The 144,179-nt window shown below is 40.3% G+C and overlaps 3 protein-coding genes and 1 pseudogene across 7 annotated transcripts; 2 read left to right on the top strand and 2 right to left on the bottom strand.

Annotated features, from left to right (window-relative positions):
- The first annotated feature begins 31,454 nt into the window (after window positions 1-31,454).
- Window positions 31,455-106,103, top strand: UBE2E1 (ubiquitin conjugating enzyme E2 E1). 2 transcript variants are annotated; one of them, XM_055321195.1, is made up of 6 exons: window positions 31,456-31,623; window positions 32,784-32,968; window positions 36,870-36,920; window positions 102,881-103,013; window positions 104,208-104,355; window positions 105,316-106,103. In XM_055321195.1, the coding sequence occupies exons 2-6, from the start codon at window positions 32,817-32,819 to the stop codon at window positions 105,411-105,413; spliced, it is 582 nt and encodes a 193-aa protein (XP_055177170.1). In that variant the 5' UTR covers window positions 31,456-31,623; window positions 32,784-32,816; the 3' UTR covers window positions 105,414-106,103. The 2 variants fall into 2 exon arrangements, with proteins under 2 accessions (XP_055177171.1, XP_055177170.1); XM_055321196.1 differs by lacking the exon at window positions 36,870-36,920 and having other exon boundaries at window positions 31,455-31,623.
- LOC129507042 (cell division cycle-associated protein 3-like) lies at window positions 45,922-46,719 on the bottom strand (annotated as a pseudogene).
- A 1,667-nt stretch (window positions 106,104-107,770) lies between the features above and the next one.
- NKIRAS1 (NFKB inhibitor interacting Ras like 1) lies at window positions 107,771-139,002 on the bottom strand. 3 transcript variants are annotated; one of them, XM_055321198.1, is made up of 4 exons: window positions 138,851-139,002; window positions 131,273-131,385; window positions 113,898-114,139; window positions 107,771-108,301 (listed from the first exon to the last, which is right to left on the bottom strand). In XM_055321198.1, exons 2-4 carry the CDS (start codon window positions 131,364-131,366, stop codon window positions 108,059-108,061), a joined length of 579 nt encoding a protein of 192 aa, XP_055177173.1. In that variant the 5' UTR covers window positions 131,367-131,385; window positions 138,851-139,002; the 3' UTR covers window positions 107,771-108,058. The 3 variants fall into 3 exon arrangements, with proteins under 3 accessions (XP_055177173.1, XP_055177174.1, XP_055177175.1); XM_055321199.1 differs by lacking the exon at window positions 138,851-139,002 and adding an exon at window positions 137,942-138,150; XM_055321200.1 differs by lacking the exon at window positions 138,851-139,002 and adding an exon at window positions 122,335-122,713 and having other exon boundaries at window positions 131,273-131,341.
- A 171-nt stretch (window positions 139,003-139,173) lies between these two features.
- On the top strand, window positions 139,174-143,385 carry RPL15 (ribosomal protein L15). Of its 2 annotated transcripts, none has more exons than XM_055321744.1 (4): window positions 139,174-139,247; window positions 139,903-140,085; window positions 140,469-140,605; window positions 141,430-143,385. In XM_055321744.1, the coding sequence occupies exons 2-4, from the start codon at window positions 139,914-139,916 to the stop codon at window positions 141,733-141,735; spliced, it is 615 nt and encodes a 204-aa protein (XP_055177719.1). In that variant the 5' UTR covers window positions 139,174-139,247; window positions 139,903-139,913; the 3' UTR covers window positions 141,736-143,385. The 2 variants fall into 2 exon arrangements, with proteins under 2 accessions (XP_055177719.1, XP_055177718.1); XM_055321743.1 differs by having other exon boundaries at window positions 139,234-139,371.
- Window positions 143,386-144,179: the final 794 nt, after the last annotated feature.

The following is a 144,179-nucleotide window of genomic DNA, read 5'->3' as shown; positions in this document are numbered from 1 at the left end:
TTTCTTTTAAACATATTTAATGGACTGATTCTTTGGATTGGTCCGATAAAACTGGAATTAAAAGGAACTGAGAAAATATTGACAAGTAAGTACTCACCCTGGAGGGATGGTTAAGCTGTGTTGTATCCACGTGAATGTACTTGGTTTCACCTATTCACTTTCCCTTATGCAATTAATCCTTATTGTCCCCAACATGAATTGTCAAAAGGAGAGGGAAAAAGGCATACTGACAAAAATATATTTCTTGTGCAACTTCCAAGTATTTGTCACACTCTGTCACTTTATTAATTTTGAGTGCTAGAAAAATGATAAAATATACAATTAAAGAACAACATGTTTATGGCTCAAATATTTGAAAAGATAGTTTCCATTCTATTATTTGCTTAATTTTTTAATTTCAGATTGACCTTACTATTAAAAGTACCTATTTTACTGCAAAAAAAATTGTTTTTTTAATTGCCTTACAGAATACAGTCTCAGTTTCTAATAATTACACAGTAGCTTGGAATAAGTGCACTGATCCAATCATGTTTTCAGTGCCTCTTTCTAGAAAAGACCAGGCCACCATGTACTTGACAAGAACACATGAGTAGGTAGCCTAAGAAGGTTGGTCAATGGGTGTTTTAAGTCAGTGCTTTCCGAATTAATTTTTTTTAAAAAAGCTTATTTGCTTTCAACTTGCCTTCTCTTAGGTCTGGTTAGATTTCTAGATCTGCTGGTTATGATGTAGTTTTGAAAACAGTTATTGCTCTGTACAATTTAAGTCATAGATGTTCACCATAGAAAAGGTACAATATAGGAAGAAAAGATTATTCACAAATCCCATGCGGAAGTAATTATATATAAATAATCCAGGACATGAAACTTTAAGCTATGTTATGCTCCCTTTCATATAGTGAAATTTATATGTACATAATGTAATTTAGATATAGGCAATGTGATATATAAATATATATTTATATATATATATATAAATATATATATAAAATGCATGCACACAGTTGATATTAAGGCAAGGTGGTGTAGCTGTGCAGTAAAGAAACTAGTGATACCCAGAGCAAAGTAACCCCACCTCTGGGGGCACCTGGGTGGCTCAGTGGTTGAACATCTGCCTTTGGCTCAGGTCATGATCCTGGGGTTCCAGGATAGAGTCCCTCATTGGGGTCTCCACAGGGAGCCTGCTTCTCCCTCTGCCTGTGTCTCTGCCTCTCTCTCTGTCTCTCATGAATAAACAAATAAAATCTTAAAAAAAAAAAAAAAGCCCACCTCTGTCCTGCTCCTACCCTTCCCCTAGCCAAACCTCCATTCAGGTTCTCTGAGGCGCAACCAGTGATACAGTCTGTTGCTTGGAAGCAAGGAAGCTTTTCTACCATCCGATTTCCCAGTACGTAGATGAGGGGCTGTCCCCCCCGCCTGAATGCAGCACCTCCCCTGTCCTAGACACCGAGCGGGCAGAGGGGCGCCTGGGCAGAAAACCCCCCCTCGCTGGTCACTACCCTGCAGTTTTGATTCACTGCATCTCAATTCAACAAGGTGACAGTGATACATTTAAAATTGGGGACAAACAAAAAACATGTTTGTGCTGAGGCCCAAAAGCCTCAAGGACTCCCAAGGAAATAAAAGAAATGATAGGACTGCAAACAGAATCCGAAGGCAAAAACTGCTAAGCCAAGCAGCAATAAACATGGCCAATATTTCATGAGCACTGCTCAAGATGCTCGCTATACTAGGGATCTAACATTTTATTTCATCCATCTTTTCAGGATAAAAGCTATGATTACACTCACCTTTAAATATAAAACATGGTTCTTAGAAGGTATAGCAAATGCTGCCACCACTCCACCCAGATGCCCTGAACATTTTCATGCACCCCAAACTGGCTCCCAAAGGCCAGCCCCCTTATCTTTGTATCTTTGTGAGCCTCTTGGCTGTGAACATCCACTTTGCCTGTGAACATGACACGCCAAAGATGCCTGAGAGTTGATTGCCCCCTTGGGACACTCTTCACAGGTGCCTGACATATGGGGTGTCAGTACCCCAGCTCCCTTACCTCTTGGCCAGGATGCTTGTGAGCTGTGTGTTCTATACCGCTTTCTGGAGTTACCCTGCAGGCTGGCACTTCAGTTGCCCACTGTGGCAGCCAACTTAATAATGTACCTTTGTTGGGGCACCGGAATTGCTTAATCAGTTAAGCGTCTACCTTTAGCTCAGGTCCTGATCTCAGGGTCCTGGGATTGAGCCCCAAGCTGGCTCCCTGCTTAGTGGTGAACCTGCTTCTCCCTCTCCCTCTGCCCCTCCCTTTCCTGGTCCTGCTCCCTCTCCTCTCTCTCTCTCTCTCTCTCTCTCTCTCTCTCAAATGAATAAATATTTTTTTAAATATACCTTTATTGGCTGCTGCCATAGACTAAATGTTTGTGTTCCCCTCTCTGAAAATTTTTTTAAGATTTTATTTATTTATTCATGAGAGACACAGAGAGAGAGGCAGAGACACAGGCAGAATGAGAAGCAGGCTCCCTACAAGGAGCCCAACATGAGACTCGATCCTGGATCCCGGGATCACACCCTGAGCCAACGGCAGGCACTCAACTGCTGAGCCACCCAGGTGTCCCTCCTCTCTGAAATTTATAGGTGGAAACCTCATCCCTAGTGTGATGATATTTGCAGGTGGGACCTTTGGGAGGCATTAGATCATGAAGGTAAAGCCCTCATGAATAGGATGAGTGCCCTTATAAAAGAAGACCTAGATACACATGTCCAGTTATAAGTCCTAGGGATGTAGTGTACAGCACAGTTAACAACACAGTTAACAATACTGCATTGTATATTTGAGAGTTGTTAAGAGAGTAGACTTAAAAGTGCTCACCACAACAAAAAATCATTACAATGTGTGTGATGGGTGTTAACTAAACTTACTATGGTAATCATTTCACAATATATGCACATATCGATGTTGTATACCTAAAACTAATACAATACTATATGCCAGTTGTACATCAATTTAAAAAAAAGATGCCCCAAAGAGTTTTTTCACCCCTTCTGCCGTGTGAGGACACAGCAAGAAGACAGCTGACCATCTATGAGTCAAGAGCAGGCTCTCACCAGATACTGAATCTTCCGGCACTTTGATCTTGGACTTTTCAGCCTCCAGATCTGTGAAAAATAAGTTTCTGTTGTGTATAAACCACCCAGTAAATGGTATTCTGTTATAGCAGCCTGAATGGACTAAGATAGCTGCCTGCCCTCCCCTTTCTAAGGCCTGTCCCTGTACCTCTCAAGTAACTAACTGCCCTGAGTCCTCCCTTAGGGTGGGCTTTTGTGGGGACAGAAAGAAAAGAAAGTTTGAGCAACTTGCCAAAGGCTACATGTTCCTTACATAGTAAGGAACACAGCCAAGATTAGAACTGCAAGTCTCTCCAGAGCCAACCCTCATAACTTTTAGTTGAACGCCTTCCCCAATTTGGGGTTGCCCGCGAGGATCCTCAACTTTAGGCTAGCGGGGATCGAAGAGGTACGTGGAGGAGGTAGCTTCCTCGGGCACTGTCACGAAGGCCCCACTTCTCAGCCCACAGAACTTGCCCACTGTCAAGGCTACCCCAGCAAAGGAGACATTCCTCATCGGCCCCGTGTCATGCTCATCAGGCCACATCTTGTTTTAACCTCACTCCACTGTACCTAAATGCCCGGAGTCAGGCAGCCAGAGGCCGTGGGGTGATCTGAGGTTCATACCTAGGCCGCGCGCCTGCTGCTTGAGACAGGAGCAGTGGCTGGCTTTGTTCTCGAACGGCGTTCCTGTTGCCCTAGGCTGGCAGGGGCCGGGGCTTTGCCCTCCATGTGGCAGATGGGCAGAAAGTTTGGGCAGTCTGCATGCCTGGCACAAAGCCCCAGAGGACACACAAATGTCTTTGTGGTGGATGCCAGGGCTGAACCGTGCCACAGAGAGCCGTGTGATGTCCTTTAGAAAGGACAAGGCATCTTTCCTTTCAAAGGGAAACCCATGTTTCAGAACCGCTAGGGAGTAAGTAGCCAGACAACATGAAATCATTATCCTTTGTCCCTCTGGGACTGAGTGTGAGGTTGCAAATTTCCCAAGGAAAGCATGTGATTCCTTTCTGTAAAGCATGATTCATTCCAGAAAAGTCCACTTTGTTCTCCTAGTGACAGGGAATTAGAATCAGTATCTTGAACATATAAACCGAGCAACGTCCCCTATTATCACATAACAAAAAGCATCCAGTTTTGTAAGACTTGAGAATTAGGAGGAATAATGGTGTTCAGAATTTTCTGAACATTACAATCTCAGATTGTGGGAAGAACAATTTAATGTAAAAATCTCTGTTTTACGTTAAAATCTGCTGTAGCCCTCATCCTGAGCCCACGGGTCATTTCCTGAAATCGATTGTGGGAGCCATGAGCCTGATGGGAACAGGAGTTAGCTTCATCTGTTTTTCACAGCAGTTCATCCGGATTTGCAGAAAGGACTCAGGTCCGCGTGCATGTGGCTGGAGCCCTCCACTCAGAGGCCTGCTTGCTGCCTGGGAGGTCCTGACACCGACCCTCTTCAGGATTACGATTTGAAAGGTACCCAGGCCTTCCTTCTGCAAAGAAGCCATCTCTCCTTTACTTTGTCTTCAGGTCCCAGCTGTTAGACACTTTTCTTTCTTCTTCCCCTTCTAGTACCATCCTCCCCAGCTCCCTGCCTCTCAAGCCTAGAGCTGTCTTCCCAGCTTCCCTTTCCTTAATGCTATGATATTGTATTTTGTAAACTCTACCCCCAATCCAGGGCTCAAACTCACAACCCCAAGATCAAGAGTCACATGCTCTCTCAACTGAGCCAGCCAGGCATCCCTCCCTGTTGCTCTTATAGAAAAGCCCAGGTGCCATTTTCACAGAATGCTCCCACTATCTGTAGGGAGACTCACTAGGAGAAAGAATATCAGCAAATATGGGAATGAAGATTTTTTTTGACAATTACAAAATTGCAGAATGGCTATTGTGTGGATTACATGAGGTCATATAGAGCAGCGCCTTAGTGGGTCAGTTGGCTAAGTGTCTAACTCTTGGTTTAGGCTTGGATTGTGGTCTTGGGGTCATAGGATTGAGCCCTACATTGGGCTCCACGCTCAGAGCAAAGTCTGCTTAAGATTCTCTCTTTCGGGGATCCCTGGGTGGCTCAGTGGTTTAGCGCCTGCCTTTGGCCCAGGACGTGATCCTGGAGTCCCGGGATCGAGTCCTACGTCAGGCTCCTGGCATGGAGCCTGCTTCTCCCTCCTCCTGTGTCTCTGCCTCTCTCTCTCTCTCTCTCTATGTCTATCATAAATAATAAATAAATATTTAGAAAAAAAGATTATCTTTCCCTTTCCCTCTGCACCTCCCCTCCACTCTCCTCCTCCTCCTCCTCCTCCTCCTTCTTCTTCTTCTCTCTCTCTCTCTCTCTCTCTCTCTAAGTAAACCTCAAAGAAATAAATGGGGTCATATAGAAAAACTATCCAACCCAAGGAAGAGAAAGAAATGGTTGAGTGAGGAATATGAGACATGCTGATATGGGACATGCTAAGCTGAGCTCTCAGTAATAATGGATACCTCTTTTTTTTAAGATTTTATTTATTTATTCATGAGAGACACACACACACACAGAGGCAGAGACACAGGCAGCGGGAGAAGCAGGCTTCATGCAGGGAACCTGACGTGGGACTCGATCCCAGGTCTCCAGGATCACACCCTGGGCTGAAGGCGGCGCTAAACCACTGAGCCACCCGGGCTACCCCTAATGGGTACCTCTTAATGTTCTCACAATAAGGGTCTAACTCAGAGCTCTCCAGTAGAAATATAATGCAAACCACATATGTAATAATAAATATTTTAGCAGTCCTATTTTAAAAAGTAAAAAGGAACAGGAAGGCTTCATTTTAATAACATGTTTAAACCACACTATCATTTCGATATGTAACCAACATAAAAAGCTAATGAGATAGTTTGCAATCTTTTTTTTTTATATGAACTCTATGTGTTTTACACTTAGCATGTCTAAGTTCAGACCAGCCACATTTCACTCTATAGCCACATATCGTAATGGCTGTCATAATAGCATAGGTCTAACACATCTTATTTCATCCTCTAAGATGAGAACCATTACTATTCCCCTTTTACAAATGAGGAAACTGAGGATAGGAGCTATTCAGTAACTTGTCAAAGTGGTCAGCCATGAATAGAGGTTTCATTTTTAAAGAGAATCCTTGCATCGCCACTTCCAGCTTCCAGGACCTCTGACGGCTTGCTTCAAGTCACCCAGCCTCAATTTCCCCATAATTGAAATAGAAGAAACAAAATAATACCTATTATTAGAGTGGCTGGAGAGATTCCAGATCATGTATGTGGAGGCCTATTGAGTGGCTTCCACATAAAAAAAAAAAAAAAAAAAAAAAAAAGCTTAATAGGTAACTGGCTATTCTGATACAAAGGACTGAGCAGAAAGTCTCTGCATAGGAGAAATGAATACTGCTTCCTTGGGTCTGTGAGCTGAAAACAGGCATCCCCTTGTCAGTCTTTCCCCTGCACCTAGCACCCTCATACTTCCAGTTGGCTGCCACAGACCCAGACTGCCCAGCCCACCAGTTCTTACCTCCTGGGCAGCCCCACATTCCTCCCTCTGGAGCCAGGGATCTCTCCCCTCCCTGCCTTTACCCCTGTGGGATTTGCTTTCTCCTGGGTGACTGTTAAGCTAATAGAATCTCAATATGTCTGTGCTTTTTATCTATTACTGCATAAAAATGACCGTAAAATATAGTGGCTTAAAACAAGATTTATTTTGCCGACAAATCTGCAAGTTGGTCATAAATTAAGCTCCCCAATTTGAGAGGTGTTTTGTGTATCTTTTCGGTGCCAGGCACTATGCAGATTCTGTGGACATAGAAATGAATCTGATTGAGTCCCTGCCTCTCCGGGAGCCAAGAGTCTGGTAGGAGTCGTACAGAGGTGCCTGCCAACTGCTTCTATATTAGCCACTCTACTCAGGGAGGTCAGACCTCAGGAATTCCTTGTCAATTTGTGGGGTGCAAGTTTTAATATAGCATCAGTGCAGGTAGCATCAGTGTCTTCACTTCCAGGGACTTTCAAACCTGAATCCATGTGGTGAGGCAGGAAAGACTATAATGCAGATGAAGGTTTAGGAGGGACATCTGTTTTGAAATATACCAAAAGGAATCCCCTCGAAGTAATTTAATTTTAATTCTGAAACTGGATTTTTTTCTTTAACTTAAGAAAAACTTCACCATGGTTATTGTTCTCCATAACTGGACTTTTACAAGACCAGTGCTCTAACCTCTGGGCTATGGCTCCAACTGCTATAATCGTACTTTTGAATGTTCTCTCTTCTACTTTAAGTAAAAAGAGTGAATTTGCAAAGTTCAACATCTTCTAGGGGCTTTTGGTGCAAGATGGCCAACTAAGCACATGTTTGTATCTCTTCCGTACCTAAATCCCACTGAAGTGGCGGGGGAACTAGGGAGGAATGTGGGGCTGCCCAGGAGGTAAGAACTGGTGGGCTGGGCAGTCTGGGTCTGTGGCAGCCAACTGGAAGTATGAGGGTGCTAGGTGCAGGGGAAAGACTGACAAGGGGATGCCTGTTTTCAGCTCACAGACCCAAGGAAGCAGTATTCATTTCTCCTATGCAGAGACTTTCTGCTCAGTCCTTTGTATCAGAATAGCCAGTTACCTATTAAGCTTTTTTTTTTTTTTTATGAGCAATCACATGACCCTGTGAAGTGCTGGGAGCTGGATGGGGTGCCACCAAGAGATGAGAGCAGTAAGGAATTTTGAAGTGAGATGAACAGAAAATCTCACAAAACTGGACTCAGCCTGATAAAACCCAAAGAAAGTATCTTCCCCCAAAGTGAAATTTCCTGAAAGCGTCATGGAAAACCCCCAAGAAAAGAGGCAGCAAGAGCCCGGGAAAGGACTGAACAGTGGGTTGTCAACTTGTTAATTGATTAAAGGGCAGCAAAACTAGGCTTTGCTTGTCACAGGCTGATTCTGGAATATTCCCCTCGGGAAAACCTGTCAGAATGTGGTTCATAGAAGGAAGGTTCCCTGCATAAATCTCCCTGAGGGAGTACTGGACCCACTACTTCTTGGGTTATGCCCAGGTAAGCTCTGGTGCCATGAGGAACAGGAGCTCCATATCTAGAAGTTATTGGAAAGGAAAGGCCACCTGGCTGCACTCACTACCCCCATCCCTTTCACAATCACTGGAGTGAGAACTCACCTTGTTAGAACATTCATTGGCTGGCAGGTATATAAGGATGATCAATCTAGACCATCATCTACAAATACAAACAAAAAAACTAAACGTTACCAGATACTTGAGGAAAATCATTAGCATGGAGAAAATAATCTAAATTGATACAAGAAGAAGAAAGCCTTAATTATGTATTGTGAGTTTCCTGAGAATTAAAAGTTAGCAGACCAATAACAGACAAGGAGGAAATATTTGAAAGTTATGTAAAGAAAGGATTATTATCCTGGTAACCTGGGTGGTGCAGTAGGTTAAGCATCTGAGTCCTGATTTCAGGGTTGTGAGATCGAGCCCGTGTAGGGCTCCACGCCTAGTGCAGAGTCCACTTGAGATTCTCTCTCCCTCCTTCCCGCTTGTGCTCATTCTCTCAAATAAATAAATAAATAAATCTTAAAAAAAGAGAAAACATTATTATCCATAACATACAAAGAGATTCTATAAATCAAAAAAATGAAAAAACAAACTTTTTAAAAAAGATGTTATTTATTTATTTATTCAGGAAAGAGAGAGAGAGGCAGAGGAAGAAGCAGGCTTCCATGAGAACCCATGTGGGACTTGCTCTCAGGACCCCAGGATCACAACCTGAGCCAAAGGCAGACACTCAGCCACTCAGGATCCCAAAACAAACTTCTTTTTTTTAAAGAAAGGGTTTTTTTAATTTTTTTTATTTATTTATGATAGTCACAGAGAGAGAGAGAGGCAGAGACACAGGCAGAGGGAGAAGCAGGCTCCATGCACCGGGAGCCCGATGTGGGATTCGATCCCGGGTCTCCAGGATCGCGCCCTGGGCCAAAGGCAGGCACCAAACCGCTGCGCCACCCAGGGATCCCCCAAAACAAACTTCTTGATAGAAAAATTGGCAAAGGATAATAATAGGCCATTCATATAAAAAGAGAAGTTATACATGGAAAAAACATGGAAATGCTTGTTGTACATGTACAAGTACAATGTACATGTACAATGCCCTTATATGTATTTTTTAAAGATTTTGTTTATTTATTCATGAGAGGCACAGAGAATGAGGGAGAGAGGCTGAGACACACACACAGAGGGAGAAGTAGGCTCCCCGTAAGGAGCCAGATGCAGGACTCAAACCTGGACCCTGGGATCACACCCTGAGCCAAAGGCAGACACTCAACTGCTAAACCACCCAGGCATCCCTGCCCTCATATTTTTTAAAGTGACTGGTCTATATATCATGACGAGGAAAGATTTCTAAATTGTACATACGTAGTACAAAACAAAAAAGTCACAAATACATCGAGTGTGACCTCATTTCTTTCATTCGTTCAGCAAACATGTTGACCAATGTCTACATGTTAGGCTGCAGTGAAGGTCACTGCAGGACAAATAAATAAATATATAACAAGACAATTACAGATTGTGATGAGCTCCATGAAAGAATAAAGTGGAGGATGAAAGAGTGATTGGGGAAGGGAACATTTTTCAGAAGGGGTGACATTTATTAAGAGATACTGGAGGATGAGAATGATTCAGCTAAGTAGGGAGCTATAAGAGGACCCTCTGGGGTGGAGGGAAAAGAAATGCAAAGACCTGGCAGTGGGAAAGGGTCTAGTATGTGCAAGCAAAAGACAAGCAATAGAGGGAAAGGAAGCATGGTATGAGAGAGGAGGCTGGAGAGAATGTGAGACACTGGTCCAAGAACAGGATTTAAAATCAGCCTATGGAGCAGTGATGGTGTTGCCAAGTCAAAGCTGCAAGCAGAGAGGTGGGGGGTAGATAGTGGGGCAGGGCGATAAGTTACTAACAAGCCCAGAGGTACAAGAAGTACCCCTGGACTTGATGTGCTTGCTGCCACTACCAAGAACAAGGACTGGAGTCAAATGGAGAGGAAGGCAGTAAGCTGGGAGATTAAATCGTCAGTGAATAAAATGCAACAAGTAGGCAGCTGGTTGATGACAGCACGGAGCGATTGCCAAGGAGTAGAGAGAGCTGTCAAGACCTCAAGACCTTCCAAAGTCATTTAGGTCTTTGAGAGAGAAAGAAGGTGGAATGGTTTTGGCCACAGATCTGACGAGCAAAGTGGACCACTCATCCCCTTCTGGCCCTAATGGACATTTTTTTGAATGCATAGAAAATGGTCTGGAATGATATATATCAACCTAGAAATGTGGCTCCTTTGGGTATGGAAACTCCTCTTTTGACTCTCTCTTGCACTTCTGTTAGGTTTGTTTCTTTTTTTCCTTCTTTCTTTCTTTCTTTTTTTTTTTTTTTTTTTTTGGTTTGACAGAGAACCCACAAGCAGGGGGAACAGTAGGGCGCGAAAGAGAAGCACCAATACCCTGGGATCATGACCTGAGCCAAAGGCTGGCGCTTAATCAACTGAGCCACACAGGCACCTCTATTTGCCTCTTTTTAACAATGGATGCCTATGTGTGCAAAAATGTATTTGTGAGTTTTTTAAACAATGAAAATAAAGGATAAGATTAATGGCAGAGAGGAGAAAGCCAGCATAAACACTATACCACCCCCATCACAACTATTAACAGAATAATTTTCACAGACAATAACAGGTCTCAGAGTACACAAGTTGGCATTATAGGGCTTCCCCAGATCCTGTAAAACAACCACTAGACTTCTTTGATGGAGGAGTTATATTCACCTTCCTATCACTGTTCTAATTCCAGAAATGAGCAGTAAAAATATATATATAATGGGTCCAGAGGGGCTATTGTAATTGATTGGATAGTCCAAGATATTCTCAAATTTTAAAAGATGTCGTTATGAATCTATCATCCTAAAACTTATCTTACTTATCTTGACAAGATTGAGAAGGATTATCTCTTGAAACTGATAATCAAAAAATAAAAAAAAAGAAAGAAAGAAAGAAAGAAAAAGAAAAGAAAAAAGGAAAGTTTGTGAAATGTTTGATGTTCCTGAATCAGTCTTTATTAAAGTGCAATATCTTTGGGAGATGCCTGGGTGGCTCAGTGGTTGAGCATCTGCTTTTGACTCAGGTCCTGATCCCGGGGTCCTGGGATGGAGTCCTGCATTGGGCTCCCCGCAGGGAGTCTGCTTCTCCCTCTGCCTATGACTCTGCCTCTCTCTCTGTGTCTCTCGTGAATAAATAAATAAAATCTTTTTTAAAAAATAATGCAATATCTTTGGGTGTTTGCTTCTTCTAGATCCCCTATCTGCCTTCCTTTCTGGCGAGATTCCTTTCTTGGTTCCCAGAACATTCCAGGAGAAAGAATTGTCTCAGTGCCAAAATCTTTGAGGAGCCCTCTCCCTGTGTCATGGCAGCATTCATTTGTTTTGAATGGGTGTGGTTCTCGCCTGCAGGTGGTCTATGATCTAGCAGTGTTTCTCAGGAGAGGAATGACCTTAGGAGCCCACCCTATGCTCCTCTCCTGATGTAATGAATCAGGATCTCTGTGGGTGGAGCCTGGGAACCTATCTACTTTTAACAAGATTCCCCAGGTGATTCTATTCTGCTCAGTGAAGCTTGACAAATATTGATATGGGGGCTTGCCGGCAGTAGTAGAGAGTCATTTCAGAGGTATAACCACCAGTGTGCATGCAGGTCATGCAATGCCTTCCCTCCTTCTTCTTGGGCATGTCACATGACAGATGCCATTCATGAAATTAAATTATATGCTTAATAAATATAAAGATGTAAAGAAAATTGCCAGGCCAAAGTTGTTGCACTGTCACTGAAGTTAGGCTTTTTTTTTTTTTTTAAAGTAAGCTAAACTGAAAAATGGCATGCCTGTTACATTGGGTTTTACATGAAATAATGGATTTTCAATCTTTCTTAAGGTTTTATTTATTTATTCATAAGAGTCACACAGAGAGAGGCAGAGACACAGGCAGAGGGAGAAGCAGGTTCCCCGTTAGCAGGGAGCCTGATGCAGGACTCTATCCCAGGATCCCAGGATCCCAGGATCATGACCTGAGCCAAAGGCAGTGGTTCAATCACTGAGCCACCCAGGCACCATGTCAATTTTTTTTTTTAAGACAAGAAAAGTCACCCCTCAAATCTCTGAATGTTCTGAACCCTGGCATTTAATCTTTATATCCTGTAACGTGTCTGAAAGTCCGGTCTAAACCTGGAAAAACAAGGCCAGATACACACTTCTGATATTTGGCCCTCCTGAAAATAAACCAAGAAACTCAAGGCACATGAGGCAGAATTGGATCACTGCAATTACATAGTCTTGTTTGTGGAGCAAGTGAAAAAAATCATTACATATTTTATTGCACTTCAGAATCTATTTACAACTGCCTCGTCATTCTGAGTTTGGATTTTTCTTTGAAATGAAAAGTCCTGTGATAAAAAATAATAGAGAGGGATACTATATTGGAAAAATGGTAATGGAACTGTAAAAAAGAATAATACATCATACCATTGTTGTTCTTTAAGATTCATTCAATATCCACCTTAAAAAAAAAAATTAAGTTCCAGGCAATGTTCTAGGTACTCAACAGCAGCAGTGAATGAAACTAAACAAGCATGTTTGTTCTCATGGAGCTTGTATTCTAGTTGGGAAGGGGATAAATAAATGAATATAGAGAGTATCTTGCTATGAAGACGTGTGCCGGGTATACATATATATGTGTGATTTCTTTATTTATTTTAGAGGGAGAGTGGGAATAGGGTTGGGGGTGGGGCAGAGGGAAAGATTCCTCAAACAGACTCCCTGCTGAGCAGGAAGCCTGACACCCCAATGTGAGACTCAATCCCAGGACCCTGAGATCAGGACATGAGCTGAAATCAAGAGTCATACCTAACCGCTTAACTGAGCCACTTCGGTGCCCCTGTGCTGAGTACAGAGCTGGAAAGCCATTAGAGGGTTTTAAGCAGAGGAGTGACCTAACCTGACTTATGATTTGTAGATTCAGAATGGTAAGAGGTCACAGGTAGAAGCAGAGAAGCTAATCAGGAGGCCACAGCAGGAATCCAAGTAAGGGGTGAGAACAGCTGACTGGGAGGGTAGCTGTGAAGGTGGTGAGTTCTTCCTCCCGGTTGTCAACTGAAGAGCTGACTGGGAAAAGATTTCGTTGTAAAGATATGACCTGGAGCAAGCCCATGTTTACTGAGTTCACCTTCTGGTCAGGTGTGCCCTCTGCCCTGCCCAATTTAGCTCTTCACTAGTCCTTCCAAGAGAAATCTCTGAGTTGTGGGAGTCACGCTCTTTCCCATTCCAGATTAGTCCATTCTTGCTAAGGGAAACAATGTCACCCCTCAAAGACCTTTCACTGGGAAGATCCCATTGACTGCTCTCTATTCCTTGGGCTTTTTTTTAAAAACAATTTTAATTTATTTATGGTAGTCACATACAGAAAGAGAGAGAGGCAGAGACATAGGCAGAGGGAGAACCAGGCTCCATGCACCGGGAGCCCGACGTGGGATTTGATCCCGGGTCTCCAGGATCGCGCCCTGGGCCAAAGGCAGGCGCCAAACCGCTGCACCACCCAGGGATCCCTATTCCTTGGGCTTTTAAAGGCAAAAATTCCTTACCTCTTGGGGAAAATAGCCTTGATGAAGACACAATTTCTGAATATTTGAAAGGACAGAGAACTCAGCTCAGCAAGATAGAAAAAACTCTTTCCTAAAACCCCAGCATCAGAGTTGGTTAATCGTCTGCGTTTGGCTCAGGTCTTGATCTCAGGGTCTTAGAATCAAGTCTCACATGGGCTCCCTGCTTAGCAGGGAGCCTGCCTCTCCCTCTCCTTCTGCTCCTCCCCCCTGCTCATGCTCTCTCTCTCAAATAAATAAATAAAATCTTAAAAAAAAATAAAAAACAGCATCAGCATATTTGCAAAGGCTGTTAAATGAAACAGGTAGCCCTCCCAGGGATGCTTGTTCTAGAAGATACACCTTGTTCAGGAGTCTAGAAGACTCCTGAAGGGACATTGTCGTGGTAGAACCTGAAGCATAGAGAGGACATGTTTGGGGCCAGGGTAGGAGTGAGAGAAGACGTCTGATCTCTATCAGTAGGCAGCTGCCCATCTGTTCCGCTTCATTCATGTATTCGTTCATTCATTAACTCATTAACTGATCCATTCATTCATCCATCAGATTTATTGGATACCTACTCTGTGCCAGGCACAGTTCTGAGCTCTAGGGCACAGAGACTTAAACACAAAAGCAAAACCAAAACCCAAACATTCCAACTGTGAAGGAGCTTGCACAGTTGAAACACCACCTGTTCTTCTGTGGCCCAGCACAAACATGGGTCCTCTGCAGGGCTCCAAGGCCACCAGCCCCTGAGGGTCTCCTGCATCTGCCTTCGGCCCCCCATGAGGCTCTTCTCCAAACACATGGAGTCTACCACTGAAATACTTCAGTAAAGGGCAGTTCCGATCTCCACTTCTTAAATTGCGGCAGAAGGAATCAAGCTGGGAAGAACTTTCTGATCCAGAGTCTGAGCCCTGGGAAGCAGCTTGTGTATTCACTGGTTTCAAGTATTTCAAACATGCCTACCATGTAGATGCAAAGACAAAAATCAGGATGCAAATGCGTACATACAGAATGATCCCTATTTGGTAAAAAATAGTATATTTATACACATACATATGTGAAGAGAAAATACTGAAAGGAAACACAGCTAAATATTCTGGGGTTATCTCAGGATAGTGGATTGATGGGAGGATTTGTTGTGCTTCCTTAACCTCTCCTTCATTTTCCAAATTTCCCATACTGAATGTGCATTAGCTCTATTATTATTCAAAAGTAACTTTTCGTCGGGGCACCTAAGTGGCTCAGTTGGTTAAGCGGTTAGGTGACTGCCTTTGGCTCAGGTCAGGATCCCTGGATCCTGGGATCAAGCCTTGCATCGGGCTCCCTGCTCCTCGGGGAACCTGCTTCTCCCTCTCCCTCTGCTGCTCCCCCTGCTTGTGCTCTATCTCTCAAACAAGTAAAATCTTAAAAAGAAAGAAAGAAAGAAACTTTTTGTAAACTAGTTTTTAATTATTGCCACCATTTAGGTAGTGCCACTGACTCATCCTTCAAAAAGCCCTCCAGAGACTTTTGGAAAGCTGCTGCTAAAGTTCCTTGAATTCTCAACGGTGCCTATCTTCATTTTATCAATGAGCAACTGAGCCTCAGAAAGGTAAATGTCAGGTCCCAGGAGGGTCAGAATGAGAACTGCGAGCTCCAGGCGGCAGTGTCCGTAGCAATACAGAGCAGCACTGGAATGCATGCACCCCTCACTCTTGTTAGGACACACGTGTTGCCACCGGTGCTGCTGGTCCACACACCACACAGGAGGAGCAAGGGCAGAGAGTCTGAGGCCTGGGTGAAGATCTTGGCTCTGTGACTCATTAGCTGGGAGACTTTAGGGCCCTTTCCCCTCGATGGCTTGGTTTCCTCAGGTGGTGCTCAGGGACTCTAGTGTTCACTCTGAGACTGTGATTGTGAAGGTAAAATGAAAAGATGCTATCTGTAGAGCATTTAACACTGTGCCTGGTCCTCACGAGTGCTCAGTGAATGTTGGCCTATTTTCACAAACCCAGTGCTCCCTCCCCAGGGTTACACCATACTTACTCTTCAATATCCGCCAGCCTTACTGGAATCTATCAATGCCTCTCTTATTCCAACTGCCCCAAGCACCGTCTCAACTCACCCACACGTAGATGTAAATATTGTCTAAGGGGCCTCTGTTTGCAAGAAGGCCCAGGAAAATACTAGGTCTTTCTTTGCTACAGAAATTTACTTTCCACTTAAAAAAAAAAAAAAAAAGGTAAGGGATCTTTGGTTGAAATGTTTGCTTGGGGGCTGAGAATGAAAATTTATGTTCCTGAACCCACCAAAACAATTTTCTGTGACAATTTGAGTTTTGAAAATTAGTGCAAAGAAACCTGAAGGAAGACGCTGGTGGTGGGAGGGGGTTGTTTGTCTCACAAACACTTCAAAGGGTTTCCTCTTAACACAGATGGAAGGAGAGGGTGGTGACAGGGAGCAAAGAGCAAAGGGGGAGGATACAGAAGGGGGAGTAAGGAAGACCCAAGAAAGAAGCCCTGTTTATTATTGACAAACGTGCTGCTTCACTCTGTTAATTCTCTGAGATGCGAATGTTGGAGAGACAGAACTTCCTGGGCAAATTCTAATTGTCTCACGTGCTCTAGTAAATCCCAACAAAGAGGAAGAAAGGAATCAGGATAGATCAAAGACAATTCACCTGAGTTTTGTTTCCCTCTCCTTTGCCCCATAAAGAATGGATGGGGAGGAGAAGGTGGGATGCTTCCTCCTGGTGATTACTGGAATGTGCTCACCTGGGCAGGTGCTCCAGCCCAGCACTTTTCTAAGTGATGACTGTCTCAGCGTGATTGAATGGCTTAATTATACAATCTGGGGGTTGGCTGTCAGACCAGATGGTCTTGACTGAAGGGTGGTTATGGCTGCCACTGAGGTAAGGAAGAGCAAGGCGATTCCAAAGTTTTCTGAGGGGGCTTCCAGGGGCCTATTTTTTTCCCCCTTAAAATGTAGTCTAGCTGCTGGCCTTCCATAGGTCCACCCACAGGAGCCTGGCTTCATGAAAGTTCTTCTCTGGCTACAATTTATTTTGTTCTAGTGGGTGGCATGAAGGACCCCTGAATTTTCTCCACAGCATCACCCTTCTTATATAGTGCATTTAAGGTCCACCCCACCAACTAGATGCACAAAATCTATAAATAACAGGAGCCAATAAATGCACAATGACAATAGCATTAGAAAGCACTGTACAGAGCAGCCCGGGTGGCTCAGCGGTTTAGCGCCGCCTTCAGCTCAGGGTGTGACCCTGGAGACCCGGGATGGAGTCTCACATCGGCTCCCTGCATGGAGCCTGCTTCTCCCTCTGCCTGTGTCTCTGCCTCTCTCTCTCTCTCTCTCTCTCTCTCTCTCTGTACCTCATGAATAAATAAATTAAATCTTAAATCTTAATAAATTAAATCTTAAAAAAAAGAAAGCACTGTACAGTTTTGAGGGCTCCACCCCCCCATGACCTTGCTTGATCCTTAAGACGACCTGTGAGATATGGCTTAATAAGCATCGCTTTATATTTGAGAAAACCAGGATCAAAGATTAAGCAACAGGACCCAATCACACAGAAAATGCCGTATTGAATAATACCGAGGCAACCAAGTATGAAATGTGAAGTAAATGATATATCTAATATAGAATAAATAAATGTTCCCCCACTTAATCATGAAGTTTATATTCTAGGTCAGGCTGAGGCTATTTTAGGCAAATGGCTTACTATTTATGCACCTCTGTGTACTTTTCCATCTGTGACTGGTTTGACAGCTATTTGCTCATTCACTCATTCATTCATTTATTCATTCAACAAGTATTTATTGATTGGCTGCTGGGGATACCCCAGAGGACGGCAAAGAAGACACACAGCCCACCAGAGCTTTGAAGGGGAGGCAGAAAAGGGAGGGATACCAGAGCAGCTGCAGATGCACCAGTGTGACTGTGAGAGTCTTGAAGACCGCCCACAGGCTGTTCAAGGGGCCCCTGGGAGTAGTGAGAATCCTCTGCTGCTGCTGCTGGTGCAGGAAATGTGAGACTGAGTCCCAGTTTCTAAAACTCTATTTTGCAATCCAGTTTCTTGTATTGCATTGTTCTAGGCTCAGCACAAGGCATTCCACTAAGTTATGAGTTTGCATGTTCTTAGGGTTTGAAATTCAAGTGAGGAAAATTGTATTCATTATTTATTGTCATCTCTGGGTAACTGGGAAGGCTGGGCTCGGGAGTCAGTCTTGAGTCTGAATTCTGGTTTTGCCACCTAACTAACATCCGTGGATTGTTCACAGCTACTTACTTCTCTGTAAGACTAAATTTTCTCATCTGTAAGTAGGTGATAATAAATGCAGCTACCTTATAGGGCAGTTGCAAATATTGAGTGGTATAATGCAGGTAAAGTGCCTAAGATGTAGTAAGCAATTGATACATTTCAGCTAGTAATTATTAATAACACTGCACAACCCCTCCCCAAAAAGATCATCTTTAGAAGCTTTTATTTTTATTTTTTATTTTTTTGGAGCTTTGAGGTAGAAATAAGCTATGTGAAATTTTCAAGAAATATTTTTTCCTTTTATTACCATCCAGGTATGATCAAAGACAATTATACCTCTTCAATTTTGTGATCTAGTTAGTTATCTTATCATTGCTTGCTATAATACATGGGGCTGATGTACATATTTTTAAATCTATTTCAAAGATCTTAGTGGCTTTTATGTAAATTGTAATACATATTTCCAGGGTTAGAATTATTGAAGTTACCAAATTAAACATTTTGTATTTCTGGGGTGCCTGGTTGGCTGAATTGGAAAAGCATGAGACTCTTGATCTCAAGGTCATGGACCTGAGCCCCATGTTGGGTATAGAGATTACTAAAAATAAAATTTTAAAAAGTAAACATTTTGTATTTCTAGTATTTTGGGAAGAATGGAAAGGCAGGGGGAAAAAAATCTAATGACTTGAGTGACAAAGATGTTTTAGGAATGCACAGCTACCTTTACTGTGTGTGGACATAAGATGTGGTGGTTCTCACTGAGCTTTCTGGGGCTTAAAAGGCCGTTTACCAAGTATGATTTCACACCTCGGAGAGGACAGATGCTCATCTGAAATGTTGAACTCAGAGAACTCAACTGACAGGTGTGGCTCTTTAGGTTGCCTTAATCATAGTCTTTAAAAAAGAAATCACATGATCATCATGTATGGATATAATTGACTAACTCTCTTGATTCAGAAACCCTGAAAAGGGGTTCCTGGGTGGCTCAGTCCAGAAAGCATGTGGCTCTTGATCTCAGGGTCGTGAGTTCAAGCCCCACATTAGGCATAGAGATTACTTAAGTAATTAATTATTTAAAAAGAAAAAAAACAAAACAAAAACTTCTTTATAAAACAGCAGAACAGATCCTTACAGAAACCACATGGTCTGCTAATATTGTTTTAGGACTAAGTAAGTGAAGCTATTTGGAAATCAATATTTAAACATTTTTATGAAGTGAGCCATATGTCAAATAAAATGGAACAAAAGGAGTAGAATCGTAAAGAAGAAAATACAGAATATCTGTTTATGGTGTTACTTCATATGTCTATTTCCCTCTAGGCAAAGTTTTCTTATTATTGTTGATGTGATTCCTTTTATTCTGTTGTCAGTACCACCAGAGCAGGTAAGTAATAAATGATTCTGATTGTTATTTTATATCCATATTGTACGTCTTCCTCTGTAAATGCCTATTCATTTCATAGATATTAAAGTAATAGAGTAAGATCAGTGAAAGTCTGAAAAAAGACAAAGGAAAAAAAACCAAACCAGAAAACACATCCTCTCAATCCCCTAACACAAGGACCAGTATTTCTGTGTTGATTCTTCACTTTTGTGTAGTACTCACGATGATTTCCTGCACAGGCTCTGCGGTCGGGGGTGGTGGAGTTTGCATCCCACCTCCTCCTCCTAACAGTTGTCTGACCTATGCAAAATTGCTTCAGTCTCTGAGTCTGTTTCCCTACCTGCATAATAGAAGCGATAATAATAGTACCTATCTCTTGTGGTTAGTGTGAGTATTAACTGGAACAGTAAATGGAAAGAAAGCTCTTGCATAGGGCTTGACATAGTGACTGCTCAATAAATAGTCGTTATTCATGCTATTATTTTCTCCTGTGGTCCTTACCATAACTCTAAGAAGTTACAGAGTCATTATTGCTTGTATCTGTCACAAGAGAACTGAGGATCTGAGAGGGTAAATGACATTCACAGTTCTGGTCCAGTGGACTTTTTGTTTTTTTTTTTGAGATTTTATTTAGGGGTGCCTCGGTGACTCAGTGGGTTAAGCATCTGCCTTTGGCTCAGGTTGTGATCTCTGGGTCGTGGGATCGAGCCCCACATCAGGTTGTCTGCTTAGCGGGGAGTCTGCTTCTCCCTCTGCCTCCCCAACCCCCGCCCATGCTCTCTCTCTCTCAAATAAATAAATAAAATCTTTTACTTTTTTATTTGAGAGAGAGTGCAAGCCTAGAGGTGCTTTTTAAGACAAATGAGAAATGGACATGTTTCTGCTTCTCAAGAGATTCATTTTAAGGGACAAAAGGAATTGCCTTCAGATGTGTTGCAACAGGAAGTACAGTGTCACCTATGACTTGACTGTCTTGCCAAAAAGGTTTAACTGGAATGAATCACACCTCAAATTTACAGGACAAAGGAAGGATAGAGGGGTCATATTAAATGATACCATGAAGAAAAACAGTCAAGTAAATCCATAATGTGGAACATTCTACAATACAAACTGGCATGTCTTTTCAATGTCTCAATGAAAATGCCACAAGGAAAAAAAAAAGGGGGGAAAGTAGGGGATTGTTTTCGATTAAAAGAGATAAAATGGGGGTGTCTGGGTGGCTCAGTAGGTTAAGTGACTGACTCTTGGTTTCAGCTCAGGTCATGATCTCAGAGTTGTGGGATGGAGCATGGTGTTGGGCTCCATGCTCAGCAAGGAGTCCACTTGTCCCTCTCTTCCTCAGCTCCTCTCCCTTCTCTCTCTCTCTCTAAGATACAAACAAATAAAATCTTTTAAAAAAGAAAAAGAGACAAAACAAGCAAAATGTGAATAGTCTTTAATAGAATACTGATTTGAACCTAAAAGGAAATTAGAAAATTGAATATGTATGGAATATTTAGACAATACCAGGAAGCCATTACTAGTTTTGTCAGGTGTGATAATGGTATGTGGCTATTTTTTTGGACAAGCATATTGAAGAATTTAGGGATAAATTGTCTTTTTTTTTTAAGATTTATTGATTTATTTGAAAGAGATGGAAAGAAAGTGCATACAAGCCCAGTGCTCATGGTGGGAAGGGGAAGAGGGAAAGAGAGAGAATCTTAAGCAGACTCCCCCCTGAGCACAGCTTCATCCCATGACTCTAAGATCACAACCCTAACAGAAACCAAGAGGTGATACTCAACTGATTGTACCACCCAGGGGCTCCCCCCCCACCCCCTGCCCAGCCCAGCCCCAGGTAAATTGTCTTGATGTCTGTCATTGTAAATGATTTAGCAAAAAAAAAAAAAAAAAAAAAAAGGAAGAAGAATATAAAGTAAATAAGTAAATATAACAAATATTATCAATTCTTTTTAAGATTTTATTTCTTCATGGGAAACACAGAGAAAGAGGCAGAGACATAGGCAGAGAGAAAAGCAGGGAGCTCCATCCCAGGACCCTGGGATCACGACCTGAGCCAAAGGCAGATACTCAACCACTGAGCCACCCAGGTACCCAATATTACCAATTCTTAAAGGTGAGTGGTAGGGTGGGTATATGAAGATCCACGTACTATTCTATCCACGTAAACATTCATATGAATGTTTAAAATTTTTCATAATAAAAAGTAAACAAATAAATAAAAAGGGACTTTTTAGAAAGCAGAAGCTGCCTATTAAATTTGTTCCGGGGGCGGGGGGGGAAGTCTTACTGGCTCAGTCAGTAGAGCATATGACTCCTGACCTTGTGGTTGTGAGTTTGAGCCCCATATCAGGGATGGAGTTTATTAAATAAGTAAGTAAATAAATAAAGTTGTTTCAGAGATAGCACAGTACCACGTCCAAATGTCCCCTCAGTGATGGTAACACACAGCACAGCTTTGCCTTACACAAGTAGGAGTTTCATGTATATTTCATAAGGAGAGGACACCAAAACCCTATACTAAAAAACTAAACTAAACAAAAATACCCTATGCTCCAAAGGAAAACCTTGCTAGCCATTCCTATAGGGGGCCAAAACTAAATTATCTAGTTTGGACACTAGATAGCATTTAGATATGCAATAAATAAACAATGGGATGATTCCAATAATAGTATGTATTTATAACAAACATATTGGAGCTTTACACAATTTTTTTTTTTTTAAAGAAGAGGATGGTTGATTTTGGTAAAGATCAATCCATATACAGGGACAGAGCTAAGAAAAACGTGGAGAAGTGGAATTCTCTATTCCAGGCTCTGCTGTAAGTCACTCATGTACAAGTGAGCAAGTTTGAGGAGAGTAAATGTATTCACCTCCAAGTTCATAAAATCTTTATTTTATTTTCAAGCCAAGCTGAAGGAAAATCACAAGTTTTCATTTTATTCTCTAGCAGTTTCCAAAAATAACATCTTAAATATATACCTCTTAGACCAACTCACTACCCCAAGGATTTATTTTAAACTAAGACACAACTGGAACTAAATAAGCTCCAGATATTGGAATGTAAAACTCCTAATCTCCCCACTTATATCGCTCAAGGACACAGTGGTGTCCACGGAGTGATCCGGGGCTGTGGATAAGTGGCTTTCTTAGTATTTGAGGGTTTCTGAATATAAGTCTTTATGTAATTATATGAAAAGATCTGTTTTCATAGAAAAGTTATGGCTCTTGACACCTGAATATATAATAAAAATTTAAAACTCTAAGAAAAGGACAGATACTCCCCAAAACTGTCCAGTTCTATTCTTTCCCCTAGAATAGACCTGAGAACCTGAGCAGATGTTGCAGAATATAACTTTTCAAACAAAAAGTGGTGATGATAGTTTTATTGTTTCTGGAAATCCAATGTACAAATCTTAAAGGAGAAAACAATCATGTCAAGGAGCCTAAACATTTTCCACACTTACCCATATTGTGATTGACAGATTTCCCGGAGAGTTTCTTCATGTTTTAAACTTCTTTGGAAATCTCAACTTGTCCACAGCCAGTTTTCCTTTGGATCTCTTGATTTAACACTTTTAAGAGGTTGGGCTAACTGTCCATCTGAAGAGAAAGGGAATTCCAGGTAATAGATGCAAATCCTCTGAAACAGTCCTTCACCTGACAGTTCTCCAAACAGGTTAAGCAGAAGCGTCACATACTTGGGCCGTTCTGACTCACTTATTTAGAGGAACATTTCTGGGCAAAATCCAGAATTCTGACTTACTTGTTTATTCATGCTTTTTCAGAGGCTCTTGCCCTAGTACCAGTCAGTCAACAGGTGGTTACTCAGCTCTGTGACCTTGGCATTGGGCTGGAGCTGAAGTAGGGCAGGGGTCCTCTCTTCCCTTTGCCTATAATTTCTCAGCTGACAGGAAACACTACAAAATAGTAGGTAAGTAAGGTTTAGCTGCATGCACTCTTCTAATTTGTTAACTCTGGACAGCCAAAGAAAGTCTGTGATCACTGAATTGAACTTTGAAAAATAGGGCAGCCGGGGTGGCTCAGTGGTTTAGCACCGCCTTCCGCTGGGGTCATGATCCTGGAGACCCGGGATCCAGTCCCACATGGGGCTCCCTGCTTGGAGCCTGCTTCTCCATCTGCCTGAGTCTCTGCCTCTCTCTCTGTGTCTCTCATGAATAAATAAATAAAATCTTAAAAAAAAAAAAAAAGAAACAGGTCTGTTCTCTTAACTGCCCTGAACTATGCTCCTGCCTTAGATGGAGAAGTGGGGAAGAATGAGGTGTGGGAGTATGGGGCAAGGATATTCCTCAACTTCAGCCCCTCACAACCTGTGGGAACCCAATGCCGATGGGAGTAACCTCAGCCACAAAGCCACAGTGGTCGCTTTTTTCCTGTTTTTCTTGGTCACTGATATCTAAGAAGACTTCTCAAGGTGAATAAAGTCAGGGATGAAGAAGGGGACATAGGAATCTCTACTTCTATTCTTATAATCATATTGGGCAAATATCTGTCACCATTGCACTGTGAGATTTGGGATTGCTTCAATCCAGTGAGTAGAGGAAGCAAGAGAGGTGTGTGAATGTGTGTGTGTGTGTGTGTGTGTGTGTTTGAGTAGTGAATCTGAGTCCAGCCTCATGTACACTGTGGAATGGATATCACAGACTCTGACAGCCTAGATCCACAGAAAGCAGTGCTGTGTAGATAAAACGTAGTATGTTTGCCTCCACAGAGGCGTTACCTCTGGCTTCTGTGGCCAATCTCTGCTGCTCCATGTTTGTAGATTCTGTAAGTCTCCATAGTCTACTTGGATTCCTCCAAGGGCTGCTGCTAACTAGTTGCCTGATCTCTGAAAACTCATCTTGCCTCTTTGGATGTCAGCTTCCTTGTCTGTCAACAGAACAGGGTTCACCTCATGGTCTCTAGAGCTCTTCCAATTTGGAATTCTGTAACTCTGATGTCAACGCTGGATTCCTTTCCACTCTGGGGGGCTGGGGTCACTTCATGCCTTGCCCTGGGGTCATCTGTGCTTCTGGGAATGGCACCACAGACTCCACAATCCCTTGTCCACCGCTGGGTGGTGTAACCATACATTTGTGAATGATGGAACATCGCAGGAGATGGGAAGAAGGAAAACACTACTATCGAATACAAGGATGGTTTTCATTCCCTACCTTAATTTTGTATTGCTTGCCTACTAAGTGCCAAGCAGTGTTCCAAATAGTCTTTTTTTTTTTTAAGGTTTTATTTTTTTATCCATGAGAGACACAGAGGCAGAGACATAGGCAGAGGGAGAAGCAGGCTCCCTGCAGGGGCCCGATTCGGGACTTGATCCCAGAACCCCAGGATCACGACCTGAGCCAAAGGCAGACACTCAGCCACAGAGCCACCCAGGTGCCCCTGTTCCAAATAGTTCTAAGCAGACATAGTCTCTGTTGTCACAGCACTGAAATTCCCAGAACTTTGACATTAAACAGCGATTAATTAAAATAAGCGCAGAGAATTAGGAATTAGGAACTGCTTCCCTACTCGTGTACTCTTCAATGGACTCCTCCTGGTTTCTTTGACTCCTTTCTCTCCTTTCTGCCTTTTCTATGAAACTAATCTTCTTAAAATACCTGTGAAGCTAAAATGCCTCTAATGTCTTTCCCTGGTACCTTTTATCCTATAATGAAATCCAGGCTTCTTAGGTCTCCTTGAAGTCCCTCTGCAAACTCAGGGTACCCACTTTTCACTCTTCTGTCCATCCACTCACTTTTCCATGTCCTACAACCAAATTAGCCTATTTGTGGGCTCCCTGGTCACTTGGGTTTTCTGCCTCCACATACCTTTTTGTTCTTTTAAAGATTTAGCCATTCGATTTAAAATGTTCTAAAGAGGGGCACCTGGATGGCTCAATGGTTGTGTGACTGCCTTCCGCTCAGGGCCTCAAGAGGTGATCAAGTTCCCCGTGGGGAGCCTGCTTCTCAGGCTGCTTGTGTCTCTGCCTCTCTCTGTGTGACTCTCACGAATAAGTAAATAAAATATTTTTTAAAAAATATACTAAAGGAATGCACACTTATTTTAAGAATCGAAACAATACAGAGATATGAAATGTGTTTGTAATCTCTTCTTCATTCCCCTCCATTTCATTCCCTCTGATGGAAGCACATTTTTGTTTCTCCAAATTTAAAGCAAAGTCCTATGAATCATGCAGAGAACATCCATACCCTTTACCCAGATTCACTAATTTGTAACATTTTGACACATTGGTTTTGTTCCTTTCTTCTCTCTCTCTCTTTCTGCACCCACCCCCAACATACATTGTTAATTTTTTTCTTTGTTATTTAAATAGTTTACAGACATCATGCCTCTTCACTGGTTAAGGTTCCAGCATGTATTTCCTAAAAACTAGGATATCCTCAGTATAGTTAACAACTTCAGGAAATTTACCATCCATACAACACTTATATCTAAATTCCATACTCTAATTTTTTCAATTGACCCAATTCTTTTTTTCTTTTTTTAAATCAATTCTTTTACAAAAAATGTTCCCCCATGCTGTATAGGATCTGATCCAGGATCATATATTACATATAGCTATCATGCTTCTTTAATTTCCTTTAATCTGGAAGCTCGTTTTTCTTTGTCCTTCATGCCAGTGACATTTCTGAAGAATAAAGTCCAGTTTTTGTTTCAGTTTTTAATAAAGTATTTTCTACTTTATATATTAATATCTGTATTTTTTAATTTTTTTAAAAATATTTTATTTATTTATTCGAGAGAGAGAGAGAGAGAGAGAGAGAGAGAGAGAGAGAGGCAGAGACACAGGCAGAGGGAGAAGCAGGCTCCATGCTGGGAGCCCGATTTGGGACTCGATCCCAGGACTCCAGGATCACACCCTGGGCCGAAGGCAGGCGCCAAACTGCTGAGCCACCCAGGGATCCCTATATCTGTATTTTAATAATAAAATATTCTGAGTCTGTCTGATGATTTTTCCCTGTCTTTTTAAATGTCATTTCCATCTCTGGGAATGCCTGTCTTCCCCAGTCCTACTTGTCCTCCTAGGCTTTGCTATAATCCCTTCTCCCCTGGCCCTTGCTGGAGGCCAGAGAGAACCTCTTAGACTTCTTTATACCTGCTGAAACACCCAGTACTGTGCTTTGCACACACAGGGCAATTTATAAATGTTTGTTGATTAATTGATTTGTGGCTGAGACAGGAGTACTGTCTACTATAAAGTCAGACGTCGTCATGTATGCTTAGCAAGTCAAGATTGGAATCTTTGCTGCTGATTGCTTCTGGGGTTTTGCAATTAATGAGGTAAATTTTGGATTCAAAACTGAATCCTTGACCATAGATTTGCCACACCATGGAACTGTGGGGTAAGTGATGTTTAAAAAAGTTTCACAATAGATCATTAAGAACATGAAATAAAAGTAATTTTCCTTACTATTTCATTCTCCCAAATCTTAGAAAACTGCAAAAGTGTTAAGAAAAGGTTTCAGAGATTAATGAAATAAAACTGCTTGAATTGCAATCCAGTATATTTCAATATAGTCCTTATGTTATAAACGTAAAGAAGGTTGAAGGTGGCTAGTTTGTTTAGGGAATGTGCTCTATAAAGGAGATGCTAAATTATAAATTGGGAAAACCGCTTCTCTACTAAGCACTATCCATTTGTCAACATCAAACAAACCTTTTTGCCCCAGCCTAAGAAAGCACTAGACTTTACCGGAGTCTTGGTAAATTTTGAAAATCACATGGTTGTTCAATGCCTCCATGTGGCAGAAAAAAATAATTTAGCTCTGTCCTAGCTTCCTGTGATAGCAACATTCAAGACCAGTAAGGTCTAACAATATTTAGGGTCCTTCTAAGGGACCAGTGTTTGTTTGTTTTTTTTTTTTTCAAAGGCCTACAGAAAAATGACCTGAATTGAAGATAAAAGCCCTAGATCTCATTAGGCTTCATGGAATTGACCCTTCTTTTTGAACCTTCCTTATCTTTCTGTATAAGGAATGCATTTTTCAGGCAAAGGAGTATCATAAAATAAATCGAGTTGTACTGAAATCTGCAGCGAGTCTGTATTTTCAGAAAGGCTTTGTAAGAATTCTTTTTAAATTCCAAACATAAGATTTTTTTCTCTTTTGACAGAAAAAGGAAATCTTTTCTATCTAGCCATAAGGCAAGTTTAAAAACCCATATTAACATGTGTTAATTTGCTTGACAGTTCTTTAGATGTGAAATTGGCCAAAGAATGGTCGCCTTTATGAAACACTTTAAGTTCAGTGTAAGCAATGAGCCAAAAATAGGAGGGCTCAGAAGTCAGACTGGGTCTCTTTCTTCTGAATCAACTATCATTTTACCTACTAGAGATCAGTCAGCACCTTGATCTTCAAGTGCTTCTACTTAAAAGTACTTGATACTCTAAAGATGGCTCGAAGACTTGGATTAATCTGAGAATCAGGAATAGGTATTAGTAAAAACTGAAGCCCACTTTCTCAAAGCACAGAGATATCACAGTGTTGCATGACTTGGGCTTCTGTAACTGGATGCATCTTTTAAATGTAAATTGAGCATTCCTTTCAAAGCACCCAATGTATTTGTAAGTATTTGCTTGCACAAGCATAGCTGACCACAGAGTGGGGGGAGTGGGGGAGGGGGAGGGAGGGGGGAAATTTTCGAGGCATACCTTTTAGTTTCTTTAAAATAATATAGCATGAAAATGTATTGCCTATTTAAAATATACCCAGAAATATAAAATAGGTAAATGATGACGATTATCCTCAGGATGGGGAGTAGGGAACTTCGGTAGTGGTCGTTTTAAGTAAATGCTCCAAGAGTAGTGATTCCTTTAACTTGCTTCCATTTTTCCACTTTCCCATCTGTCCTGATTGTTAATACATTCTTGAATATATTATCCGATTATTTTAAAGGCTTTCCTGTTTTATTTTTGAGTACTCTCTACACCCAATGTGGGGCTCGAACCTATAATCCAGAGATCAAGAGTCGCTTGCACCACCGACTGAGCCAGCCAGGCACCCCCAGAGCTCTTTTATATTTGATACATATTTTTTAATGTAATTGAGGCTCCCTCCTCCCCCACCCTCCATATCATCTGTAGGCAGCATGAGCCATAACCACAACTGTGCCACCAACTCACTGCATGACCTTGAACAAGACATGCAAACCTTTGCCTTAATTTCTTCATCTGTAACACTAGAAATTTGAATTTAAATATATCTTAGGCCCCTTCTGGCAAATAAAATTCTATGATTCCTTGATGCTGTCTCATAGGAAGTTATTTATTTATTTATTTATTTATTTATTTATTTATTTATTTATTTATTTATTTATGATAGTCACACAGAGAGAGAAAGAGAGGCAGAGACATAGGCAGAGGGAGAAGCAGGCTCCATGCACCGGGAGCCTGATGCGGGACTCAATCCCGGGTCTCCAGGATCGCGCCCTGGGCCAAAGGCAGGCGCCAAACCGCTGCGCCACCCAGGGATCCCTCATAGGAATTTTTTTATATTTGTCGTCAATTCTAAGTCATAAAGTCTCCATGTAGTAACAAGATTCCTGAGAATTAATATCAGGGTGGGATTATTAATAATTTACTTTCCATAACAGTTAACAAACCATCTTTATTAGAGATCCACATTTGATTCTTCTGACTGCCAATCAGTACAGCACTTGCCCTTTATAGACAAGAAAACTGAGGCTCATAGAGGTCAATTTAACTCCTAAGGCCTGGTAGTGTGTGTATAAGTAAAACTGGAAGGTTGTAAATAAACTTTTTAGTTTCTTATGACTGATACAACAGTATATTTAAAATAATCTGATGTAACGATGAGTCTTCTGAGAACAGTGAATTCTTTTCTAAATATTTTGAGGTTTTTATTCTCTCTCAGTGGGTCATTCTCAAACCATAAAGCACTAACCAGTGTTAGAGATAAGGACTAGTACACAAAACAGGGCTACTATCCTTTTAGACTGATGGCTGGGAAAACACTTCTCTTATAGAGGAGGAGCCCTCTGATTACATGATTTATTTCCCCAGGGATGGATCCAACCCAAGCATCAACAATGAAACACAAACTCCTATGTTCAGGGTTTTTTTTTTTTTTAATTTCTTTAAATATTATCCTACTTAGTATCCAAGTATCCAACGTATGCAAACCAAAATTTAAAAATTCAGCGTCCTAGTCATATCAGCAAATCAAACTTTTTATTTTCCTGTGTTCTCTGCCAGCTCTCGTCTTTATACATATAAATTTTTTTTTTTTTACCGGTTGTGCTTATAGTGTGTACGTGTATTATAAGGTGTCAGAAACTCACATTTTTGTAAGAGGAAGTCTCAATTTTGATAGCTTATTTCCTTCATCCCAACTCAGTTTAATTTCATAGTTGCTTATTGTTTTCTCTTGAATTTCTCTCTTTTTCATGAGAAGCACAAAAAATACACAACCTGGTTTAAGAGAGATTTTTTTGGTTGTTGTATTCAAATAACATACAGCAGGGAAAGTCATTCAAAAAATATACATATACTCTACCAGGAATCCTGCAACCAAACACTAATGTGTGGCAATCTTTCAAAATCTCTATGCATTTGAGTGACTAAGGGACAGCTCTGTCTGAAGGTGGGAGGTAGGAGGCTGAAATGATGACCTATACAGTTTTTCCCAGATTTTGGACTTGATTCTGTGACAATTCCTGGTAGATACAGGTTTCCTGGTAAGGATTAAGGAACATGCACGATTACTTTCTGAGTCCTGATAAAGTTGGAGTTTGAATGTAGAGAGCTAGAAGGGGTTCAGGTGGGGGGTAAGAATGGTTGTTTTCCCGGTTAGTGGATTTGCCATAAACTTTATACCTGTTGTGTGCCCTGTGGTAACAGAAGCCACTGTTGCCATGGAAAAGGATGGCAATTTGAATGAATTTAGAGTGGCCCATGGAAACCTGACTCGAGGTCTCCTTGATGTACCAGACCCTATATCTGTGGCACTGCACGTATATCTTCAGTTTCCTTCAACTGAAATGATAAGTGAGAAACTAAATCATAATGTGATACATTAATTTTTTTTTTTTGATGGCTTAATCTTGGTAAAAATGCTAAACGAGGAACAATTCAGAAGAACTCCTGATCATTCTAAAAACATTAAGTTTATTTGAATAGCATCTATGTTTTCGTTGAAACCGGTACCAGAGTCCCCAAACTTTTGATCCAATTTCCAAAAGTCAAACTGTCTACTTAAACGGACACCAAAAGTCCGAAACGCAACCTAATTCCGCAGCAAAGGGTTTTTTTTCTCTCCCCCCCAAGTAATTTCTCACATTTGTGAGCCTGTTACACGTTGGTTTTACCTGTCACGGATCCTTTGTATCACTTTTATAGAACACCGCCACTTTTCATAAAAAGTGACTGAAAGGATCTAAAATCGTAAAATGGCACGTGCCCGAGCAGAAAACTACTTTGAGCTCTTCCCTCCCAGGCGTGCCTGAGCCGACCTCTGCTCCTGGCAGGTAAACGGCCCAGGGAGAAGCCAGAGTCAGCTCCTAGGGAAACCCTGTCGTGGGGCTTCTTCCCCGGCCCTTACACTGATCACTTTTTAGGGAGAGTCTCCCCAGCATTGTCTAGTCCGAAGTCCTTCCCATCAAATTACCACCTTCCCCACCGGTGTGTCACCTCCCCTTCCCAAAAGCCCTTCTGGGGAAGAACTTCCTCTCGCGACCGCCCCATTGCACACAGTCCCTGCCGCTGCCAGCGCCCCCACCTCGGAAGGGCTTCCCCTCTCCAGCCCGGGATCCGGGGCCCCCAAACCACTTGGGAGAGGCTCCCCACCCCCGGCCCCGGCCCCGGCCCCGGCCCCGGCCCGGGCGTCCCGCGGCGCCGCGGTGGGAGCGGGGGAGGGGCAGGGACTCCCGGGGCCCCCGCGTCCTCCTCGCGCCCTCCCGCGCCCCCCCGGAGGTGTGCGGGGGGAGGGGAGCGCGGGTGGGTGGGACCGGGCCGGGCGGGGAGGGGGAGGGGAGGGGAGGGGAGGGGACGGGAGGAGGAGGAGTGTGTGTGCGAGCGTGTGTGGCTGGGGGAAGCCATTGCCTGTTTAATAGTTGCTGTTGCTGCACTTCCGCTTCTCTCCCAGCGAGAGAGACACGAGTGGCCAGGCCCAGCCGCAGCCGCAGCAGCAGCCGCCGCGGCGGCACGGAGGAGCCAGACACAAAGAGAGGTACGGGGATCCCCCCCGCCGCCCGCCGCCCCCCGCCGCCCCCCGGCCGCGTCGCCGGGCCTCGGGGACACCCTCGCCGCCCCCCCGACCCGCGCCTCCCGGGCCGCCGGGCTCGGGCGGGGGGGGCGCGGCGAGCGGCCGAGGAGCCCCGGGGGTCCGGGGCCCGCCCGCGGGGGATGGGTGGGGACCCCGGGCCGCGCGGGGTGCGGGGCCCGCCTGCGCCGCGGCCGGGGGGGCGTCGTGGCTCGAACTGTCAGCGCTGCCCCGGGAGCCCCCCGCTGGCCGCCGAGGGGGCCGGGGCGGGGGCGGGGGCGGCGGGGAGCCCCGTGCCCCCCGGCGGGCGCCCGCGGGATTAACCCCTCGGGGGCGGAAGGGCTCATTGTTATTCCTGTGCCGCGGCGGCCGAGGCCCCCCCCCCCCGCGCCCTCGCCCCACCCCCACGAGGGGTGGCAGCCGGGCGTGTGCCCGGGACCCCCGCCCCGGCCGCGCAGCCCCGAGCCGCCGGCCGAGCCGCAGGCCTGCGGGGAGAGGCGTCGGGGGAGGCGCCGGGGGGCCTCGGGCCTCGTCGCCCCGGCCCCCTCCGGCGCGCCCTTCCCCCACCCGGGCACCCGCTCCTCGCCTCCGTCCCCCCCGTTTCGGCTTCCTCTCTTACTCCTCTCCGCCCCTGCGCTCCTCCCGACCTCGCTAAACTCCACTCCTGCCCCCGCTGCCTGGCCCCGGCCGCGCGCCCCCCGCGCCCCCCGCGCCCCCGCGCCCCCCGGAAAGCCGACCGAAACCGCCCCGAGGCCGGCCCGCCGCCGGGACCGCCCCTCCTCGCCCCGCGGAGGCGCCCCCGCCCCCGCCCCCGCCCTGCCGCCCCCGCCCTCCGCCCGCTGGCTGCTCCCTCCCTGCCCCGAGGGGAGCCCCCGGGGGGCACGGGAGGGGCCGCTCGCCCCGCTCGCCCGCGTTTTTCCACCGAGTCCCCCACTCGGGGCCAAAAATAAACAAGCCGCGTCCGATTCGCCGAAGCCTTAATGGGCCTGAAGACTTTGAGAGGCGGGTGGAGGGCGGTGGGCGGCCGGGGGCACCCCTGGCCGAAGCCCTCCTGACAGCACCCGAGTTCCTGCTTCGCACTGACTGCACGGCCTGGGTGTTTCTGTTTTGTTTCCCTCCCCCTGCAGGGGCTGTTTGCGGGGTGGGGTGGGGGGTTCGCTATGTCGGATGACGATTCGAGGGCCAGCACCAGCTCCTCCTCATCTTCGTCCTCCAACCAGCAAGCCGAGAAAGAAACAAACACCCCCAAGAAGAAGGAGAGTAAAGTCAGCATGAGCAAAAACTCCAAACTCCTCTCTACCAGCGCCAAGAGGTACCGTACTCCACCCCCAACCCCCTGGGCTTCCTATTTTCCGAACTGCCTCTTGCTGCATTTGGTCTGCCTCCCATTGAGGAGCAGCTCGAACGCTCCTCACGGTTTGCGTGTTGTTAAAAAGGGGGGGGCGGGGGGAAAGGGCCTCGGAAGCTTTAATTATTTTACTCTATTGCCTCTGGTTTTTTTCTTTTAGTCCACGTGCAGCTGTTGTGGCTTGCCTCTCATTTCTTGCTGAAGTTTGTAAGAATCTTCATCACTTTTATCAGTGACCCCCAAAATCTGATTTCAGATTACTTGTTCTATTAATCACTAGCGTGTGACCCTTCTCAAGGCTGGCATCCCACTTAATTACTAATACCTGCCCAGACAACTCTATCAAAACGAATTCTGTTACCATCTTGGTTTCTCCTCACCTGTTGCGCTATGATCTTTTTTTGAATAGAGCTTTCTCCACAAACTGCATAATGAATAACTCCCATTAGTGGGGTAAAAAATTTAATAGGTGGAAAATGTTCTCAGAACTTCCAAGAGATTCTTTTGATTTGGAGAGTTGAGGCAAGCAAATCCATAGATGATGTAAAATGGGTATTCTAGGTTATTTGGGGGGGGGGATTCTTTTTTTTCCTCTCTTTAAAAGCTTCAATTTTGCCAAATTTCAAGGAAACTCATTTTTTTCATGTTACATCCTCTCATATTGCTGTAAAAATTTTTGGTTCTTTTTCCAAGTTGAATTCAAGCAGTGGCTCGTTTTCCTTACTCTTCCTCTTAGGTCTCTGGAAGAACGTACTTTTTTTTTTTTTTTTTTTTTTCCTTTGAGGATCCTTTAGTAATATTCTCTGATCTCCATGACCCTTAATTTATAGCAGATTGCTGGGAACCCCCATGCCCTTTCATAAATCCTGCTGCTCTCAGGTGGACAGTCATTAAACTTTAAAGTGGCAAACCAGAAAGATAGCAAGGAATATAAATGGTGGATTAAATAGGGGTAACTTTTTAAAAAAAAAACGTAGAAGAAAATGGAATGTGAGTCTTTAGTCTCCACTGAGTAGTGAGCCTAGAACTCAGAGTTTGAAAGTTTGTTCTGTCATTCTCCCAGAAATTTGAAAAGTTGGAAAAGTGCTTTGGTGACTTAACCACGGGGGGATGAGAGAGTGGCTTTAGCTTATTCCAAATAGTGTAGCCATCTAGAGTTAAATGGCAAGATGTCTTAGCAAGATTGTTCTTTCAGAGGGGTGGTTTGATGGCATCTCGGCTTCCAAAGAATCCTAGCTGGCCCTCGTTGATTAGTCCTGTGCTGGTACTCCCAGAACCTGGCATCTACCCAGGCCACTTTGGATGGGGCTTTCCTTAATCTCCCCAACTCCCTACCCTTCCCCACCACGACCTGCAGTACCTGTGCTCCCTGACCCATGCTGGAACAGCTTTTGGCCTGACCTAAGGCAGGATATTTCCCTTAGGTCATTAGTATTTTTTTGTGCACCAGTATATCATTGGCGCACATGAATAGATTTGGGGGTAAAAGCACAGGTGTCAAATATAAAAGTCTCCTTTGTGTCAGCAAGTTACTGAGGGGGATTTTTCATTAGACAGAATTTGTCCATCTATGATAAGGAAGTTAAAAAGCTTATTTGGAAATGCCTGGGAAAGGGATCGGCAGGTGTACAAAAAATGAAAGGTGGGAAGCTACCAAGGATAATTTTACCTATAAAGTTAACATCAGTTTTTAGCTCCCTGGATATCGTGTTGAAAGATAGGATACACTTAACAGTGTTGAAGCAGAGCTAAGGTTAATATACTATTAAGGCAAAAAATGGAAAGGGGGCAGTGTATCCAGGAAAGAATAAAGGCGAAATTAATGTTAGTGAGACCCTATAATTGCTTCTCAGCCTTTTGGCTAAGATCAAGTGGACACCCTATAGAAGCTGCTCTGTGAAATACATTGGCTTGGAAGGGGCACATATACCAGGAAATAGAACAAAAAAGGAGTCTGAATTGGTAGACAAAAAGTTACTTAACTACATACTGTAAAGTGGTTTCCTTTCTAGTCCACAGGAGAGGAAAAGCCCCTAGTGGGAGTGGCCTGGACAAGAATTATTCTGTGAAACTTACGTATGAGTGACTTACAAATCTTCTGTCAGTATTGTGCAAATGGTAGTTGTACAGGTGAAGTGGTTAAAGCTGTCTGGTATTACAGGCTGAAGAAGTAACTACCTTCTCAGTAAGTGTAGTAGAGGCTGGTTTGGCAAGGAGAAGTGCAGTCAGTGTGTGTTTTTATGCAGTTGTGCTGCTCAGGTAAAGGATATTTTTGGCTGTGTACATAGGTCTTAAGGTACAGTCATTTAACAGATGCAGATAAAGAATCAGGAAACCAAGATTCCAAACTTGTAGTCTAACATACAGTAATGAGTCAAACAGCCCCAGTGTTAGGGAATGTCTCAACTGAAATGCTTATTGGTAGCAAAAGAATTTAGCAGGACACAGATGTAAGTAGGTATCAGTAAAGACTGTGAGCAGACCTCTCTCTAACACTGACCAGATTTGTAGGGGACAGGAAGTGTCCTCCAATAGGAAGGTTTAAAGAACTTCCCCAATCGCCACCCTTAATTTCTCCGAACTTACACATGGAAAAAAAACAAATGCCTTCTAACACCTACTCCGCATTGCATCTACCCAGCCTATCTTCCCACCCTCAGAAAACCTTTGGATAGAGAAAAGCATCCATCGTGATTGATTGCTTTAGAACGTGTTTGTGTTTAGTTTTTTACTACCGTGCTACCTCCTTGTGATTTTTTTTTTTCGGTTGTATCATAGCCCTTTAGGGTTTTATGTGATAGGAGCAAAAAAGGTCATAAAAATGGAAGGCACCATTTAGCAGATGGAAGAGGCTTAAAGGCCTCAAACTTTGTCGTTTTTGTTGATGCTCCAAGCGCCTAGGTAAGAAGACAAAGGCCAGGGCTTGGTGTGAACTGCCTGGTGGCGTCGGCCTAGGGGTGGGGGATGGGGCTCTTTGTGAAGTCGTGGGTCGGTGCGGAGATGGGGGGGGGGCTGTCCCGGGCTCTGTGTCCACCGCGGGGTGGGGAGGGACGGGAGCAGACCCAAGGGAATTGAGGATAGCCAGGAAAGAGTAGGTCCGGAGAAGGGGTGCGGGAGTCCGACGGGGTGCGGGACGGAGGCTGGGTGCACCTGTGCGGGCCGCCTGCTGGTGCCCGGCCTCGCCGGGGCGGGGGGGGGGGGGGGCGCCCGGGGCTCCGCACGCGGCCTGGGGGCTGGGGATCCCGGGATCCCGGGGCTCGGAGGAGGCGGGCGGGGCGGGGCGGCGCGGGCTCCCCCCTCCCCCCCCCCCCGCGGCCCGCGGCTCGCGGCTGCACCCGCCGGGCAGGCCGGCCGGGGCCCGAGGGGCCTCGCGGGGAGCGGCCATGTTGGCGTCGTCACCGAGGACGCGGGGCGGCCTGGGGGGGCGCGCGCGGTGCCGGGTGACCCGGGGGGGGGGGGGGGGGGCGGCCCCGGGCGCCCCGCGGAGGAGGCGCGGCGGGCGAGTGTGCCCGGCACGTTCTAACGCGACTCGGGACGCGAGTCCGCGAGCGACCAGCCTCACGATGATTTCCTAAACGGAAAACCCCGAGAAATACAGCAGCCTCGGTGTGCGAGGCACGACCGGAACCGAAACCTCCCGGTGATCGCTAGAGACCCCGGACCGCCAGCTCCCTGCCGGTGGGAAAAAAGTCGTTTTTCCTCCCCCCACGCTAGGGCGCTGCGCTCGGGCTGTGTAGTGCCCCCCTCGGCGCTCCCGGGCCCCGCGGCGGGCCTGCGTCCTCGTCCTCCGCCTGCCCCAGCGCCCCGGGGCGCCTGCCAACGCCTTCACGTGTCTTGTGTTTCTCTCTCACTTCCCTGACTCCAGGATTCAGAAGGAACTGGCAGACATCACTTTAGACCCTCCACCTAACTGCAGGTGAGCCTCCTTTCACGTGTTTTTTTTTGTTTTTTGTTTTGTTTTTTTTCAAAAAATTCTTGTAAGCTTTATCTTGGGGGTTTTCTTTTTGTCATTAAAAACTTCTGCTTTTAATCTTTCGTTAATGCTTATTTTGGGGTGGGGGGTGGGGGGGGGGGCTAACATCGAGTAACAGCTGCAATTGATTAACCTGGGAGTCGTGGTCAGGTGAGCCCCTGACCGTGTCCGCGCTGCGCTGAGCGGTGAGGGGCTTGCCCGGCGTGGACGCTTGCCCGTGTAGAAGACCAGGCCGTGAAATGAACTTAAAGGTGCACGCTTGCCTGACCCTGAATCTGGGATATATGTCATTAAGGGATGATGTAAAACGTCTTTAGAGACGCAGGTACATTTCGGTTTAGAAAATTGCTTTGCCATCTTAATCTGTCACTGGAGCGCTCGGTTAGGCTAATAGAGCACAGAGTTAAATCACCCCGCGGATCCTCGAACTTCATTGTATATATAGATTTTGTATTGGACTTTAGCAGATCAATTCAGGAAATGATCTGTGGCTTTGATGAAAAGGTTTTATTTTTGAGATTTTATAGATTTAAGCTCTTCCATGGGGATGCTTTTTTTTTTTTTTTTTCCAAAATTGCTTCGGACTCTATACATATGTGCGTTTCAGTTTCAAAGCGATTTGATACCAGCTTTTTGGAGCGTTTGCTGATCATTTGATTTTATTTAGAATAGCTATTTTGCTACTGTTGGCACGGTGGAAGACTTGGATTTTATTAAGTCAAGAGTGAAGTGAGGAAGGACTTAATATGTTGTAACAGAGCCATTTATTTAAGGGAGATCACTTCAAATCTATTACTCTCATAATTTAAAAATTAGGTATAACGTTTAACCCAATTTTCAGTTCTCAGGATTAGCATTGGAATGGGATGTGACATTTCAGAAGTGTTCTAGACTTAGAAGAAATTACCAAGAATTAAAATATTTAATGGCTGTGTGTAGAATTTAAAACAAGCCTGTTGGAAATACTCAAGTTGAAAAACTAAATGAAATATTTTGTTAACACTGAACTTTCTGAAGTATGGTTAATGGATTAAATGGAAACTTTAATATTGCCATTTTGGTTACATATGTTCTTAATGTTGGTCAGGTGTGGAATAGTCTTTCTAAAATTTTGTCCCGTTTTGTAAGGAAAGTCGGGAGTTTCAAATGCTCTTAAACTATTGTTTGTAACTGAACCACTTAATTAGCCTTAAGGATTTTTCTCATGGCTTTTTAAGAATCTTTAAACTATTGAGAAAGTGGAGAAATAAGTAAGGAGTAGGGCTATGACGTTTTACTTTTCTTAGTGGAATCGTGGTTTAGATGGAAGCCTGTAGCTTCCCTTGGTCGCTTGTGTTGGATCCTTGGGCATTCTCCATGGTAGATACATGCCGTGTAGTTACTGCTCCCGTTTGGTGTTGTGTCTCTTCCAATGTGCCTCTTGGGAGTTCAGACAACTTTAGCTGATGAAATTACAAAGTTTTTAAAGCTTGTTTTAAAACTAATAACATTCATCAAAACGTAATGGTTTTCTTGCAAATACGTGCAGTCAAGTTTAAAGTTTGTAAGCACTTTGAAGGTTTTCATGGGATTAATAACTTAAAAAATAGGAAAAGTATACTTTTTAGTTTCACACCATTTTAACTGAGTTCATGTGTGAGAGATTTGTGCTGCTGAACGTGTAGAACTTTAATCCTTGGAAAACCCTCCTAATTACCCCTTGAGGTTGAAACCTGTGAATGTTACGGGTGCTTAGGTGAAGCACGGAACTGGATGGCTATTGGGTAGTTGGTTGTGGGAGACAAACTGCTACATACTTAAACATTTGAAAAAAAAATTGCATTTCAGAGAAAACACTAGGCATCTTTTTTTTTTTTTAAGATTTTATTTATTTATTCATGAGAGACAGAGAGAGAGAGGCAGAGACACTGGCAGAGGGAGAACAGGCTCCATGCAGGGAGCCTGATGTGAGACTCGATTCCGTGACTCTAGGATCATGCCCTGGGCCGAAGGCAGGTGCTAAACCGCTGGGCCACCGGGGCTGCCCAACACTAGGCATCTTTAATTCGCAAGAGAATGTACATTATGGTGACTTTTAAGAATAAAGATTGCTTTATTTTCTGAAAACAGTTTTTTGGTATGGCTGTTTAGGTAATAGGAACTTTGGTTTCTACTTTGTGTTGTGTTGGTTTACTAGTGTTACTGACTCAGTGTCATATAGCAGTTCCAATATTCAGCTAACTTAAATTTGGTGTTATGTTTCTGTGTTGGTACCTTATGAGATTGAATTATTTAATATTTTAATGTAGATTATTTGAGATGGAAGAGGATAATTTGGGGATGTATAAATTAGGGTACCAACTCAGTTGGTTGAGTGTTTGACTCTTGATTTCAGCTCAGATCGTGATCTCAGGGTCCTGGGATCGAGCCCCACTTCAGGCTCCCTGCTCAGCTGGGAGCCTGCTTCTCCCTCTCCCTCTGCCTGCTACTCCCCCTGCTTGTGCTCTCTCTGCCTGTCAAATAAAAGTCTTTGAAAAAATGTATAAATTAAATGACATATTGAAGGCATACATGTTTATTTTTAATCTTTTTGATGTTACTCAGCATGAGAGCTCCATAGCTTGGTCCTTCAGAAAGTATAATTTCATCAACTATAAATTATAATTTGAATGAGTCAAACAATTGACTTTCAATTAATGTATCTTAGTATTAATCCTTTGTAGGATGACCTTTTTTTCCAATCAGTTTTTAGCCTGTGGTTTTAAATTTAAACGTGTTACTTTATTAAAATACAGCAGTTGGCACAAAGTAACCTCTCAATACACAGTGGATTGCAGATCAGTAGTAGAATGCTTCCCTTGAAGGTGCACTGTTTGCATTCCAGCAATTTTAGCACTTTACTTGTCAAATTTCAAAGTTACTGAACTTAAACTTGTGTGAAATGCAATTGCTAAGTATGTTATAATGTGTGAGCACATAAAGTTAAATTCTTAATGTATATTGTGTTGAGTAGTTTTAAGAACAGAGTGCAGATTATGTTCAGTGATCAGAAGTATGTTAAGTGAATATTTTAAAATTTCTCTGTATTGCCATATAAATCAAATTCTTTGGTATTGCTGAACTATTTGGTTCTTTGTATATATGCAGATGAAATAATAGTTTCCCGGCTCATGTCCTATGCATCTGGTTAGGTTTTTTTCCCTGCATTTTGGCTGTTTGTTTAGGGGGAAAAAAAAAATACTGTCTTAATTATTATAATGATTTCCTAAAGCATACCCTATCCTGGATTGTAAAATTATGCTTTTTCTTTATTTAATTTTTAAAAAGTTTTTATTTAAATAAGATTATGCTTTTTTAGCCACTAGAGTCAGTTTTGCACCTGTTATTTATAGCCTAGGGTTCAAGCTTTATTAATTGACTAGTTTAGCTATATAATTTGTAGACGTAAATGTCTATAGATAGTAAGTCTATATGTAATAAATGACGTTTTCCCAAGTCCTTCAAGCTTCAGAATTTACTTAAACTATTCGTATAGTGAGGCACTTGGGTGGCTCTGTGATTGTCTGCCATTGACTCAGGTCATGATCCCAGAGTCCTGGGATCGAGTCCCACATCAGGCTCCCTGCAGGGAGTCTGCTTCTCCCTCTGCCTATGTCTCTGCTTCTCTCTCAGTGTCTCTCATGAATAAATAAGTAAAATCTTTAAAAATACAGCAACTATTCATATAGTGATTTGAAACCTAAAAATTCAGATTTTTTTTTTTGGGGGGGCTACTATTTTAGGATCAAATGTGTTTGAGAAGTCATTAAACATTTCAAGCGTAATAAAAATAAACACTTGTTTTTTTATTTTTAATTTTTAGTTTTTTAAGATTTTATTTAGTCATTCATCAGAGAGAGAGAGAGGCAAAGACACACAGGCAGAGGGAGAAGCAGGCTCCATGCAGGGAGCCCGATGTGGGACTCGATCCCAGGTCTCCAGGATCACGCCCTGGGCTGAAGGCAGGTGCTAAACTGCTGAGCCACCAGGGCTGCCCTGTTTTTTTATTTTTAAAGATATATAATATCTTTAAAGATATACAATATGAGTGAATGTTTTTGAGAGGTTGAGATGTAGAAGCTGTGCAGTAAAAAGTGAAAAATCCCCCTCATGATCTTCTCTGATCCTGCTGCTTTGCGGAGAGAGCTTCTAACTTGGAGCTAACTTGCGTTTTGTGTGTATCCTTCCAGATACTCTGTGAATGTACATTGTTGTATTTTTCTGGTTTTATAAAATCTGAAATTGGTGGTAGTAATAATGAGATGTCAATTTAGAAATCCCAGGCTGCTAATCTTGGAAGGAAAAGAGATCCTTTGCTTGCAGTAGTAAAGACCTGTATATCTTTTTGAAGTTTAGCTTGCTTTAAATGGTTGTTTGGATGTAAGAAATGAGTTCAACAGAAGTCCTTTATAAAATCCTGTATCTCACTTGAAAAAAATCTTTTTTCTGTGTTTTTCATCCATTTGATATCAAATGCATTAAAGATATCAATGTGACTTCAGTATCTGAATGATGTTGCATTTTATAATAATTTTCATTTGGAGAGTTACCAGTGCAGTGTGTTTGCTTTCATGTGCATAAAGGCAGTGTTGAAAAACAGCGAGAACCAGGAGACTGGAGTGAAAGCATATTCAGAATAGCCACCAAACCAGGGGCAGGTTCCTGGAAATTAGATAATCACCAAGGGCCTGAGTAGGTAGGAAAGAAGGAAATCTATCCAGAAGTGAACTGCTTACTAAATGAGTAGGACTTCTTGTGGCTGTTGTGTTTACCAAAAGACCATGTGTCTGTATTGTAAAACTATACTGCTATTGTTCCTCAGAAAGATAAAAAGAATTATCATATGACCTAGCAGTTACACTGTAAGTGTATACCTGAAAGGATTTTTTTTTTAACCTGAAAGGATTGAAAACATAGACTCCAACAGATTCTTGTCAGTGTTCATAGCTGTTCATAATAGTCCTGAAGAGGAAACAACCCAAGTATTCATCAACAGATGAATGAATAAACAAAATGTGGTATTTAAAATGGAATATTACTTAGCCACGAAAGGAAATGAGGTTCTGATACATACTACAGTATGAATGAGCCTTGAAAGGTTTAATCTAAGTAAAATAAGCCAGACACACAGAAGGTCAAATATTGTGATTCCAGTTGCATTGAGTTGCCTAGAATAGGTAAATTCATAGAGATGTGGAGGATTAGAGGTTTCCAGGGCTGGGGGGAGGAGAGGAAGGAGGAGTTATTACTTCATGGGCACAGGATTTCTGTTTGGGGTGATTAAAGTTTGGGAAATAGTTGTGATGGTTGTACAACATTGTGAATGTCATTGAATGTTATACTTTAAAATGGCTAAAATAGCAAATTTTATGTATTTTACCACACCAAAAAAAGAATTCGGAAAACCCCTATACCATCGTTTAAATGTTAACAGTATTTTGAGTAAAAAAATTTTATAGCTTAATAAGGCCACATTTCACAGTTTTTATGGATTCTTGTAAAGGATACTAATATTGAATTCTTGTCACAAACCTTGAATCCCTGTTACACATGAAAACTGCCTTCAAGGAGGTCATTGTCAAGTAGGGTGGTAAAAAATGCATGTACAGATCTTGAATAGTACTCGGAAACGAGAATATTATTTAGAAAGTAATAAATGCACATTACATCTTACAAAGGTTCAGAGCATTGAGAGATTGCTTTGACCTGGGTGTGAGTAGTGTCTGGAACACTTAGATATCTGGGAAAGCTTCCTGGAGGAAATGAGAAGTGGAATGGGAAGAGTAAGAGACATCTCTGTAGTAGAGGAAGGCTCAGAGAGCACTATTTAGGCAAGAGTGAATAAGCCTATGGCTGAGAGTAAGGAGTAGAAGAATAAGCAGTGAGAGATAAAGGTTGTGTTCCTCATTGTCAGGCTGAGGCTTTGGAGAATCACAAACCTTTTTTTTTTTTTTTTAAAGATTTTATTTATTCATGAAAGACAGAGAGAGAGAGAGAGAGAGACAGATAGACAGACAGACAGGAACAGAGGAGGAACAGACACAGGCAGAGGGAGAAGCAGGCTCCATGCTGGGAGCCTGACATGGGATTCGATCCCTGGTCTCCAGGATCACACCCTGGGCTGAAGGCAGTGCTAAAGGCTGAGCCACCAGGGCTGCCCTCACAAACCTTTTTGAACTAGAAGTCTAATCCAATTAGAACTGAGTATCTGGATAGAAACAGAGCAGGGGTTGAGTGGAGTTTGGTGGGGAGCTGGAGACTGGGAGAGACCTAGTAATCCAGGTGGGAGGCTAGGTGGGCCTGGGACAGGTGGCAGCCATCAAAGTGGAGAGGAGAATGAGGTGGAAAGCAGTGGGATCTAGAGAACTTGGCCACTGATTTAGACATGTAGGACTTGAAAGGAGTCAGAAGTTCTTTGGGTACTGGGGAAGATGGTAGTGCCATTAATAGAAGTCAGTAAGGCAGGGAGAGGAACTAGTTTGAGGGAGCAGAGGGATTAGATAGATCCTCTTTCCAAGGTTTAATTACTTGTTTTGTTGACCATATACACTGCTTAACGTATTGCTGCCACTTAGTAGGCTCTCAGTAAATACTTGGGAGTTTGGTTTGTTTGAGGAAGAGAGAGCACGAGTTGAGGGTAGCTGCAGAGGGAGAAGGAGAAGCAGGCTCTGATGTGGGGCTTGATCCCAGGACCCTGGGATCATGATCTGGGAAGTCAGATGCTTAACCAGCTGAGCCACCCAGGCACCACAGTATTTACAGTTTGATATATGCGAGGGAGGGAGATACTGTAATGTTTTTAAACCGATTTTAGAGAGGGTGATGGGATGTGAAACTAAGGTCATAAGTGGAGAGTATGTATTTAGAAAGGCTGGAAGCCTGGGGCTTTCTGACAGAGTGACAGTTTGTAAAGGATTGGAAGCATTTTTGTCCTTCAGTAACACTCCAGCTACTTGTATAGAACAAAAAGAAGCAGTGCTTGCCTGTCATCACTGTTACTTGGTTTGTTCTTTCTGGGTAGATTTTAAGTTCCTTGAGAGCAGGGATTACATCTTTGCCATCCCTACCTTGTCCAAGAAAGAGAAGATACACAATACCTATTTGTTAAATTAAAACATAGACACAAAAACCTAATTTGAGTCTGGTGGCTTAATGGAATGTCTTCATTACCCTCTTCAGAAAATAATGGAAAGAGCTGGGGAAATTGCTGTCACATTTTACAGCTGTCTGTTGCTGGCAGTCTTTCTGACTTGGCACTCAAGCCGTTTTGGCAATTTTCACCTTCTCGGAATCACAGAGGGGCTCTGGACTGCAGTGTGATACAAAAGACGGGATCAGTGCTGTGGGCTAGATTGAGAAGATGTATAAAGAAAATACCAGTACCTTTGGTTACCATGTTTTGACTTGATAAAATTACTGTTTGCCAACAAGTGAGCGTGGGTTTAGGGGTGCTAAGTAAATTGGACTTCCTAGTGATGTTCCCCCAAATTCTAAAGCTATTCCAGATAGTCAGTTATGTTAGAGATGCTGGCACCCGCCTGAGACATCTGACACATTCCCCATCATCAGTGGAGTGAAACAGGGTTTCATAATAAGCCCATTCTTATTCAGCCTTTCTTATGCAGCCATGCTGTAAAGTGAAACAAAAGACCTAGTAACTGGTGTCAGAATATGCCTCTAATCCTCTGGGAAACTTCCTACTATATAGGCTAAGAAGCTCATCAGTGCTCTTTGCTGGAAAATTGTAATCCAGGAATTGCTGTATGCTCATGGCTTTTTTCTTGAAACTTATATGCAAGTGATTATAGGTTGCTTTGTAGAGTCGGGTGCTGCACTGCATAGGTGATAAACCTGTGGAAGGCCAAGGTAATGTCTCAGCCCAGTCAGAAAAGCCCTAGGAAGCCAATAGTTTTCATACGCAGAATGTAATTGAAAGTTGTCACAGGGTTTTGTTACCTGGGGCAGCATATTGTTCACTAAACATCAGTTAACAGAGTAGTCAAAAACTGAATTCTTTTTGCTTTCTAAAGAACCTGAATATGACAAAGGGCAAGGCCAGGCCAAAATAAAGGGACTGTATTATAAAGCTCTTAAATAGCATTCAACATCACATTTGCCACAGGTGTCAGATCTGACTTGATTCTAGTACTGACTTGTGTCAGTATTAAATTTTAAATATTAATAACTAATGGAGAGTCTTAATAGGTCTACTAGCGTTGAAATGATGCTCATTATGTGTAATATCAGGACATTGGGTGTTTTTATTTAGTTAATAGATGGAAAATTGATGTGGGATGGATCCTAATAAATTCTGTAGAAAAAGGCATGGAAGCACATTTTAAAATACCAACAGAGCAGCTTGGAAGAATTGTACTTAGAGAAAACTTTACATAGGGGCATCTGGTGGCTCAATCGGTTAAGCTCTGACTTCTGTTCAGGTCATGATCTCAGGGTCCTGGGATTGAGCCTAGCCATAATTTTAGTAGAGAGTCTACTTCTCCCTCTCCCTCTGCTTCTCTCATGCTCACTGCATGAGCACGTGCTCTTTCTCTCATATCTTAAAGAAAAGTTTTAGACTACTAAAGTCAGTATTATACTCAGGAAGTAATGTACAAGAGTGGCAAAAGCATAAGTAAATCAGATCATATTGATTTAAAATATGAGAGTCCTCTGTGCTACTCAGATGACTAAAACAGACCTGGCTTCTGGCTTGTGGGAACTTTTATTTATTTATTTTTAAATCACTTTCTTTAATATACAGGAAACACGTGAGACACAAAGCTCAAGAAAGCACTCAGTCCCTGAGCTGGTAGTTGAGGGGGGAGTTGATGACAACAAGCCTTTCTAGTCTCCCAGGGAAAGAAGAGGTTGAGAGGACACAGTATCACAGGCCCCTGGTGATTCTACCACTGGGGCCACTCACAGCTTAGTTCTCTACCAAGTTTGGGAAGTACTGATTTTCCTTGTCCTAGTCCTGGCCCTCCTCCCACACTCAGCCTCCAGTTTTCATAAGTCATCCAGTTCCCAGAGTGGCCACTTCCTTTAGCTCCCTAACATTTCACTCAGGGGAGAAGACCACTTAGCCTGAGTGGTGTCAGAGTTCTGAGGGAGTTGTCAGGGTGGTAAGGGAAGATCTCCTTAATAACTTGCCATTTACTTACCATCTTCGTGTTTAGAATCTGAAGATTGGGGAGTCTCAGGGTCTTCTGAGGGCTTGTCCAAGCCCTGGCTGGTTATAGGGGTTTCTGAGGGCTGTCCTGCATGCTCCTTGGAGAACACCTGCTTGGAGGGGAGCTTGGTTTGGCTCCAGGGTGGCATCTGGTTGTCAAGCGAAAACTAGGTATACCTGGAGGCATGTCCAATTCAGAAAATGAAGTTGCCTCTAGGGGCAGAACAGGCTCTGGGAGAAGATTCAATTTAGGGCCTTTGGTCTCAAATGCTTCACTCAGCTGTTTAACCAGTGGGCTTGGAGGCTCTCCACTACTGGTTTTCATAGGTGTCCATGCAATGCCAAGGGTAGAAGAGTGGGGATCTGAGTCTTGAATTGGATTAGGACCTTTCAACTGCTCCTTTGCTGGTACATTTGGCTGTGGAGAGCTCTCCTCTGGGATGGGAGTGTGCAGGATGCTGGCAGGAGGTAAATGGGGTCCACCACGTGCGCCAGAAGCTTGTTGTGTAGCAGAGGCCATGCTGCAGTGACTGGTGTGCTCTTGGCTGAGCCCATCTCAACCAGGAGGAGTAAGGTAGGGCAGGGCCTGGCCTGGAGCGAGGATAGGATGCTGAGCCTCCATTCCTCTTCTGGCAGCACAGCAGCTTGAGCCTTAACTCCCCATGCTGAGTTTCAAACCTCCTAAAACTTGAATTCTAGTAGGCAATAATAGACAGTACCCAGGTAGAACAATACGAAACTACAAGTTGTGTAGCTAGTAAGAGAGCAATTAAGAGTGCAACGATGGACAATAATTGGGGTAGGGAGGTTATTTGGAGAAGGCTTAAAGACATTTAGGCAAAGACTTGAAAGATGAGAAAGCCTTGTGAAAAGTATAAGAACATCCTAGACTGAGGGAAGCGCGGACACTGAAGCCCTGAAGTGTGGGGAATACCATGTGATGCAGAATCATGTAAACCAAAGTGGAGTATGGATTTCATTTTAAGAACAGAGGGAAGCCATTTAAGGCTTTGAAGCAAGGAAGTAACATTATTTCAGTAGTGACTTAAAACTCTTTTCCTACCTTCCGTACTGTGTGGAAGGTAGCTGATTGGAAGGCATGAGTGGAAGAAGAGAGACCCGAAAGGAGGGTATTGCTCTATTCCAAGCATCTGGTGATGGCAAATAGGGTTAAGATGGCAGTAGTGGAGATGGGGTTAGAATACCTGTTGATGGAATGCAATGGATGTGGGAAGTGAGAAAAAGGACCAAGAATGGCCCCAAGTTTCTGTGGTCTTACCAGTTAGGTAGGTGATGGCCATGTTTTACTGATAGGAGCAAGACTGGAATAGAACCTCTGTGTGTATGTATTTGGAAAGAGGGCAATATAGAAAATGAGCTCTTTGTGTATATGTTAGGCTTTAGATAGATACCAATGAGGTATCCAAAAGAAGGTGTCAAATAGAAAATAGAAGTTAGATACTGGTGGAGCTCAGAGGAATATTTTGGACTCAAGTTATGCACATAAGCTTGAGATACATATACATTTGGGAGACATACATATATAGAGGCTCTTTTCTGGGGACTCCCTCAAGCTCATTGAGAGAAGAAAGGTATAGTGAAATGAGGGCCCAGGATGCAGGCTTGAACCTCTAGTTCAAAGGTTGTGTAGTTTGAAGGAGAAGCCTACAGAGGGGACTGAGAGATAGATAGAAGGAAAATCAAGAGAGTAATGTCCAAAAGTAGCAAGTAGAAAGTGTTTTGAGGTAGAGTGGACATCAACGCTGAAATAACACTGTGAGGTAGGGAAAGACCAGCAAGTAACCACTGGATTTTACAGATCTAATGTAGATTGGGCGATGCAAAAGAGGGGATAATTTTTAAGAAGGAAAAGATGTTTGTGCTATCCTCCTCAATTAGATTTTTTGAAAAAGATTTTGAGAGAGTGAGTACAAGCAGAGGGAGAAGCAGACTCCCTGCTGAGCAGGGAGTCCGACTGCATGATGACAACTATGGACTACATAATGATGACTATGCAGGGCTCTGCTGGTTCCCAGGACCCTGGTCTCATGGCCTGGGACACCCAGGCGCCCCCCCCCCCACATTAGAAAATTTCTTTGTATTTATCCAGAAGGAGGTGATTTAGTTATCATATTTTTACATTTTAAGGCTGAACTTTTTAACATCGTATAATTAATTTTCTTGAGGGAGTGTCTCTCATTTTTAGTGGATTCTCAAAGGATTTTGGGAGGTTTCCTCTCTCCCCTGCCCCCCCCACTAGAAAAAAAACTAACTTCTGCTTTACCAAATTCAAGTCCTTTGTCATCTTTATGGTTAATGTTGTAGTATGGGTATCAAACATAAATAGTGCCGGGTTCATATATCACATCTTGATAAATCCCTTCAGCAGGACTTACTTTGAAAATACTAGGGAGTGGATAAATTGGAACATCAGTAAATTGCTGCTGCCATCCTTAAATTTTTTTACATGCTTTGGTTTGCATTGATCTTTTGTACTTTTCACACTAACAGGTGCATGACAATAAGTGGGTATATGTGTTTACTTTTAATACAGTGCAAGTTATTCATATTCCATTTTTTCATCCTTTTAAGATTTATTTTGTTGAAGCTTTATGTTGAACTTACCTGGAGCTCTTAAAGCATCATTATATAAGCATCATTTTTCTAATCATCTATCAGTCACATTTTTTTTTTTTTTAGATTTTATTTATTCATGAGAGAAAAAACACAGAGATATAGGCAGAGGAAGAAGCAGGTTCCTTGCAGGGAGCCCGATGTGGGACTTGATCCCAGGACCCTGGGATCATGCCCCAAGCTGTAGGCAGATGCTCAACTGCTGAGCCACTCGTCCCTACCAGTCACATTACATTGTTTCATATTAACCAAGTACTCTTGGTCCTATGTAACATGATAATTAAGATTGTCCCTTTTTTCTGAGATCGGTCTTCTCAAAACACATACTTGTAAATTACACACAGTAAGCCAGGGGACGGTAGGATACCTAGAGTCATTGTTGAATGTGGGTGATGGTTTCATATAAGAAAATGTCGCATGATGCAAATGTTTATCTTAGTATTTCCCATCAGAGCAATATGTGTACACAATAGCTTGTGGGTAAGAATTCAGATGCTGGATTCCCATTTAAATTTGGGTGTGGGGGACTTGGAGGATGTGATGCATGAACATCCTAAGTGATCAAAGACTGGTGACTTTTTTTTTATCCACATCACCAGGAAAGCCCTCATGTAGTACTTTACATTTTTAGTCTCAAAAAATATGGTATATTTCATTGACATTAATTTTGTTTAGAAGTGGGCTCTTTGGGTTATGATTGATATTTTTCACATTTTCAAATCATTAGAGGTTATCATCTGGTATGCTTATTTAGAGCAGTAATTATTTATGGTACCTCTTATTCAAATAACTGACAAATTCTGCGTTAAAATCAATGACATAGAGAAATCGTTTTTTGTTTGTATAACATGAAGCTTCAGGCTCAAATCATGGTGCTGGAGGTCATGGGCAAGATGGAGGGAGCCAGATTGGGCTGCTTGGGCAGGGCAGTGACTCAGACTGTCTTACAAAGTTCTGGGAGCATCGAGTGTAGAATTAAGACATTTTCAGGATGGGGAGACATCCCTAAAGTTCAGAGGATTAGTTGGAATCACAGAAGTGTTAGGCATTGCCTGGGGGAAGCAAATGAGAATTTGTGGAGTCACAAGTGTTTGGCTGCACAGGAACTTTGCTCCCCAGATAACTTAAAATTCTCTACTATACATCATCCTTCTTCCTCTATGGGACTACATCTCAATTTTTCAAGGTAATTTATTGGAATTGGCTTTATAAAATTTTATTTCTTAGTAGACTGCTAGAATACATTTATCCTAAAGAAAAGGAGATGTGGTATTGGTATACATCAAAGACTCTAAAAGAAAACATTTGTTTTATAACAAGCACCCAGGAGGATATTTTTATAAACATGAAGGATAACTTTCCTCTAATCTAAGTAAATATTTCAAAACAAATATATGTTAAGTGATTATAGTAATGTGTGAGCAGAGACTAGCAGTAAAGATAACAATATCATGTATTACTTAATAGTATGTGATACTTCTTTGGCCTTGGTCCTTTTTCTGAGTAATTGCTTCTGTGAAAGTCCTCAGAATGCATAGCATCATTTTTCAGCTAGACTGGTAGCCTCCTCAGAAAATGATTCTCCTTGTAGCTTAGTATTCTGAGATGTTTTCACATCTGAAGTGTTTATTACATAAGTAAACATTGTCAAGTGATACAGACCAGTCCTAAAATAAATGATATGTTGAGGACACAATTCTTGTTAGAACTGAAATTTGAAATTGGTTTCTGTTTTGTCTGGCCATACTGCTAGAGTCTGTGTAGATGCAGGGGTTTCTGCTGCTTCCTTTATTTTTATTTATTTATTTTTTAAAAAGATTTATTTATTTATGATAGCGAGAGAGGCAGAGACACAGGAGGAGGGAGAAGCAGGCTCCATCCCGGGAGCCCGACGTGGGACTCGATCCTGGGACTCCAGGATCGCGCGCTGGGCCAAAGGCAGGTGCTAAACCGCTGAGCCACCCAAGGATCCCCTCTACTGCTACTTTTAATGTAGCTATTTTACATTTATATGTATTGGGAGGAAATTCTGTATTGTCATAACTGCACGTTAAAACACATGATTATGAGGGGTGTCTGGGTGGTTCAGTTAGTTAAGTGTCTGACTCTTTTTTTTTTTTTTTAAGATTTTATTTATCTATTCATGAGAGACATAGAGAGAGGCAGAGACACAGGTAGAGGGAGAAGCAGACTCCATGCAGGGAGCCTGATGCAGGACTTGATCCTGGCACTTCAGGATCACACCCCGAGCCAAAGGCAGATGTGCCCAACCACTGAGCCACCCAGGCGTCCCAAAGTGTCTGGCTCTTGATGTCAGCTCAAGTTCATGATCTCAGGGTTGTGGGATCGAGCTCCATGTTGGGCTTTGCCTGGGTGTGGAACCTGCTTAAGATTCTCTGCCTCCCTACTCCCAAAATAAAATAAAACACATGATTGTGAAAAAAAGCAAAAAGCTATTAAGATCTTGAAGTGCAGGGGTGTCTGGGTGGCTCAGTTGGTTAAGCATGCAACTTTTTAAACCTGAACTAAGGTCTTGATCTTGAGATTGTGAGTTCAGGCCCCGAGTTGGGCTCCATGCTCAGCATGGAGCCTACTTAAAAAAAAAAAAAAAATTGTGGCACCCAAATTAATGTTTATGGTAGAAATTTTGTAGCTAAAAGGACTGACTGCTACTTTCCTTGTGTCTTTGTTCCTAATTATTACATGATGTGTATTGATAAATGAATTTTGATCCATTCTCCATTCTGTTGCTGCATTCATCTTTTTCCAGAGCCATTCCTGAAACTTTCTACAGTTGTTTGTTCCAGTCCAACTCTCACTGCTTTCCAAATATACTCCCTTCCCAGTCTTTTTAGTAAGCCCCTCCAAAGCAGGCATCCTCAGTTCTGAAGCTTCTCTTCTCTGATCTCTGGCAAGCCTCTATCAACTGTAGTGCATGGTTTGAGGGCAGTAACATTTGCACGTTGTCATTTAACCTGGAGTGTGTAAAAAGAAATGCTATCTTGTTTAAGGGGCTAAGTCAAATCTCAGGATATCTAATGACGTTACTGCAGGCTTACTTTGCATTTTTCCTTTCTGGTTGAAATCTTTGTCAGTTCAATCTTGCATTTCGACTTTCTAACACCCTGGTGTATTCCTTCCCATTTTTGTCCCTTCTGCAAAAAAGGGATGAGCCATTTGGGTGAAGTTTTCTCAGCAGTTTCTTCTGGATATGCTCACTTGATTCAAAAAAATAAAAGATAGTTTGTAGACACTTGACTTTTTGAGGGAAGAGGTACAATTGTGTGCATCTAGATTATCTATATGAATTGTTATTGGCCTAACAGGTATTTACCAAGCCACGTAGAGCAGCAATTAGGTTCCTCGAATGAGTTTTTAAAATATATAACCTACTGAACACACATCATTTGCATCATGAGAATTGTCTCTACTTAAAACAGATTTTTGTTCTAGTTAAATCTGAGTACTAGTTTTGCAAGTGTATTGAGGCCTAGCAGGGTTATTAGTGACTCAGCTGGGGTGAGTGGGGCAGTCTCCTACTTGTTTCATCTGTGTTCTCTGCCTGTTTTACTGTGAGCCAGGCTGAGCAGTGCACATCATTGAGCACACTGCCAGTATTTTGGTCTCTGCCTGACCTGGCCTATTCCATTGTATGGCTCTTTGACTTGTAGCTGTAACCAGCTCCTACTCAGCATATTCAGTTGCTCATTCTAACATTTATTGGTATTTCCTATAGAGCAGTAAAAAACAATCTCCCTGCCCTTATGGAGCTTACATTCATATGGAGGGAGGGACAACTTAAAAATGTACAAGAGTGATTTCGGGTAACAGTACTAAGGCATTAAAACAGGGTAATGGCATAGTGAGTGACTGGGCAGGTTGAGTCATTGTTATAGGCCATTTTAGGGAGATGGCCTTGAATGATGACAAGGGCCTAGGCAGAGCAGGACATTTTAGGCAGAAGGACAGCAAATAGGTGCTGTATGGGGAGGCCAGTGTGGCTGGCCATTGTGAATGAGGATGAGAGTGTAGAAGATGAGATAGGCAGGAGTCAGATTTTATTAATTTTGGTAGAAAGCTATTGGAGAGCTTTAAGTAGAGGAATGGTATACCACAACACTAACCTTATATTTGAAGAATAAAATTCTTCATAAAATTTCCAACTCATAAGAAAGGAGTTTTTGGAGATAGTCTTTGTAATAAGTATCTTTTTTTTTTTATATGAACAGATTTACTGATATTTTCTTATGTAGCATTTCTATTATGTCTGGATGTAATATACCTTTTATGTTGAGATATCTGTGTCTATTATATCTAGAAGTTTTTTAAAAATTAGAGACATGCTACCCAAAATTCGTGTCTAAACCTATGAAGGGAAGTGTAACAGTACTCATCTTGTCTTGACATAATGATTAGGTAAAAGTATGAATACTTTGTAATTCGTATATAGCATTCAAAGCCACCCTTGCCTGGCTTCCTCACTTGTTCACTTGAAGTGAAGATAGCCTGAGTCTGCCTGTGTGGAAGCGTCAAGAGTTTGGGTTTGTACATCTTTAAGAGTAGGAACGGCAAATGAGAGCTTGAGAGAGCAATGAGGAAGGAACCCTAACCCTCAGTGGTCTGGGAGGCAGCTTGCCAGATTTATGCTAGTCCGCACCTGGTTGGTTACCTGTGATACTAAAAGGATTTATCTATGCAGTGGGAAGCCCCAGATTGGTGTGATTTGACTATACAGAGAGAATGCTTTCCAGCTTCTTTGATTTGGTAGATACTTTTATGGAGTAATAGTTTTGCCATAATTTTTAGTTATAGTAGTTGAAATATGTGAACTAAAGGGGACATACAGGCCAAAAACAGGTGTTAAGTTACTAATATAAACATTCTTAGACATGTATCTGAAATTTTAGTTACTAAAAAAAAAAATAAGTTATTGAAACCTTTTTTGAGGGATGCCTAGGTGGCTCAGCGGTCTGCCTTTGGCTCAGGCAGTGAACCTGGAGTCCTAGGATCTAGTCCCACACTGGGTTCCCTGCAGGGAACCTGTTTCTCCCTCTGCCTATGTTTCTGCCTCTCTCTCTGTATCTTTCATGAATGAATAAATAAAATCTTAAAAAAAATAAAAAAGAAACCTTTTTGATTAGTTTTTAATCCTACAAAATGAAATGTAATTCCAGCATATCTTAATAAATAATTATAGGAGGTATGCATTGATAAAGAAGAAATTATTTCATAATGAAGGGCGGTTTTTCTTACGGAAAGACCAGTTTTTTATGATTTTATTCCCCTTGAACTAATAAAAAACAGCTAAGAGAATGGCCCCTAGGAAAATTTTTTACCACTTATCCATTATAGAAAAATTATACATGTCATTCAAAATTCTTAAGGGAACAAAATTTCAGTGCAAACATAATGTGAGTATTTGCTTAAAGGGAAATGACACCCATAATACAAAGTAATCAACATGCAGAAAAACTTCAAGTAGTTTGTTTTAGACTTTGAAATGAATTTTGGTAATTATATGATTATCAAATACAAAATAACATAATACAATCATATGAATGTGTCCCAATATTCTGGGTATTCACTTTATACAAAATAATGAACAGTGGAAAGCTTGGTTTGTGATATTTTGGCTTCTTTTTACTTCATATTCTGTGCTGTGGAAATTGAAAAAAAATTTTTTTAAAGATTTATTTATTTATTAGAGACACAAAGAGAGAGAGAGAGAGGCAGAGCCACAGGCAGAGGGAGAAGCAGGCTCCATGCAAGGAGCCCGATGTGGGACTTGATCCCGGGTCCCTAGGATCATGCCCTGGGCCAAAGGCGGCTATAAACAGCTAAGCCACCGGGGCTGCCTGAAAAAAAAATTTTTTTTTAAGATTTTATATATTTATTTGAAAGTGAGAGAGCAATTGAGAGAGCACAAGCAGGAGGAGAGAGAGGCAGAGGGAAAGGGAGAAGCAGGCTCCCGACCAAGCAGGGAGCCTGATGTGGGGCTTGATCCCAGGATCCTGGGATCATGGCCTGAGCTGAAGGTAGATGCTTAACTGACTGAGCCACTCAGGTACCCCTGCTGTGGAGATTTTAAATATAGAATAAAATTTAAATAGTGATAGCCTCTGACCTGATGGGAATATGATTGTTATTCTCATTTTACAGTAAAGATAAGACAAGCTTAAAATGGTTAAGTAGCTTGCTGAAGGGCACTTGCCTCTTCTGTGGTGAAGTTGGTATTTAGGTCCTGGCCTTCAAAGCCTTTATGTCTAACCATTATACTCTACTGCCTCTTGTAGTAGCTCTGTGAATTGCAGGCTTCACTTCAAGTTATTGCTTATTAAATTTAACTCAGCAAAACTGTATTTAAATTTTAAAAAGATAGGCTTATTTTACAACAACCTAGCTACTGATATTATTTCATCAGGCTGGCAATTTATTTCTAGATGTTCTTCAACATAGGTTTGATCATCATGGCATTCCTCTTGTGAAAATTTAAGGCCTCCAGTTGCCCATGAACGAAGTACCTGAAATTCCTTTTATGATATATAAATTTCTTACAACCTCATTACAGTCTCCTATATCCCCATCTTACTGTTTCTCCCCCCATTACTTAATATATTCAGTCTACTCCCTGGAATATTCCCTCTCCCAGTTTCTGTCCTTGATATTCTTCAAGACTCAGATAAAATGATTGACTCCACATAACTGTCATCTGTGTCCCATGGCACATGCTTCTTTACAATATTTATCACATTCATTTAGAGTCATTTGTGTCTGTCACTGCAACAGACTTAAGTTCTTTAAAATCTGATTGTTTTATTTTTATTTCTTGTGCCTTGCACCAGGAGATAACTTAAACAATTTGAGTGATTACTGAAACAAATTACAGTATTGGATTAGTAGAACAGTAGTTGTGTAAATGTTATCAGGGCATTTCTTTAGATAGTAACATCAGTCACTGAGAAGTTATTATAATCAAGTTGAGTGTGACTAAACCACAAAGCCTGTTTTAATATTTTGTTGATAAAAAACCAAAGCAGTGTCTGCTGTTTTATGTTAAATGTAATATTTATCCTTAAGATTTTATTTTATTTTATTTTTATTTTATTTAAAGACTGCACGTGTGCACAAGCAGGGAGGGGCAGGGGTGAGGGAAAGGAGCAGGGAGCCCTACACGGGGCTCTCTCCATCCCACGACCCTGAGATCATGACCTGAATGGAAGGCAGCTGCTTAACCGGCTGAGTCACCCAGGTGCCCCATCCTTAAGATTTTATTTTATTTTAAAAAAATTTTATTTATTTATTCATTGAGAGACACAGAAAGAGAGAGGCAGAGACACAGGCAGAGAGAGAAGCAGGGTCCCTTCAGGGAGCCTGATGTGGGACTGGATCCCGGGACCCCAGGATCACACTCTGAGCCAAAGGCAGACGCTCAGCCGCTGAGCCACCCAGGTATCCTGTATTCTTAAGATTTTATTTTATTTTTAAAATATTTTATTTATTTATTCATGAGAGACACGGGGGGGGGGGAGGCGGTGGCAGGGACAAAGGCAAGAGGGAGAAGCAGGGTCCCTGCCCCTGCAGGGATCCCAACATGGGACTTGATCCCGGGACTCCAGGATCACGCCCTGGGCCGAAGGCAGGTGCTAAACCTCTGAGCCACCCAGGGATCCCTCCTTAAGATTTTAAATACAGGCTTAATTTTTAAGAAAATACAATATACCTAATGATTTAAAATTTAGATAAGTTTTAGGATATAAGAAAATGAGATCATTATTTGGATATTTGCTTATGTTGGAGCATTTGCTGGATTATAAAATAATGAGATCATTATTTGGATATTTGCTTATGTTGGAGCATTTGCTGCGTTACAGATTTTGCAGTAAAATGTTAGAGTAATAGCACCCATCAGAAAAAAAAACTTGGAAAATTTTGACTGAAATTGTAAGCTGAGCATTTATGTGTCTGTGTGCATAGCATTGAATTAGAATGTGTGGAGATACAAAAGTGTCATAGGTGCTCTTCACATAAGATGACAAAGCAAGTAGTGAACAAGACACTGTATATTAGGGCTTATTAGTGATCTAAGATATAAATTTGTGGTTTTTATTATCCCCTTTCTTCTAAAAATTTTTGTCATGTGATTGCAACAGTTTCTAATCCTGTTCCTGTCCCAGCACATCTATAATTGAGGCTTACTTTCAGTAGTTGGAGGGAAAGAGAGATTAGCAAATTTGCCTGGGGGCTGGGGTGGTGGGGTGGTGGGAGAATGAAAACCCTCCAGCAATTCTGAAAAACCCTAGAAAGAGCTTGGGACTAGCTTGAGGAGCAGGCACTTCCTCACACTTTTTTTCTTTGAGGTGAAATGTGGAAAAGAAGTAAAATGGGAGGGTTTTTACAGAGTGAGGGAGCAGAAGAGAAAGACTAGAGACCTTTGGAAGATCTAAATTGAGCAAATGAGAGAAGGTGAAGGAAAAAGAACTGAAGAAAGGGAAGAGGTCTAGAACAGAGATTACGTATTTCTTGAGGTTAGAAGTGGGGTCATGTGTATTTCTCCCTACAGGCTTAATTTGGTACTTTGTACAGATAAGAAACCTCAGAAGACAGGTCTCTCCGGAGAGTTTGTGACCATTGGCATGGATTGATGGGCTCTGCTGGTTCTGGGTCCCAACGAAAGGGAGTCCTAGAGTTTGCCCTTATTTCAGAATTTTTGTAGAGAAGCCCTGACAGTATTAGCATATGAACATGCTATATGTTTTCCTTCTTCCTCGTCTTGTGGAATTTTGGTTCCAGAATAATTTAAAAGATATTTTTGTCAAGAAAATCTCTTCGGAAAAAGTCATATCCAAATGATTCTTTAAAAGTACTTCCTGGCCCTTTAGAACCCCTCTTTTTTTTTTTTTGTTTTTTAAACTGAGGTATAATTGGTTCATTATATTGGTTTCAGGTATACAACAGTATTCGTGCAGTTGACCCTTGAACAACACAGATTTGAAATGTGTGGGTCCACTGAAACGTGGATTTTTTTTTTTAAAACAGTACTGTAAGTGTATTTTCTCTTTTTTTTATTTTATTTTTTTAAGTGTATTTTCTCTTATAATTTTCTTCCTTTTAAAAAATATTTTATTGATTTATTCATGAGAGACACAGACACAGAGAGGGGCAGGGACACAGGCAGAGGGAGAAGCAGGCTCCATGCAGGGAGCCCAACATGGGACTGGATCCTGGGTCTCCAGGATCACTCCCTGGGCCCAAGGCGGTGCTAAACCCCTGGGCCACCCGGGCTGCCCTCTTAACATTTTATTTTATCTAGCTTTGTGAGAATATAGTGTATACATAGAAGTGTATAAAATATGTGAACCAACTGTTTGTTATTGGTAAGGCTCTGGTCAACAGTAAATTATTGTAGTTAACTTTTGGGGAGAGTGAAAAGTTATATATGGATTTTCAATTGTGTGTGTGTAGGGAGTAGGCATCCCTCACCCTCATGTTCAAGGGTCAACTGTTATGAAATGAGCACCACAGTAGGTGGTAGTTACAGAATTTTTTTCTTATGATAACTGAAGATTTACTCTTAGCAGCTTAGATTTGCAGTATAGTATTATTAACTATAGCTGCCATGCTGTACATTACATTTCCATGATTTGTTTTATAATTGGAGATTTGTACCTCTTGACCCTGTTTACTCATTTCTCCTTCCACCTCCTCCACCCCTGCTCCTTGCAACTACCAATCAGTTCTCTGTCTCTATGAGCTTGTTTTAGAGAGAAAAAAGGCCAGGGGAGGGGCAGAAAGAGAGGGAGAGAATCTTAAGCCGACTCCCTGCTAAGCACAGAGCCTGACATGGGGTTTGATCTCATGACACCAAGTTCATGACTGGAGCTGAAACCAAGAGTCAGACGCTCAACCGAACTACCTAGGCACCCCTACCTACCCATTTCTATTTTCAGTTATCCTCTGAAACTTCATTTCAATTGCTCTTTCTTTCTTTTTCTTTCTTTCTTTCCAAGATTTTATTTATTTATTCATGAGAGAGAGAGAGAGAGAGAGAGAGAGAGAGAGAGAGAGGGAGGGCACAGGCAGAGGGAGAAGCAGGCTCCATGCAGGGAACCTGATGCGGGGCTCGATCCCAGGACTTCAGGATCATGCCTTGGGCCGAAGGCAGGCGCTAAACCACTGAGCCACCCAGGGATCCCCTCAATTGCTATTTCATGAAAAGATATGTTAGGCTGCTTGAAAATTACCTGAGAACTTTCAGAAAGCATAAATTATAATGAAATATCTACTTGTAGGAGAATGAATTATTGAGTCTATATGCTGGAGATTTTAGTTGTGTGTGTTAGTGTACTTGACATATACTTTGAATAATACAATAACTATATATATTTTTAAGTTTTTATAATAACTGTGTGTGTGTATAGTCTCTTGGTGTTCCTAGTTTTAACCTCTTTAATAAAGAACCCCTAGAGATGGAGACGTTTCCCAGTTGACTGTGCAGTAGATGTTGCCACATGACCAAGTTTGGACTAAAAAAGATGTGAAGATAAGTGATGCATGTAACTTCCAGATCATCCCCTTAAAAAGGAGGCTCCCTACACTGGAATTTCCTTTTCCCACTAGCTGAGAAGTTATGGCAGTGTGGATAGCCACCTTAAACCCAGAGGTAGAGGCAGTATGATGAGAATTGCAGAACCACCTTGGCAGAGCATCTTTGGATGTCCTCCTTGTACTGAGTCACCTGCCTTCCTAGAGATAGACATAGATCCTTTTTAAGCCTCTGAATTTTATTTTATATTACTTATTTTTTCAAAGATTTTATTTATTCATGAGGGACACACAAAGAGAGACAGAGACATAGGCAGAGGGAGGAGCAGGCTCCCCGTGGGGAGCCTGATGCAGGACTCCATCTCAGAACTCTGGGATCACAACCTGAGCTGAAGGCAGATGCTCAGCCACTGAGCCACCCAGGTTCCCCAAGCCACTGAATTTTAGGTTTCTATTAGAACATTTTAGCCCATTCCCTCAGAATACAACATGATATCTATAATTTCTTGTAAAACAAAATCATTAAATTAGTACCTATAAGAAATGTCACACATTTAATTATAAAAACAGCAAGCAAAAAAAAAAAAAAACAGCAAGCATTATTACATCTATCCTAGGTCTGGCTCCAAGGTAGGTAGTGGAACTGCTGTACAAATGAGAAAAGTTGCTTTCTTGAAGCTTCAGACATTTTTTTAAAAATGAGATACAGTTGACATATAACATTAGTTTCATTATTTCATTCAAATAATGATTCAATATTTGTGTATATTGTGGAATGATCACAATAAATTTAGTTAACATCCATCACCCCGTAGTTAGCGAATTTTTGTGTGTGTGATTAGAACTTTTAAGATCTACTTTCTTAGCTACTTTTGGTTATATAATACAGTATTATTAACTGAGTCACCATGCTATATATTACATATTTTATAACTGAAGTTAATACCTTTTAACCCCCACCCCTACCCCCCAGCCTCTGGCAATCACTAGTGAGTTTTGCCTTTTTTTTTTTTTAAAGATTCCACATATAAGATCAAATGGTATTTATCTTTTCTGACATTTCATTTAGCATATGTCCTTAAGGTCCACCCACATTGTTGCCTGTGGCCAGATTTCATCCTTTTTTTATGGTTGAATATTTCAATGTGTGTGTACACACACACACACACACACACACACACACACACACCCTGCATTTTCTTTATCCTTTTGTCCTTTGATGGGCACTTAGGTTGTTTTTATGTCTTGGCTCTAATAAATAGCACTGCAGTGAACACAGGGTACAGATAGCTTTTTGGGTTAGTGTTTTCATTTTCTTCAGATAAATATTCTAGGTGTCTTGGTCATTATGAATAAACTCTGCAGTGAATATAGGGGTGCATATATCTCTTCAAATTGGTGTTTTCACTTAATCTGGATAAATACCCAGAAGTGGAATTGCTGGATCATATGGTAGTTTAATTTTTAATATTTTGAGGAAACTCCATACTATTTTCCATAATGGTGCACCAATTTGCGTTTTCATCAATAGTGCACAAAGTAAAACCCTCTATTTCTTAAATGCGTGCGTGTGCTTCATCTCTGAGCCATGCTTGGTCAGTAAGCCTTTCAGGGTGGTGTTCAAATTTGTTCTCAATCCTTTATTTGAAGTTATCTAATATCCCCTTAACAGGACCACTGATGGATACAGAGTCTTGGTCATTGCATATCAGACAGATTTAGGGTTCACAAATGTCAGCCTTCTTTGCCCAATCCCCATTATACACAGAAATAAAAATAACAAATAATAAAGAATTTTAATGTTTATAACAGTAATTTTGTTGGCAAGCTGAAATCTGTTGAAATAAAAACAGGTAAAAAAAATCTTTAGGTTTCGAAAACCAACAGAATGGAGTGAGGAGCAGTGTGAGTAAACACTGGAGTAGGGGCAGGTTTGGGGTTTTGCATGTATGGAAGTTCTTCATGAGAGAGCAGTGTGATGGCTGAAGCAGTGGGTTAGCTGCTGCTTTTTCTTGGCTTTTATATTATAACTCTTCTCCATTCACCTAGATGTGGAGCCTCATTCTGCCTGTGATACTGCCTGGCTGTTGCTCGCTCTCTCTCTGCCTGTGTCATTTGGTAGGGAATGTGTGGAGCCAGATGACTGCTCACAGTTGGAGCGCCTAAATCACAGCATTAGATCCCCCATGGAGCTGTTGGACACAGAACAACAAAAGCAGTAATAGCTCTTTTTAGGCTGTTACTGTGGATCAAGCTTTGTTCTGAGGACTTTAAATGTAGAAAGTAACTGATTTAAAATTTAAGCCATTCCTATTGGTGAGTACTGTTCTCACCATTTTACAGATAGTGAAATTCAGCATAGGTTATATACGTATAGCTGGGAAGTGGAGGAACCAGGAGAGGAGCTGAGGCAGGCTGGCTCCAGGGCTTAGGCTCTCAACCACTTCATTTTGGGAAGAGTTATTAGGTAGTTCGGTCTGATACCACTTTTGTTACTAAGTAAGACTGTGTGTAAGTAACAAAAGTCTAATGCTGACTCATTTAAATAAAATGATGAGATCATTATAAGGGTATCCAAATATGTGACTGATAAGTGAAATATTCTGGGTACTAGAAATAGCAGAAACCAGGGATTCTTTCTCTCATCCTTGCTTTTCTCTGCAAGTGTGCTTTATTTTTTCTCATAATGCCAACTGCTACTGGCTGCCCCACAGCCTGCCTGGAGGAACATGGGCTCAGATACCCAGAGAGAAATGAAATGAACCTTTTTTTTTTGGACAGTTCTAAAACTTGTGGGTGAGGGGCCAGTTAGTAAGTTAGTACAATTTGATTGACTTCTGGACCATCCAGCTAGCTTGGTAACTAAAGTAAAAGGGTCTAAATGACACATATGTTGGTTGACAGTTAATTTAACAAAATAGAAATTGGTTTAACTTAGCTTTTAATAACTGGCCATTTGATTTTCTTCAGTTCGCTAAGCTCTGAGAGTAGAGATCATGTCAGCCACCTAGCACAGTGCTTGGGAAATGGCAACTGCTCAAATGCTTAATGAATGAAGGAATACATGAATAATTTTCCTGAAGAAGGAACACTTAGAAAAATAGAATTCAGTTTTCTGATCATTGTCCAGGGAATGGCATAAATACTCTGTTGGAACAAAACGTGCAGTTTTAGCAAGGGAGAAGGGTCTGTAGTTTTCCTGGATGTGGAGACCTATAAGGGAAAATATAGAATCCTAACTTTATATATTTGTTTCTTTTTTTGCTTTTTTTCTGCCCTTTTCCCCTCAATGTCTGTGTGTTTATCTCACAGAACTTCCTTTTAAAAAAAAATTATTAATTCATGAGAGACACAGAGAGTGAGGCAGAGACACACAGGCAGAGAGAGAAACAGGCTTCACGCAGGGAGCCCGAATGTGGGACTCAATCCCAGGACTCCAGGATCATGCCCTGGGCCAAAGGCAGATAGATGCTCAACCGCTAAGCTACCCAGGCGTCCTGTAGAACTTCTTTTATTTATCTCCTTCAGCAGAGTATAAAATGGAGAGATTATTTTGAAATTCTTAAATACAGGCTTTGTGCTACCTGTTCCTAACCTAAAAAAATGAGTGGTGTATGGAATGTGTCTTTGTTGGATGTGGGCCATTTGATAGTCATACAGAAAAAAGTAAGCGGGGTGCCTGGGTGACTCAATGGGTTAAGGCCTGCCTTTGGCTCAGGTCATGGTCCCAGGGTTTTGGGATCCAGTCCCACATCAGGCTGTCTGCTCAGCAGGGAGTCTGCTTCTTCCTTTTCCTCTGCCCTTCTCCGCTGCTCACGTTTTCCTGTGCGTGTGGACTCTCTCTCAAATAAATAAATAAGATCTTAAAAGAAAAAAATGTAAAAAGTTATTAGACTCTCCCATTGGGGAAGATTTGTTTCCTAGTCACTTTTGAAATAGCTACCTTAATGAATTTAACTTGGTTTATTATTTTTTTTTAAGATTTTTTTTTTAAAATTTATTTATGATAGAGAGAGAGAGAGAGAGAGAGGCAGAGACATAGGCAGAGGGAGAAGCAGGCTCCATGCACCCGGAGCCCGACGTGGGATTTGATCCCGGGTCTCCAGGATCACGCCCTGGGCCAAAGGCAGGCGCCAAACCGCTGCGCCACCCAGGGATCCCCAGATTTTTTTTATTTGAGAAAGAGTGGGAGCCAAAGACAGGTGCTTAACCTACTGAGCCACACAGGTGCCCTGGGTTAACAGATTATTTTGGTTAATTGCTTTCCCCCACTTTTAGAATATTAATACAGTTAGGTTGGAAGAAAGCCACATGAGTTCTGAAAGCCATCCTGAAGAAGTAACTAAGTAAATATTAATTTAATGCATTAGAGAAATATGTTGGTTAGCAGTGGCAATATTAGCAAAGCAGGAGAGAGGGTAATTTCTTGTATTTTCAGCAAGTTTCCTTGTCTGTATAAAGAAAATTATAGGCATGAATGTGAAGAAAGAAGCTGATTTAAGATGCCAAAAGTTCTATATCCAAAAACTTCAACTTTTCACAGATGACTTAATAGGTTAACTTTTGGTCCATGTACAGACATTTTTTGAAATGTCATAGGGACAAGGCCTTTACAGCTTCATTTTTTTTTTTTAAGATTATTTATTTATTTGACAAAGAGCAAGAGAGAGCACAAGTGGGAGTGGCAGGGAGAGGGAGAAGGAGACCCCTGTTGAGCAGAAGGTCAGATGCAGGGCTTGATCCTAGGACTCTTGGGATCATGACCTGAGTTGAGGCAGATGTGTAAACCACCTGTGTCACCCAGGGGCCTCTACAGCTTCATTATTATGTTGTCATAAGTTGTCTTTGCTATATTAAAAGCTTGTTTTTTTTTTTAATTTTTAGATTTTATTAACAGGAGTACACGCTGTCTGCTTGGGGAAACTTCCAAGCAGATTCTGGGCTGAGCCAGACATGGGGCTGGATCTAAACGATCCTGAGATCATGACCTGAGCTGAAATCAAGAGTCAGATGCCTTAACTGACCAAGCCATCCAGGCACCCTCTATAAATGATTTTTGAATTAAAATATTTATATAATGGGAGATTTCACTTTGGGGAAAATTTTTAAAAATATGATAATAAACTGTTTTAGGGGAGTAGCAAGTGCCAGATATAGTTATTAGTTGGTTTGGGGTTTCTTTTATAAAATCATCTTTGGGCAGAGTCCGTCTCCTAAAGGCTTTAAAAAAGGGTTTCCCTTCCCTTAAGTTAATGGAATTTCTTTTTTTATATATATATTTCTTTTGAAAATAAGGAGTTTATATTGAATTTTTAAGACTTGTGATATTCTCTGTAATGTATACAAATCAGTATGAGGAATCATTGTACCAATTGATAATATTAGAAAATTTAGAAAAAGAACAGAAAAGGGCTGGACTAGTTCTATGGTATGTTAACCTTTTTTAGATTTTGCATATTGAGTTACTTGAAATAATCACTTGACATAGTTTTGTATTAAGTGTTTTATGTTTAGTGCAGTGGTTTTCAACACTGCTTGCTGTATCAGTTATATGTAGTTTAGAAAAATACAGATGCCAGAGTCCACCCCCACTGAGGCTCAGGCTTTTGCATTACAACAAAATAAAGATGCCAGAGATAAGAATCAAGGATGTAATGCATGTTTTGCATATATTTTATCTCTGGTCAGTTTCTGTTTTTATGACCTAATCATAAATTATTAAAACAGAGTTTTTCAATTTTAGAGACTTTAATTTTCCAGATTTTTAGAAGGGAAATCTCAGGGTAAAAATAAGTATAGCTTTTTCAATTTACAAATTATTGTTTGAAGAACTCTGGTGAATTGAGACTGCATTAAATTTCAGTGTGTTCAGTGCATCAATTACAGAAATCCTCAAAATAAAGTTCACTTCAACATGTAGCTTTATACTTATAGGCATTAGGAAGAAGGTGGGGGGAGGGTTCAGTATCTCTTTCCTGTGAGTTTTAAGCTATTTTCTAATCTTTTTTCAGCTGCTGCTTTTATGATCTAGTTATATATGAAATACTAGATAGAGAACTTAGAAAAAATGAGCTTTTACTACAGATATTAAGATTCTTTATTATGTTACACGGGCCTTCTTGAATAAGAGCAGTGTAGGATACAGGTGAAATATATGGAAACAGCAAGAACTAAAGCATTTTAAAGTCCTGTGAATTCACAAGAAATATCCAAAATGAATATTCAGGTAATAAAATAAGCTATTCCTTTGTAGAATTTAGGTAACAACTGATTTAGAGTACTACGTTAAAAAACTAAGTTCTCATTTCACTTACTGCTTACAGGTGTTCACCTATAATGCATTCACTCTTTAAACATCAGGTATCTTCCATGTGTCAGGAACTGTATTGGGAGATACCTGTAAATAAGACAGACTAGGTCCAGGCCTTGTTGGAGCTCTTAATCTGGGAGGACAGAGATTTTTTTTTTTAAAGATTTTATTTATTCATGAGAGACATAGGGAGGAAGAGACATAGGCAGAGGGAGAAGCAGGTTCCCTTCAGGGAGCCCAATGAGTGCTCCATCCTAGGACCCCAGGATCATGCCCTGAGGCGAAGGCAGCTGCTCTACCACTGAGCCACCCAAGTGTCCCAGGGTATGAGATTGTAAACCAATAAAGGGACTCTAAGTGTTAACTCTGAAAACTGCAGAGTGGTTTCTGTTCTGGTGAGGCAGTTCTTTTGTTCTTTCTCCAAAAGAGCAATACTGTTTTTCCTTGGAAATTTTATTTTATTTTATTTTATTTTTTTATTTTTTTTTTCTTCTTGGAAATTTTAGAGCTGAAAGGGAACTTAGGTCTAGTTCATGTCTTCATTTTCTAAATGAGAACATCAGATTTAGTAGGGAGCTGATGTGACTTTCGTAAAATGGCACAGCTGAGGACAGTATGGTTGGGGATAGAACACCAGTCTTCTGATTACTATCCATGCATGAGTAAGTGACACAACAAGATCATGCACAGAATCCATTCATTCAGCCCACTTTCATTGATCTGCTTTATGCTCTCTTTGTACTAGATTGGTGGGATTACTCAAATTGAAGAAGATAAAGCTCTTACAACTAAGTAGTACACATTATAGAGCAAAAGACAGGCAATTTGGAGCAAAAATATCTATAAAGAACATACCTGTTTAGCATATTGATAAAGATGACAGGTCCTGGAATCAGACTGAATTATGTAAATTTGGGGGAAACACAAATTTTTGTACCTCAGTTTTCTTATCTGTAGAATGGGGATAATGTTGCTTATTATCTCATAGGTTTTGAAGATTTAAAAATATATTGTATATAAATCACTTGGAACAGTGCCCTGATTGTAATAAGGCCTCAATTTGTAATAGCTGTTACTACTTTAAAAAGTATTCTTCAAAAAATAAAAAAATAAACTAACACTATTTGACAGATGAGGAAGTTGAAGCATAAAAAGTAACTTGTCCATGATCACACAGCCAGAAAGTTTGGGAGCCAGTTTTTTTTTTTTTTAAGATTTTATTTATTTATGTAAGAGAGCACAAGTGGGGAGGGGTGGGGAGAGAGGGAGAAGCAGATTCCCTGCTGAGCAGAGATCTTGATGTGGGGCTCTATTCCAGGACCCCAAAATTATGACCCAAGCCAAAGGCAGACACTTAACCAACTGAACCACCCAGGCACCCCTGGGATCCAGGATTTAAAAACAAGGAATCTAAGCAAGTGCTCTGTTAAGACTTAGGGGGCTTGAGTCAGAGAGTGTCTTTCAAACTTATCACCAATATTAGGAAAGTTCTCAAAATTCTAAGCATCCCATGGTGTTGGTGTCAAACAGATAGTAATATGTTGTTAAAATATTTAGTGGTAATACCTGCTTTTTCTGAAGGGATGAGGGACTAAATTTTGGGGATATTGACCACCACATCCAAGTCCAACTCGCCATATATTTTTATTTTTAGCATTGACTGATCCCACCTTGAAATTCAGAGGGTTTATGATATGCTAAAAATCACAAGTGTCTTTTGTTGCATTTTATAAAGCATTGAACATAGCTTGTGTTTGGTTGGTTTTGGTCTCTGGCTTTTGTTTTTTTAATTAGGGGAGTAGCTTACATATGTTTGAGCAAGAATCCTTTATTTGATTAAGCACTATTTTTTTTAAAAGATTTTATTTATTCATGAGAGACACAGAATGAGAGAGAGAGAGAGAGAGAGAGAGAGAGAGAGAGAAAGAGGGGCAGAGACACTGGCAGAGGGAGAAGCAGGCTCCATGCAGGGAGCCCGATGTGGGACTCAATCCCAGGACTCCAGGATCATGCCCTGGGCTGAAGCGAAGCACCAAACTGCTGAGCTACCCAGGGATCCCGACAGTCTCCCTTTAAATTGGAATGTTTTAGCCATTTACATTTAATGTTACTGTTGATGTGATTGGGTTTAAATCTTCTGTCTTAATGTTGGTTTTCTGTTTGTCCCATTTGTTTATTCCCAGTTTCCTTTTTTCAAACTTTATTTTGGGTTGAGGTAGGGTTTTTCGTTGTTGTCTTTTGGTTACATATGCTCTGTTGCGTTAGTAACTATAACGTTTTGTTTTTTAGTAGTTGGTATAGAGTTTACAGAATACATCTTTAGCAAGCAAATCACACTTTTCAGTGATACTATGCCCCTTCCTTACAGTATAGGATCCTCTAGCATTTCTTCCTCCCAGCCAGTGTGCTTTTGTTATCATAAATTTTATTTCTACATATTATAAACTCTATAATACTTTGCTACTGTTTTTGCTTTAAACAATTATCTTTTAAAGACATACAAAAATAATTAAAAATTTATCTTTTCCACAAATTTATTAACATTTTTGGTGTTCTTTATCCCTTTATGTAGTTCCAGGTATACATCTCATTTCCTTCCAGTTGAGAGACTGCCTTTGACATTTCTTACAATCAGGTCTGCTGCTGATGAATTCTTTTGGGTTTTTTATGTCTGGAAAAAGAAAGTTTTATTTTGCCTTTGTTTTTGAAACATTTTTGCTGGGTATAGAATTCTAGGGTGACAATTTGAACATTTTTTTTCTGACTCTCCCCCCTTTTTATATTAGGCTGCTTGAAGTTATTCCACAGATCACTGATGCTCAGTTCTAATATCTTTTTTATATTTTTGTCTGTTTTGAGTAATTTCTATTGCTGTGTTTTCATGTTTACTCTCACATTTATTCATCTTTACTTTTATTCATACTGTTAATCCTATCCAGTGTATTTTTCATCTCACATTTGTAGTTTTCATCTAAAGGTTTAATTTGGGTATCTTTATGATTTCCATGACTGTACCTAACACATTCAGGCATTTGTCTATCATTTTGAACTTACCAAGTAATTATAACAAGTTTACTGTCTTTGTCATTTCTGGATTTTTTTTTTAATGTTGATTGTTTTTTCTCCTCACATTTTTCCTTGTCATATCTGGGAATTTTTAATTGAATACTATATTTTTTGAATGGTGTAACCTTTTTGGGTGCCAAATATTTTTGGAATTTGAAATACATTCTTTAGGTTTGCAATAAAGTTCAGATGCATTTAAGTTACTTGGAACTAGTCTGATCCTTTCAAGACCTGCTTTTAAACTTTGTTAAGAGTGATCAGAACAGTAATGAAAGCTAACTTTTTGCCTTTATTAAGACAATACCAATCTGAGTATTTTACCTAATGCCCTGGGAATTACGAGGTTTGTCTTCTCTAACTAATGGGAATACAAACTATTCTTAACCATGAGGTAACCCTGGAAATTGTTTCCTCTGTTTCTGCTGGGTATTCTTTCCCTGGCATTGGGTACTGTTGTGTCTGGTCACGTATGTGCTCATTAGTACTTAGCCAGATACTTTTTGGAGGATCTTTTACAGATCTCTGGAGTTCACTTTCTGTGCAGCTCTTTCTTTTCTAGTACTTGAGAGCTCCAGCCACTGGGATTGTCGTTCCCTACACTGCAGGGACAATTGTAGGTCTTACTGTGTGTGTTTTTCATTCTCAGGAATCACTGCCTCGAGCTGAGTTGCCTTATGTTCACTGTCTACAAACTACTGTTTTGCATATTTTCGGGGATTTTTTTTAGTTTAAGGTGGTAAGGTAAATTTGGTCTCTGTTATTCCATCTTAGTAAGAAGCTGAGGTGACTAAAAGACCCATGACCTTTTTTTTTTTTGTAAATAAAAATCAATCATAAGAAAATACTACTTCTTTGTTATTCCACCTTTTATACATTTATACTGATAATACTTGCTTTTAGAAATGTTGGTAACTGTTTGAAAAGATTGAAAGGATATAAGGAGTGGGATGCCTGGGTGGCTCAGCGGTTGAGCATCTGCCTTGGGCTCAGGGCATGATCCCAGGCTCCTGGGATTGAGTTCCACAACAGGGTCCCCGCCAGGAGCCTATTTCTCCCCCTGCCTGTCTCTGCCTCTCTCTGTGTCTCTTATGAATAAATAAATAAAATCTTAAAAAAAAAGGATATAAGGAGTTATTGGAAGAATTAAGCTCCTTTAATGGCTTGTGCTTTATATTTTATGTGCTATAACGAGTGAGAGATTTTATTTAAAATTCCTGTTGACAGGGTGCCTGGTTGGCTCGGTTGGTTGGCATCTGCCTTTGGCTCAGATTGTGATCCTGGGGTTCTGATATTGAGCCCCGATTTGGGCGGGGGGAGGGTTCTTCTTCTCTCTCTGCCCCTTACCTCTGGTCATGTTCTCTCTCCCTTTCTGAAATAAATGGATAAAATCCTTAAAAATTCATTAATTAATTAATTCATTCATTCATGTTGACATTTGGAGACTGATACTGTTTCTGACCCCTCTACGCATACTGGTTTAGGATTAGGTGTGTGTTGAGTGCATATTAATTCTAACATAACAGGTCAAGCCACATTAGAATTTATTGTATGTGTTGATTATAGTAGGATTGAAACGGCTACACTGTTACAGCTTACATTTTGACTTTGAATTTCTGTTGGATATGTAAATATATTTTAAATATAATGAGAAAATGTGTCATAAAATCATCTTTTATCCTTTTAATTTTTAAAAATTGACTTTTCTAAACCAGTGCCATTCAGTTCTGGGCAAAAAAGAAAAGTCTCTTTAAAGACTTTGAGGCACACAACTTAGTACTTTGGTTATTCTAGTGAATGTTACACTGGTGATTATTTTAGTGCTTAATTTACCTTGAAATATTTATTGTAACTAGATGAAAGTAAATACGGTGTAACTTATAGTTTGAGCTACTTAAATGGATAGTAAATCTATTAGGATCAGGTGAGAAGGTAGATTTGAACTGTTCCATGTTTTTTGGTCTTAGGGTGTTTTTTAGAATAGATCTTTTCATTTCAATATCTTATATCTGCTTTAAATACCTTTAAATTCTTTCCTCTTAATCTGAAATAGGCAAGCAATGTTTAGGCCTCTTTTTGTTATATAAGCTGAATTCAGAGCTTGAGGAGGTAAAACTGAGTCTATTCTTACATATGGTTCTGTATCAAAACCTAATAGCAGTTTTTGTGATAGGAAATCTCACTACCATGAGTTACAAGTGTATTTTTAGATTTTAAAAATTTTGATCTTTTAAGTTATACATACAATTTTATATTTTTCAAGAGAATGAAAATTCCTCATTTTAGAGCATTAAATGGAATAGACATTTATAACTTAGACTCTTCTGGAATAGACACTCAGAGGCTCAATTTTTCCTTACTTGAAAAATTGTTTTATTTAAATAAAGAGCCCTAGGGACACCTGGGTGGCTCAGTGGTTGAACTGTCTGCCTTTGGCCCAGGGCATGATCCTGGAGTCCTGGAATTGAGTCCCACATCGGGCTCCCTGCATGGAGCCTGCTTCTCCCTCTGCCTGTGTCTCTGCCTCTCTCTCTCTCATGAATAAATAAATAAAATCTTAAAAAAAGGGAGGGCCCTATAATATAGTTACGGCATAACTATCATGAAGTTTACCATGTACTATTATTATATAGTTTATATGCTATTTATATAAAGATATACATGAATATATAAATATAATACTGTTTATAATACTATTTACTATAATATACCATGGTGTGTATATACTACATATATTCTATATAAATTCATGTTTAAAATACATATATATATCTGTAGTATTTTACAAAGCTGTTTTTCTGGCATGAGCTGTTTGAAGACAGCTTCCTTCACATTTCTAAGATGAAAACTGACTTTCTTTCACAGACTAGGTTTTGTTGAGGATAAAGGAGGGGACAGGGGGGCTGTTAAGTTACCACAAAACCTTGATTTGGTTTGTGTAATTATGAGGTTGATATCAGTCTTGGTAACTGTAGGATAGGCAATTCTATTAAATATTAATTGATTAACATTCTGAACTGTGCATAGCTTTGTGCTGTCAATGAAGATGAGAGGCCCACCGCACGACTCTGTAGAGCACCATTCATATAATAACACCCTGTATTTTCTTTTTTTTTCACCCTATATTTTCTGTTCTTTATCTTAAATCTTCTCATTTATCTGCTATTGCATAGATTATGTATTCAGTTTTTATTACATACAGTCTACTTTCAATCACTGAGATTATGATTTACTCCCTGCCTTCTCCACTCTCACCTTCAACAGTCATTTTTGCCTCTGCTTCCTATTTATTTTGTCTTAAATCAGCAGCGGTCCACTTTCTCTAGAATGTTCATGTCATTAGCACCATGTACATCTCCCATGCCACAGTCATCTTTAATAAATATGTGGCATTTACAACAATTGACAATCCTGATGACTCTCAGGTCTATCTATAGCCATCCTCACCTGCCCTCTGGAGTCAGTGTTTTCAACCAAACACTGAAAGTTAAAAACAAAACATGTCTAAAGCCTAGTTCCTTCACCCAAATGCTTTTCTTCTGTTCCTTTTCTCTTTAATGGGTGTGCTACTTTTTACTCAAATTACAGATGGCTACCATCTTTATCCTGCATTCTGGTTGTACCAATTCAAGATGTCATCTTGATACTTCTTTCACCATTTACAATTTTTTTTATGTTTAGGTTCTTTTACTGTTATATGTAAAACTAGAGTGTACAAATAATCAGTGGTAGAGCTGTGTGTGTGTTGTTGTTGTGGCGGTGTTATGTTGTAGAGGGAGTAGTCTTCCCCAAGTGCAGGCTACAATAGCTCGTTTGGTGTTTGTTAGTAGTCTCTCCACCAAAAAATAAAAACTAAGAATTTGTATAAACCAAATTCCTTTTTCTCGTTTTTACTGCTTGCTTATTTTATTCCATTTTATCCTCATTTTCCACTCTAATTAACCCCCAAAGCACTCATTGTAATGTGTCTATATATTATTAATAGGTGTTCTTGCCAATGTGTTTAGTGTATTTTTATTTTTAACGTACATAAATGATATTATCTCATTTTGTTTACCACTTTTTTATTGAGCAGTATGTTTTAATTAAGCTTTCCCTGTTGCTCTGCAGAGGCTTAATTCATTGCTGTGAACTGCTACATAAAATTCCACCAGATACATATCCATTCTTTCTGCAGAAGCCTTGGTTGCTTCAAGCTCTCTCTACCACCGCTGGCAGAGCAACAGAGACCATTTTAGCATATGCTTTTATGAACTCTGTAAGAATTTAAGAATTTAGCCACACTGCAGAGGAATCAGAGTTTGTGAAAGTTCAGTTTTATATAACTTGTGCCAGATCCTTCTCCAGAATGATTGTATTCTTCTCCGTGTTTATTAGTTGCAGAGCATCAGAGTCCTTCTGTCCCTATATTTCCTTGGCATGGATGGTCTGATTTTCAACTTATTATTATTCTATAAGGTAAAAAGTGGTATCTTATAATTTGATTTGCATTTTCTTGGATTATACCACTTTTTTACGTTAGTCTCCTGTCTTATATTAGATTTTTGTGTATCCTATTCTGTATATTGCCTAATCATATCATTTGCCTACTATTTCTACCAAAGTTCTGTTTGGATAGGTTAGATATTAAACCTTTGTTCTATCTGTTTGCCTCTCTGATTCTATATGTTAGCTTAATATATATGTATTAATCTTCATTATAAATTTAATTCAATTCCAGTGTAAATTCTAGTTGGATTTTATTTTTTTGAGGCAGCTCTATAAATTTATTCTACATATAGGTATGGAGAATGTAGTCAGGAACAGCTAGATCAGTCTTAGAAAAAGAAGAATAAGTTGGGAGGGAGTGGTTGTTGCGTTACCAGATACAAAGATGTGCCCCAGTGGTAGTACATTATTCTTCTTGTCCTGGCCTCTTTTTTTTTTTTTTTTTTAAGGATTTTACTTATTCATGAGAGAGACACACACACAGAGAGAGAGGCAGAGACACAGGCAGAGAGAAAAGCAGGCTCTACGCAGGGAGCCCAATGTGGGACTCAATCCCGGGACCCCAGGATCATGCCCCAGGCTGAAGGTAGGGCTCAACCGCTGAGCCACCCAGGCGTTCTACCTGGCCTCTAATGTAGTAAGATAGATAAATGAATAGATTTAGAGTGCTTAAGATAGACACAGTATATTTGGATTTTAATATTGTTCACCATGGTTCCAGAAAAACAGTAGGGGAAAGGATGGGTCTTTTAATAGAAGAATGTAGAGAAAACTGACTCACCATATGAAGGCAAATAAAACTGAATTCCTACCCTAATACCATATATGAAGAAGGTGCTATATATAGATAAGGACCTACACATGAAAGGTAGTGTTTTTTGATGGGGGAGATTTGGTGGTAAAAAAGAAAATGTGACCCATAGGCTAGGAAGGACTTTGTAAGCCTATCTTCAAAAGCACAAATCTTAAGGTAAAATAAAATTAATTCATCAGTGAAATTAAAATGTTCTGCTTAATGGATGTCTCTTTTTTGCCTCCATCTAAATGTCTGGCAGTGTGCATTGCATGCCTTTAGGGGAGGGTAGGGCGGAGTTAGCTGTACATGCATGTATATACTGTGTTGGCAGAAGGAAGGAAGCCTCTGTTGTCTGAAGTTGCTCGCTTCTTTCTCAGCTATGAAATTAGAAGTCTCCACTTGAAGGGATCCCTGGGTGGCTTAGCGGTTTGGCACCTGCCTTCAGCCTGGGGCATGGTCCTGGAGTCCTGGGATCGAGTCCTGCATCGGGCTCCCTGCGGGGAGCCTGCTTCTCCCTCTGCCTGTGTCTCTGCCTCTCTCTCTGTGTCTCTCATGAATAATAAATAATTTATTTAAAAAAGAAAAGTCTCCACTTGACAATTTCCCCTCTAGATCCGTTTTTTCAAAATTCATTATCTATGACAGAATTGCACCAAGTGGTGGTTACAAATGGAAATTTCTCTTTTTTCCATCTCTCCCTCCCCTATTGTTTCAGTATATAAATCCACCCTTTTCTGAAAACCTCTAGAGCAAACTTCTCAGTATATAGGTCCAAATGGTAAATATGTTAGGCTTTGTAGGCCATGTGGTCTCCATTTAAACTATTCAGTTCTACTCATAGTACCAAAGCAGCCATAGACCGTACATAAATGAAGGAACATGGTGGTGTTCCAGTAAAACCTTATAGACACTAAAAAGGTTTTAGTGTCACAAAATATTATTTTCTGTAAGTTGTTTTCAATTGCTTAAAATAACTTTCTTATGGACTCATGTAATGTTCAGTTTTTTAATTGCTTCTTAAATATCTCAAGAATGGATAATGAAACGAAACTGGAGTGTTTAAGTTATATTTACTATATCCTTTCTTTTTTATTTACTATATCCTGAAGTATACCATTGAAGATGGAATTGTTAGAGATGAAAAATAGAAGCAGTCTTTTTGTTGTTGTTGCTATTCAAAGTGACAGTATGGTGTCTTTTTTTTTTCTTCTTTGATTTCTTATATTTTTTTAAGATTTTATTTATTCATGAGAGAGAGAGAGAGAGGCAGAGACACAGGCAGAGGGAGAAGCAGGCTCCACGCAGAGAGCCCTACATGGGACTCGATCCCGGGTCTCCAGGATCAGGCCCTGGGCTGGAGGTGGCGCTAAACCGCTGAGCCACCCGGGTTGCCCCTTCTTCTTCTTTTAAATTGATTTATCAGGATGAATAAATAACTACCACCTTGAAATACTCTAAGGACAGGGACCAGGTATGCTGTGTGAAGTCAAAATGTTAGTCATGTAGGGGCTCCGCAGGTGGCTCAGTCAGTTAAAGACCAGACTCTTGATTTGGGGTCAGGTCCTAATCTCAAGGTCATGAGATTGAGCCCTGCATTGGGCTTTGCACTGAGTGTGGAGTCTACTTAAGTTCTCTCTCTCTCTCTTCCTGCCCCTCGCCTGCATCACAGGTGTGCTCTTTCTCTCTTAAAAAAAAAAAAAGAAAGAAAGAAAAAGAAAAAAAAATCCTGTTAAACACTTCTTGTTACTTCCAAAAGAGGAATTTACTATAAAAAGTTGTAATTTCTTAAGTTGGTGGAATGGTTCTCCTGATTGATGTATAAGAAGAATAAACTTCTTTTCCCTTTGATTCATTAGTAGGGTGATCATATAATTATCATTAGTAATTATGCCAGTGCAATAGGCATAAAGGATGGGTCAATCTTTTAAGACATCCAGTAAATTAATGTCATGTTTCAGTAGAACATGTTAAAATAAGCAATTTAAAAGAAAATAAGAGTGGTGATAAATATTAGTAATATAACCACAACTGAAATGAAGTATTTTTTTTACCTCAAAGGGTATAAGTACCTACCCTAGGGCATTAATATTTTAAAAAATATGTTTCAAAAAATAAATATTTCTTAAGTCTGTATATGTGTGGGTATGTGTAGATTGTAATTTAAAAAAATATTATGGGGTAATGCACATGATAAGACAGTTCAAACAGTAGAAAAGGGTATAGAGAAACAGTAAGTTTCCCCATTTCCATCCTGAAAGGCAGTTGTGGTTGCCAGTTTCCTGTGCAAGTTTTTTCTTTAGGTATGTTTAATCTATAGAAGCACACATGGGGCGCCTGGGTGGCTCCGTTGTTTGGGCATCTGATTCTCTTGATTTCAGTTCAGGTCATGATCTCAGGGTCTTGGGATTGAGCCCCAAGTTGTTGGGCTCAGCATGGAGTCTGTCCCTCTTCCTCTACTCCCCTGCCCCTTAAAGTAAATAAATAAAATCTTAAAACAAAACACAAACATAAATCTCTCCTTCCCACCTCCATTTTTTTGTAAACACAGATGGTAATATGTTAGAGCTATTGTTCCACACCTTGCTTTTTTAGCATAGGATATCTTGGACTTTTTCCATTGTTTTTATAACAGGCCTTGGTAGTAGTGTCCTGATTTATACTTGAAGAAACTCAGGCTCTGAGTTTAAAACTTATTTTAAGGTAATACATATTAAGTATTTAGCTAAGCAGGTAGGTACTTAGTAAATGTTAGGTCCCATCATGTTTTCTTGCCCAAGTATATCCTTACCTTAAGGAGCTCAGAGGAAGATAATCATAACAACCTCAAGAAAAAAAACAGGACTATTAATTATAAATACCTGAGTATGTGATACAATCACTAACTGCCCTGGCAGGTCAGACATGGGAGAAAATAAAAGTGCAGTTGAGGAAAATTTTATAGACATATAGGGAGATTGGGGAAGGATTTAAATGGAAGGCCACTGGGGGACTGTATTAACATTTTGAGGAATTGCAAAACTTTTCCATAGTGGAAACAATATTTTACACTTCCATCTAACCACTATTTATTGTCATCTGTGTTTTATGATAGCCAGCCAGTATCTTATTGTAGCTTTTATTTGCATTTTTTAATGGCTAATGATGTTAAACCTTTTTTTATGTGCTTATTAGTAGTCATTATGTATCTTCTTGGGAGAGAAGTCTATGTCCTTTGCCCATTTGAAAATTTGCTTTTGTCTTTTATGACTGAGATTTAAGAGTTCTTTATATTCCACATAAAAGTCCCTTATCAAGTACATGATTTGCAAATATTTTCTCCCATTCTGTGGGTTGTCTTTTCATTTTCTTGATGGTATTGTTTGCAGCCCAAAGTTAGTGATTTTTGATGAAGTCCAATTTATCTCTTTTTTCTTTTGCATGTGCTTTTGGAGTTGTAGCTAAGAAACCATTATCTAACCCAGTCACAAATATTTGCTCTTTTCTTCTGAGTTTGTTTTAGTTCTTACATTTAAGTCAGGTTAATTTTTGTGTATGGTATGAGGAAGGGATCCAGCGTCATTCTTTAGCAGTGGGACAGTGACTGTCCCGTTGTCCCAGCACCATTTGGTAAAAAGACTATTTTTCCCCATTGGGTTGTCTTGGCAGGCTTGTTGAAAATGAATTTACCTGGGACGCCTGGATGGCTCATGGGTCGAGTGTCTGACTTTGAGTCAGGGAGTGATCCTGGGGTCCGGGATTGAGTCCCACATCGGGCTCCTGTGGAGAGCTTGCTTCTCCCTCTGCCTGTGTCTCTGCCTCTTTCTCTCTGTCTCACATGAATAAATAAATAAAATCTTTAAAAAAAATGAATTTACCCTAAATGTGAGTGTTTATTTCTGGACTCCCAGTTCTGTCCCTCTAATCTCTATGTCTAGCCTTAGGCCAGTACCACACTGCATTAATGTCTGTAGCTTTGTAGTAAGTTTTGAAATTGAGATGTGAGTCTTCAACCTTATTATTATTTTTTTGAGATTATTTTGGCAGTTCTGGGTCCCCTGCATTTTCGTAAGAATTTTAGCATCTGCTCATCATTTTCTGTTTAAAAAAAAAAATGCAGCTGGAAATTTTATAGGGATTGCATTGAATCTGTAGAACAATTTCGGCAATATTTCTTAGAGTTCCATCTGTCAGCATAAGATGTCACTTTAATTTATTTAGGTCTTGTTTAATTTCTTTCAGTGTTACTACATAGCTTCCAGTATGCACATTTTATACTTCTTTTATTAGGTTTATTTTTTTTGATGGTATTATAAATGGAATTAAAATTTTTTATTTTGTCATTCATTGATACAGTAATAGAAATACACTCAACTTTTGTGTATTGATTTTGTACCCTACAACCTTGCTCATCTATTATTAGTCTAATAGTTTTTTAGTGGATTCCTTAAGATTTTCTCTATATAAGACCATGTTATTTGTAAATAGAGATGGTTTTACTTCTTTTCCAATCTAGCTGCTTTTTATATCTTTTTCTTGCCTAATTGCACTGGCTAGAACCTCTGGTACAGTATTGAATAGAAATAGTGACAGTAGATGTGTTTGTCTTGTTCTTGATCTTGGGGAAAAGCACTCAGTCTCTCACCATTTAAGTATGATGTTAGGTGTGGGTTTTTCACTAGTGTCTTTTTTAAGAGCCAGACTTAAAAACATTTTTTAAAAAGATTTTATTTATTCATGAGAGACACACAAAGAGAGACAGAGACACAGGCAGAGGGAGAAGCAGGCTCCCTGTGGGAAGCCTGATGCGGAACTTGATCCCAGGACCCCAGGATCACAACCTGAACCAAAGACAGATGTTTATCCACTGGGCCACCCAGGTGCCCAACTTTTAAAGTTTTATGAAGTCCAGTGTGTTGTTTTTTTCTTATATAGTTCATGCTTTTTGTGTCCTAGGAATTCTTTGTTTACCCCAGGATTATATTTTCTTCTGTGTTTTCTTCTTGAAGTTTTACAGTTTTAACTATTTCAGCTTGTCAGACGTTTGTTTTCAAAATTAAGCTTTTGAGATCAAATGCATATAGGAGAGTTGGCAGGGAAAAGGAGGCATTTGTCATTAAATTGATGAGAATAACTACATGTAAACCAGTAGCCCTGCTTTGTACAATTTTTGCATTTGATAGTCTGCCAGTGCTCCCCCAAACACCCTGGTGGTATTTTTGAGGAACATTACCCATGACTAACATAGATGTTATTTGTTCACCTAACATTCCTTTAGGATACCAATACTCCTCGTTTTATAAACCCTTTCATTCATCCAGAATCTCCCCTAACCCCCCAGGAGTAGCACATGACTCTAGCCCAGTGCATCAGAGCTCTGCATTCTAACAGCAGTGATCATTTCAGAGCCGGGTATTTGACCTAATTGGAACTGATTGGATCTATGACAAAAGTATAGGGGAGGACTCTTTCAAAAGGTTATTTCTTTTTCTGAGGTAGCTGTGAGTTGGATGTGAGTCTTAAACTTCTGATATCCATGTTTTCCAAGCCATCATGTGTGGAGAGCCTTTCTCAAAATCAGGTCAACCCAAGTTGAGGTGATGAGCTCCTAATGACTATCCCTTTGGGCCCTCCTTTGGTGTTTCAAATTATGTGGGCCAATAAATCCTTTTTTTTTTTGGCTCAGTCTTATTTAAGTTAGACATCTTCACTTTTATAACTGAATAGATCCTAACTAATAAGCTATTAATCTCTTCAAATTAAAGTATATGTAAGAGTTTCAAATAAATTAGGATCTACTTCATTAATAGACAGTAAAGGAATGATAACTTTTATGTGTGTACTGTGGGAGGAAGTAGCACCTTGTGGCCTTTACAAAAGCGAGGCGATTCTGTTAAATACCTAGGATCATGATACTGCTTTTGTGGAATACTGAGTTTAAATCCTATGGCTAAGTGAGAATTACTGAGAAATATATCTTTAAATATCTTTTAATGCATATATGGATTAATTACTCATTTGACCAACTTTTTGGTGGTATTTTATGGGAGAGTTAAATGCACTATAGGGGTTTCACATTTATGAAAGCAGATTGTTCTCTGAACAGGTTAGGATTTTCAAGTATAATTTTTATTACTTTAGAGTATTTTGTGAGACCATAGTTTTGAAATTAAAATGAGGAATATTCTTCCAACTTACAGATTCACACAGCAGTTATTTCAGGTGTGTATCTAATATAGAAATACAGAGTTCACCATGTAGTGATGAAATTAAAGCATGCTTAAAGCAGCCTTTAGTTTCAAAAGGTACATCTCTAAAGTGTCTCTTCTTCTTAAGGGGTACAAATTTCCAATCTTTTGGGAAGCACTTTCAACCTTCCTACAAGTCTGTTTTTACATTTTAAAATTTATTATATTAAATAAGTACATACTTTAATAATTGATACGATGTTAATGTTTGTATTGTTTGATTTCAGTCTAATACTTTTGTTAGCTTAATGTGGAATTTTACCATATTAATCTTGACTTCTAAAATGAGAAGATTTACTTATTAGAAAGCAAAAATGTTGGGATGCATGGGCGGCTCAGCAGTTGGCCGTCTGCCTTTGGCTTGGGGTGTGATCCCGGGATCTGGGATCGAGTCCCACATCTGGCTCCCCAAAGGAGCCTGCTTTTCCCTCTGCCTGTGTCTCTGTGTCTCTCTTGAGTGAATAAAATCTTTAAAAAAATATATAGAAAGCAAAAATGTAGCTTTAGATTTTTTGATAACTCTTATTTAATACTCAAGTAGTCCTTCTATGGAAATTTTAGCACTTACTGCTTTATTTTTTTTTAAATTTATTTATTCATAGAGACACAGAGAGAAGAGGCAGAGACACAGGCAGAGGGAGAAGCAGGCTCCATGCAGGGAGCCTGACGTGGGACTCGATCCGGGGTCTCCAGGATCACGCCCCAGGCTGCAGGCGGCGCTAAACCGCTGCGCCACTGGGGCTGCCTCACTTACTGCTTTAAAAATAATTGTTTGGATTTAAATAGTGCTGTAGGTTCAAAGCCATTTTATATAGTACTTCCTTTACTTTTTAAAAATTAATTTATTTGAGAAAGAATAAGCAGGACAGAGAATGAGGGAGAAGCAGATTCCCTGAAGAGCAAGGAGCCTGACCTGAGGGGTGGGGGGCAGGGATGGGGCTCCATCCCAGGATCCTGGGATCATGACCTGAGCCAAAGGCAGACACTTAAAATTGAGTCACCCATGTGCCCCTTTCCTTTCTCATAGTTCAGTGAGGTGGTGTGTAGGCTATCATTGGACACACTTGGCAGATAAGGAAACTGAAGTTTGATTTGGAATTTGTATGCTGTTCTTTTTCAAATTTATATGTTTAGTTGTTATCATACTATGAAATGTGCTTTTAAAGGTTTTGAAAGCACCTGTAACCTTTTCTTAAAACAGATTTCAGAGAAATGAAGCATTTTAAGACATCACAACCTCTTTCCTCCATCTGGAATGTGGTTTGAAAGTCACTGCTTTTTAGTAGACCTTGTTTTTCTAGTGTGTTGTCAAGGCCTGATAACTGTTAAGACAGCGCGAAGATTTCCTGCTAAATTTGTATCAGATTCTGACTTTGTGTTCCCTTTTTCTCCTTCCATTAATGTACATTAAGGCTATCTCTGGACCTCAGATATATCCAGACCCTCCCCAGAAATGTATCACTCTTTTTTATACCGTTGCAAGAGGAGCTCCTTGGGCTTTATTCCTGTGCTTTGAAAGATTAACAGGGAAAGGCTTTAGAAAGGGGAGAGAAGAGTTCAGAGGTAAGAGGAGAATTAAGCTGAGAATCAGGAAATTAATGTCATGATTGGCAGGGTTTCAAGAAGGCAGGGTTGATCAGTTCTTGACCAAAAAGCTGATGAAGAACGTCAGAAATACCATTTGATTTTGAGATTCGGAAGATCATTGGTACCTTTAAGAGAACAATTGACTGGAATATTAGGTAAAGCAGGATTGAATCTCAGATGGAAGGAAGTGTGTGTGTAGGTAGAAGCAGGAAGTTGCCACGGGCAGAGAAAGCTAGATCATAGCTTGAAAAGGAGGGGTGTGGGGGTAGAGATATTTAGGAGAGTATACTTAGGAGTAGGCTTTATTTAGTTGTGTTTCTCTTTTTGCATGGGAAAGTTCGAACTTTTTGTAACTAAATGTTATATCAGTGATAAAGTAAGAGGAATTTGATAGACCACATGTTTATCTTGGCAAGAGGCACATATACTTCTGAAATGAAGGGGGAAAAGAAGAATCAGGTAATTGAAGGTAGAAATTTTTTTTCTAAGATTTTATTTATTCATGAGAGACACAGAGAGAGAGAGGCAGAGACACAGGCAGAGGGAGAAGCAGGCTCCATGCAGGGAGCCCGATGTGAGACTCCATCCCAGACCTCCAGGGTCACGCCCAGGGCCGAAGGCAGGCGCTAAACTGCTGAGCCACCCAGAGATCCCGGAAGAAATTTTCTTGTGGGAGAATTGAAGTTTGAGGGAATAGGGATACCAAGATAAGTGAGAAATCCTTGTAAAATAACACATTTTGTGCTTTAGGATGTTCTTTCCAAAACCTGTACCTTTTTGGTTGCCTATCAAACTGGAGATGTGTACCAGCCAAGACAAAATAACACTAAATTTATTTAGGAAATAGTTTGGTACAAGGACGTTTCGCCTCATTTGCCACCCAAGGGACTCTCATCAGTGGTGTCAGCCTGTTTGACAGAGACAGGACTTGGCTTGTGATTTGGAAGCTATTTGTGAACCTTCCATGCACATGGTGGCTGCTGCCATTGTCTGTGCGCCTCTCAGGGAGGAGTCTGAGTAATAAGAGGTGCCCCTGGGCTGTAGAGGGTAGTAGCAGCCTTACTAGGTTCTCCTACAGAGCTGGAATCCTGAGGACACTTGAGAGGTGCTGGGCTTGGGACCATTCCTTTTCTCTGTTTAAATTGCTCTGGCAGATACCAACTACCCAGGGCTACAGACAAAAGCTGTTACTACAGTAGTAAATATGGAATTTCAATTCACAGAGGCTGCTGATTTAATTTTGACAGGCAAGGACAATGAAAAAAAAATCATCTATCATCAACATTTCACAAAAGGATAATTTTTATGACATAATAGATCTTGATATCAGCATCAGAATGGACAGAACTTTATATTAAATTAACATTTATGGAAAAACAAATACTTTATCCCTTTTCCTTTATTCTTTACTTTTTTTTGGTGAAAACTTCTGTCTTGGAAATGTGTGTAAGAATCACTGACCTACATCACTAAGGCCGTTCGTTTTGGGAAATTTGTTCTAAATACTTGTCCTCTTTTTTCCCCACTCACCTCACAAGTAGAAAGAAAGGGAGCTCTTCTGGGGTTGAAAGCCAGCATGGTGCATGCATGTGCAAGAGAAAAAGATAATTGCCTGTATGTTTATATTGGCCCATTTCTAAGCCACTCACACTTTTTGAGTTCCCATTTGCTTCACTTCCATCTTATCCATCTTCTAACAATCTACTTTGTATTTTAATCATTTGTTGATGACCCCCTTCTTAGCTGGGTTTTATGAGAATAGATAGCCGCTTGTACCATTTTTGTGAATCTTGTAAGAATTCTACGTATCATAATACTGAACAAATACTTAAGATCTAAATGGATACTTTTTAACTGGTTTATTGTATTTGTATTATCATAAAACACATTAAGATTTATTTTATACTCCCAGTTCCATATCTAGCAGCCCAACTGCCAGAGCCACTGAAATTTTCCTTTACTTTCCTTTGAGGATGCAGTTCTTCTCCAGAACCATGTCCTGTGTGTACATTTTGCACAAAGCAGATGTGTAAGGGTCTCTTGAAGTGAAGGATGGCTCTGATTAACATTATTATTGCTAAAGGACAAAGGCATTTTGCTCTCCCAGACTGGAACTCCGAGGCTCGTTCCTTTGTCAGCCTGCCTGCTCTAGCAGCTGTCTACTCCTTGGCTTCTGAGTGCTTTTACCTTGGCTGAGTACAGATGAACGTTCTGTCCTCTGATCAGGTTTCTGTGGGGTTGGGACTGGTGCTGCAGCTGCTCCTCCTCCAGTGCTGTTGACTGTACCTCACTAACTTTGTTGTTTTGTGAAATGAATCTTGACTGCTTTGATTTTGTTTTATCATTTTAGCGGTGTCTTAGTTGTTAGGCTTCCCCTGGCTTTGTGTGGTGCTTATTGTTACTGTAAGTGCACATTAACAAAACACTAAAACGGCTAAATATTGACAATGCTTTTGGTTAACTAAATTCTGGTAGAGGTGTAATTAGTGGTTAAAATCCACTGGATTTTAGTGGCTAGCCTGAGTTTATGTTGGAATTCATTTTACCTCATGCTTATGTGGTGTTGAATGTGCCTGTTTATGAGTCATGAGCCCTGGTTCTTAAAAGAAGCACAACTCAACCAAGCTGCCAGATAAAGCAATTAGGAGATTGTTTCCTTCCAAAATACTTCCATCTTTATTTGCTGTAAGGCATAAATCCCATTTAAACAAAGCTATAAAGCCATTTAAATGGTGTTTTCAAAAGATTGTTAAATTTGATGTTTTTCAACTTCTTGAAAGAAACCAAGACGGTACCTAAAATAGCTCATACACTATATTTTTTTAACTACTGCATATAACAACAAACAAATGTCAGTTAAGCATATAACTAACGATAAATATTTTCTAAACTAAAATCAGGGTACATGGTTTGATAATTTTCTGAAATATTAATACTGTATTGACATTCAAGATTGTATACATAAACTCATATTTTGTTTGTTTAGCAAATGATGACTTAACTAAGTGCTACATGGTAGTGTTTGGGATATCTGGTTAACACCACTGCTGGGAGTCTGGGCAGGCCAGGCAAAGACCTTTGGGTTTCTTTCTACTCAGTGAGAATTGGATGTAGGCATCTTATTTGTGTATGTGTTGATGTATTCAGAGGATTTTTGGTTTATTGATAACTCTTAAGGATTGTCACAGTGAAATACTTACGATTTCCCCTAGAAAATGTTCTCACTGTCATTGCTGTAATCCAGGTTATTAGATAATCCCTAATTAGGCTCTCTGCTTCATTCATTGAAGATTAAATTTGTAGCTTTGTATTTCTGAATAGGTTGATGTTTTCAGTATTTAGTTTTCTGCTTCTTAAAACAGTGACTATTTTTTCACTTCACTCCTGGAGGTGCAAAGCTGTTAAAATCTAAATTGTTTGATAGACATTTAAGGTCCTCTGATTTATTTTCATTTAGCCTTTCTGGTTCCATTTTCAACTACATTCCTGCAGAAGACAGGAATGCACCAAAGAAGCTGTATATTTTCTCTATTTTTTTAAAATCTCTTTTCTATGTTTTTAGGGAGATTACAACTTTACCCTTCATTATATTTTGAAAATTTTTTTGTTCATTGTGTGAATGTGTTTAATTGAAGTATTACAGACACAATGTTAATGTCAATTGCAGATGTGGAACATAGTGATTCCACAATTCTATATATTATGCAGTGCACACCACAGGAAGTGTAATTACTGTCATCGTACAAAGATAATAAGAATTTATTGAATATATTCCTTTTGCTGTACTTTTTTACCCGTGACTGACTTGTGTTTTTTTTCCAGTATTTATTTATTTATTTATTTTAAATATTATTTATTTATTCAGAGAGAGAGAGAGAGGCAGAGACACAGGCAGACGGAGAAGCAGGCTCCATGCAGGAAGCCCGACATGGGACTCGATCCCGGGTCTCCAGGATCATATCCCAGGCCGCAGGGGGGCACTAAACCGCTGCGCCACTGGGGCTGCCCTGACTTGTTTTATAACTGGAAGTTTGTACTGTTTAATTCCCTCACTTATTTTTTTTAAGATTTTGTTTATTCATGAGAGAATATCACTCTGCCTGTGTCTCTGCCTCTCTCTCTCTCTCATGATTTTATTTATTTTATTTATTCATGAGAGACACACACAGAGAGAGGGGCAGCCACACAGAGGGAGAAGTAGGCTCCATGCAGGGAGCCTGACTGGATCCTGAGTCTCCAGGATCATGCCCTGGGCTGAAGGTGGCGCTAAACTGCTGAGCCATCGGGCTTTTAATCCATTTTGAGTTTATTTTTGTGTATGGGATAAGAAAGTGGTCCAGTCTCATTCTTTTTGCATGTAGCTGTCCAGTTTTCCCAACATCATTTATTGCAGAGACGATAATTTTCTCCATTGTGTATTCTTCTGTTGTTGTAGATTAATTCATCATATAATCGTGGGTTTATTTCTGGTTCTCTATTCTGTTCTATTGATCCATATGTCTGTTTTTGTCCCTGTACCATACTGGTTTTATTACTACAGTTTTGAAGTATAGTTTGAAATATGGGACTGTGATGCCTCCAGCTTTTTTTTCTCAGAATTGTTGTGGCTATTGACAGTCTTTTGTGGTTCCATATGAATTTTAGTATTGTTCTAGTTCTGTGAAAAATACCCTTGGTATTTTGGTAGGGATTGCATTGAATCTGTAGATTGCTTTGGGTAGTATGGGCATTTTAACAATATTGTTCCAATCCAGGATCATGGTTTGTCTTTCTATGTCACCCTAAATTTCTTTCATTAGTGTCTTTCACAGTATAGGTCTTTCACCTCCTCAGTTAAATTTATTCCCAGATATTTTATTATTTTTGGTGCAGTTGTAAATGGGAATGTTTTCTTAAGGTCTTCTTCTGCCAACTTCATTATTACTGTATAGAAATGCAACAGATTTCTGTATGTTAATTTTGTATCCTGCAACTTTACTAAATAATTAGTTCTGATAGCTTTTGGTGGAGTCCTTAGGGTTTTCTATATATAGGATCATGTCATCTGCAAGTAGTCAGCAGTTTTAACTTCTTTTTTACCAGTTGGATGCCTTATATTTTTTTCTTATTTCTGTGGCTAGGACTTTTAGTACTATGATGAATAAAAATGGTGAGAGTGGACATCCTTGTCTTCTGATCTTAGAGGAAAAGCTTTCAGTTTTTTACCATTGAGTATGACGTTACCTGTGGGTTTGTCACACATGGCCTTTATTATGTTGAAGTAAGTTTGTTTGCTTTCATTTTTAGTTTCTAAAAGCTCTTTTCTCCCTGCCCTCATTTTACTGAGATATAACGCTGTGTTAATTTAGGTTATAGAACATAATGATTTAATATATGTATATATTACATAATGATTTGGCCACAGTAAATTTAGTTAGCATCTATCACCTCACATTGTTTCAATTTTTCTCTTGTGCTAACTTTTAAGGTCTACTCTGGGAGCAACTTTCAACTATATGATACAGTATTTGTTAACTCTAGTTACTATGCTGTGTATTATATCCCTAGAACTTATCTTGTTGGTAAGTGGAAGTTTGTACCTTTTGACCACCTTCAGCCATTATCCCCATCCCACCCCTACCTCCTTTTTCATTTCTGAATACTGTTTTGTTTTAGCCATATCTTGTTTCATCAGTGCAGTATCTTCTCTCTCTCTGGATATTAGTAATTTCATTTATTTTGAAATTTTCTTTGTAATTTCTGTTTTCTCTAATTGACTATCTACTAGTTTGTTTTGATCTTTGTTTACCATTTTAGAGAAGAATTCTGTTCCTTGGTTATCTGTTAACTTAGTTGGGGAGCCTTTAATTTTATTGAGGTCTTTCCTTTAGGCTGTTAACATTCCCCAAAAGAGACTGCCTGGAGAGTGAAGGCCAACCTTTGTTCTGGGAGCTGAGAAAGAAAACTGGGGATCTTACTGTTGGGCATGCATAAGCACATTGTTAGTACAGCACCTCTGCCCTCATCCATATTAATGTCCCCTCGTTCAGAGACCCTCAGTTTTAAACCTCTCCAGAAAATAAACCCTAGTCTGGCAGAATTTCTATTGCTGTGTAACAAACTACCACAACTCTAGCAGTTGAAAACAATACACACATTTCAGTATGTACAGTTCACCGTGGGTCAGGAGTTGGGGCACAGCTTAGACCTCTATTGAGGATCTTTTAGGCTGCAGTCAAGGAACCCACCAGCCTGTGTGCTCATCTGTCCCTCAGGGTTCGCTTCCAAGCTCCTGTAGTTGTGACATAGAGTTTACTTGCAGGTATAGGACTGAAATCAGTTGCTCCTAGAGAACAGCAGTTCTCTAGCCCTCTCCACTGGCAGTTTACATCATAGCAGCTTGCTCCTTAAAGGCTAGCAGGACCGTATTTCTGTCTTGTTAGCTAAGACAGAGTCTTATATAACATAACAATTTACAGAAAACATAACCCGATCCATAGAGTGGTAGCTATCCTATCAACTTTGCCTTATTCTGTTGGGGAGAAGCAAGTCACAGCTTCTGCCCATGCTCATGTGGGAGGAGATGAGAGTGTATTAGAGGGGAGAACATCATTCTGCCCATCTTAAAATTCCACCTGTCACACAGGGTCTTTGAGTTGGACCACTTATACACACTTTTAACCAGTCCTTATTTTAGAACCTTCCCCTGCCTCGTTCTCAACCTCTTTAGGTACGACAGATTCCTGAGTCTTTAGAGGGCGGTTATAAGGTCTACCTGGGCTTGATTTTTTTGGGGGCGGGGCGGGGGGGGGTTCTTCACAGCCAGTTTAGGATTCAGCTTCTTGGATATGTCAAGTCCTTTACCACTTGCCCATTTGCCTCCTAGCTTCCAAACTTTTATTAATACTGTCTCCTTTCCTTTTCTTCCCTTCTTTTTAGATTTATGATTAAATATACATTTTGTGTGTGTGTGTGTGTGTGTGTGTGTGTGTGTGTTTACTGTCATGTCAGAGTTTGGCGAAGCAGTAAAAGTTGGTACATGTATTCAATATAGCATATTTTTATATGTGTCTGAGATAGTTGTTTCCCCCCTCTTGTCCAGTACTTAAATTATGGTTGTTGTTTTTTCCCTTCTAAATGGGGAAAAAAATAAGAGATTATTCTTTATTAGAATAATAAAGAATTCTTATTTCATTTTTCATATCCTTCTCTTCTTTAACTTTAGTTTTCAGTCATGTATGTGGGCTGTTAGCCACATTTTGTACCTCTCAGCCAAACTCCTCACCTTTGACTTGGAACAGCTGCCTCCTCCTCTCTTAGAACTTTTCTTGTTTTTTGGCTTTTTCCATAAAATTTAACCTGAACAGGCCTATTACCTACCTTAGCAGTTAGTTCTCTGTGAGTGTTTTTTAATAAAAAGTTGGAAATTACTAGCTGACATTTTTGTTAGGACTCTTTTTCTGTTAGGTACTATGCTTTGCACTCCTTTGTTACTAAATATTAAATGATGATGAGAATAATTTTAGGAAGCATCTGATACTAACATGAGGTAGCATATGCACTGCCTGTGTTAATTTATAAGCCAGAGTAGTAGCTGGTCAGTGGCCACTGGTGAAGGTTATGTGTGTCTGCTTACCAGTGCTAAGAGTAAACTGTTAGACTTGGGTGGCTGTGAAATGTCACATGTGGGTGCTGCAACTTGGGCCTCTTTAGCAGCTGTGACAGCACCTAGCTTTGTTAAAGCCATTGTCTCTGTTTCTCAGCTAGAAGAATGTGTATAGACAGCAGGACAGAGATTTGGTGATGAGATTTAGCAGTGAGCAAGAAGCCAGAGCAGACTCTTCCCCTTCAAGTGCAGCCCTGTATTTGACATACAGGGCATAGCCTCCCTCATTCACAACTCTCAGCCCTTTGCAAATATAAACAGCCTTCTCTTTTCTCTCCTGGCCAGCTGGGGCCAAGAAAGAAGCCAATGACTGTCCAACTGCAGTAAATAGCTCTCCTCACCTCCTGACCCTGTGATTTCCTGGTGGTTCTGAGCTGTAGATCCTGCAATGGAGAGGGAGGGAACAAAGAGGTTGCAGAGGCCTCAGCTTCACAGAGCATTGAGCAGTGGGTGATATTGTATCCTCAGGCAGGGGTTGACCTCCATTTCAGTGTAGGTCATTCCAATGATTGCTGGACCTCCCAGTGCCAGTGTGGACTAGAATGGAATGGAGTGGAGTGGACCAAACGGACTTCTGAACTGGGGAAGTAGGTGTTGTGTTCTATACCTACCTTCTTTTTAGCCTTTCTTTCCTCCCTTATGCTCTTAAATTGCAAAAAGAATAAGCAACACTTAAAAAAAATTTTAGAGCATAACATTTGGACTTGTACTCAGTTGAACTGATACTGTACCAAAACCATCTTTGGTTTTCATTAAGTTGGGGTTCTCAATTTTTGGAGTTGTCACATTATTTTTAAAATCTCTCCAGGGCACCTGAATGGCTTAGTGGTTGAGTGTCTACCTTTGGCTCAGGTCATGATCCCGGAGTCCTGGGATCGAGTCCTGCATCAGGTTCCCCACAGGGAGCCTACTTCTCCCTCTGCCTATATCTCTGCCTCTCTGTGTCCGTCTCTCATGAATAAATCTTAAAATTTTTTTAGAATGATCTCCACACTAGTACTCCGTGTGGTATGTATTAATTTCCAGTTAATTCATTTCTACAAAAAAAATTGAATCAATTTTTAAGAAGTTTTAATAACACCTCTTAGCAGGTCACAAGATTTTCTTGTTCCTAATTCTAGCTTCCATCCAAATATAAAAGAGAAATGAATTAATACATTAGGAATGGCATAGTAGTAAGTGTGATTAAACAAAATTTGTGGGTAGTCCAAAGGCAGATAATTTTATTGGAAACTCCATGGATGTATTGGGGGAAAAAAAAACCTCTGTAAGAAAGCCTAGATTGTATTGGGGAAAAAAACCTCTGTAAGAAAGCCTGGATTGTATTGGCCAGAAGTGTGACTTTCTAGCTTTAGGATTTTGTATAAATGCATCCCTTAATGTTCACTTAATCTCCTGAATGTTTCCCAATCTTTTTTTTTTTTTTAAGATTTTATTTATTCATGAGAGACTCAGAGACGTAGGTAGAGGGAGAAGCAGGCTCCTTGCAGGGGACCCCGATGTGGGACTTGATCCTGGGACTCTGGGATCACGTCCTGGGCTGAAGGCAGGTGCTAAGCCTAGGTCCTGTATATGCCCAGGTCTCTCTGCCTAGGTCTCTCTCTGTCTCTCTCTCTCTCTCTCTCTGTTGCTCATGAATAAATGAATAAAATCTTAAAAAAAAAAAAAGGGAAAACGTTACCTCTCCTGATACAAAATTTTGGGTAAAGATTAAAAAGTTAGTTTATAAAAGAATGGTTAAAAATGATAAATTTCTCTGCATATGTTAGGTTATTTTTCTGTATTATCTACTTTTAAGGGCACAATTTACATACAATTAAATCTACTCCAAATCTTTCATATTTTAATAATGATTAGATAAATTGACTACTAGATATCTAGGCTATTTAGATACATTGAACAGGTCTCACTTACCACAGTATAGTTGGTATTTTGTCGATGTGTCTGCTGAGTAGGCTGTCGGATCCTTTCTTCTGCTTTGTTTTGAAAAATATTTGTATGCTGTTGATGCATAAACTTGAGTCGCCTCTGATTTTCAACCCTGTTGGAGGGTTCGCAGTCTCTCCCTGGGTTCACAGAAGCTTTTATAGTATAAGGTCAAACTATCCTTCAGTGTGACCACAGGACACCTTAACATCATATAGTTACTGATGGCTTTCACAGGGCTGTAAGTTGGGGATGGGGGCAAGTATTATTGATTTCCTGTGAATGACTGGTTTAGATCCTCACCTGAAGATTCAGTAAATCGCTGGGTCACTATTGAAAACGTATTTGGGCCCTGACAATCAGGAGTGAACTTGTCAAAAGTCACCCCTCTGAGATTCTTACCAACTCTGTTCTAAACCATAGTCTGCAAAAACTGGATTTAAATTGCCTAGATTGAGTATCATGCATCGCTGCAAGTCTTTAAAGGCCTGGATTTCCAGTCAGAAACCAGTTACTTTTTCTGCTTAGTTGACTTTACTAGGTGAATTTGATTTCATTTCTTATCTCTTTTGTTACATTCTTTAAAATGGAGATACATTGTTACTATAAAATCTCATCTCATGCTGCAGGTATAACCACTGAGATTGTTTTGCATACATAAAAGGAACCTGCCTTTTCACTTCACATTATATTGTGGATTTTTAAAAGCCCTGTTGAGTATGCATACCTCATGTCAGTTTAAGAGCTGGATAAGTATACTGCCGTATGTATGGTTGTACCAGTTTAACCTATATCCTGTTGATAGTATAGCTCATTCTTCCAAAGTTGTTTCATCATACATATGTCTTATAGATATCCCGATAACTATAGCCATGTGCATGTGTCCACTTATTTCCTGAGGATAAGCTCTGAGAACTTCTGTGTCAAAGGATATACCAGATTTATGTTTGAATATATTATACTTAATCACAACCTAGGATTACTGATTTACTCTCCCACCAGCAATGGAAAAGAGTACCTATTTCATCATACAGTTAACACAGAAGATTTTCAGTCTTTTAAATGTTTGCCAGGGAGGAGGGGCAAGATGGCGGAAGAGTAGGGTCCCCAAATCACCTGTCCCCACCAAATTACCTAGATAAATGTTTGCCAGTCTGATAGGTAAATGTGCCTCCATGTTTAATTTGCATTTCTTTGAGTCTAAGTAAGATTGAGATTTATTGGCCATATGAGTTTCTTTGAGAAATGCCTGACCTTTATCCATTGCACTTATTAGTATGTTTAAAGTTTTTTTTTCATAGTCAAGATATTAGCCCTTAATTATGTACTGCAGTTATCTTCCCTCCACCCTTTTATAATGTGTTTCAGATTTTCAGTTTTTATGTAATTATATCTGTTCATCTTTTCCTTTGTGTGCTCTTCAGTGGTGTCTCAGCTTTGCTTTCCCCAGGAGACCCTTAAGACGAGAATTCTAATACAAGTAGTTTTTTAGTGGTGCAAGGAACAAAGGTAGAGGTAGGAAGTAAGACGGGGTAGGAAAGACTGTCAGTAAAGGACACCTTTTCATTAAGCCAGCCCTCGCAGTGAAAGTTGCCTAAGGTTAATAACTCTGGGGAATTGGATAAAGCACTTGCCAATTGTCCCACTTTACTATCAGCTATTGGTTGAGGGCTGTTCCTAGGGAGTGTTCACAGAACACCTTAAACTACATGGTGTAAAACAGCAACTACTATTTATCATAACTTCTGGTATATCTGAGGGCTGACTGGGGCTGGGCTCTCAAGCCATTACAGAGGCTAGAATTACCTGAAGGCTTCTAGATTACTCACATATCTGGTGTGGGCCCAAGAAGACTCAAATGGGTGAAGAGCTCGAACACCTGGGGCTCCTCATTCATCCCTCATATTTGGTCTTTTTCCACATGCCCCCCCCCCCCCCTTAGGTAGGCTTCAGGGTAGTACGACTTATATGGGCTTTGGTGTTTCCAAGGTGGGAGTGGGGGAGGGAGAGATGAACAACTTCTAGTTGCTGTTTAAACTTTTAGTTTTTAGGGGTCCCTGGGTGGCTCAGCGGTTTAATGCCTGCCTTTGGCCCAGGGCCTGATGGACCTGGGATCAAGTCCCACCTCGGGCTCCCTGCATGGAGCCTGCTTCTCCCTCTGCCTGTGTCTCTGCCCCTCTCTTTATGTCTATCATAAATAAATAAATAAAATCTTTAAAATTCTTTTTTTAGTTTTTAAATTTGTTGCCAAGTTATGCTGGTGCTATTTTAAAATAATCTACCTGGCCGTTCACAAACTTTACTTTTAGGACCCCATTACACACTCTTAAAAATTATGAGCCCCAAAGAGCTTTTGTTTATTTAGTTAATTATTAGATTTTTACTATATTCAGCTTTAGCTGAAACATTAAAAATATTTCATTCATTTTAAAATAACAAAAGCATGTTAACATTTTTTAATGAAAGTAACTTAATTTCCAAAGCTAAATCATTAGAAGAGTGGCTGTTGTTTATATGTGCAATTTGCATATATATTTAAGACAGCTGGATTTTCTTATCTGCTTCTACATTCAGTCTGTTGTCATATCACACCTTGTGTAGTCTCAGCAAAACTTCACAGTACAAATGTTGAGAGAATGAGAGTTAAAAAGGCAAATACTGTTTAGAATTGTGAAAATAGTTTTGATCTGTGGGCTTGCTGAAAGGGACTTGGAGAATTGCTGATCTAGCCTTTCTTGCATGTGAATACCAGCTTTAGCTCAAAACGTCTTTATCCTCCAAATCCACGAGTTCTGAGCTGAGGGACTTTGTAGTTAGCTGGACCTAGGATGAGAGACCCCTGCTTGGGGTGTTTACCCAAATCCCTGGAAGGAGGATGCAGGTTGAGGACAAAGAATCAGTAAAATTGCTACAATTAAGAGACTGGAAGGACAGTTCTAGGCTGATTGGGCAGTGTAGGCAGGTGTTCTGAGATGCCCTCATAAATAGGTTAACCATGTCCTATCCTAATTGGAACACTTTTAAGATCAAAAGGGGCAGTAAAAAAAATTAAAATTAGTTTTATTAAAAGCTTTACCGAACAATAAAATAGTTCATACCACATGAAAAATGACAAAAAAAAAATCACTGCAGCAAGATAATGCAATTTTCTCTGCTCTATGGCAAGATGTTGAACCTGTTTCTTGTGCATTTACACTTGTCACTTCCCACATTTCCCTCTAACCATGCCACCTCCTGCCTACCTCACCTGCAGTTTGAGATGGGCAGCAGTTGCATTGTGGAGGCTGTGCAGTTGAGTGTGACTGAATGGGAAATCTTTAACTGTGTTTTTTTCCAAAAGGTATGCTGTAGAATCTTCTTAGAGTTGAGTTAAACCTGGTAGGTTCCTCCTTGAGAATTTTGGAATCCCTTAAATAGCTTTTCTTGCAACACTGTTGCTTTTGAGGATCTACACTAAGTCTGTGGAGGGAACAAATGTTAACAGCTGTACCTTATTTCCTCCAAAAAATCTAAACAAGAGATTGAGCTGTACTGCATTGCTCACCCCAGTAGAAGAGTTGGCTCTGCTTCTGTAGGCTCTATGAACTGATTAAGAACCAGAGACTAATAATTGATTGCTATTTACTCATTTAGATAGCAGTGTTACTTACATATGTTAATATAAGCAATGCAACTAAAAAAATCAGGACTCAAACACCTTATTCTAGGCAGATCTCCTGCTTTGGATTATTTTGGTGGCAGTAGAAGAGTAATCACCATAGCCTTAGAACTTGAATCTGTTCTGACCGTTTTTCTAACTTCTCTGGGGAAAGAGCAAATTAGAATTGTTCTTAAGTCAGGCTTGTTTGATCTTCCCTTATATTGAATACCTACCTGTTTAACCTTGTATAGAAAAAATGGTTTTTGAGACACAAGAGATGACGATCTCTTATTTAATTCTAATTGTTCCTATGTGCCATTCTCCACCCTCAATTCCTTTTAGGCCCTTGAATTTGACAAGTTTGCATTTCACTTGCTTTCACTTTACCCTCACTTGCGTATCAGTAGCCCAGAGGTTAAAGAGTGATTTTTAGTTCAGTTTACTAAACATTGTCTCATTACACAGCCAGCATCTCTCCCTGGTGATGAGTAAGGACCCACTGATGTCCACAGTGTTTTAGATCTGCTCTTGTTTTACTATCCTTACTGTTGTCTTGTTCACATTATCTTGAAACTAGTTTTTTGGTGTTTTTTTTTTTTTAAATTGTGTCCTTATTCTGTGTACATCTAATTTTTTTTCAAGATTGGAATCTAGAATTCCAGAAGGGCTGGACTGTCTTCTAAAGCAACAACTTGTAGGTAAAACTACAATTGAATGGCTAGCTGGAGAGATTGAGCTTTTCTAGTTGTTACTTCACCTAATTTGGAAACATTGTCATGTAATTCTGAACAGTGGTTCATATTTTAGCCAGCTAATTATTGTTAATTACTATTATGCAATGCCATTTAGTATGTATGGAAAATTACTATTCTCTAAAGGCCTAAAATCTGATCTAAGGGAGATCCGTATATTGACAGGGCTGTAGCATTTTGTGTAAATACTTACCAGTCCACTTTCTTGTTTGGAACAGATTTTGAAAACAAACTCTACAGCTTCCATAATCCTAAAGTCAGCCTTGTGCTTCATGAAAAGTTGCATCAAATTGCTTTGAAGGTTTATACCCTTTCTGCTGGAGTTAGAGAGTAGGCACCATTTCCTCAGTGTTTGATATGACACAATTTTTTTGGGGGGGGTGGTTCGTGGGGGACATGGATCATGTTGTTGTAGATCTTAAGTGTCTGAGACAGTTTTCCTCCCCATGTGTAGGAAAATGTAACCCCCTATTTGGGCCCACTTCTGTTCCAGTGCAACTGCTTAGCTACACTGGATACCACTAATGTAAATTCTTACATAGTCTTTTAGATTGGCCTTTGAACTACAGGTTCTTCCCAGGGAATGGTAACCTGGATGGTACATGCCTAGCAATACCTCTTTGTAGAAGAGGTCTCTCTTAGTTACTAGAAAGTGACCAGCCCACTTTTTAAAGCAGTGTTATCTCACCAGCCATGTCACTAGCATGTTACCTTATTCAGATTTTCTGATTTCTCAAGTTTCTTCTGCCACTCACTTCTAGGTTACAAATAAAGCTGCTTTATGAAGGAATGGTGAGAACAAGAAGCTTTTTGTTTTCATTTTTTATAAAATTCCTTTGCATGTGTTGTGTAGTTGTCATGGAGAGGGCAGCTTTCATTCTCTGGAGAGTATGTCTATTGGGAGATGATTGTAGGAGATGAGGATTCCCTCTGGTAGATTGCTGCATTCATACTATTTTGTCATATTCTCTTTGAATTTCTTAGCAAAAGAAAGTCAATTAAGAATGGATTTTGAATAGTTGGTGGTGGGAATATAGATTTGATTGTGGATCTCTTCTATCAGCATTTTCTAAGTTCTCTATGTGGTATTTAGTAAGCATTACCCGGGCTGATACTTGTTTCTTACTACAGGGAATGATAGGCAGTGAAGGAGAGAGCTAGAGAATATAAATGGTAATTTAAATCTAGAAGATTAGAGGGTATAGTTGGTATTCAGTTACCACTTAATATCCTCTATAGCTAGCTTCTCAAACTTTTAATGTGTGAATTCTGATGCATTAGGTGTAGGGTGGAACCTAAGTCTGCATTTCTAACAAACTCCCAGAGGATGCTGATGTTTCTTTGTCCAGGGACCACATTTTGAGTAACAGGGGTCTGTAGAACATTCAGGGCATATGCAAATCTAACTTTTAATAACAACCACACAGGATATAAAAACATTTTTTTTTCCTGTACCACGCACAGAGTAGTAAAACAAAGATGAAGATGAGCAGTAGAGTCTTGACAACAGGGATTCAAACTGTGAAGCTTACCTTTACTAGCTCAACTCAAGATTTCCAGCTTTGGGCACTATTGACATTTTGGGTTGAGAGAATTCTTTGTAACAGGGGCTGTCTGGTGCATTGGAGGATGTTTAGCAGCACCCCTAGCCTCAACTGATTAGGCCACTCCCTCCTTGTAGTGACATCCAAAAATATCTCCAAACATTGCCAAATGTCTCCTGGGGGGCAAAACTACCCTTTATTGAGAACTGCTCTAAGGCAATTAGAATATAGGAGTTTGGAGGATTTTATGACATAATACACTGTATAAGCAGCTGGTTTGCTTTATTATGAAGCTTCTACAAAGAGTAGACAGGGACTAGCCAATCAACAGTGTTTGCCAGTTCTTTATTTTTATGAAGCATCAGTCATTGTACTATGGGAAAAGTATCAGAGATTACTTGGGATTTTTAGGTGGGTAAAATGAGTTTCTAACTCCGTTGATCATGAGCCTCTACCCTTTTTTGAAATAACACCGGTACATTTGCTAACTTGCCCCATTTTTCACTTATTTTGTGCTATTGATATACAGGTGCATGTATATCTTTTCCATCTTCCCAAACTTTACCCTCAACTTTTTTCCTAGGATATAAGACCAGATAACTAAGCTTTTTAAAATTATGCCTAAAATAATACCTGAATTAGGGTTTCTGTCTTTATATGCAAGGGTCCCATCTCTCCCAATAAAAGTGTTAAAAATTGATCTAGAAATATAATGTTTACAAACACTGATTATAATTTCACCTTGCTGCCAGGACATTCTTTAAAAATTAAGATGTATCTTTGGTTGCTGTTGAAATGGAAGAACAGTAGTCTATAGTAAGTTAGTATTGAGGATGAGAATGGGGGAGTACTTAAAAACATGACTTTTATACAAAATGAAGCTTAAAACATTAGCTTATGTCATTATCTTAGAGATTTTAAATCAATCTAGAGAGCATATCAAATTCTACAGTAAGACTGCTCTAATGACAGTTTTTCTAATTGGTTTTATTTCCTAAGATTATACCTTAAATGACTTGTATTGATTACATTTTATATGATGTGTAGCCGCCTTTTCCTGTGGTTATGGAGGAAACATGGGTTTTGAGGATTAAGGGAAAGGGTGGTAGAGGGGAGAGTCCTTGTCATTAAGTTAATTATTCAGGGGGTATGATGCCAATCAGTCAAAAGGCTGACAGTCCCTGCTGCTAATGTTAATGTATCTCTATGAAGTCAGAAACCATTATAGAAGTAAACTATTGTGTCAAAAGTAGAAATGACTATTTCTCTTTTTTTAAAATTAAGTTCTGTGCCCAGTGTGGAACTCAAAACTCCAAGATCAAGAGTCATATGCACTACCAACTGCCAGCCAGGCACCCTTGACTGTTATTTTTCTTTTTTTTTTTTTATTTACTTATGATAGTCACAGAGAGAGAGAGAGAAGAGAGAGAGAGGCAGAGACACAGGCAGAGGGAGAAGCAGGCTCCATGCACCGGGAGCCCGATGTGGGATTCGATCCCGGGTCTCCAGGATCATGCCCCGGGCCAAAGACAGGCGCCAAACCGCTGCGCCACCCAGGGATCCCTGTTATTTTTATTAAAATGTTTCTTAAAATGTTTGCCACAGCTCTATTTAAACTAGAAGGGAAAAAGACTGAATCAAGGGCAGAATTTTTTTGCCTTGTATAAGAGTTCTGTATATTTTTTGTTCCCATCTTCCCTTAAACTCCATCTCCCACTTTCTAATAATTTAAATTAATAATTTAAATCACGTGCCATTTTAAAGTACACTTCAGTGAGTGTTTGAAAGTGAAGTTAGATTTCTTATTGTGGAACTAAAAAGTATCTTAAAGGGTGGGGACAGAAGGCTGGTAAAAGAATATGTTGACCTGAGGGTAAACCTAGTTAGTCATTTTATAGAGAAGAGGGTGGGGTGCTGGAACAGACCTTTCCCAGTAGTGTTGCACGTAAAGCTTGTTCCTTGTTCTCCTTCACAGTAGCTTTCTGAGAGCTGTAAACTTGTGCCCTCACCACTACCCCCATAGGTCTCTACCCACCTTCTAGACCAGTAGATCCTAACTTTTACAGTGAGAACCTGGGGGGGAAAAAGACAAAATATTTGCAGGCCCATAGAATTTTTGTTTCATTCTATGATTAATAAAATGTATATGACAAAGTTTATATGAATTCCTCCAGTGACAGCTTTAAAGTGAGTAAAGTTTTTATTCGAGTAGCCAATGCTTGGTTGTTCCAGTGGGTTCTTAGATCCTTCCCTATAACTCCCGGGTCCCCTGGCTGAGGATCTACAAGTCCATGCCATTTAGTTTTCTCCAGGGCTCCTGTTTCATGCTTTAGGATTTCAACCACATTTGATAATTATTTCACTTGTATTCTTTTCTTAATATAACCCACCTTTATTCTCCATTTTTAAAGTTTAACAGAAGTGTGGCATTTTTTATTAGTTTTTTTCCTGAACTTTTAGAAAAGCTTACGCCCAAACTGAAAGCTGACTACAAACAAGTAGCCACCTTGATTTGAATTTCCAGTTATATCATAGGTGACACAAGCTCTAATGTTAAAACTTGTGTTCTAAACTGGTTGTCCTACTTCGTGTATACTGGTACCAGTGGTTCCCCAAAGCAACCAATACCTGTTTAAAGATCCCCATAGATTCTTAAGTCCCTTCTGAATATTCTAAATTCAGCCTGGCATGAAGGGTCAGGAATCTTGAAAGTTCCATAAGTGTTTGTTTTTTTAAGATTTTATTTATTTACTTTACCTACTTACCTACCTTACTTAGAGACAGAGACATAGGCAGAGGGAGAAGTAGGCTCAACGTGGGACTTGCTCCCGGAACTCCAGGATTATGCCCCGACCTGAATCAGGCAGACGCTCAAAGCTGTACCACCCAGGCGTCCCAAAAGTTCCATAGGTTATGTTGAGGAACAATGAAATTTGGAAATCACCTATTTTCTGTACAATCCATAAAAGCTGCTTATGGTGGTATACTGTTAAACATGTCACGTCAACATGTTGCCTCTAGGGTTAGAGGGACCTTACTGTTAAAGTTTTTTCTGGGTCTGTCTTCGCATTAGCAACCAAGCTGTGAGGATAACTGTATGGAATGCTGCCATTACTGGGTTTTGGATGGCTTTGCTTCTGCTTTGGGACTTGGTTCCTCATCTGTAAAAAGAGAGGTTTACAGCAGATGATTGTCCTTTGCCTTTTAGCCTTAGATACCATGAACTAGATTAAATAGGTTATCTGTTGTCTGCAACCTCTGTATCAGTGGTGTCTTCTTCACCTTGTTCGTCCACTTTGTAGTTAACTCTAGTTGGGTAAATAGGTGTCCTGACTGTATTGGCCAGTGTGGACTTTTTGCCCAAGTACATATATGCTGGATACAAACATGTAGGAAGACCAGATGACCAAGGGCCAGTTTTAACCTCAGGATATGAAGCTGTAATCAAGATAGTAAGTATCTTTTCACTAGAAGTTACTGCATATTCCTTGAAGTAGAGGGTTGTTTAAAAACTCTCCCTACTTCCCACCTTGTGAAATTATGGCCAGTTGACAATGTAAAAGTATCAAGTGATCCTTAATATCATTTAATGAGAGACTACTGTGGGTCTGTTCTACAGAGGTTATCTCCCCCCCCCCCGCCCCCATTTTAATTATCAAAACATTCTTGAGGGATCCCTGGGTGGCGCAGCGGTTTGGCGCCTGCCTTTGGCCCAGGGCGCGATCCTGGAGACCTGGGATCAAATCCCACGTCAGGCTCCCGGTGCATGGAGCCTGCTTCTCCCTCTGCCTGTGTCTCTGCCTCTCTCTTTCTCTCTCTCTGTGTGACTATCATAAATAAATAAAAAAATTTAAAAAAAATTAGAAAAAAAAAACAAAACATTCTTGAGAATTTGTGGTTTAGGTTTAGTGACCTTAAAGTCACACAGCTAATAAGTACTCAAGTCAGTGTCTAAGCTCTGTGCCTCTTGGCCAGTTTGGATCTACTCTTCCCGTTAGCCCATCTTTTTTATTTATTCATGAGAGACACACACAGGCACAGACATAGGCAGAGGAAGAAACAGGCTCCCTGTGGGGAACCTGAATGCAGGACTTGATCCCAGGACCCCAGGATCACAACTTGAGCCAAAGGCAGACTCACAACCACTGAGCTACCCAGGTACCCCCATTAGCCTGTATTCTTTTGTCGGTATTTTCTCCCTCCTTTCTTGCCAGCCACATCATGTTTTCTTCCCTAACTTTTGTTTCTTTTTGGTTTTCTTTTATAAACTCATCTGAAAGGGGAAAAAAAAAATCTGTGATGGGTTTGTGGAAAGTATAGGGTCACAGGCAGGTATTTTGCCCCCTCCTCCCACTTCCCTTTTTACTCTTTCTCTTAAATGGAGGAATTGAACTTCATCTCTAACCAATTAGCAGATGGCATCTTGAGGACAAGGATTTTTTGTCTTATTCATTATTAAAATCCCTACCATGTAACTTGGCCTAGAAGTACATTCAATAAGTATTTGAGTTCATACCATCCATTCATTTTAAAATGCTGTTTGCCTCTCTGTAGAAATTAGTCTGTGTGATTGGGATATAGAAGTCTCTCCAAGTAAAGACCTTTTTGTTGTTTGGCTGACATACATCATGATCCTTGAAGCAACAGTTGATAACTAGGTTTGAGAAATGTGAGCCACTTTAATACTGTCATGTCCATGCTGTGGGAAGTCTTTTTAAAATTAGTATCTGAAACCATTTCCCAAACTTGTCTTTTCCTCTGTCCTCAATACCTTAAGTCCTGGTATTGTTTACTTGTTTGGGCAGGTATATTAGGCTCTTCATTGGTCTTGGAATTGGAGGGTAAATTTTTTTATTAATAATTGTACTTGGATACAGAGCACTCTGCAAGCCAATACAATGCTTTGGAAGGGTATTATGGTATAACTAAATATAAATAACAGTGATGTAACAGGGAAAGGGATAAATTAACATCCCAAATCTAATATTTAGAGAACCTGGTTATAATTTTATACATTGAAATGCAAAATAAATAACTTGTCATTGGACACTCTGTCATCCTTGTGCTCTTCTCACCCAATATGGTTTATAATGGAGACCATACTGTAATCCATTGGATTTCCTCTTAGGGTAAGATTATGGAAATAGAAGAGCGAGGAACAAGAACCACAGTCAGTGGGTTAGAAATGAAACTTTGTGTTTAAAATGGTTATCAGAAATGACTACTGTGACCAAAAACCACTGAAATTTGTCACTAAAATATTGTTTATATTTTCTTATGAGGTATCGAGAAGGTTGAGAATTGAGGAATATCTTGCTTATTCACAGCTTAAGTAGGCTTAGAATGGTTTAAACATTCTTTATTATTCAGTTTACTTGACCTAAGGCTGATTGGTTTTTTTGCAGTCCAGAGTCACATTGTCTGAAAGACACTTCTGTTTGTGGAGCAAATCCACACATTAAACTAAAAGGAAAAGAGGAGGTCTTATTTTTTTCTTTTTTAAATACCCTATAAGAAGTTAGATGGGGCCACCATCTGCTTACCTTCTGATGTATTACTTCACAGTGCTGGTCCCAAAGGCGATAACATCTATGAATGGAGATCAACCATTCTGGGGCCTCCAGGATCCGTGTATGAGGGTGGTGTATTTTTCCTTGATATCACTTTTACACCAGAATACCCCTTCAAGCCTCCAAAGGTAAGAATTTCCCTAATTTATAGTCAAATTTACATACTGCCATGAGAGACTGTTGAATTTTAATCACAAAAGGTAGATTTCTGTTCTATCTTAATGAATCTTTAAGTACATTTGGATGGACATAAAATACTGTATGGGGTATAGGCAGGGCTTTGCCTCTTGGCAGAGACCATTTCTAGAAATATGTGCTTTGTTTTGATGGTGTTTAAAATCCTGCTGTTTTTAGTGACATAGCAACCCAGAATCAATCCTCTACTTTCAACAGGGGAAAAAGTTATTGAACAGTTAAAAGTATCTGTGCACAGAAATGACTACTGTGACCAGAAACCACTGAAAGTTGTCACTAAAATAATTAGGAAATCAGAATCTCCTACCAAAGCTTTGGATTCTGCTCCTTGTCATGTTTTGGCCTTGTTCAAATTCTTAATCTCCAGGCTTCAGTTTTCTCATCTAGGATTGTATCTCCTCTGATACTCAACAATTTATGATTCTTATTTACTAAGTGGTAATTTTTACTTTGGAATGATTCTGTGTATCTCACAAAAATAGGAACCAACTGCCGCGCCCCTCCCCCCCCAAGTAATCCAGACTCACATGACTTGTGTTAATTTGTCTACTGCTATGATCCTTACCCATTTCTGGCTCCTCACCTTTGGAGACTCCATTATAGTGATCCTGTAACCTAGGTAGACAGGATACCTGCAGGATCTAATGTAAAAGTCAGAAGAAGCAGAAACAAATCTCATCTTCAGATTATTATTATTTTTTACAGTGTTTACAGCTAAGCATCTTGCTTCTGTTAGTATCTTAGTTTGAATTTATTATAAAGCTTATTTTAAGGCTATGTAGTACTACCAGCTAACACAAGAGGTCAGCAATTAGCTATTTCAAACTTGAAAAATTAGGAAAACATTTAAAACATTAGTGAAACTGCTAAAGATGAATTTGGGAAAATAACCAAAGTTACCTTTTTTTTTGTTGGATAACTTTTGAAATGACAGAGTGTATCAATGAACACTTCTACTCTTAGATCTATTAAAGTCTCTTAACCTATCTGTATCAGCTTTAAAACTCTATTCATCTTTTAAAGAAACACTTAGTTTTAAATTAACAGCCACTCAATTGGAAAAGCAATTTAGTAAGAATTACATTGTTTGCTGTTTAAATTTTAATACTGTTTTTTTTTTTTTAAAGGTTACATTTCGGACAAGAATCTATCACTGTAATATTAACAGTCAAGGAGTTATTTGCTTGGACATATTAAAAGATAATTGGAGTCCAGCACTAACCATTTCTAAAGTTCTCCTTTCTATCTGCTCCCTTCTTACAGACTGTAATCCTGGTAAGGTTAATAATTCTTTTTTTTTTTTTCTTCCTTACCTGAAAAATACTTGTTTTGATAAAGTACAAAGCTTTTGAAGAACAAAAAGCAGGGATGCCTTGATGGTGTAGCTGGTTGGGTCTGACTCTTGGTTTGGGTTCAGGTCGTGATCTCAGAGTTGTGGGATCAGGCCCTGTGTTGGGCTCAGTGTGGGGTCTGCTTGGGATTTTTTTCTCTCCCTTTGCCCCTCCTGCTCATGTCACGCTTGCTCTCTCTCAAATCTTTTTTTTTTTTTAAGGGACAAAAACTAACCTTTTTTGAAAGAAAGTTTTAATCAAGAAAAGTTCAATCTACTAGTTGAAAAAGGCAAAAATTTCTATGCTCTAGGAACAAAGATTTACAAAATTGCCTTAGATTTTTACATTTGTCATACAGTTCCCCTAAACCACATACTTTTAACTAAATGTTGAGCTTCTTTGCTTAATAGATAGTGGTTATCGAACTGATTAGGGTGAGAGGAGGCTTAATTTCCTTTTATTATTAAAGATTTACCATAAAAGATTCTATTTAGGTTTCAACTTAATTGTTGGTTTTGACCTAGCAGCCTGGCTTTTTCTAGGTAACTAATGTAGAGGTAAATAGTGTTATATTGCAACAGCCCAGAGGACTTGAAGGAGCAGTCAGTGTGAACACAGCTGGATGTTCATCATAGCCTTAAACATTCCAGTTTTTATTGAACTTACTTAACACTCCAGTTGGGTGGTGGTTGTTGGGAGAAAAATACAATGAATTAAGGAGATGAAGCCATACTAGTACTAAAGCCTGAGCATTCTATTAAGTTTTCCCCTTGCATACTGTTTTAGAAAGAAAAAGTGCCCAGGAAAATGGCATTTCAAAACTGGTTTTGATCACAAATACTTTGGCTAAAATTTGAAACGGTCTTTTCCTTTCCTCAAAGTAATCTACATTTTTTTCTTCCAGCTGACCCTTTGGTGGGAAGTATTGCCACTCAGTATATGACCAACAGAGCAGAACATGACAGAATGGCCAGACAGTGGACCAAGAGATACGCTACATAAATTGGGTTTTCACAATTCTTACATTATTTGTCTGTCACAGAGAGAGCTGCTTATGATTTTGAAAGGGTGGGGGAGGGTGGGAGTTGGTAAAGAGTAGGGTATTTCTATAACAGATATTATTCAGTCTTATTTCCTAAGATTTTGTTGTAACTTAAGGTATCTTGCTACAGTAGACAGAAGAATTGGTAATAGCAAATTTAAAAACTGTCATTAGTTCTGCAATATTAGCTGAAATGTAGTACAGAGAATAGACATTTGGGTTCAGTTGCTTGTAGTCTGTAAATTTAAAATAGCTTAATTTTGTACAGGTTACACACATGGCCATTTAAAGTCCTTCCAAGACTACAATTTTTTTTTTGTTCAAAAAAATTGGAATTTCTTTTCCCTTCTTGGGAGGGAACATTGATATTTAACAGTTTTTAGAGACTGTCATCTCATATGTATAAAATGGATATGTGGCTATAAGACACCATATAGGAAATGAGTAGTTATGTATTTTATTTTATATGCCAATCTACTTTATTGTGACAAGATAAGAGGTTTGAATCACGACTTGTGAAAACCTGTAGTAAAATACCTTAAGCTGTTAACTGTAAGGTGTGGAATAGGAGTTGCTCAGTGGATTGGTTATATGTTGTGGACTACTTAAGTCTGCATTTGTTACTGTGCTAATAAACAATATTAAAACAAGCACCTAACACTGTTGTATTCAATTACTTTCTTCTGCCTGTGTTTGTAGTTTGCAGATTCTTCTAAACTTAATAGGGCTTTGCTACTGAACAACCTACAAGTAATACAGATGATAATTATCAAGGACCTAGGTTAGGGTTGGTATTCTTCTACTCTGCTTATGAGGCATCTCAGAAAAGACATCTCCCTTAGAGGGCAGTTTGGCAATACCTAAGTGTACATATATCCACCAGTTCTGTTTCTCTGCACATCTCGAGAGAAACTTTAAGTCATTGTAAAAGAATCCATCTGTGTAAAAATACATAGGAAAAAACTGGGATCAACCCTAGGGAATGACTTATCTGAATAATTTTCTGGCAAAAAAAAAATATTTGTGATGAGGAATTTCAGCCAATTAAACAGGAGAAACACTAGCTGATTTACAAGTTTTATATTATGCAGTTCTTCACCTCCCAGAAATGAACCAATTGACTTTTTAAAATTCACTGAACCTAGCTTTAAAAGTATTCCACTTAAGAAGTTACAGTTTAGGGATCCCTGGGTGGCGCAGCGGTTTGGCGCCTGCCTTTGGCCCCAGGGCACGATCCTGGAGACCCAGGATCAAATCCACGTCGGGCTCCCAGTGCATGGAGCCTGCTTCTCCCTCTGCCTGTGTCTCTGCCTCTCTCTCTCTCTCTCTCTGTGTGACTATCATAAATAATAAAAAATAAAAAATAAAGTTACAGTTTATAGGGCAGCAGCTGGCTCTAGTGATAGAGACTCTTAATCCTGGAGTCATGAGTTGGGGGTAGAATTTACTTTTTTAAAAAGAAGTAGCTGAGGGGCGCCTGGGTGGCTCAGTTAGTTAAACATCTGACTCTTGATTTTGGCCCAGGTCAGGGTTGCCAATTAAAACATTAAGTAGCTTTGCTTCCTACTTTTAAAATTAGTTACAGTATTGTTAACCTGCAAAACACAATTAGTCCCGCTGCTTGAATATCGCCACAATCTTCAAAGAATACTATAGCACAGACTACAATATCTAACCTGTAGTCCAGTATTTTTATGATACGCTTTATTCCACATGACTGTGTCTCCAGAAAACTATTGGAGAAGGTAAAGTAATACTTGTTGAAAATGGGAGCTTAAGTGTCCTTAAGTGCTTAGTAGTTTTCTAAAGAAAGAGCAAAAGCTTTGAACATACTTGCTACCACCTGCTACCCTGGGTCATGCTAAACATAGAATTTGAACAAAGCTAAATCATAGGTTTTGTTCTACTTAGCTAGGTCTTCAAGAGCTGTAATTTAGTTTAACACTTAAACTGTTTACTGTTAGTGATCTAAAAATATCATTTTATAATTCTAGACATTAGATAATTAATGAACTTCTTAAAAAGAAAGTTATAGGGACACCTAAGTGGCTCAGCGGTTGAGTGTCAGCCTTTGGCTCAGGGCATGATCCCAGGGTCTGGGATCGAGTTCCACATCAGCCTCCCGACATGAGTAGCCTGCTTCTCCTTGTACCTATGTCTCTGCCTCTCTGTCTCTGTGTGTGTGTCTCATGAATAAATAAATATTTTTAAAAACCCCACAAAGTTATATTTGAGCTAAGAAGTTGCATAAAGTTACAGAGAACAATGGCTTCTGAAATAAGTTGGGGGTAATGGAGCTCTACTACTCATAGGTATATCAGCATACCACCCAGACTTTATTTTACCGTTCGGACAAGTACAACAAATTTAAACAACAAAGGTACTAAGTTCAGGGATAAGTTTCAAACAATGACAAGGCAAATATATTATTTCATATCAGACAATAAATTTAGCCCAAATAATTTAATTCTAACCTAAAGTGCATTAAATTACTCCTTAAAGGTTTCCTAAGGACCAAAGGTAGGTGATGCAAATGGCCTGTTTTAAATATGCTCACAGACACTTAAAGGCAATCATTATTCAACAGTTGTAGCATTACTGATTTTTAGTTCTCCGAGCTAGAATTCCCTTTGTTTTTCCTCCCAGGCAAAGGAAAGCTTGATTTGCTCTGGGGCTGGGAAAGTTTGCTGGCTAAGAGAGTGAATGGCTCAATCAGAGTTCTCCGATCTGTAACTGTTACCTCCCACAGGCGTACTTTCTCACTTCTCGCCCATTGCTGTGCCACCTCAGTATCCACTTGTCTCTGCTCAGAAAGGTCGATTTTGTTTCCTAATACGACAATTGCTACCTAAAAGGAAAATAAAAAAGATTATGCTTTGCCAACATCCGTTCCTAGGTAAAAGAGAAAAAAACAAGAAAATTGTCCTATTGAATAAAACTGCTTCAAAACTGATCTTCATATGTGACCTGAGTCCAAACTAGCAAGACATTAACCTCACTCTTCCTGAATGCGTTTTCATTAAAAACGCAGATGCTCTACAGCTTGTTAACTAGGAAACATTTTAAATGAACAGTAGGTGAAGTTACGTATGAATAGAAGCTAGACTTGGGGAAATTACTATCTAAGAAACAGAACAGTTTGAAATGTGTCTGCATTTCAGTGTAGCTATTATAATTGCTGTTTGGGAAATCTGCAATACATACTTCAAAAAAACAAGATTCTTGGAGCCGTGAGAGTTTACCCCTAGAATCTAAGTTCTATGAGAACAGGAATTATTCTGATCACAGACATGTGCATAATGCAAGCACTAATATCTGTTGAATGTATGGACCCGATAGCATTTTACACTAAAGGTAAGACAATCATTCATTTAAGCTTGAATGTTTATTGCACACCGTGCAGTGTCAGGTCACCAGAACACAGTGGTCACAAGGCAGTCAAAGCCCAGGAGGAAGGGAGGTCTGGAGGAGAGAATATCCAATTTTCGGCCTTTGACTATATAAGTAGACAATAAAAATTACAGAAAGTAGAAGGGCAGTAAGAACTGCTAGAGGAGGAACCTCTTGAGGAGCAGCTTTGAACTAGGACACTTAAGCCATTGCTGTGTTCTTGCCTTAAAACTGAGCTGAGTTCCAGTTAGACCATGCCTCCCAGGTAGGATGGAACAACAGGCCCCTAAGCTCTTTTTGGCAAGTCTTCTGTTCCTTCATTTCTCAACAGCATCTATCCCCACAGGCCCTCCTGCTACTCTTCATCACCCACATTTTCATCTTCACATGTATCTCTTTGATCTCTGATCTCCCATCTCCCTCTCCCATGCAGCTGCAGAAACTGCTCCCTGTTGTCCCTTTACTTTAACAAAATCTTTTTACATCCCCATCTCTGCTTTGAATGTTCCCTTCACTTTTCCTAGCTGAAACTGGCTCAGCTCTGTAGTATTCTCACTACCACAGTGGGCACAAGGGATGTAGGGGGTGTCCTTGTCCCTCAATGCTGTCTCCAACAATGTCCTCTAAGAAGGCTAAAATTGAAGGCTGGTGCTATTAACCTGTACTGTTTCCCACCCCCCACTCTTGCTACTCATTACAGACCTGGCTCATGGTCACCACCACACTACTTTTATCATAAGTCCTAATGACTTAACTAGCCACATGGATGACCTTTCCCAAACAGCCTTGATCATCCTCCTGACTTGTTCGGCCATCCACTCCCATGAACACATCCTAGCTCTTGCCATTATAATTGCTCCCCTCCATGGTCTCAATTCCAGAATCCCACTCCCACTTCTACCTTCCTAGTTCATGCCTAACACTCTGATTGCAACAATCCTCAACACCAGAAGAACCTACAGTCCCGCTGGCTCTCATACCTTTATCACTGTCCTTCAGCCCCTCTCCTGTCCTCAGTTTCTGGGCCAGTTCAGATTCTTTTAATTTATTACCTTGCCGCCATCATCCCATTATATTCACCTGGTCAACATTCCATCTTAAATTTAACTATTAACTGAACTGCGTCTATACCCTTATTTAATATAGATGGAAGAAAAAAACGCAGCTCTGCTGGCTGGTCCCAATCCATAACCACGGGCTTTTTTTTACTTATTTATTTATTTAAAGATTTTGTTTATTCATGACACACACACAGGCAGAGACACAGGCAGAGAGAGAAGCAGGCTCCATGCAGGGAGCCTGATGTAGGACTAGATCCTGGGTCTCCAGGATCATGTCCTGGGCAGGAGGCGCTAAACCACTGAGCCACCCGGCTCCCATAACCACGGACTTTAAAAGTGATTTGGTGTTCTCCAACAAGTATTAACAGCTCCTACCTTGGCCCTCTCAACCTCCAACATCTCTTCCTCCCCACCTCTCAGCTGATGTCCATACTATTTCAGTAAGAAAACAATCAACACTTTCACCTGCATCCACCACATCTAACTACCATCTTCTAGAACCCATCCTCTATCCCAGATAAGACTGTCACTCCAGCAATCATTTTTCTCCCCATCAATTTTCTCCTATTGAATCATTCCATTAGCAGGCAAACACTAGCTCTCTTCTAAAAATCCTCTTTTGCACTTCCTTCTCCAGCTCGTTTCCTTTTATTAGACAATATACTTACTCTTTTGACTCAAAATTCCTTCAAAGAGTCATCTTTGTGTGTACAAACCTTCTATCCAGGCCAACCAAACTTCATCTCACTGTTTTACTGTAATAGTTCTTAAGACGTCCCAAGTTTCTAAAGGCTGGCCATGTCTTTTTCCTCAGCTTTTCTGACCTATCTGATCTGCACCATGGCACAGTTTGATCACTCCCTAGTTTTTAAAGTGGTTTCTCCTCAAAGGATAACTGTTTTAAGTGTTCCAGAGCCATAGCATTTCACAAAACTCCTTGCTTCTCACCTTGTCCCCCAACTATGTTGTCTATTATCAACACAGCAGCCAAAGTGAACATTTTAATACAAGTCAAAAGATGTTTAGCTTTACTCATATTAAAGGAAAATGAAACTACTGAAGTACCATTTTCACCAAGAAGATTCACAAAATCCATAAGCACACACTGTTGTCAAGACTAGAGAAACAGGCACTTTCATACCATGGCTATGGAAGGTAATTTGGCAATATATCCTTTGATTCAAGAACCCCATTTTGGCTGATCTTACAACTCTACTGTAAAATGTACAAAATAATAAATGTGTAAGATTATTCATTGGAGTATAGTTCATAATAGCAATCATTACTATAAGCCCAAGTGTCCATCAATTTGGAACTGGTTAAAGTAAGATACATCCACACAATGAATATGCACCAGTTTTAAAAAAAGGGATCTGAGTACTGCTATGGAAAGGACTCAACATTATATGAAAAATGTTAAGGTGCAGAACACTATGCTACTTTCGGTGTAAGAAAGCAAGTGTGTGTGGGGAACCTGTCTGCTTGTATTTATATAGAAAAACTTTTGGAAGGATGCCCCAACACAAGTAGTATAATATTTAAAAAGCATGCTTGAGGGGCACCTGGCTGGCTCAACTGTTAGATCATGACTCTTGATCTGAGGGTCAGGAGTTTAAACCCCTTGTTGGGCACAGAATTTACAATCAATCAATGAATAGATAAATGAATAGTACGCTTGAGATAAAAGAACTTGGTGGTTGAGGACAGGGGTGGAAACTAGAACTCACAATAGTCCTTTTTTATGTCATTTTTATTTCTGAACCATGTGCAAACATTACCTATTCAATTTTTTAAAATCACACATGGAAATAAATAAATAAATGCAACCTAAGCTAGATCATATCTTTCCTGTTCTCAAAATCAATCTGATCCAAAGTGTTGTCCTCATCTCCTACCCCATACTCTTCGTAGCCCATTTTGGCCTCCCTGTTTTGTTTTGTTTTGGCCTCCCTGTTGTTCCTGAACATGGTAAAGCAAACTTCCCCCGATCCTTGCACCAGCTAGTCCCTCTACCTAGAGCATTCCTCCTCCACATGGGCTTGGCTCCCTCCATCACTTCCTTCAAATCTCTGCTAAAAGTCACCTTTTCAGGGAGGCCTTCCGAGATTGCCCTACAGAGAATAGTACCCTCACACCCTGGCTCTACTTTACTTTTCTACATAGCATCTGACTCTTCATGATATTCATTTGTGGTCTATTGTCAGTGCCTTACCTAAAACAATTCCAGGCAGGTAGTAGTTGTTCGATAAGCATTTGCTGAATGAATGTGCTTCCTAAATCTCCCTAACAATCATACGAAAAAGATACTATTATTATCCCTATTTTATGGTTAAGGAAACAGGCAGAAAGTGGAGAAGCAGAACCAAGATTCAAGTATCAAATATGAGTGTTCATTGAATCACTCTTTCAACTTTGGTGGGGGGATGGGCAGGAAGGAGAGTAAGATGGATACTCTAGAAAATAACAACAGCATTTATCTGTTTAGGTGGGAAAAATGGAAAACGGGTGGGAGGAGCGCATCTACTACTTGCCTCTGTATAAGACTGAACCTTATGATTATAATCTATTCGCATAGGAAATAAGTATTCAAAATAACAAAATATCAATAACCCAGATGTCCTTCAACAAGAATGGTTAAATAAATTTTGATACATAAATAAATACCATGGAATATCACTCAGCAATAAAAAGGAATGAACTACTGATACATGCAATAACTTCGGTGACCCCCCAGAGAATTATGCTGAGTGAAAAATGCTAATACCAAAAAGTTACACATTGTACAAGTTCATTTATGTTAACAGTCATGAAATGACAAGGTTTAGAAATGGAAAACAGATTAGTCGGGATTAAGAGGGTGAGGATAGAAGGAAAGTGGGTGTGGCAAAAAAGAATAATGGGAGGGATCCTTGCAACGATGGAACTGTTCTATGTCTTGACTATAAAAATAAATATCTTGGTGGTTTTATATTATACTAGCTTTGTACAACACTGGGGAAACTGGGTAAGGAAACTATTATTAAAATTGTATGTGAACCTACAATTATCTCAAAGTAAGTTTAACATAATAAATAAAATATAAAAATCTAGGTTAAGAATATCTAGCCAGTGCTGCTAACCAATATATTATATGGTTTCCTAGATGACATGGTGTCAACCATGTGAAGATCTGTAGAAAGAGCTGCAATCAGAGTTCCAGGGAGAGAACCAGCAATTAACAAAGACTTAACAGGAACAAATCATGTTGTAAAAAAAAAAAAAAACAAAAAGTAGACCACTGTCCGTCCGTGGAGTACAGTGACAGAGGAATAAAATGATAAAAATAAGACAAAAAGGATAGGTATGGGCTAGATGATTTAAGACTACAGATCATGGTAAGGATCTTATTTTTAAGTGATAAATGAGTAGAATCCAATCTATTTATTTATATGTATTTATATTCATTAATTTATTTTCCACTAAGGCCGAAAACAAGAATCCTATTTAGCCAATGAGACAAAGAGAACTCTAGGAAACCGTGATCCCAAAGAATATGAAGTGAACTATGTAGTACTTGAGATACAGTGTCATTAAAATTCAACTTACAAATGGTAACAAGCAAAAGCAAAAAGTCAAACACTGGTCCTGACTGAATTCATTAAATCCTGTATTTCCTGGGCTAAGAAAAAAATATTATGACAGTTAGAGAAACTGAATACAATTGAATGCTTTTTAAATATTGTAACTGCCCCAAAGTCCATGCTACGATTTAAACAGTATTATAATTCATAGTTAGCATTTTTTTTTAATTTTTATTTATTTATGATAGTCACACACAGAGAGAGAGAGAGAGGCAGAGACACAGGCAGAGGGAGAAGCAGGCTCCATGCACCGGGAGCCCGACGTGGGATTCGATCCCGGGTCTCCAGGATCGCGCCCTGGGCCAAAGGCAGGCGCCAAACCGCTGCACCACCCAGGGATCCCATAGTTAGCATTTTTAACAAACCCACTTACCTCCTTTTTGTCTTTAAACTTATCAATTTCTTTCTTCAGAAGCTCTACTCTTTGAAAGGATTCAAGGTTATTCACACTATACACAAGAACAAAGCCATCAGCAAAGGAAAAATAATGCTTTGGTAGCTCTACGCCTTCCTGTAAGCCTCTGGTGTCATAAAGATGTAACTGTTCCTTTACTCCTCGATCCGTTTCCACTGAAGCCATATAAACATCTTCCATTGTTTCACAATCTTCCATTCCTGGGATTAAAAAGAAATTACTCTTATATTGAACCATTACATCATATACTTGAAATTAATAGAATGTTAATTCAATTGTACCTCAATAAATACTATTCTTTTTAGATAACTCAGTACCAATTGGTATTTTCTTGTCCTTTAGAAGTTGGCTTTCTAGAAGTTTCCTTATTTACTACATATGAGTCATATTTCCATTTACTAAAATTCTTTAAAGTAAAAGGTAGCTGTTATAGTAAATGAACAAAGTGTATTAAAATATATTTCCTCTAAATAGAAATAAAGTTTGGCACCTGAGTGGATTGGCTGGTTAAGAATCTGCCCTGAACTCAGATCATGATCCTGGGTTGGAGCCCTGAATCAGGAGTCTGCTTTTCCCTCTCCCTCTGCTGCCCCCCTTCCCTGCTTGTCTTCTCTCTCTCTCAAATAAATAAAATCTTAAAAAAAAAAAAAAATTTGGCAATGACACTATTTGGCATTTTTAAAAAGTAACTGTTACCAGAGTCCAAGAACTTAGTACTGAAATTGGAGAGTTAAAGGCTGATTTTAAAAGTAGCTTCAAGGAGGCATTTGACAGGACGAGCACTGGGTGTTCTACTATATGTTGGCAAATTGAACTCCAATAAAAAAAATATACAAAAAAAAAAAAAAAAAGCTTCAACAAGTAGCTCCATTTTCTTCTCCATCAGAGCTGAAGACAGAACCTGGGGTCACTTTGCTGCCTTTATTCTGTACAACTTCCAGTATTTCCAGAGTCTGTTTAAGGGACTCAAAAATTATTATGTCCTGTCTGGGCCTAAGCACCAGGCTTTTGCTTCAAGTACTTACTGGGCATTTATATGTGAATGTCATGTGACTACTTCAAACTAACAAAATTTATCTTTCCTCCCCACACTTGTTTGTACTCCTTGCTTTCTTCCCTTGATCGTCATCTCCCTGGGCAATCTTCAGAGTTCTTGCTGACCAAGAAAAGTTATCAAAAATCAGCCACTCTGCTGCAGAAACACCTGCTTAATCCGTTGCCTCCCTCATTCCTGTTGGCTTGTTATCTTCACCTGAACTATGCAATTAGCTCGGTAAACACCTGGTAAAAGACTAATCTCCTCAAATTTCACGGAAATGTCAACTCTATGGATCCTCTCCTGATTATCCCAATTTTCTGCTTCTACTGTGCCTTGTACCAGTAATATCATCTTATGCTTCAATGTCTTTATCTGTCCCCTCAAAAGCTGGACTGTAAACTCTGGGGGCCAAGACTGTGGCTAATGTCTTTATAGCTCTGAGGACTAACAAAATGACTTATATACATTGGAAGTCCTTAAGAAGTGTTTGCTGAATGAGTAAATGAATGAGATCTCATAATTGATGTCCAAGTTTGTTTTCTTCTGGCCTGAGTGATCCTTTTAAAATGCATTTTCCTTTGTTTCATTTTTTAAAAAGATTAATGAGAGATGAGAGAGAGAGAGAGAGAGAGAGAGAGAGGCAGAGACACATGCAGAGGGAGAAGCAGGTTCCATTCAGGGAGCCCGACACGGGACTCGATCCCCGGTTTCCACAATCAGGCCCCAGGCTGAAGTTGGCACTAAACCGCTGAGCCACCCCCTTTGCTGCATTTGTGTGAGTTTTGTCTCTTCAACTGGTCTTGCATCCTTGAGAGAAACCACTGTGTACACAGCAAGTATTCAATAATCATTTGTTGATAAGGGAATTAAGGGGAGATTAACACTTTGAATTTTAATCAACAGTGAAGAGGCTTATAAGGTAAGTCCCAGGAACTATCTTCATACTTAAATGTGAGGTATATCCAAAAATAAAATCATGTGGATAACATCCTGTATCAATAAAACATACAGACATATCCCAGAGATATTGCTGGTTCTGTTCCAGACCTTTGCAATAAAGTATTACAATAAAGTTAGTCTCAAAGTTTTGGCTTCCCAGTGCATGTAAAAGTTATGTTTACACTATTGCATAAATGAGATAAATGCGGTCTTGGATAAATCTGCCATGACCACTTTGATCTGAAACCGTCTAGAGCGCAGTCTTCCCTGCTTTTCTTTTCCTTTCTTTCTTTCCATTCATTCATTCATATTTTATTTATTCATGAGAGACAGACAGAGGGGCAGAGACACAGGGAGAAGGAGAAGCAGGCTCCATGCAGGGAGCCTGATGCGGGACTCGATGGACTGGATCCCGGGTCTCCAGGATCAGGTCCTGGGCTGCAGGCGGCGCTAAACCGCTGAGCCCCGCGGGCTGCCCCCCACCCCTTCTTTTTGTTCAGTCACACCCTTAAGCATACCCCCTGGGGCATAACGTCTTTGATCTGCTCTGGGAAATAGGACTCTGATTCTCAAACATACCTTCCTAGGTGGTCTCCCAGCCTGTACTCCTAGCCTCTAAGGTTGTAAAAGCAGGTCTTCTAGGAGGTGGGGTTGCAGAGATCTACTTGTCCTGCAGCTGCCCAAGAGAGACTTTTGTCCAGAAGCCCCTTTAATGAATCACTTTTCTGTCAAGTTGGATTTGGCCTCTTTCTTCAGTCTTTAATGGCTCCTTTGGCCTTTGAAGATTATTTTGCATACACCTCCCTTTCACAGAACAATTGGTGAGCCAACCAGGCGGAGCCCACAGACTGAAGAATGGGCAAGGGAATAAAGCTTCAGTTGGGGGAACCCTGGGGTGGCAGACTACATCAATGTAGGAAGGCAGAATCTGGTTGCTTGATGCCTGTGGATTGCTGCATGAGGACGGGGACACCGGGAAATGCCAAATGGATTACAGCATTACTACAAAGTCGCATGACCCACTGGGATAAGGAAGGCTGCCAAGCAGTGGCTATGGTGGGCTGGCTGCTCCTGTGGGCCCTTCAAGTGGACACCAATGCCTGGCTAGTGGCAGAAATGAAGAAAGGCAGTTGAAGAAAGAATTACAAATGGAGAAGGACAGGAGACTAGCCACATCCCTTTTGGCTTCTAACTTGGTCGGTACTATCTAAACTAAGGATGCACAAATTGAGACCTCAGTGGGTCTGTCACTTTGTGCACACAGGGGGAACATAAAATGTGGCAACCTCGGATTACAGCCATCACTTGAAGCCAGCGTGGGATGCTAAACCATGGAACTCATGGGAAACAGCTCTGTACGCCAGGGAAGTAGGAGGTGTTTTCCATAGAAGGTATGAAAAATGGAGATGCTTTTTTATTGAGAAATAAAAAGTAATGTCCTAAAGAGCATCTGGTGGTCTGAAGAGGGGGGGGAAAAAAGACAAAATCAGAAGTTGTATAAGGTTTGTGGAAAAGGAATATTTGGAGAGGAATTTTATGTGTGGTCAAGCTGGCTAAGATTAAAATGAATTTATATTAAAATGGGTTTAATATTAATCATAAGCTGGTGAAAAATTAGAATTGGTTTTCTGTTAAAAGGACATATAAATCTTAAATGTATTCCCCAAATATAAGTGGAAAAAGCTTAAGTCACCTAGACAGTTTACCTTATTCCACCCACCAAAAAAACAAATTTAGATCCAACATTTATGAGTGAGTTTTGTACCTATTTCATGGCAGTAATATTAAAATAGAAGCTATAAAGTCTCTGTTTATGTGTGTCTGTAAGTATGTGTTATAGTTGTATAATATTTTCTAGTAATTATTATATAGTTATATATATTTCTAGTAATAATTATATAGTTATATAATATTTTCTACTTCTGGACGGTACTGCTAAAATTTGTTTTTAAAAAAAGGCTCTACTTAATTGGCATAAAAAAAGTGCTTATACAATTTATATTCTCATATATAATAAAAATTAACCCAAATGTCTTTTAAGTTCATGTGATCTAAGATAATCTTTCTTAAAGTTCTGAGTTTGTTGGTTTAATTAAAACAAGCATGTTTTCAGAGTTATCAACATCAAATACAATTCCAAGCATCAAATTTACCCATTAAGTTCATGTCTATCTATTCCAATTTGTCAGCAAAAATAACTTAGAATGCTGGTTGACTTTGTCTGAGGTTTCATGAAATTTTCAGAGGTCATCTAAACATAATTGTTAGGAACACACAGACAGAATAAATTAAAAAAATTAGGTAAACTTTTTAACTAGCTTCCCAAATCTTCTTGGTGCTTTGGAACTTTAAAGTTTTGCAAAATGAAGAATGCTGGTGTAACTGTTCCCCACTGCTTAGTTTTTACTAGAAATTAATGTTTCTGAGGTTTAAGAATTTTAAATCATATATGTAATTAAAACTATTACAAATAGGAAGGTTAATCTAAAACAAAGGTGACATTAGGGTAACCCAAAAGCAAATATAGCATGACCTGCTGGCAGTGTGCATAAACAGAGAAAAGACAGCCAGCCAACTAAATGCTATTCTAGTGGGTTTATAGAAGTTTACTTCTGCTCAGCAATTTAGGCCACTGTCCTCCATACCTCCCCTGGAAGAAAAAAACCTCAGCCACAAGTGACTTCTTACCAGGGCCAGGTACTCCCTCGCCTGAAAGACCAGGGTTGGGACCAACGTTGCTTCCATGTGAGAGCCATAGGGGGCACCTAGAGGCCCCACATACAGTTCACAATTTACTGGACACCATAAAAATAAGCAAAAAAACATGGCCTTAGTGGATACCAGAGCAGAATGCACCCTAATTCATGGCAATCCAGAATGGCATTCAGGCACCCAGGCAGCCACCAATAGTTACCAAGGGAAAAGCTTAAGGGTGAAATGCACAACAGCATGCCTGAGAATAAAAGCACCTTGTAAGGTTTTCATTTCTCCAAAACTGGAGAATATATTAATCATAGATATTCTTCTGGGGGAAAAAATACTACAAAGTTCTGTAGGAGAATTTACTTTTGATTTAAAGTAATTAGAACTCTCTTTAAGGGGAAATGGAAATTGGGATCCTATGTTACCCCTTCCTCAGGTTATAATTGTAAAGCAATACTGGTGGTTAGGAGGAGTCAAGGAAATATCTGCCACTATATGGGAATTACAAGAGTACAAATAATCAAACCAACACAAAATCCCACTAATAGTGCTGTATGGCATGTGAAGAAACCGGATGGCACCTGGAGAATGACCATGGGTTGTAGAGAACGAAATAAGGCTGTCCCTAATATTACCCAAATTACTGAACAGATGGTACATGGTGTTGGCTCTTACTATGTGGTTTTGGATTTAGCTGATACTTTTTTTTTTTTTAAGATTTTACTTATTTATTTGAAAGAAAGAGAGAGCAAGCAAGTACACATGAGTCGGGGGAGCAGCAAAGGGAGGAGGAGAGAGAATCTCAGGCAGACTCCCGGCTGAGCATGGAGCCTGATGTAGGACTCGATCCCCACAATCCTGAGATCATGATCTGAGCTGTAACCAAGAGTCAGTGCTGAAATGACTGAGCCACCCAGGCACCCTCCACAATGCTTTCTTTACTATTCCTTCTGGTTTGAGGCTGCAGATAATAAAAGCAGCCAATGGGCTGAATTGAGATTTGCCTAGATGGTATGTATGTATGAACCCTGACCTCTTACACTCTACACGGATAGTTAGGCTGTCCATAAGGGCCCAATGGGCTTGGGATGATTGGGAAGTTTTACAGAAACCACTATGGGGAAAATTATGGAAGAATATATGAAATATAGGACCCTGCTGCCTCCCATACTGTTTTCCATGTCTCAGGCATAGGCGTGTCTCACCCACTGGGAATACTGAGGCAGACACCTTAGCAAAAATCAGGGCCCTTACCTCCATGCAAAGTTCAGAATTGGCTGCATGCTTTTATAAGCACAGTGGGCATTGCAATGCTAAGGTTGGTTGAAATATAACGAAGAGAACTGGCATGCCCCTGTACTATACTGACATCTTAGCAGCATCAGCAATTGCCTGATCTGCTCCCATTTGAGACCTAGGAAAATGGTCTTGTAGTTCCACACACAAGACACATACATCATGCAATCCATCTGGTTTTAGACTGCCCAATTGATTATACTGGCCCTCTACCCATGAGTCAAGGTAAAAAGAACACTATAACTTGAATGGATATAGCCAGGGCTCAACCAAGCCCTTCTCTGTGAGAGCCAATTAAATGCCACCATCCACGCCCTAGAAAAACTTAGTGTCATCTTCAGATATCCTCCAAGGATAGATTGTGATAGGGAAACACATTTCATTGGATGTGGTGCGAGGACATACATGGGTGGTTTCATTTACCCTTTAATCCAGGCCACCAGCCTAATTGGAAAGACGAATGGCATTCTTAAAGCTCAACTCAGAGCTCTCTTACAGGCATCATAGTTGCACAGATAGACAACTCTTGCCAGAAGCCATACACTTGTTAAGTTCCACTGAGACCAACCATCTGTGGCACCACCCCAAATGCGTGGTTAGGTACCAAAACCAGTATGCCGGGCAGACTGGCTGGCTCAGCAGTTTAGCACCACCTTCAGCCCAGGGCATGATCCTGGAGACCCAGGATCGAGTCCCACGTCGGGCTCTCTGCAGGAAGCCTGCTTCTCCCTCTGCGTCTCTCATGAATAGATAAAATCTTGAGGGAAAAAAAAAAAAAACAGCATGCTTAGGACTATTGCCATCCAGAAAACGAGGCTGAGACCCTGGTTACCGAGTTAATAGCAGGCCAGGACAACTGTGGTTCCAAGCTCCTCAGCCCATCCTCTTGGGAGAAGGGATTAAACAGGATTAAAGTAGTAACTTCCCCCAGAATAATAGGCTATTTCTTGCCAGAGTGAAAAATGTCCCAGAGGGCTAAGGTGGTCCCCATTGTTCTTGCTGGAGTTGGGGCCAACACATACACATTCCAGACAAGCATCCATGTTGAAAGGCATTATAGTTGCTTACCTAACATGGTTGTTTGCACCACCTTTAATTTACATGTACAGACATTTGGCCCCAGGGTAACATGTCTGGTATGTTGCAACTGCTCTTGTACCTCAGGCCAGCTCTGTTCTCCTGACAAAGGTCAAAGGCACTACCGTCATCAATAGAGGGAGAGGATCTCCCCCAGAGAAGTGCCTACTAAGCAATTTATTCTTTTATCCTTTAAGCCTGCTGCTTCTCTTGTTATGGTAAAGGAAACCCTTTCCTACAATGGACATGGATATATGTGGGATGGTTTACAACGGGATTCATGCTGGATATGTGGTTTGCTCCCCTTTTGATAGGTCTCTGCTGCTATCTGTATTGCTGCTGTGGTTTATGCCTTCAACTTGAACACAGTATGGCAAAGGACCCTATTGCCGAGACCCGCTCTCTGATGGCTCAGGGACTACTGCAGAAGAGGTGGGGGCATGGGAGATTGTAAGAGCCAGATTTGAGGGGTGAAGTGTGTGAACCAAACTAACACCATCTTGGACAAATCCACCATGATGACTGCTCTGTGACCAGAAGCCTTCTTAAGCAGAGTTTCCCACCCCTGCCCCCACATTCCTTCTTTTTAACTTATTTTTTTTTAAAGATTTTATGTATTTATTCATGAGAGACACAGAAAGAAAGGCAGAGACACACACAGGCAGAGGGAGAAGCAGGCTCCACACAGGGAGCCCGATGCAGGACTCAATCCTGGGACCACAGGATCATGCCCCGAGCCAAAGGCAGACGCTCAACCGCTGAGCCACCCAGGCATCCCTCCTTCTGTTTAATCATACCCTTAAGTAGACCCTTGGGTCATAATGTCCTTGATCTACTCTGGAGATACAGCTATGATTCTCAAACATTCCTTCCAGGTGGTCTCCCAGCCTGTACTCCTCAGCCTCTATGGCTGTAGAAGCAGGTTTTTTGTTTTTTTTTAAGATTTTATTTATTTATGAGAGACACAGAGAGATACAGAGACATAGACAGAGGGAGAAGCAGGCTCCCCATGGGGAGCCCCATGCAGGACTTCATCTGAGGACCCCAGGATCATGACCTGAGCCAAAGGCAGATGCTCAACCACTGAGCCACCCAGGCATCCCTGTAAAAGCAGGTCTTATGGGAGGTGGGGTTGCAGACATCTACTTGTAGCTACCCAAGACACACTTCTGTCTGCAAGTCCCTTTTTAATAAACCATTTTTTGTCAAGCTTGACTTCTTGGCTTTTTGTTCCCCCAGTCTTTTGGCTCCTTCAGCATTTGGACATCACTTTGCATGTACCTCCCTTTCATACTGGTCTATTAAGTGTGCAATAGCATCAGGTCTAAAAAATGTACATACCTGAATTAAAAAATACTTTACTGATAAAAAGTGCTAACCATCACTTGAGTTTTCAGGGAGTTGTAATCTTCTTGCTGGTGGAGGGGACTGCTTCGCTGTTGATGCCTGCTGCCTGGTCGGGGTGGTGGCTACTGAAGGCTGGGGTAGCTGGGGCAGTTTCTTAAGACAGAACAATGAAGTATACCACATCAAACGACTCTTCCTTTCACAAATAATTTCTCTGTAGCACATGATACTGTACAACAGCATTTTACCCACAGCAGAACTTCTTTCAAAAATTGGAGTCAATCTGGGGCACCTGGCTGGCTCAGTTGGTAAGGCATGCAATTCTTGATCTCAGGTTCATGAGTTCAAGCCCTTACACTGGGTATAGAGCTCACTTAAAAAAAAAAAAAAAAAGAGAGAGAGAGAGAGAGAGAGAGAGAGAGAGAGAAGAGAGAAGTTGGAGTCAATCCCCTCAAACCTTGCTGCTTTTTAAAAGTCTATTTTTTTTTTTTTTTTTTTTAGTAATCTACACCCAACATGGGGCACAAACCCACAACCATGAGATCAAGAGTCACACTCTTCTAACTGAGCCAGCCAGGCACCTCCTTGCTGCTTTTATTAGTTCACTTTATGTGATACTCTAAATCCTTTGTTGTTATTTCAAGTCTTCACAACATTATTACAGAAGTAGATTCTATCTCAAGAAACTACTTTCTTGGGGTGCCTGGGTGGCTTGTGGTTGGGTGTGTCTGCCTTTGGCTCAGGTCGTAATCCTGGAGATCACGGTCCACATCGGGCTCTCCACTGGGAGCCTGCTTCTCCCTCTGCCTGTGTCTCTGCCCCCCCCCAGTCTCTCATGAATAAATAAATAAAATCTTTAAAACAAACACACAAACAAACAAACAAACTACTTTCTTGAGGCACCTGTGTGGTTCAAGGACTGAATGTCTGTCTTTGGCTCTGGTCCTGATCCCAGGCTCCTGGGATCAAGTCCTGCATCAGGCTTCTGGCAGGGAGCCTGCTTCTCCCTCTGCCTGTGTCTCTGCCTCGCATTCTGTGTCTCTCATGAATAAATAAAATCTTTAAAAAAAAGAAAAAGAAACAAGCTGCTTTCTTTGCTCATTCACAAGAAGCAAATTCTCATCTGTTAAAGTTACATCATGAGAGGCACCTGGGTGGCTTAGTTGGTTAAGCATCTGTCTTCAGCTCACGTCATAATCTCAGGTCCTGGGATCTGGCCCCAAGTAAGCTTCCTGCTCAACAGGGAATCTGCTTCTCCTTCTGTCGTGTTCTCTCTCTCTCTCTCTCTCTCTCTCTCTCTCTCTTTCTCTCTCAAATGAATGAATAAGTCTTAAAAAAAATTTTATCATGAGATTGTAGCAATTCAGCCACATCTTCAGGCTCACTCCACTTCTAATTCTAGTTCTCTTGCTATTTCTACCACATCCGCTATTACTTTCCCCACTGATCTTGAACTACTCAAAGGCATCCATGAGGGTTGGAATCAACTTCTTCCAAAATCTTGTTAATACTGACATTTTGACCTATTCCCATGAATCGTGAATGTTCTTAATGCCATCAAGAATGGTGAATTCTTTCCATAAGGTTTCAACTTACTCTGCCCAGATACATCAGAAGAATCATTATCTATGGCAGCTTTGGCCTTACAAAATGTATTTCTTAAACAGTATTACTTGGAAGTCAAAATGACTCCTTGATCCATGGGCTGCAGAATGGATGTTGTATTAGCAGGCATAAAAACATTAATCTTGGGACGCCTGGGTGGCCCGGCGGTTGGGTGTCTTTGGCTCAGGGCATGATTCTGGTTCTGGGATCGAGTCCCTCTGTCTGTGTGTCTGCCTCTGTGTGTCTCTCATGAATAAATAAAATCTTTAAAACAAAAACAAAAACATTAATTTTGTTGTACATTTTTATCAGAGCTCTTGGGTAACCAGCTGCACTGTCAATGAATAATAATGTTTTGAAAGGAATCTTTCTTTTCTGAGATTTCAACAGTGGACTTAAAATACTCAGTAAACCATGCTATCATCCAGGCTTTGTTTTCCCATTTACAGAGTACAGGCAGAGTAAATTTAACATAATTCTTAAGGGCCCAAGGATTTTCAGCATGGTCAGTGAGCACTGGCTTCAACTTAAAAGCCCCAGCTGCATTAGCTCCTAACAAGAGAGTCAATTTGTCCTTTGAAACTTTGAAGCCAGGCACTGACTTCTTTTCTCTAGCTATAAAAAGTTCAAGATGGCATCTTCTTCCAACATAAGACCGCTTCAATTACACTGAAAAGCTGTTTAATGTCACCACCTTCATTAGGTATCTTAGCTAGATCCTCTGGATATTTGCTGCAGCTTCTACAACCACACTTGATACTTCCCTTTCCACTTTAATGTTATGGAAATAGATTCTTAAACTTCCTGAACCCACATCTGCTGGCTTCAAACTTTTCTTCAACTTCCTCACCTTTCCCAGCCTTCACAGAATTGAAAAGAGTTAGGGCCTTCCTCTGGATTAGGCTTTGGCTTAAGGGAATGTTGTGTGGCTGCTTTGATCACCTGTTCAGGCCACTAAAACCTTCTCCATATCAGCAATAAGGCTGATTTGTTTTCATTTGTGTGTTCACTGAAGCAGCACTTTTAATTTTTTTCTTTGCATTCACAATTTGGTTAACTGCTGCAAGAGATCTAGCTTTCAGCCTATCTTGCCTTCCAACATGGCTTCCTCACTAAGCTTAATCATTTCTAGCTTTTGATTTAAAAATGAGAGATGTGCAACTCTTCCATTCACTTGAACACTTAAAGGCTACCAGAGGGTTATTAAGTGGCCTAATTTCAATATTGCTGTGTCTCAGAGAACAGAGAAGTCTGAGGGGAGAATGAGAGATGGGGGAACAGTCTGTTGGTAAAGCAGTCAGAACTGACACAACATTTATCAGTTAAGCTCACCGTCTTATATGTGCATGGTTCACGATGTCCCAAAACAATTACAATAGTATCAAAGGCGACTGATCATACATCAACATAACAAAAATAATAATGAAAAAGTGTGAACTACTGCAAAAATTACCAAAATGTGACACACAGACACAAAATGAGCAAACACTATTGGAAAAAATGGCACCAATAGACTTGCTCAACACAGGGTCACCACAAACCTTAAATCTGTAAAAAACACGGTATCAATAAAGCACAATAAAATGAAGTATGCGTGTATAAGTTTTTGAGAACTCTTATTATAGTTTTCCTAAACAACCTAAAATCTGTAAAACAATTTGTTAAAGGTACCCTACCTGAAATATCTGTAAGTATTAAATAAAATCTCCATAAAGCATTAGGTTGAAAGGAAAATCAAGTAACGATAAACACACTGGAACATGAAAAACTAAAAAATTTCCTTTACCACCATAATTCTTTATTAAGGAATATATTCAATGTTTACTAAGGGAAAATTATTCTTAAGTTTGAGTATATGTATCATCCTGTGGTAAATTAAGCTACCTTAAGGAAATTAAAGGTTATTCTATTAAGACAAACTTATTGGGCTTTATTACAAAAAAAAGACTGTTGTCATGGTGGATATTTTATCCACCAAAAGCCAGTCTGATTTTCCTTCACTACATCCCCTGCCCTTAAATGCTGACTTTTTGATATTTTATAACTTTATAGATCAACTAAAGCCATGATTCTTCCCACTACTCTCTAGATCTCTCCCACTCTATGCTGCTGAGCAACTATACCTCCCCCACACCAACAGAAGACTAACGGTGCAATCTCTGGAGAGGGTGAAACAGAGTATGCTTGGGTTTGAGTTCCATAGTGAAAACAGGGGGCAGTTAAGTGACACACTCCTTCTACTCTCAAAATATTGGCAGCCGGGTCTTTAACCTTTAGGCAGAAGAATCTGGCAGTGAAAAAGGAAAATTCCTAAATATACTAATATCTAGGGTTCCTCCAACAAATGCCCCACCAGATCACTTTACAGTGAAGCTCCAAGTCATAAACCCTATTCTCACGCTTAGAGCTTTCAATTAACTTTTTCGTTCTCCATTCTTAATTAAGAACAGATAACCAAGGATTACCAGATACTTGAGGAAATGAGAGACCAAAAATCAGAAAAGAGCACTTTAGAGGGAAAAGACTATGCAAAGAAAACAAAAACACTACCCAATATTTACTAAAAGGGGGATAAAATAGGGTATCCATGAAATAACAAGTTACTAAGAAATGAAAACTCAGTAGAAAGGCTGGAATATAAAGATGAAGAAAACTCAGTGAAACAAAATATAAGAGATAAAATAACAAGAGAAATTTAAAAATTAGAGGACTCATCCAGAAGGTCTAGCATCCAGAAAGAGAGAATAAGAACATAGAGAAGGGAAAGCCTCAAGAAAATAATTCAGAACTGAAGAACACACATTTCCATATTGAAAGAGCCCACTGAGTACCCACTACCATGGATGAAAACTAATTTGATACACCACTGTGAAATTTCAGAACACTGGGGACAAAGAAAAGAGCCTGCAAAAGCTTCCACATCCAAAGCATCAAGAATCATAATGGCTCCTAGCTTCTCAAAAGCAACACTGGAAGAGAATCTGGTAAAATGGAAAAAACACATCCTCTATGAACCAGCAATTTCATTCCTACATATATAACCCAGAAATTGTCCACATATGGCTCAGTCCATTAAGCAGCTGACACTTGATTTTGGCTCAGGTCATGATATCAGTGTAGTGAGATCAAGCCCCATAGGTCGGCTCCACATACACTCAGCACAGAGTCTGCTTGTCCCTTTCCCCTGCCTCTCTGCCCCTCCCCAACCCGCCTTGCATCCCTGTACCTGCACTCTCTCTCCATCTCTTTCTCAAATAAAATGTTAAAAATAAATAAATTGTCCACATAATAGCTGGGCTAAATTAGTAAAAGACAGTTCATAATAGCATTATTTCTAATAGCCCAAACTGGAATTAATCAAAATGTTTATCAAAAAAGAGATAAATTGAGGTATACAATAGAATATATCCTAAGCCTTTATGAAAAACTAAAACACAGCTATCTATAATACAAATGTATCTTACAAATATGATGTTAAGCAAAAGAAGCCAGAAACTGAAGAATTTATACAATATGATTCCACTGACATAAGATCAATAACAGGCAAAAAATAAACTGTATCATTCAGTGATACATACATAGATGGAAAAACTATATAAAGAAAAGAAGGGGGCAGCCTGGGTGGCTCCGTGGTCTAATGCCGCCTTCATCCCAGGGCCTGATCCTGGAGACCTGGGATTGAGTCCCACACTGGGCTCCCTGCATGGAGCCTGCTTCTCCCTCTGCCTGTGTCTCTGCCTCTCTCTCTGTGTGTGTCTCTCATGAATAAATAAATAAAATCTTTAAAAAAAAAAAAAAGAGGGGAATGATTAACCAAAAGTCAAGGTAAGTGGTGAGTTGTGATTGAGAGAGAAATATGAGCAACTACTGGAGTGCCTTCAATATTCTACTTTTTGACCTGTGTGGAGATTACACAAAGAAACGTTTTATTATTTTTTTAGTAATGGAATGGTGGAAGATATGTTCCACCAAGAGGGCGTAAACCCAAAGAAGATGACGAGACCTAAGAAATGGGACGCCTCAGGGGTGCCTGGGTGGTTTAGTTGATTAGCATCTGGCTCTTGGTTTGGGCGCGTGTCATGATCTCAGGATTGCTGCAGAGTCTAGCCCTATGTCAGATTTCTTGCTCATTGCAGAATCTGCTTGGGATTCTCTCTCTCCCTCAGCCCCTCCCCAACTCAAATAAATAATTTAAAAACAAACAAACAAACAGGAATTCAAACGCAAGAAGAAAGGTAAAGAAAAGTTCCATGGTAATAGCTGTGTAATAGCCTAGATAAGAGGATCACTAACTCCTAGAAGGGTATCTCCAAGGGGAGGAAAAAAAAAGATTATCTGATGTAGCTGACTTTGTAAAAAACTGATAACCAAGTGTATATGGGGAAGAATTAGCAAAAGGTATAAATAAAACTAAAGAAATGACAAAGCAAATATTAACCTCCAGAAAAAAAACAAAAGAAATAATCATATGTACAGTACATTGCTCAGCTGAGAATATTTACATGCACCAACAGTTCTTAAAGTGTGGTCTAAAGATCCCTCGATTTCTGCTTTCAAAGAATCCATGTTGGCAAAACTATTTTCATAATAATCAAAAATATCTGTCTTTTCCACTTGGGCTGACATTTGCACTGATGATACAAAAGCAATGGTGGGTAAAAACTGCTAGTGCTTTAGTACAAATCAAGGCAGAGCATCAACTGTATTTATTAGTAGTTGTATTCTTCACCATCTCATACTGCAAGTTTGGGGGAAAAATGTCATTTTGAGTTAAGAATGTCCTTGATGAAACAATAAAAATTATTGATTTCATTAAATCTCAATCTTTGAGTATATATACTTACATTTTAAAAAACATTCTACATGATTAATGGGAAGTATGCAAATATTCTACAGAATGAATTGTGATAGTTGGAGGAAAAGCTCTTGTGTTTGAGTTGCAAACTAGTTTTTTTTTTTTTTTTTAAGGAATGACAGGAAACTTATTTGGGATATTTGATAGATGTTTTCTCAAAACGAATAAAGGGAGCCTATCATTTTCAAGGAATATAATCAGTAGTATTTGTTGTCAATGATAAAATTTGAGCTTTCAAGTGAAAATGAGAATTGTATCCATTACCATGAACTTGACATTTTCCCAATACTGATGACTGGTGATGATATTAGTAAATGTGATTTGGAAGATCTGCTTATTTCCAAGAGCCAGTATTTTTCAAATGACCAATTTATGATGTTTAAAAACAACTGTTGAATAAAAATTCCACTTATAGTTCAAGATAGATCAATGAGATTTTACTGTAATGAAGTAGGAAAAGTTCACTGACGTGGTTTCCAATAAGCTTTAAGTAACCATCACTTGTTGGGTTTTAGTGAAATAGCAAAGAATATTCACAATTACCTGGAAAGGCTATTAACATACTCCTATTTCTTCCAACAATTTATCTGACTGAGACCAGGTTTTCTTCATATATTTCAACTAAAAAAATATACCATAATTGATTAAATACAAAAGCAAGTAGATATGATAATCCAGCTACCTTCTAAGTAAGCTGCATATTAGATTTTTCAAAAAAATGTCAATCAATGCTCATTCTCACTAAATCTTTTGAAAATATAATTTTCATAAAAATTTTATCTGACCATGTGATAAGTTTATTATTTGAAGTAATAAATGAGTTTTTAAAAATTTCTTACTTTTAATTTCTAACAAAGTAAAAATATTGAATGATAAAGCCTAAATAAACAAAACCTGTTTGAGGTTATAAGAGGGTAAAGGATTTTCTCCCCTAGACATAATTTATTTTTGCATAGGCATAAATTAGAATTGAGAAGTAAAAAAATTAGGAATCAATAATGCAGGGGCACCTGGGTGGCTCAGTCAGTTAAGCATTCAATTCTTGATTTTGGCTCAAGTCATGATCCCAGGGTTGTGAGATGGAGCCCCATCTGGAACCTTCTTTTTTTTTTTTTTTTTTAAAGGTTTTTTATTTATTTATTTACGATAGTCACAGAGAGAGAGAGAGAGGCAGAGACACAGGCAGAGGGAGAAGCAGGCTCCATGCACCGGGAGCCCGATGTGGGATTCGATCCCGGGTCTCCAGGATCGCGCCCTGGGCCAAAGGCAGGCGCCAAACCGCTGCGCCACCCAGGGATCCCCTGGAACCTTCTTAAGATTCTCTCTCCCCATCTCCTTTTGCCCCTTCCCTCCATCTCTAAAAGAAAAAAAAAAAATCAATAGTGCAGAATTTGTAACAAGAGGGATTCTGAAACCAAAAATTTGAGAACTGCAGGCATCAGTATCATAATAAAAACTAAATATGGATTTAACCAAAATTGCTAAATATTATTTTGGGAAGGTGGAAGAAAAGTAGAGTTCATCAAGATGGCTAATAAAAGTAAGATAGAAACGTCCCCTGAGCTACTTGCCAAAGATAAATACTTTGAAGATCATGGTTCTACTTATCTAACAAACCTCATTTCATTCTAACCTGTAATGTCTGTCTTACTAAACGATGATCTCCTTAAAGCCAGAGATGTGTTCTTCTTCACTTCTGTACCCTTGCAGGCCTCATTACAGTCTGTACCATACAGCAAGTATTTACTAATTATTTAACTCAATGAATGAAAAAATGAATGAAATAATCCAATTCACAAAATTAGGTCCTATTAGAGCAAATAACAGTTTCTTCCATTTTTAAAACTTTTTAAAAAGATTTTATTTATTTGAGAGAGAGAGAAGAGAGTGTGTGCTCACCATGGGTATGAGAGAGCATAAGCTGGAGGAGGGGCAGAGGGAGAGGGAGAAGCAGACACCCCACTGAGCGGGGAGCCAGATGTGGGGCTCCATCCCAGGACCCCAGGATCATGACCTGAGCCAAAGGTAGACACTTAACTGACTAAGCCACTCAGGCACCCTCACTTTTAAAACTTAAATAGGAATATTGGAAAGTCATGTTCCAAACTTCAATGAGATCGTCATTCAGGGCATACTTGTATTAGTGATTCTGTGACTCTGAGACCACTATTATGTAAATACACAAGAACAAACACACACACACACACACACACACACACACACACACACGTTTTCCTGTTTGTTGTAACTTACAGCAAATACTGCTGAATTTCAAGAACAAAGATTTTTTTTTTCTCTCCCCTATTCCTCACTGCCCCCTCGCCTTTCAATCGTTGTTGACTTCTTCGACCCCTTAGTCCTTTTGGATTACACGTCAGTTTTGTGTACCATCATCACCCATCTTTAGGTTATTAGCATGACCAATGAGCAGTTCCCAGAACCTATAGAGAAACTAGAGAAAAATAATCTTACCAATAGTATGATTCCCATAAAGGAGCTGCTCCAAAATTGCTGTCTTCCCCACAGATAACAACCCACAGACCACAACTTTGCAGCCCTTTCCCATCTTCTCTCAGGATAGATCACTGTAAAGAGAACAAAAGATCTGTGAAACTGTATACTGTTCGAATCAACTTCTTTCTTTCTATAAACCATACACACACAGGAGAAAATTTCAAAAATAAAAAAGGATATATACAATAAGACATACCCTTCCAAATCCCATTCCTAGTCTCCCATTTGCTCCCTTAAAGCAATAGTATTAACAGTTTCTTATGCATTTTTGCACAGGTAATCTAGGTAAATGTAAGAACACATGTAGATATAAATACATGTTTTTCTTTCAAAACAAAAGAAACATTTTATACAAAGAATATTTCAACCCTAATTAAGTCTACAGGAATCTGAATCAAATCCTAGGTGAAACCAATCCTTGAAAGACACTGCCTGCTATTTACCTGGAAAAAAAAATCAAACACTTAAGCAAAAATTTAAAGAGGCACGAAGATAAAAATTCAGAGAATGTACATGATTTTTTAGAGGAACATTAATGATATTATTGCCATGAGGCTTTTCTCAGGAGAGTGAAAAACTGGATTTCAGTCTCCACATGGCCTCTCTGTCATACTTCTTTTTGAGTCATTCTTCTTCCTCCTCCTTCTTCTTCTTCCCTTCTCCTTCTCCTTCTTCTTCTTAAGATTTTATTTGATAGAGAGAGAGCACAAGCAAGGGGGAGGGTGGGCAGGAGAGGGAGAGGGAGAAGCAGACTCCCTGCTGAGGGGCTGGATTCCTGAGGCTGGGATCAGGAAGTGAGCGGAGTCATACTTCTTAATGCTAGAAAAATTGCTCATCCTAACACATCCAAGGAAGAGCACAATAGGGTAACATTCTCTCTAATTTTCCCTGAAGCTTTTATTTTCCAGAAGTCAAGGTACCAAAAGCCAGAGCAGAAAGGGAAAAAAGCTCACTGAATACAAAAGAATAACCTGATAAGAGAATTTAAATTTCTATACTGTCTTTTGCCATCTCCATCACCTTATTTCCCTCAATTCTCTTCTTACTTAGAAGTGTAGAATATGCAATAACTCTGACTAAAAGGGATGTTACAACTCCTTGAAGTCAGAAAATACTACACCAAGAAAGTTCAGAGGCACTTGGGTGGCTCAGTTAAGTGTCTGCCAGGTGATGATACTTTCCTCCTGGGAAGGAGCCCTACATTGGGGTCCCCGCTCAGTGGGGAGTCTGCTTCTCCCTCTTCCTCTCCCTCTGCCCCTAACCCTGCTCATGCTCCCTCTCAAATAAATGAATAAATAAATAAATAAATAAATAAATAAAATATATTTTTTAAAATTCAGATAAGCATTCAAAGGGCTGCCACATACCTTTCTGTGTATGCATGTGTTTTTACATCTGTACTGGATGTTTTAACCAACACTAAAAATATTAAGCAACAAACTTTCCATAACTCTATTTCCTCAAAGTCTGTAATATTTATTTATTTTACAGAGAGAGACAGAGATAGAGCACGCATGTGTGCAAGCCAAGGTGGGAGGGGCAGAGAATCTATTTTTAAGTTTTCTTTTTCTTTTTTTTAAGATTTATTTATTTTAGAGAAAGAGCATTGGGAAGGAGAGGGAGAGAGAATCTCAAGCAGACTCTGTGCTGAGCGCTGCCCAACACAGGGCCCCATGCAGGGATTGATCAGCATGACCCTGAGATCAGACCCAAGCTGAAACCAAGAGACACTTAACTGACTAAGCCATCCACGCACCCCAAGTCTATAATATTTTATGACCCCAAATCAGCCCAAACACTAATCTGACAGGAAAAATTTTACTGCTACCATTATTGTAGCAAAGTAATAACACAGTGGATTTCCAGAGCAATACGCTATGTTTTACCAGTAAAGAAATAATCATCATTTATGTAATGCAGTCATTATTTCGTGGTGGTATACCTAAGATCCTTCCAAATCTTCCCTATAATATTTATCACTTATTTCTATGAGAACTACTTCTCTTAAGAGACACACACACACATATATTTAAGTAATCTCTATGCCTAATGTGGGACTGAAACTCATGACCTGAGATTGGAAAGTCATGTTCCAAACTTCAATGAGATCGTCATTCAGGGCATACTTATATTAGTGATTCTGTGACTCTGAGACCACTATTATGTAAATACACAAGAACAAACACACACACACACACACACACACACACACACACACACACACACACATGCTCTACCACCTGATCCAGCCAGGAGCGTCTCCTTTTTAAAATATATTTTCAACACAACTGCAATAGAAAAATTCTCAGCCTGTATTTGTAAGGGGAGAGCTTTGTGTCATACTGATCGTCTATGGTGTGATATCTCCTATGTCAGCAACTTTGGACTATTTTATTTTTTTTAAGATTTTACTTATTTATGAGAAACAGAGAGAAGCAGAGACATAGGCAGAGGGAGAAGCAGGCTCCTTGTGGGGAGCCTGATGCAGGACTCAATCCCAGAACCCCAGGATCCTGCCCTGAGCTGAATGCAGACACTCAACCATTGAGCCACCCAGGCATCCCACTATGGACTATTTTAAAAGGTTTTCTACATCTGAATTTATGATTAATCTAGTGTCATCTCATTTATCATAGGATTCTACTCTTTCTGCATATTGTGGTCTCCTGTAACTTTATGATATCATTGAATCTTTCTTTCAAAGTTTTTTTAATGATAGTTAAAATTGAAAGGAAGTAGCCACTTAACCACATGCCACCAACGAAAAGGATGAAAAAGAAATCTGTCAAAGAAAAATGTTAGCAGCACAGAACAATTCTATTGTCAGAAAAGGTTGCTACTGGAATCTAAATTCTAATTTTTCTATTGATTTTTTCCCTTCCTCTAAAAATGTATTAGTCCCAGTGGAATTTCTTTTTCTTTTTCTTTCTTTTTTTTTTTAATTCATGATAGACATAGAGAGAGAGAGGCAGAGACACAGGCAGAGGGAGAAGCAGGTTCCATGCCGGGAGCCTGATGCGGGACTCGATCCCGGGACTCCAGGATCACGCCCCGGGCCAAAGGCAGGCGCCAAACCGCTGAGCCACCCAGGGATCCCCTGGAATTTCTCAATACTAATACTTACCTTCTCTCCTCTTGCTGTTCAATCAAAAAATGTCCCTTTACCATACATTACACATTATATCAATCTTCAAACAAACACAAGTGCTTTAAAAGGGCAGGTACAAGTTGTAGTTAAGTGAACCAGGTAGTTAAAAGAAAAAAACGCCCCAATTATTAATAACAACAGACACTCCCCCCCAATAAAAGGGAGGCAAATATGATTTCTGGGGACTGCAGCAAACTGGGAAAATGCTGAAACCAACAGAATCCTGAGAAATCCAGAAATCAAATATTCCAGTCTTGGAAGTGGTCTCAATATATTTGCTTTAAAAGTGGCATTCTACAATTGCACTTTGATCACTCACTAATATTAGGATTAGCAGATGAAGTGTCTTAAAAGTATACATTACTTTGGGATACCTGGGTGGCTCCTGTATTTGAGTGTCTGCCTTTGGCTCAGATCGTGATTCTGGGGTCCTGGGATCAAGTCTGGCATCAGGCTCCCCCGAGGGAGCCTGCTTCTCCCTCTGCCTATGTCTCTGCCTCTCTCTGTGTCTCTCTCATAAATAAATAAGTAAAACCTTTAAAAAATATATACATTACTTTGAATGTATGTGTGTATATAAATAAACTGGGAGAGTTGTTTCAGTATCCAGAGAATCTCCATCAAGGCAAATAGTAAAAATAACTGAATAGAGGTTACTCAAACACTAGGTAAGGATTTGAAGGTATTTTACAAGGAAAGAAGCAAGATGAAACAGAATAATCCGTGTTAAATATTTTATACCATCAAAAACAAAAGGAAGATAAAAGGATAAATGTAATTAATCCAAGCATAACTGAAACATTCTAGGTTTTTAGCTGTCTTCAAGTGGGAAACAATAATACTACCTAAAGCTGAAGATTAGCAACTTGCTAATTAAAGTATTAATTAAAAAAAATTCATATCTAATGTTTTTTTGTAGGCTCCACACCTAGCATGCAGCCCAATGTGGGGCTTGAACTCATAACCTGGAGATCAAGATCTGGGCTGAAGGGTTAGATACTTAAGTGACTGAGCCACCCAGGGACCCCAGATACTATCTAATGTAAAATACTAGTTAGAACTACTTGGTACAGTCCCCACCCTAAGTAACTGCTGGACAATAAAATTCAATCTGTGATCTATTAATCCTCATCTGATATAAATGACTTGAGAATATACTTAACAGGCAAAAATCCAAAGCAGTCTTAACTGCATATTGCTTTGCTTTCCAGGCTAATCAATAATGTTTCTAGAGAATAAAAAGGTGACTTGATCCATTTCTGTGGAAAACACTGAGCTTGGTAAATAAATAATCCCTTTAAAGAGTTATCAGAAACAGCTGCCCAAAGCTGTCGTACTTCTGTTTTTCTAAGGAAATTATTCTACTTTTATAAGTAAAACACTTTAATGCTACCAAAACAATATTGATACTGAAACACTTAACATCATAGAGAGATGTCATAGATCATATTATGAAGCCTCACATGAAGAAAATTTCTACACTGTGTATTTATTATTAATGCAAACATCAGGTACTGGGTATAACACTTTTAATTATCCATTAATAAAAAATTTATATAAACATTTTAAAAGTTTTGCAAGCAATATTGCACATAATATAATGAGCAGATTCCAGCTTACCATTATTTTCTAATTTTTAATTTTTTTACTTTTTAATAAATTTTATCTTATTTTTACCATTCTTTTATTCACTAAGTATTTATTGACGTCTTACCATAATGCCAGGCATAAGGGACAAACTAGGGAGCAAAACCAGAAATGATACCTGCCCTCAGAAATCTCAGAATCAATTGGAAATACCAATCCAAATCTTGCAAAACTCCTGAGAAACTGCAAATTGCAAATGAAGACACAAAACTGCAAAAACTAATTAGGAAATTAGCAGCGATTATTCACAGTGCCAGAACTCCTTTCCAAGTGATTCACCAACTTTTTAATTTTTTTTTTTAAAGTAATCTCTATGTCCAACATGGGGCTCAAACTCATGACCCTGAGATCAGGAGTTGCATGCTTTACGACTGAGCCCACCAGGCACCCCTTTTTAATTTCTTTTAATTAATAATTTTTTTATAGCCAATCATCTTTGACTCCATTTTCTCACACCCCCACATCTGATCCATCAGTAAATCCTCCACCTTTGAAACATATCCACTTACCATCTCCACCACTAATGAAGTAGTCACAGGCACTATCTTCTCTCACCTGGTCTCTCAAAGATGTCTACATGATAATCCTCAAAACCTGGGAGTATTTTATTTCACACAGTAACAGGAATTTAGCAGCTGTGATTAAATTAGGACCCTTGAGATGGGGAGACTATCCTGGATTATCTGGGTAAACCCAATGTAATTACACGTGTTTTTATAAGAGGAAAAGAAGTGTGTCAGAAAGAGAAACAGATGTGGAGATGCTATACTGCTGGCTCTGAAAATGAAGGAGGGGTCAGGGGCCAAAGTGGCCTCTAAAAGCTGGAAAAAGCAGGGGCGACTTGGTGGCTCAGTTTGGTTGAGCAACTGACTGTTGGTTTTGGCTCAGATCATGGTCTCAGAGTGGTGGGACTGGCCCCTCAGCATAGAGTCCACCTGTCCCTCTCCTTTGCTCCTCCCCCTGCTCTTGTGCCTCTCTCCCGCCTTCCCTCAAATAAATAATTATTTCTTTAAGCAAGGGGAATGGCAGGCAGGAGAGGAAGCAGGCTCCCCACGGTGGAGTAGGGAGCCCAGTGCCAGACTGGATCCAAGGACCCTGTGACCTGAGCTGAAGGCAAATGCTTAACCAACTAGGCAACTCAAGCACCCCAAATAAATAAAATCTTAAAAAAAAAAAAAAGTTGGAAAAAGCAAGCAAATGGATTCTCTTCTAGTTTCACTAAAAGGAACACAGCAGTCTGATTTTAGCCTACAGATTTCTGACCTGTGTAAGACAACAAATTTGGTTATTTTCTGCCGTGATTAGCAAAAAACTAATACAACCTCCTACTATCTCTGTTTCAACTTTTCCCCTTCTTTAGGCATCAAAACTGCAATCCAAATAATCCTTTAGAAACTAAGTCACCCTTCTGCTTAAAACCTTTCAAAAGTTTTTGATCTCAGGCAGTGCGAAACCCCAAAGTCCTCCCTAAAAACCTGATGTCATCTGTTAGTTTCCCTTAGAGTGGACTCCTATCACACTGCCTCCTTGTAAGTTCTGTACGAATCCAGGCATACTCCAGCTTGACTGAAATCAGTCCCCAAATCTCCAAGGCTCACATCCTTGGGGTTTTTCTCTCAAATATTCTTTCTCAAGAAGACTAACCCTGGAATATTCCATCCAAAATTTTGATCCCTCCCCCACCTTAACCCTCGCTGTCTCTTCCTTTCCCTAACGTTCGTCTTTGGTACTTTTTACCTAATATATATCTTATTTATGTTTATTGCCCATTTCCAAGAAAGCTAGAATTTCTGCGTTCACTATTGCAGCATCCCCAGGGGTTGGGACACTACCTGGCAGGTAGGAGGCATTTCATAAATATTTGCTGAATGAATCAATGATCCATGTGAGGACTCCTGGAATGGTAAAGCTACGATATATGAAGAAAGGGGGGTGGGGGAGAACACCTGGGTGGCTCAGTGGTTGAGCGGCTGCCTTTGGCTCAGGGCGTGATCCCGCAGTTCCTGGATCTAGTCCTCCTGCATAGGGCTCCCCACCGGGGTTTGTGTCTCTGCTTCTCTCTTGTCTCTCATGAATAACTAAATAAAATCAATCAATCAATCAATCAATCAATAAATAAGACATCAAGGGAAAAATAACCCAAACCGGTAATAAGTTAGAAGCTAGAACTACATGACTGCATCAAAAATGAAAATATCCTGGAGACGCAAAAAAAAAAAAAAAACGGTAAACTATTTTTCAATAAAGAACGCCACACACAACGCCAGCATTTTCTTGGCATTTCTTCTCGAAATACTCGTACCTGCCAACCAAGTCTTGGCACAAAAATATTTTGCCTTTCTAAAAAAAAAAAAAAAAAAAAACTGGTTCTGACGTAGCAAATCTAGAAGCCGGTACGCAGCAAAGGCACGGAAATGAAAAGGCGCCGAGCCGCCCGCGCTCGCGGCCCTGGCCCCCCGGTTCCCCACCCTCCGACCCTCCTCTGGGGCAAAATCCCCCGGAACCGGGGCCTGCGGGGGTGAAGTCCGAGGGCGGGCGCCCGCCCCCACCGCGAAGCCCTGGCAGCACGAACGTCCTGTCTGGCGGCCGGGGCAGCGCCACGAGGGTCTGTCAGAGCGCGTCGGGGTCCCGGCCACTGGGCGAAGGGGGACGGAGAGCGCCGCCCCGGGGAAGCCGCTGCGGCTCCTCAGGTAAGGAGCCTGCGGTGCACGAAGCGGCGCCCGGTCCCTCAAGACACAGACCTGTACACCCGCTCCGCAGGCTCCAAAGACAGCGGCGCTGTGGCAGAGCGATTCCACCCCGGCTTCGGCCACCTGAGCCCCGCCCCCAACCGGCCTCCTCCCGGCTGCAGGACGGGCTTGGACGCTCGCCCGCCGCGGCCTCCCGAGCACTGCCGCCCTCGCGGCCGCCCCAGCCTCTCAAACCCAAATCCTGAGGCTCAGGGGGCGGGATAAGAGGGGAGGCTGCGCCCAATCCCGGCCGAGCTCCGCCCACCGCTGGCTGCACCGAACTACATGTCCCATGAGGCTGTGGGAGCCGCAGCCTTCCACCGGAAAGAGGCTCGCCGCTGTGGGGGAGGAGCCCAAAAAGGATTGTGGGAGAAAGGCTCTTTCCTTTCCGTCTGGCGGCAGCCATCAGGTAGGCTGTGTGTTGGTAGGATTCGCTGCTCCATCCGCCGCTCATCTGTCTTTGCCTCAGCCATCCAGACTCGGGGACCCTGTGTCCTCGGAGCCCCTCCTGCCACCTGTGCGGCGCGAGTTCGGTCAGGATGCGGGGCTGCGCGGGCGTGGAGAGGCGGCCCCCGGGCGGGCTGGGGCGGTGATGTGATGGCGGCGCGAATTCGAGCGGGGCCGGGAGCGTGAAGGAAAGGAAGCCTGAGGCTGAGGGACGGAAGGCCGGGCCAAGAGGGTCCTAAAGCGAGGCCTGTGGATTGAGTGGCGTAAGGGCTTTTCCCTCGAGAGTTCTCCTTCAGGGGCAGCGGCTACAGTACCTTCCCTAGCACGGGTATCAGCGAGGTCTCTTTGCAGGCCAGGGCCTTGGGGACGCCGCCCGCTGCGTTCATCAGCCTCCCCGCCCCCATGCCCATCTAGCGCCATTCGTGCGTCCAACAAAAATGTACCGAGTCCCTGCGCTGGGGTCGCAGAGGTGACAGCCGTGCTTTCCTAGGGCGCAGCTGTCCCCTGCAGTTCGTGAAGAGCCATTTTCAGTCTCTGGTTTCCTTATGGCGGGTGGGGAACTAAGATGGACGGACGCGGTCGTCTCGTTTTAAATGCATGGTGTTTTTTGTCTCCAGGGTAGGCCGAGATGGGTGCGTACAAGTACATCCAGGAGCTATGGAGGAAGAAGCAGTCCGATGTCATGCGCTTTCTCCTCAGGGTGCGCTGCTGGCAGTACCGCCAGCTCTCTGCGCTCCACAGGGCCCCCCGCCCAACCCGGCCCGATAAAGCGCGCAGACTGGGCTACAAGGCCAAGCAAGGTGAGTGGTCTCTGCGTGGATCAGATGTTCCTCGGGGAATGTGAGGAAGCTGGCAGTTAGGTGTACTGTGGCCCCAATGTCTTCTTTCACTTAAGGTTTTGGTAGAAACTGTCTTCAGCTAGCAACGCACAGAAATTCTTGACCGATAAACACTGAACACAGTTGTCTATAAAGTGCCAAAGATGTTCTGCGTTACAAGTCTGTAGGAATCGGACTAAAGCAAAATAAGTTGTAGAGTGGGAATGAGAAATTATTCTCCGTGTGTACTTCGAGAAACACTGGAATGTGTTTATTTTTAGAGTAAGTCTTAAACGGATATTTGTTTTACCTTCAGATATTTATTATTTGGCTTATATAAGACCACTGTCGATTTGTTTGTATAGGTTATGTCATATATCGGATTCGTGTGCGTCGTGGTGGCCGCAAACGCCCAGTTCCTAAGGGTGCTACCTATGGCAAGCCTGTCCATCATGGTGTTAACCAGCTAAAGTTTGCCCGAAGCCTTCAGTCTGTTGCAGAGGTAAGTGATTTTTCAATAGCAGTTGTATCAGTCACCTGGAGGTAGTGGAGAAGGATTTGAGCAACTTTTTTTTTTTTTGAGCACCTTTTCTGATGATTAACTTGTACGTAGGTGAACCCTGTTGTGTTTGTGATTTTTACTGAGCTTAGTATAAAGCATTGCTGTCGGTCTTAGTCTTTGTTACTAATCTGTCTCTGTATAATGAAAAGTTTTATGATTAGTGTGGACCTTGGAATCTAAGCTTTTGAAGGGCAGTAAACTTTGTCTTGAGAGCACATCTCCCCTGGATGCACAGAAGCTGTGCATATGGCTGATTTTCTATATTCAGTTGTAAGTTGTCTTTCTGGATTAAATGAAGCTGTGCTCTGTCTGTCCCAGAGGTTGACAAGCAAGGGTGTGTTGCCTTCTGTAAGCTAAAAATGTTTTGTTTTTAAAAGAAAAGGCAAAGATGACTTAAAGAGACTTGTGGCTTGCAAAGCCTAAAATAATGTGCTAAATATTAGGGTTCTGTATGAAAGGTTTGTTGATCCCTCAACTGTGTTAGGGAAAGACTCAATTTTAATAGAAATTAGCATTCGTGCCTTAGTCACAGAGGGGGTGATAGTAGCAATGGTTTCAAGTTATAGAATGTATTGTGTGTTACTTCAGTAAGTCTTAACTGTATTTGGGGTCCTAACCCCTGGGTAAATCTTTAGTAAATATTCAAGCAGTTAGTGAACAGCCTTGTCTCTTGCCTCGTGTGGTAAATTAAAGGGAATTCCTACTTCCTAACTTCCTACTGTGGGAAATAGGAGGCTGACCTTGGGCCTTTTTTCCTGTTCTAGGAGCGAGCTGGACGCCACTGTGGAGCTCTGAGAGTCTTGAATTCTTACTGGGTTGGCGAAGATTCCACATACAAATTCTTTGAGGTTATCCTCATTGATCCATTCCATAAAGCTATCAGAAGAAATCCTGACACCCAGTGGATCACCAAACCAGTCCACAAACACAGGGAGATGCGAGGGCTGACCTCTGCAGGCCGCAAGAGTCGTGGCCTTGGGAAGGGTCACAAGTTCCACCACACTATTGGTGGTTCTCGCCGTGCAGCATGGAGAAGACGCAATACTCTCCAGCTCCACCGTTACCGCTAATATAAGTAATGTTTGTAAAATTCTTACCTAATAAACAATTTAGGACAGTCATGTCTGCTTAAAAGTGTTCTTTAATTTGTCTGTTAAAATTAGTTGTCTGCGGATTGTCCCATGAATGCATTGTCAAATTATGAAAAGTGCAATAATGTTTGAAGACTATAAGTGATGGTGTATCTTGTTTCTAATAAGATAAACGCTTTTGTCTTTGCTTTATCTTATTAGGGAGTTTATATGTCAGTGTTTAAAATGCTGTTTGGTATAATAGGTGTAAAATAAATTCTGTAAAAGTGGAATGCAGAAGCTAGCCATGTAGATTTGTTGGTGCATGTAATGAAACCTACAGCTTCATGGGGTGATGAGATGCTCTGGTTTACTCTCAAATGGCCGTTTTTAGGGGTTTGGTAAGAACCTTTTTAAACTGGATTTTGCTTAGAAATGTGAAAAATACCCTAATCTCTAATCGTGATCATATGCAGAACAGTGTTAAATAGGAAACACATTTTTAGATTGAATCCAGTGTTCCAATTATGTAACTACTGCTTTGCAAAGAATGCCACCATTTTTTAAAAATTGAACAAACCTGTTGTAAGAAGGTTTTCTTAAAAATGAAAATAATCCTGCACAATGGAAGCAAAATTGCATGGGTTTCCTCCACAGTACCATTGAAGTCCACATAAAAAGTGGAGGCTCCTGGTTTTATCCCACAACTTAATGTAGAATACTGAATTTCATACTAAGCAATCAGTTAATGGTATTTACTCTGGTCTATATGAAAACTGATGGAAATTGAACATTAGGCAAATGAGAAGACTTTACCTTAAGGTTTGTAAGCTAGTAACTAATGCTAGAATTGGGAAAATGGTGACCATCAGCCTTTTAAGTGTGAAGATAAAGTTAGCTTTGATCAGAATTTTAAATACTTTATCCCTGGTCTTTATCCACTAGACACCTTAGAGGGAAAAATAGGGTTGGCTTTAAAAGTACATTACTCATTCCAAGTCCTAATTCCTCTGGGTCAACCCACTTGTCCAATTCCCTTAGGCTATTGAGAAGTCTCCTAGTCGGTGTCAATATGTCAGTAGTTTCCATTCTGATCCTTACGTGTGTTCTCCACAGTTAACTTTTCTCATCCTTATTCAGACCCCTCAAAATACTTGCCATTCCATAAACTTGCCAGCCCAATTGTGCCCACCTTGATGTAAGGTATATCACCACATTGTTTCCATTCTGTCTTCCAGTAGATGAGGTTTCTGTTTCCCAGAGTGAATTTGAGGAAACAGAGGAATTGCCCCAGTTCTAAGTTTGCTGGCTTAATCCATAGTTTAATTTAAAAATCTAATTGCTGGTTTTCTTGAAGCAGTTTTTGTATTTTTTTTTTCAGGAGTCTTAGGCTTAGTTAAATGATTTCCAGAAAACAGGCTCAAAACCTTGAGACCTAAATTCCTTTCCACTCAAAAAGAGATCCTAAACCATATATTTTGTGTGTAGAGTTTGTTCAACTAAAGGAATAAATGTTTATTAAACTAAAATGGACCTGTTATTTCTTGTCATCTAGTACTAATAAGCAAACCAAATACCCTAACGAAAAAATTGTAATGGCAGAAACAGCTACTTTGAGAGGAAATAAAATATGGTACTTAGTCTTGAGAATTTTTTTCTCTTGGTTCTTTGGTTCTTGCATGAACTAGAAAAACCCCTTAAATTTTTTTTTTTTTTCAAACTGAACGCTAATTTGGGAAGAAGAGGGGGAGGGTTCAGGATAAACATTACTGTTCCTTCTCCAGAAAGGACTTGCTTCTATTCTTGCTACCCTATAGTTTTCTCTCCCTACTGGAGCTATTTAAGTGTGGTCATTCCAGTGCTGGAAGCTGAAGTCTTAGCTTGTATGATCCTTAGACTTCCCACAACTGAACTCTATGTCCTGCTGCTGTCCTCATTTAATACTGCAGCTTCCTTGCTAATTTTCAGACAAGCCAAGCACTCCTAATGCCTTTATGAGGAGAAAACTCCAGATATTAGATGTCCCTTAAGAGGCTTTCCCTGACAATCCAACAAGCCATTCCTGTTTGCTTTAATATTTCTAGGTCAATGTGATTAAAACATACCAAATCAATTACAATTTTCTTTAGAAATAGAGCAGTTGGTTTCTCACACCCCACAGGTGTAGGTTGTAACTTTTTCTCTGATAAGCACACAGACCAAAAGATGAAGCAACTTCCTCAAGGTCACAAAGTGGCTGAATTCATACTCCCAATAAAATTAAGTCGAAATTTTGACTAATAAATTGATATGGCTAAAAATTCAAAAAGTACAACTAAAGTTTAAGTCTTCCCCCTTCGGTTCCCCTTCTGGAGGCAATCAATCTGATCAGTTTTTTTTTTTTTTCCATCAGGAGATTTATTTGATACATGTACAAATAACACATACTTCCCTCTTTTACCCAA

The sequence above is a fragment of the Nyctereutes procyonoides genome, unplaced genomic scaffold (genome assembly GCF_905146905.1).
Source record: "Nyctereutes procyonoides isolate TBG_1078 unplaced genomic scaffold, NYPRO_anot_genome, whole genome shotgun sequence".
NCBI classification, from domain to species: domain Eukaryota; kingdom Metazoa; phylum Chordata; class Mammalia; order Carnivora; family Canidae; genus Nyctereutes; species Nyctereutes procyonoides.
Note: the sequence above shows the minus strand (reverse complement) of the source record. Positions and strands in the feature narration are given on the sequence as shown.

What these genes read in the sequence shown, in the direction of transcription:
- UBE2E1 (XM_055321195.1), top strand. Translation starts at nt 32,817, where the DNA reads ATGTCGGATGACGATTCGAGGGCCAGCACCAGCTCCTCCTCATCTTCG. An exon ending in CTCTCTACCAGCGCCAAGAG is followed by an intron (nt 32,969 to 36,869) that starts GTACCGTACTCC and finishes CCCTGACTCCAG; the next exon opens with GATTCAGAAGGAACTGGCAG. An exon ending in GACCCTCCACCTAACTGCAG is followed by an intron (nt 36,921 to 102,880) that starts GTGAGCCTCCTT and finishes ATTACTTCACAG; the next exon opens with TGCTGGTCCCAAAGGCGATA.
- NKIRAS1 (XM_055321198.1), bottom strand. Translation starts at nt 131,366, where the DNA reads ATGGGAAAGGGCTGCAAAGTTGTGGTCTGTGGGTTGTTATCTGTGGGG. An exon ending in TTATGGGAATCATACTATTG is followed by an intron (nt 114,140 to 131,272) that starts GTAAGATTATTT and finishes TTTTAATCCCAG; the next exon opens with GAATGGAAGATTGTGAAACA. An exon ending in AGTTTAAAGACAAAAAGGAG is followed by an intron (nt 108,302 to 113,897) that starts GTAAGTGGGTTT and finishes TTTTCCTTTTAG; the next exon opens with GTAGCAATTGTCGTATTAGG.
- RPL15 (XM_055321744.1), top strand. Translation starts at nt 139,914, where the DNA reads ATGGGTGCGTACAAGTACATCCAGGAGCTATGGAGGAAGAAGCAGTCC. An exon ending in GGGCTACAAGGCCAAGCAAG is followed by an intron (nt 140,086 to 140,468) that starts GTGAGTGGTCTC and finishes TTGTTTGTATAG; the next exon opens with GTTATGTCATATATCGGATT. An exon ending in GCCTTCAGTCTGTTGCAGAG is followed by an intron (nt 140,606 to 141,429) that starts GTAAGTGATTTT and finishes TTCCTGTTCTAG; the next exon opens with GAGCGAGCTGGACGCCACTG.